The sequence below is a fragment of the Oratosquilla oratoria genome, chromosome 2, assembly GCF_046742065.1.
Source record: "Oratosquilla oratoria isolate Oo_2021 chromosome 2, ASM4674206v1, whole genome shotgun sequence".
Classification (NCBI taxonomy): Eukaryota; Metazoa; Arthropoda; class Malacostraca; order Stomatopoda; family Squillidae; genus Oratosquilla; species Oratosquilla oratoria.
The window spans coordinates 36633581-36777759 of NC_134778.1; the positions used below are offsets into that span (position 1 = coordinate 36633581).

Sequence of the window (144179 nt, forward strand, 5' to 3'; positions counted from 1 at the left end):
TCAAGCGGTCGACAGAATGTCCGAAGACTCATTCAAGTTCGATCCATCAGAATGCTGATGATGATTCTCAAAGTATGTGAGGGGTATGAGGGTCCTCGGGTAGACAGAGATCATGTATTATTTGTTGTACTGTATTTGTTATGCTGCAGATGCGGTATATCACAATCCTTGTTCAACCAATTTCAGGACAAGGAAGCATGTTTCCCAAATATTTCAAAGCAGTGATGGAAAACCATTCAAGCAAGTTAACCACTTCGGTACGATGATGCCTACGTAGGCGTCATGAGGCGCGAGTGGGTACACGAAGATGACGGCGTCGGCGTCTTGATTATATATATATATATATATATATATATATATATATATATATATATATATATACATATATATATATCATATATATATATATTGTAGTTTTACATGAGTTACCCCCGGATTCTGTGAACTGGTTTGATCATATTTTCTATGTTTATTATTAACCATAGTAAAAGAGAATGCGTAATACAGCAGTGACTTTATATTTCATAAGCGAATAGTGTGGTGAATCGTACACATGGCAGCCGATGCTGCGCGCGAGAATTTGAGTTGTAGTGAAGCGGTTAAAAAGAGCAAGAGTGCTGGAAGAACAAAGCAGGGAACGACAAGGCAAGCCTTCTTGAAAGCTACAGAATACTTTGAGGAAAATGGTGTCTGTGTACTAGCTATAGTTAATGTTGACTCAGTGGATAAGGTTGGCTATGCTATCCTGCAATCCATGGATGGAAAAAAAAAGTTTGTCGATTTTCTCTTCAAGATAAACCATAACAAGAATATTTCCCACAAATTCTTCTTCGAATCAGAGCTGAAATCATCTCGAAGAAGAGGCTAAGAACATAGAACATTAAAACGACAAGGGCAGCCCTTGGCAATGCAGTCTGTGACAGCATACTCCTCATTTATGCTGTCTTTGGATGTGGTACTACATCGAGATTCCATGGTCATGGAAGACAACTTGTTCTGACACGAATGAAAAATACTGCCTTCTGCAAACAAACGCAACTCTTCATATAGCCAGACATAACAAGAAAGGAGATCATTACTGCTGGAGAAATTGTAGTTTTGTCGATGTGCAGTAGTCTCGAAGGTGAAACCATTAATGAACTGTGGCACAGACGTTTTTGTGAAAAGACAGCACCTATTACCTTAAGTATACAGCCTCACACCCTCCGTGTTTACCATTAGGTTCAGGTGTGGCTTGGTGTGAATACTCTGCGTCCAGAAGACTAGGGGTGGAAGGTGGTCAATGGAAAAATGTACCTGTTGACAATAAGTCAAGACCTCGCTCCTCAAGAACTCTTTGTGGTCATCAAGTGCAGATGTAAGACTGGATGTCAAACTCTGCGATGTCCATATCTCAAAGATGGGCTTCACTGCACTATTGTATGTAGACACTGTCGTGGAATCTGTGCAAATCCGTCAACATTACAGTAAGAGGAACTCACTGATGATGCATTGAACATTGACGTCAACCCGAAGATATAAAGCATGACATAAATACTTGATCAATAATGCTAATAACACAATGTAACACATGTTTTGTTTATTTGTATTTTTTCATGTTTATATATGTATTTCGTGTCACTGAATCCAAATATCACATTAGTTTTGACGTAACATCGATATTTCTTTATTTATTCTTGATTTTATATTTTATTGTTATATACGCAACCTTTCTCTACAGTAGTTAATTGATTCAATCTACTTTAGCATTCTAAGGATAATTATACAACATCTAGTATTTTTTTCATAATATGAAGTGTATTTAAGAGCTACAATATTAGTAAGAACAAAATAAACAACACAACTTTACACTGCAAGTGTTTTGATGACTCTTCTCATGATTAGAAGTGCTTTGACGATCGAGATTTTCTAGAATGCATGCTTTCGTCTTTTCTGACTAGTGACCATATGTAATCTCCCATCATAGCAGTATTCCATCGTCCTTGATATCTTCTTTCCATAGTTGCGATATCCTGATGAAATCTCTTGCTAAGCTCCTCACTGACAGCCCCCAAGTTTTCGGGGAAGAAATCTAGGTGAGAATGCAAGAAATGTATCTTCAAGGACATACGACAACCAAGTTTCCTGAAGTTCTCAATAAGCTTTGCCACTATTTGTTTATAATTAGGGTCCTTGTGATTTCCTAGGAATCCACGAACTACATCACGAAATGAACACCAAGCTTCTCTTTCAACTTTCGTCATCGCTCTTTCCAGTTTCTCCGACTTCAACATTTTGTTTACCTGGGGTCCAACAAATATACCACCCTTGAGCTTAGCCTCAGATAGCTTGGGAATCATGAGACAAATTTCTTGGAAAGTTTCGCCTCCAAAATCCAAAGCCTTCACAAACTGTTTAATTAACCCTAGCTTGATATGAAGTGGGGGTAATAAAACTTTTTTCGAATCTACTAGAGGCTGTCTGAAAACATTTAACATTCCTGGCTGCAGTTCAACTCTTGGGGGCCAATGAACTTTATTATAATGATCATCATCAGCCCTGCTGTCCCATAAACAAAGAAAACAGGAATACTTTGTGTATCCCCCTTGTAAGCCAAGCAAAAAGGCTAGCATCTTGAAATCACCACAAACATCCCATTTGAATTCAGCATAATTGATTTTTTCAAGAAGCTGTTTGACATTATGATAGTTTTCTTTCTTCTGTACTGAGTGTGCAAGAGGCAAAGATGGGTTTTTATTTCCATTGTGGAGCAATAGTGCTTTGAGACTTCGTGTTGAGCTATCTATGAACAGTCGCCATTCTGCAGGATCATGTTCGAGTCCAAGGGCTGTAAACAAACCAGTAACATCCTTACAATAACACATATCATCACTAAAGTCATAGTAAATTTTAAATTCTTCATGTCGTTTCCGGTACACAGATGTCCTGCAGTCTTCTCCTAGTAGATTCCATTCTTTCATCCTTGATGTAAGAAGCTCAGCTCCTGACTTAGTAAGACCTAAGTCTCTGATTAAGTCATCTAGCTCACTCTGACTTGGAAAGTGAGGCTCCGAAGTCGTTCTTGGTGCGAAATCTTCGTCTCCCATTTCATGGCTGCTGCTACCTGCTGACCCTTCAGATGAAATTTCCATTGCATCTTCCATCTGGAAAGAAAGAAATAACTAAATATAGCAACTTCAACAAAGACGAATAGCAATAGTATTCCATATATCTTTAGGAAAGTGAATGTATATTAAGTACTTAATATTGAAGTTAATTAAAAGTAAAGAGAGTATGATAAAAATAAACTTGCATTTTCTGGTGGTTGTGGTACTGGTAAGCTATCATCATGTGGGACAGGTGCTCTAGATGATGGTATGTCTGGATACTGCAGAGCTTGTCTTCCTTTCACTTTCCTGTACTTCGTCACATCAATCATACAAAAGTAGCAGTCGTCGTGATGGTTCTTCGGCTCTCTCCATATTCTAGGAATGGCAAAAGGCATTGCCCTTCCTGTACCTCTCAGCCATGAGGTGCCCATGGCTTGTCCTGGTCACCCATGGGCATTCCGAAATAGAGTCTGTACGCTATCCACACTTTAGCACCTCTCACGATCTTATGTAGTACTTGTTTTTTCCCAATATAATAACCACACACATAGCAAAATGTATCAGGAGAATTTTCACATCCTCTAGTAGCCATCTTAACAGGTAAATAGTTCAGTCATTGATCTGAAAGAGAAAATTAGATAAACATTTAGTAGCAGACCACATAACAATTCCAAAATATACATGGTAACATTGAAATTATATGTATTTCTATAACGGTCGATGATACAGAAAACATAATTGCATATTTGAAATCAGCAGGAAAAATGGATTGATAAACTTTAAAAACAAATACAATAAACAAAACTTTTGAAAAAAATGTTACGTTGTGTAATATATGTTGCACTGGTTTATTAATGTATGCCACATAGTCTTGATAATAACAAGACCATATTTCAGAAAGAATAATGACTTCATTGTGGTGTGCATTTCATTGCCGCCTCTAACATTGACATAAAGCAAGGAAGATTGCAGATTTTTGTTGTCCGAGGGTGTGTCTTGGCCACAATTTCGAAATATATTCCCATAGTTACATTTTCCTACTTTTGATATATTATAATCTTGATAATGTAGTTTCATCTGCAACAATCACAAAAAAATACTGCAATTAGTGGTGGATTGACCCCCCAATCTGTATCTTTACTGGACTAGAGATGCATGTAAAGGCCTTAGTGAAGTATGTTGTGAAAGCCAAAAGGCTAAGATGGGCTGGACATATTGCCAGGATGCTGGAGGACGTATTACCGAATAGAATGTTGAAATGACATGTCGGGGTGACAGGAGACTTCAGGAGAGATGGAAAAAACACGTAATATGTAATTCGTAGAGGAAGACAATAGATTGCCAAGACTGGAAAGACATCATAACACAAGACAGAGAAAGACGGCGAAAGCTCGTGCCAGTGGTCATAGATCTGCAGGACAATGGGCCACTGGAGTGAAAGTTCTGGCTCATACTAGACGTATCTATTCAGCCACAGGACAGACTTGGGTCAAAACAAACTCTGTGGGCTGAGTTCGTCCCTTAAGCTAAATGAAATCGCCTGGTATGGACCAAAGTAAAAAAAAAAAAATGAATAGTTAAAATAAAAATATATCACCAATGCTAATAAGTCGCTGGTCGATGTCACAAACACTCTCTGACCAGGAACCCGTAGCCTTACAGTTACCGGCAGCTATCTTTGGGCCTTCCCATCGATCCTTTTGGAAAGGAATATTGGAGTAGCCTGTGCTGAGTGTAGAACTAAGCAGTCACTCGGGGTGAATGAAATCGTCTGAACAAAGAACTGCACATTCTAGATTTGTGTTCTATTTGTGGCCTTGAGCAGGTTCACTCCTAAACACGCGCTCACACATAATTCCTTTTGTGAGGGAAGGTGAGGTCAGTGGCATTGAATGGCAGCCTTTGGGGCCAAGTCTAACATCCGGTAGGTAGGCAGACGAGACAGAATCATAACGTCTGGAGTTAGCTTTTTGAAAAAAAAAATCGAGCTAGTCACACAACAGGGAATTGTTAAAACTAATTATATTTGCAAAACGCCTGATTGACGTGATAGAGAGCGATCCCCTTGTCGCCTGCCTTCAAAACACATCACCACCCTCTTTCATGCAGAATATCGGAACTAGGATCCTTTTCTGTCTATTTCGACTATCCTCCATTTTTCCCCTAAGGAGAACAAAAAACCTGTGACTGCTCTCCTCATCCTATTAGCAGCTGGTGACATAGAAACTCAAAAATATACGTGATCAGATGCCACGTGACACGTGCCGAGTTTCTTTTTTCTTTCCGGCGTATTTTTATATATTCATCCCTTTGATTAATATGTATTTGCCACTTTCTGTGTTTTTTTTTTCTTTTCTCCATCTTTTCCAAGCTTTATCTCTTCTATCTTTCGCTTCACTGTACCTTCTGTTAAACCAACACTTAATATACACCTTTTCCTGTTTTTGCTTTGGGACATATTTATCCACTCCTTCTTTATAGATTTTCATCAGAATCATCCATTTTCTTTCACTTGTGCTTTTTCATTGTAAAATTTTTCCCAGCTCGCTTTAAGAAAAAATTCCCAAGTTTTTCAAAGCCTGTTTTACTATACATCAGTCTTCCTTTTCTGTATTTCTCGTTTCTATCTATATATACTTCCTCCTTTAGTTCTAACTCAAGTAGTATGTGGTCACTCTTCGCAATTGGTGTCTTGCATTCAATTTTGTCCACAATTTCAGGTTCTGACGTAAATAATAAATCTAGTCTCGATTTCTAAACCTAGTGTTTTCTTTTACCCATTGCGTCATTGTATGTTCTATAGACATGCCGAGTAATACATTTGCCCATTTATCCTCTCTACCTTACACTGTGATCTCTTCCCAACAGATCTCTTTACAGTTAAAATCACCCATAAGTACCAAGTAACCTCCATCCTTCAGCATCTCATTTAATGAGTCTTGTATCATCTAACATTTTAGAATAATCTCTCTAAGATCCCGTTTTGTGGGGAACATAAATCATTGCAAACTTTCTACTTTTCATGTCACTATCTTCAATTCTTATTGTGATCATCTCCACCCTTTTTCTCCATATGTAATTTTCGTGACATTTAAGTTTTTCTTAGCCAAGAACATGACTCCACCCTGTTACAAAGGATTACAAAGGCGGAGCATACCGACAGGAGACCTTTTGGTCCATATCTAGGTCGGATGCGAAAAAATCATAATAATAATAAATTAATAAATAAAAACTACAATGATGTAAATATCAAATAGAATACATAAATAAATGCATAGGTATAGTTTCTCCTCTATTTCTAAGTCAGTGATTATATAATCCATATCCAACACTGCATGGTAATAGTGAACCCTTTAATTTTGTCTCTACATTTCCCTTTTTTTTTTTTTTTTCTTTTTTTTTTTTTTTTGACAGGTAATCATTTACTTCGTTTAATCCTGAGATAATCAGTTTATATTGGCATAAGCTAGTTCTAGTTTTCTACTCTTTCCATCTTGTTCTCTGAACCTTTCGTTTCTTTTTCTTGAATATACCATTTTTTTAGTTTCTCCAATAGAGCTGCGTCTTCTCGGTCTCCGTTCTTTTTTTTTTTTTTTTTTTCTTTTTTTTTTCTTTTTTTTTTTTTTTGCTTCCTAATGTCTCATCTCTTTCTCTTCCCTTATTATTCATGTCTCTTCTTATCCATATACTTTTGTGATGTTCACTTCTTGCTAATTTTCTTGTTTTGTCAAAGTTTCTTCCGCTGCCATATGTGACCTTAAATTGATCTTTAGGGATCGACTTTTTCCTTCTGCATATTTACCCTTTCTGTGCTCTTCCTCTGTTTCCTTTTCTGTTTCTTGACCTTCATCTTGTAATATTTTTAAAACTTTTCTGGCCAATTCTTTCTCTTTATCTCTCAGGGACCAACCTAGGTTATGTTTTTCCTTTAGATTATATACTACTATACACCTTTTTTATCCAATATATATCTTATTAGATTTTATCTTTATTTAATTACCTTAATGACTGCATCTTCGGTATTTTCCTGCATTTATTGATTAACTATTTCTTGTTCTTTCCTCCATTCAGTCCTGAGTTGTTGTAAACTATCCTCTCCTATGTTTCTTCCATTTTTTTTTTTTTTTTTTTTTTTTTTTTTTGTCATTGCCTTTATTTGTTCATTTACCTCTTTACGGTCGCACTGTTAGTGGTATCATCATTTTTCAACTTCTCGTTTTCACATTTTAACTCTGTCAGTTGTTGTTTTTTTTATGCACTTGCTTCTTTATTTGTTTTAGTATTTATTTTTTAAGTCACTTTCTTCCTTATTTATTTCTTGATTTGCCCCCCATAGCTCGTTAGTCTCTTTCTTCCATGACTCCTTCATAAGTGTTATCTCCCTCTCTATGTCTATAATTCTACTAAAAAGCCTTTTCTCATACCCAATTAATCCAGAAAAGTGACCCTCATCGCTACTATTTTCTCGTACTCAGAGGCGATCTGAAGCTCATACTAACATTATGCTTCGCTATTGTACCGATAGATGGCTCTGGGTACGTGTTTACGTTATGGTTCGACGCTCCGCCGCCAGGGGGCTTCTCTGTCCTATCATCATTGTTTTCCATTTTATTTTAGTACTTACTATTTGCGCTGTAATCTAACCATCTCGGGTATCAGTGATCACTCCCCTTCCCATTTAACCCAACCTATGTATCCTGCTAATGTAACACTGTTGAGACGTTCCACTTTTAATGTGTTTCTCAGAAGCTCAAATTTTTCGTGTTATTAGTCTGAACATTCGCTTGTGTGTGTGATTTACCATGGTCTTGGATCACGTGTTGGACTCGTGATCGACAGCTATTTCCCTCCCGGAAGAGAGCTCAGAGATCATATATGACCGATCTATGGGTAATGCTGTGACCTTACACGCACACACACACCCAACTCCCCGCCCACGAGAGTTGAAGTAACGACTCGCAGCGCAGCGATACTGGAATTATTTCAGCCCTGGGCGGGAGTTGAACCAGGACCGACGTAGTAACGGCCAGAAATTCTACTACTGCACCATCGAGTCGTGTGTGTGTCGATCACGAATGTAGCACGTAATCCATGACAATGGTGAATTACACGCACACACTCATGGGTAAGTGCCGCCCCGGGGCGAGTCGAAAAGTGCCGCCCCCCTACACACCACCACTACCACCACAACCACCACCTTCCACATCTGATGTTCACTAGCACGATTGACATGTAACATTCATCCACAAAACAACGTTTATACACACATCATTCATACACACAACTCATGATAGATAAATCATGATGCATTAAAAGTACATTAGGGGGAATTTGCTTTACCTTCTTTTCACCAGAAGTGCCGACCCCCTCCCCCCCAAAAAAAAACGTGCCTCCCCGGGGCATTGCCCCCCCCCCCCCGGGGCCCTGATGTAGACACGAACGTATGCACACACGTTTGCACGTACACACACAAGCATGTCCACCTTGCCGAAGGCTCCCTCTCCCGTTGTTCCGCTAATCTAACGCTTTTTGTTTTGTGCGTTTTCTCCGAATGGTGGGTGCAGACTTGGCATTCGACTCTTTGTTATTTTCATACTGACGTAAGAATCCTATTTCGACACAACTGTATACCAGTTTAATCCATATTATTGTTTTTTTATTTACCTATTCGTTTATTATTTTGAAAAGAAGGCAGGAGAGTAAAGCCCGTTTTTTTTTTTTCTTTGACCTCTTCCCACCACCTGAAGTGAGATGATGTTCTCGTCATTTTCCTCCAGCAAGACTACAGTTGCATGCACACCACCGTTTTCCTCGTTCCGTTCTCAATAGGATATTCTACTGTAATAACGTAGTTGATATAGATAAATTTACTTATTGCGTGTTCCACAGGATATATTTTCCTGTGGCCGTTCCTGAGAGTTTACACCAGAACTTATACAGTACGAGTATATACTGTACTTCTTTCACACAGCGTTTGATGTTAGCATATGGTACTGTGTATGTTTACATTACAAGACTTTTACTAGACAATTACTTCATGTGTAGCCTACAATACTGCTACTTTACTGAGCATTTTCCATACGTGTAAATTTGCACGAACTTAGATTTTTACTCCATATAGAGAAACTTTTTTCGTTAAATAATTTGATATCTACAAATGTACGTTTTCTTTTTTTTTTATCTCTTCTGCTTATGATTTCCTGAGGCTATGACGTAGTAGCAAAGCTTTGTTTAAATTGATATATCCAGTCTAGGGAAGGGAAGGGAAGGATATATGCAAGACGTTCACGAATCTAAAAAAAAAAGTATATAACAAGGTAGTTGGAAAATTATCAGGGAAAATGCTGGAGAGATAACGGAATAAAAGGTTAGCCACTGAGGCAGTGAAGAGGAAGCATCCCATTTTTGTACAGAACTGGCGGTTTTGGATGGATGTAGACCTGATGCAAGGATGTATAATGTCACCAGGACTTACATTCTATCTTTGTAGGAAATTGTGAAAAACAGGTACCGAGTCCACCATGATCCCCAACACTGTCACCTTTGTTCGACTGAAGATACTCATAACCCCTCCCTCCCCCCCTCAAAAAAATGCGTACCGATTCCCATTCTTGTATCCACGAATAGTCTGCTTACTGTTTCTTATTGCGTTCCTCCATCAGCAGCCAACATTACCCCTGCATATCTAAATATCCTTTAAATTTAGTGTTTTGTTTAATTTCAAGTGGTATCCTCTCTCCCCATTCCCACATCCATGCATCGATTGATATTTACTTCCAACTTCTAATACTCACTTATCAATTATATTTTTCCCAAAGGCTGATGCCAACTCCCACAGTTCCTTTATGATATTACCCATCAGTACTGCTCACTCTCCCCATTCCGTAACCTTCTCCAAAAGCCAGCCCGTTTTGTTCTGCCCTTTCCTTTGATTACTTCATTATCTTATCAATTTCTGTGTCGAAGGGCCACGATGACATCCGTCACTTCTGCCTTAACTCCGCCTCTACCTTGAAATATTCGGTCTTCATTTTGTACACCCTGAAACGCGCCTCCCCCCAACCCACACCCAACCCCTCCGACACCATCCTCTCGGATATGATACTTCCTGCCGCTGTCAACCTTTCCTTCTCCAATATGATTTCAGTTGTTTCCACGTTGCTATTTTCCCTGTTCTACAGTATACTTTCACCAGATTCATGAAACCACTTATAAATACTATAGTGGCTGGTGTCTTCTTTAAGGCTGTGAGAGATAATGTCTACAGATCGTAGATCTACGACATGAATAAACTTTTTACGACCTGACAAGCTTATTTGCATCGTGAATGTCTAGCTTAAAGAAAATCCTGACCTCCTGACCGCATACATGACTCCTGATCCAGGTCAGCTGGCCTCTCACGTAGGCTGTCCAAGTTCCTTATTAAATCCACCCTGGTGACAGTATAAATTTCTCTGTTTCACTTATCTTGTATTTTCCTGGAGAGGGCTGCAGTTACTAGCCAAAATATAGAATTTAGCTGATCTATACATACATACACATACACACGCGCACGCACGCACGCACGCACGCACACACACACACACACACACACACACACACACACACACACACACACACACACACACACACACACACACACACACACACACACACACACACACACAAAGAAGAGAAAGAGGCGATTTTATAACCATCTACAGAATTATGAAAGGGATGGAAATCTTTGATAGGGTTGATTACAAAGGATTACAAAGGCAAAGCATGCCGACAGGAGACCTTTTGATCCATATCTAGGTCGGATGCAAAAAAAAAAAAAAAAATCATATTAATAATAAATTAAAACTATAACAATGAAAATAACAATTAAAATACATAAATAAATGCATTGGTATAGTTGAATAACAAACAAACAGGTAAATAGTAAATGATAATAAATTGACATATAACTAATAATAAATGAAAATCAGACAGACAAATTATAACAAAACAAAAACAAATAATATAAGATAAATTATAATCATTACAGCATCTTACTTAGGTATTTATCTAAATGATTCTTAAAGCTTCGAACTGAACTACATTGCACTACCTGTGCAGGAAGTTTATTCCATTCATTAACTACACGGTTGGCAAAGTTGTTTCTACCTACTTCCAAATTGAATCTATTTCCGGACAGTTTGAGACCATTGTTTCTTGTCTGATTCTCATTCAATGTGAAAATTTGGTCACTTTTGATGTTGTCAATTCCCTTTAAAATCTTAAAGACCTGTATCAAGTCACCTCTGAGTCTACGCTTTTTTAGGGAAAACAGATTCATGTGCTTAAGTCGATTTTCGTATGATTTATTTTTGATATTTGGAATCAGTTTTGTGGCTCGCCGTTGTACTGAAGAAACACAAGAGGACACGAGAAGAAACTTAAGAAGGACAGTTACAAAAGAGATTTGAAAAAGAACAGCTTTCCACACAGAGTAATAGATACATAGAATAAATTGAAAGAGAAAACAGTGAGTGCTAAAACTATACATGATTTTAAGAAAGAACTGGAGGCGGAAATATACAACTGCGGGCCACTACGAGTATAGCTCTTCTCCCGCAAAATACAACTAAGTAAATACAACTAGGTTAACACACACACATATACACACACACAAACACACAAACATACGCACACACACACACACACACACACACACACACACACACACACACACACACACACACATACACACACACAAACACACAAACATACGCACACACACACACACACACACACACACACACACACACACACACACACACACACATATATATATATATATATATATATATATATATATATATATATATATATATATATATATATATATATACAGTATACAAACCATTCTTACTCCACTGCTGAAAAAGACTTCTCTCATACCATCCCATGGCTTCAGCGTATGCTTCAACCTCTGCCACGTCACTCCTACAAACTTCTCTATCTCGTCTCTCCGCCTGTTGTCTCCCTCTTGCACGCTTCCCATCCCGTGGCGTCCACTCAGTAACAAATTTGCTCCGTCGCTTGCACTAACTTTCCTGTTCAATTCTACTTCCTCTCTTTTACCACTTTCGCAATATCTTTCACTCTATTCTGCTTTCTCAGCCAAGTTGCCCACCTGTCTTTCAGTGTTATTCCCATCGTTGATCACTCTATGATCCTCTGTTCACTTATCAAGTTTGTCTCAATCGCCTCAGCTTCCAAGTCTCCGTAGATTATTGTTGGTATTATACATCGATTATAATTTTTACGTTTTAAACAAAGATAGAGAGCCTTTCATGATCATATATTTCCCAAACATTTCCCAACCAATTGTAATACGCCTATCTATTTCATCATCAAGAACTTTAGTCAGGTTTAGCATCTGGCCTAAAGATTATACTCATCTTTAAGATTTTCGTCAGCGAATATAATTTCCTTACTTTGAAATTTCGTGTTGAACTTTACTTTGGTTTTATTTTTGTTTATCTTTAAACCTACTTCGAGACTTTCCTTGTTCATATCACTTAGCATATGTTGTAAGTCTTCTGTTTTTAACGAAATAATCTTAAGTGATTAAAGTATTCACCATCAATTTTCAAAATGTTTCCTTCCGAACTCATACTTCTGAAAATATCCAGGCGAGCTGTAAATAACACTGGTCAACTAAGAATTTGTCCCAAGGAAACCAATAGATGTATCTTACATGTTTTTGCATGCAGAATCCAAAAATAATGTCAATTTTTTTTTCCATCACCCACAGTTTTTGTGTTACACGGTATGTTACATTACGTGTGTTACATGGGATAAATTTCAATCAAGATGTTGGCAACAATGAGTTTGGCAACACTGCGTGAAATTGTTATGCACTTTCAGCACACCTGATCTTCAAGTGAACCCCATTTATTGGATCAAGGAGATCTGAATGATCTTGTGCGGGATTTAAAATGTTCAGAAAAGCAATCTGAACTTCTTGCTTTCAGATTAAAGAGCTGGAATCTTCTCCAGAAAGAATCCAAAGTTAGTTTTTATTGTAAGCGACATTGTGATTTTGAAGTTTTTCTCACTTGAGGATGCTGTGGTGTTTTGCAATTATGTATATTCTGTTTTGAAAGAACTTAACCATAAATATGACATAATTGAGTGGCACTTGTTTATTGACTCTTCAAAAGTGAGCCTAAAAGCTGTTTTGCTCCACAATGGAAATATGTTTCCTTCTGTTCCTCTGGCCCATGCAGCTAACATGAAGGAAAAATATGAGAGTATGAATCTTCTATTACAAAAATTAAGTATGAAGAACATAAATGGAGTATCTGTAGTGCCCTAAAGGTTGTGGCACTTTTACTTGGAATGCAGCTGGGTTTGACACAAAGTTTTGTTGCTTTCTCTGTGAGTGGGATAGTCGGGATAAGAAAAATCATCATGAAAAGAATATGTGGCCGAAACGATCTCTGACCCCGGGAGAGAAGAATGTTGTCAATCCTCCTCTTCTTGATTCAGAGAAAATTCATCTGCCTCCATTGCCTATTATTCTAGGGCTGATATTTTCTTGTTAAAGGTATGGATAGCACTGGCAATGGATTAACACATTAGAAAAATAAGTTTCCTAGAGTAGGTGACGCAAAAGTCAAAGAAGGTGTTTTTGTTGGACCACAGATTAGGGAGCTGATGAGAGACGAGAATGTTGATGAAGAGCTAAATGATCTTGAAAAAGCTGCATGGCTTTCATTTAAGAAGTTTTGAGCAGAGTTTTAAGGGAATCACAAAGCAAATAACTATTCTAACATCTTAAAAGAGCTGTTGACATCCTACAAGGCCTTGGGATGCAACATGAACCTAAAAATTCACTTCCTAGACTCTCACTTGGACTTTTTCCCTGCATATTTTGGCGCCTTCAGTGACGAGCACGGTGAGAGGTTTCACCAGGACACTTCTGAACCTAGAAACCCGGTATCAAGGCTGATTACTGTTGGACATTAGAAAGGGATCTCCCAGAAGCAAAATACACTCGAAAACCATACATATCTACATTCTAAAGGTTAGTTTCATTGATATATCAGTTTCATTTATTAGTTATAGTTGTTTAAAATCTAATATGTTATCACTAAAAAAAAACATATTTGAAATCAGCAGAAAAAATCTATCAAGTTCACCTCCTTTTGCTTGTGGGACGGGTATTCTAATAAATTTTGTTGCCCAGTGTAATTTGTGGAGAATACTATGATTTCCGACAGATTTCTCATCCCTTTGAATACGAAATGCTAACGGTGTAAGTTAATCTAGGTGACTATCCCACCGAGTTTATTCTGGGGTACTCTTTGTGAACTTATATACAACTTACAGCAACAACAAAACTACATACCTGTGATCAGCAGGGACTCATCGACCCCTGAGAAGTACAATGGCATTACAAAGCATCATGTATCTTTATGAATATGTAATAATTTCAATCATTCAAGTTTGGATATTTTGTGTAACTGTCAAGTTATAACTTACCGTGGCCTTGGGGCCACTTGGTGATTATCTTCGTCTTTGTTCTGGTTAATGACGGTGATGTGTGCGACGACTTCGGGCGTGGCTTGGGGGCTAAGTATGGGAATAGAGAGAAGGATAAAGGTATGTGTTGAAGGGAGTGGTTCTCTCATAGAACGCGTCCCCTCACTGGTTTAACACACGCTTCGTCGTATAAGCACTTCACATGATAGGGTGCATATGAGGTCTATGGTTGGGGTAAAATTTCTATCACTTCTTGTCAGTTACATCTCTTGTCTTGGACTTGGCCTGCCTTATAGGGGGCCCGCTTAGCGCCGAACCCCTAATGACCTTTGACCTCTTGTTGCCAAAGGTATATGGGAGGTACAACTTCACCCTAACTGAAGTGAAAATATTGCACGATACATATATTATACAGTCCCCATATATGGGAACTAGAGATGGGTAATGCACCAGAACCAATACTCAGGACGGAGAAGTTACCAAATGGTAAATAAAAAGATTAATAATGAAAATTATATGTCGGTAATTCGACAATCCTGAGGGGTGGTAGTCAACCAGCTTGGTGTAACTACGGTGTTAAGTCCTTTACCTAATGTTTTATATAATGTTTTCGTATATATAAACAAAAATTATAGGCCATTCTATCTAAATAGAAAAGGTAAGATTGTATTATTTGTTATGCATGCTCTCATATACTAAGCTTCTAGAATACAAATTTCATACGGTTTGATATGCTTAATTGTTGTATTTCAATCTTAATCCTAATTCCACAGCTATCAATTCACTAAATTAACTGAGGGCGTAGCCATAGATATCTATATTAATTTGTAATAATAGCAAATTTACTTCAAAAAATACCTCTGTCGGGATTTATTCCCGACATAATTTGGGTGAAATTGCATCACTTTGCCGTACACCAGTCTCGATCTTTATCGTTTCTGTATTTTTATCTAGATGAATTATAGCAGCAGCTTTCGCACAAATGTTCTCTAGAACCCTTACAATGTATTTGTTTGCACCCTAAGTCAAAGGCCTTTTTGCAATCTACAAAAGCTAAACAAAGAGATTTATTTACCCTGTCGTTTTCCCTATTAATTGATACATTGTCTGCAAATGGCCTACAGTCTCCGACTCTAATTAGTCTGCACGTTATCTTTGTTGGTTTTCATTTAAAACTTGATCTAATCTATTTGTAAAAATATTGGAAAATATATTGTATAAATTTAATAAACTAATCAGTCGTAGTTACTAAATTATTTTGTAGTATTCTTTCTTGTGAAGTGAAATCATTATAGAATTGCACTTGGTATGTCGCTGAACTTCTTTACCTTTGTCTTTTAGAAAACATGACATCTTCCCCGTTACATATATTTTAACCAGCTCTACTTCTTTTGTAACTTCTAGTATATTACTAACGTGTACAGGTGAATGTACTGACCCAAACACGGTTTTTGCCGAGGTGTGTCAACTCGTCCTATCACCAACTCGGCCTGCCAATTCAGCCAATTACCGTCATTATAAATTCGGCCCGTCTTCAGTTATTAACCTGTTCCAACTCGGATTTTTTTTATGTATGGTCCGAATTAAACTTTTATTTTCTTCTACTTTTTTGTCATTCTTTTCATATATTCTCTTCCCATTCCTATTTTTCAAACATATAAACTGCATCCCTTGTCTGTGTTCGGCCTGTTCCACTTTTACCTTTTCGAATAGCTTCCTCTATAATCTATATGATCCACGTTTCTTTCTTTTCTTTGATATCTGCATTTTTATAAGCTTGTTCAGTTAACTCCCTTTATTTCGTCCCACCTGCTTTTAATCTGCTTAGTTCTTCTTTTTATTTGATCATTCTTAACTTAGGACTATTTGCTTTCTCTGTGTTTTTTTTTATGCTTCCTACTTTCCCTGGTGATTCCTGATATTTTCGAAATTAGAATCCATACCGATGATGTCCCTAGAGTTTCAGATCTATTCTTTATCTATATCTGAAATTCCTTCTTGTTATCCTTAGCCTTTCCAAGGTTTATTTTCAAAATGGAACAAAAGGGAGGAAACATATTCATAGAAATGTGAAAAGTTGCATGACCTTACTTTCCTCATTCTTCCTGACTACAGCTGACTCAATCTGGCGAGCATTCCTTAGTAACAATTAGTCAACAATTTATAACACTTAAAATGCCCATAATTGGTATTCATAATTATTGCATGTGTGCCTGAGATTAACCACGATTCAATCACATTTCTCTCAGGCAAGACCCTGGACCTTGCTATAATCTTAGCTCGAGACCGACCAATATAGTAATTTTTCAATGCTTTGAGTTTGTCTCGTTCAGTCAATTAGCTACCGGAAGTCTATTGCCAATAAAGGATTTTCCAACCTCATCCACGCGACTGCGGCAACCTCTGCCACGTCACTTCAGCTTCTCTGTTCCGTCTCTCCAACTGCATTAAGGTCTACCTCTTCCACGTTTCTCATTCCGAGGAGTTCAATCAGTAACATACTTGCGTCATCTGCATCTTCTTCTCTGGGTACCTTCCCATCCCCGCTCCTTTATCGCCTGAGATTTGTTCACTTCAGTCTGCTCCCTTACCCAGCTTTCCCTCTTCCTTTCTGCCAATGTTAGCCCCAGCATTGTCCGTATTTTCTCAGCCATATCCCCATCACCTTTGTCAGTTTTCAAGTTTCACATCAATAGATCATGGCTAGGATTATACACTAAAAAATCCGTTACAGGCATATTTACCAAATATTTCCAACCCATTACGATATTCCTTTTACTTCATTCTCGTGATATTTAATCAGCTTTAGTATTTTACTTGAATGATTATTTTCTTCAGCTTCTTCAAGATTCTTTGAAGATAGCAACCGCCGATATAAGGCAAAGTAAACGCTGGCTGAGGACAAAAATGTAATTGAATTACAACGTTTTGTTTATTGAAGATTATTTAAGTACATACTCTCTTACAAGGGAGGTAGCCAATAAACAAAGGCATAAAAATCCACTCCTACCCATTCCATCCTCACATACTCTATTCCCATTCGCCCCCTTTCCTCCTCTTGGTTCCTCCTGGATGACGGGTCATCCCTGCATCTTGCCCACTGCCCTGGGTCAGAAGCAGTGTCGCAAGACACAGCACATCCATAGCAAGGCCGCTTCATTAAATCGGCGATCTCCCTCTCCGTCCCCTCATGCAGAAAAAGAGAAGGTGGAAAGAAATTCCTTCGGGCTGCGTCAAATTATTTTTTCACGCATTCTTCCCCACCCCCCACCCACTCCCTTTCATGCATCACATTATCATCCATACACAACCATTCTCCATTCATCGCTATCAGAATAGAAAATCTGAGTACATAAAAGTCTCAGGAGTGAGGATGGAGCGGGTATGGGACGGAGAAGGGATGGGGACGGGGTAGTGGAAGGTCACACAGCCGGGACAAGTCACGAATGGCCTTTTTTTTTTTTTTTTTTTTTTTTTGCCACAGGAAATAAATTAATTACTGGTGGGCAATGTTGAACTGTCCCTTATGTCATCCCCATAGCATCTGGCCCTGGAATAACTATTGTTTCTATACACTTCCTCCTTATTTTATCAGTTTTACCTATAACTAATTTAGCCTTACTCCAGTCCATTGGGGGTTTGGTGCTACGATACTGTTTAATTTACCATTACAATTTCCACAACAGTCCTGTTGTGCGCAAATAAAACACTGTTTTGTCAATAAGGAAACAGCCATTGGCCAAGAGATTTGTCACGTTCAACTGAATGTTATTGAGTCTGCAGTGATGTATAAGCGCCTGGCGCTGTGCGTTGTATTTCGTGCAGTGTATGAGTATGTGTCTTACAGATAGTGTAGCGTTGCAGGTGTTGCACTGGAGAGGAAATACGCCAGTGATGTAAGGATCTAGGAAGGTGATGTAGGTGGAATTCATCCTTAGCCTTGCTATGGCGATTTCCTCCCGTCTATTGCTTCTCTATGATGTTGACCAGTCTTTTTTGTGCTCCTTTTGTTTATGTGTGTTTTGGAGATTGTCCCACTGGTGTTGCCACTGGGCGTGTAATTGTTTTCTTAAGATTGAATCGAAAGTGCCTATGTCTATGGGTATATCTGTAATAGAATAATTTTCTAACGCAGATTTGGTCAGGGTGTGCGCTTTCACGTTCCCGGAGATCCCAATGTGGCTGGGAACCCAAGAGTGGATTTGTTGGTCGTCGAAAGTGCGCTAATGATTTTGCCCAGGAGAGAATTCCCCATTTGGTTACCTGACTCAATTGACCGTAATGCACTCAAAGAATCTGAGAAAATAGCAAAGTTACTATGTGTGTCAGATTGAGCCATTTTTATAGCTTTAGATATTCCAAACAGTTCGGCAATCTGAACATCATCCGGGTTGTGGAGCTATATAACCCTGTCCCTGTCTTACGGCCACACTTGGAACCATCCGTATACAGAACCCTGTGGCCAGTGTACCCGTTGATGATTTGTAAGGTCTTCTGTCGAAGTTCTTCCACCGAGCACGATTTCTTGTGTAGGTTTTCGTTGATGTCGACGTTCAGGGTAATCTTTTCCCACGGTGGTATGTGGAACGTCTCCAACTTTTCAGTAGACCACAGTGGCACTGAACAGCGAAAAAAATACACGGGAGCGACGAGCGATTTCGCTCGGGAAAGTTCCAATGTCACTCTCGCAAATCCAATAGCGGGAGCGATCCCCCCCCCAAAAAAAAAAAATAATAATCGCTCCCGCGGAAAGATTCAACGTTTGTCATGCATTATCCATCATTTGGCAATCCCTGAATCCCATCACCATTGATGAAAGGATCAGAGCCAACACAACTTACCCGTGATCAATCATTGCATTATCAATCGATATCATAAACGCAACGCATCAATCAACTTTAATTTGTTGATGTACGTACATATGTGTTCGCGGTATAGCTGCTAGAGTTCAATGGCTTACCTAGCCTATCTTCGTATCAGCTACATGCGCGCGTATACTAGTACATGTTGACTAGACTCTACACAACTATCGTGCTACATAATGTCGCTAGTTGCGAATTGCATGGTACCTGTATGCAGGGAAGTTCATTGGTTGCATGCAGCTAGCTGCCCAATCAACGCGCTGACTACATGTACAATGCACCATACCCAATACCACATCACCGCATGCATACGTACACTGTACATATGCAAACTCGCTCCGACATGAGTAATGAGTTAGCCTTCCAATAGTTTGAAGGAAATCGAACCTGCAAAAACATGGCTCTGGAAGTATAGAAAAGGGCTCTGGTAATTTAAAAAAAATGGCTCTGGAAAGAAAAAAAGTATTTTTTCCCCTGGCACTGAATACTGCTCACAAAAGGATCGGATCCTGATGGAAAACGGATTAAGGCTGGAGTTGGTAAAGTGCTCGTATTGGGGCGCCGCCAGCTTGCAGGGATGTCGTGGAATATGAAGCACTTTGGCGGCGTAGCGGAGTGTAAGAAGTTCGCGCCTGTAGTAGAGGGGGGGGGGCATTGGCTTCAACCTCCAGCCTCTCGACTCTTGTGCAGTGTAATGTTCCAAGCTCAAGTCGCAGTTTTTTTTTTTTTTTCTAACCATAAATCTGACACCTATAGTCTAATTAAGATGTAATTAGGGACCCATAAATCATCAGCAAAGATTTCCTATCTGCTCCCCAATTTGTGCCCGTTAGTTTGCGCAGCAAATTAAGTCTTGTTACACGCATCAACTAGGTACTTTAAATGGGCTTTCCAGTTTAGCCTGGAGTCCAGTTTCAGGCCAAGGAAAAAGGTTGAATTATATACTGGAATGGAATTTCCGTGTAATTGCAGATCGATTTCTACCTGGGCTCTGCGTAAAAATACAACTATTGTTGACTTTACTTCCGAAAACTTAGACCCCCATTCGTCGGACCATTCCTTTCCTGAAGCGAGTCCAGGGCAAGTTGTACGCAAGAGCCGGAAAAAACTAGCATTCGATGAGGAGTGCCAGATTCCGACGTCGTCAGCGTATAATGATTATTCAATGTTCCGAGGTGGAGCAGGTAGAATATCGTTAATAAACAACATAAATCATGTGGGACTCAACACACTTCCTTGTAGTACGCCGTTTTCTTGTATGCATACTGATGAAAAGCAACCTTGAATTTTGATGGAGAATGTTCGCTCTAGTAAAAAGCTTTGAATGGAAATAGGGAGATTCTCTCTAAGGCTAAGTGCATAGAGTGTTTCGAGGATAACACGTCGCCATGCCATGTTGTAGGCTCTTTCTAAATCTAAAAAGCAAGCTACAAGGAAATCTTTCTTCTCAAAACTTGAAAGGATATCATGTTCTAAGTTGACCAAGTGGTCGAGACTACTTCGATTTTTCCTGAAACCACATTGGGCAGGAACTATTAAATCTTGAGATTCGAGGATGAATTTTAATCTTTTATTGACCATACGTTCTAATACTTTGCATAAGCAGTTGGTAAGCGCTATAGGGCGACAAGAGGAAGGAATCTTTGGGTCCTTTCCCTTTTTGAGAATACGTATGACGTGGGTATTTCTCCATGTTTCTGAGAAGTAATGATTAATGCAAATTTCGTTGTGCAGCTCCAGTTATTTGTTGAGCGAGATTGAATTTAGATGTTGCAGCATCTCATACCTAATATCCGGGCCAGCAGAGGTCCCTCTATATGAGCTTAAAGCCTGTTCAAGGTCGTGTAGTTGGAAGGGAGTATTGTATTCGTGGTGTGTATTTATAAGGAAAACCAGTGGCTCTGCTTCCAGTCTTTGTTTATGCTGTAGGAATATTGGCGAATAGTTATCTGTATTGCTTATTTGTGTAAATGTAGCTGTTCTTATGTTTGTGATGTCGGTGGGCGTATCTATAAATGTGGTTCCTATTGTCATAGTCTTTATGGTAGGTGCATGTTTGCCGTCGATTTTTCGGACGACTGACCAAATATGTGTTAGAGGGATGTGCATGTTAATTGTCGATATAAAATCACACCAAGACTTTCGCTTGGACTGTTTAATGATTTTACGGGCCTCTGCTTGTGCTTTTTTAAAAGTAATCAAGTTTGGTAAAATTGAGTTGTTTTTTAAAGTTCGATAAACCCTATCCCGCTTGCAAAATGCTTTTCTACAGTCTGATGTCCGCCAAGGAACTCTATGCTTGTGAAATGCCGAGGTCTTTGGTATGTGCTTATGCGCTGAATTCAAAATGGATAATGTTAAATTGACTACTTTGTCATCCATATTGTCCCCTGTGGTGTTGACGTTGGTAGTACACCGATACATTTCCCAGTTAGCTTTCGTCATGATGAATTTGGGACAGGGAGGGGTCGGGTTGTCTCCATAGGCTAGAGCAGCCGTAACGTGGTCACCCCCTATTTTTAGGATGACTGGGAAATGATCGCTGAGCATGGTGTCGTCATACATAGTCCATATTATGTCGTCAGACAGCGCAGGGGATGGTATGGATAAATCAATGCATCAAAGCTTAGGCAGGATTCGAACCAGGTATCACCGATAATTGCGTCTGCGATGTCTGAGTCTCTACCAACCGTTCCACCGAGTCTTTTACTCACTTGTACGTGTGTGTGTATTTATATACTTGTATTTTACGGGAAGGGGAGATATCGTTGTGTGTGTTTATATAGTATGTGTACATGTGTGTGTGTGTGCTTATACAGTATGTGCACACTTGTGTGTGTGTGTGTGTGTTTATTTGCAGGGAAAAGATGAAAATTTTCATATTTGGGCGGGATACGAACTAGGTAATGCTGTTATTGTTGTCCCATATATCTGAGTCCCTACCAACCGCACCACCGAATCACTTATATATATGTGAGTGTGTGTGTATTTATACACTTGTATTTTACGGGAAGGGGAGATATTGTCGTGTGTGCTTATACAGTATGTGTACACGTTCACGTGTGTGTGTGTGTGTGTGTGTGTGTGTGTGTGTGTGTGTGTGTGTGTGTGTGTGTGTGTGTGTGTTTATATACTTGTATTTTACGGGAAAATGAGATATCGTCATGTGTGCTTATATGTGTACACGTTCACATTTTTGTGTGTGCGTGTGTGTGTGTGTGTTTGCAGGGAAACGATGAAAATTAACATTTGGCTTACTTCCTCTTTGGTTTGAGCCACAACCCTTAATGTCACAATAAGCCATATTGTCAAGATCTATATATACCGGTATATACAGATCTTCATTGTCAGAATATAACTAATTGCGTGGAGCGGTGCGAGCGGAGGCAGCAACACACACGAGCGACGCACCAGCTACAACTGACAGCGATAGGATGCGCGAACCCAACTTTGAACAGCCAGGTGACGTTCACGGGCCCGCTGCGCCAACACCCTCGAAATTCGGTCGGAAGTGGTTAGACCTGGTATATATAGATCTTGAGTGAAAGTAGAACAAATAATGGACAACCGTCAACACAATGAATCTGCACGGATTCTACTACTGGCCAGTGACGGGTGTCTAAAAGTAGCACCATGGATATTGTATGCAAAACTACGAAGACAACAAAGGAATTTACACACAATAAAGAGAAAAGTGCGAGAAGATCATCAATGGTGATGGCTACAAAAAGTTTTACATCGGCGGTAAAATGTAGCCTGAGAACACGTATGCGTCAACACTGTCATGATGTTCGAAACATTATCCCTACTACGTTGTATCTGTATTGTATATCCTTGTCATCTGATCGTTCCATGTCCAAGGCAGATTTGCTTGGACCGTGTTTAGTCACATTCTTTGTGAAACTGCCCGCAAGTACACGAGGCGATGGAGATGGACCTTTCGGTTACAGGCAGGTATTGACAGCACACATAAACAAACTCATTACACCCTCCCCCCCGAAAAAAGGGTCACATGAATTTTTTTTACCCCATAACGCCCACATGAATAATCGTCACCCCATGAGATCCCACCTGAAGAATTGTCACCCCAGTACGCCGAATATCAACAGTGGAATAAAGGCTAGGTTAGGCTGAATGTTTATTGTCATCAACTTCTACAAACCGAGGAAACATCCCACGATGGCCCACATGAAGAATTATCAACCTGTCGAAGTCTGGGGTGATGATTCTTTACGAGATCCCCGAAAAACTATCAAACTAATTATAACGACGATAATAATGCATTAGTAAATAATACAAAAATGTTTACGATGAAACTTGATCAATGTAATACTTTATACTATCATACTTTGTATGATAAAACTTAGTTCATTATATATTAATGCAAGAAATATGCGTAGAAGGAAAATATAGAAATGTAAAGCACAATGTGTACACTGCAGTTCCAACTGCTCCCTTCACCTCACCAAACATCTGGCGTTACTATCACTAGTGTCCATTACTCTTAATGATGTTAATACCAAGCTGTACGAATGCTTGGAGTCTGACTTAGGCATGGGCCTCGACGGACTCTACCCCCGTTTCCTCAAGGTATGCCTCAGTCTAGCCACCTCAATCCACATGATATTCCTGAAGTGTTTAGTGTAAGGAAATCTGCCTGCAGACTGGAAAACCTCTGACACCGCCCCTATATTCAAGGAAGGATCTCGCCATACCCCTTCGAACTAACCAACCAGCCTCACATAAATTTGTTGTAAAGCCAAGGAAAGGATTTTAATTAAAACGCTCTACAATATTTTGAGGCTAATCATCTGTCCAAGGACCAATTTGGATTCCGTCAGGGCAGGAGTGTCGACGACCAAATGCTGCTAGTGTGCAACGATGTAAGCAATGGTTCGAGTCCCATCCTTGGTCATTTGTTCTTTCTCATCTTTGCCAAATACCTGCCGTCTTGCCTCAGAAACAACTGTAAATTCATTGTCGACGACCTTAAAATTTCCCTGAAATTACGTCACGATTCTATCACTTCCTAGGCCCAGAATGTATGCTCTTACCGGAGGGACACAGAACTTATCCACAAAGTAACTCAATCTAGGGGACTGTCATTCAGTGCAACTAAATGAGTGGTGTTGCGATACCAACGTTGACTAGTTGGGTGTTGACTTTCCAGCACTGCCACCTCAGCTTTTCTTCGCCACTTCTCCAGCCACCCACACCAGAGGCCAAAAGTGCGAAATTCTCAAACCCGATTCGTTCAGGGACTGCAGACGCAGGAACTTTGTATCGACCATTGGAATGCCTTACCAGATAATGTTGTGAACTACCTCTTATCAAGATATTCAAGAGAGCCTTACACACCGCCCCGGGTGACTCTGCACTCCTTCGCTAATTGACTTATGACATTCATATTACACCACAACCACCCAATAATTAAATACATCCTGCCTAGCATCACTCTGCATATGGCACACTTTCCGCGCACTGTTCCTGGCCAGTTATTAGGTTGCTTTAGCAACATAAGACCTATGGCCAGGAGGAGTGGACGGAATGTGGTGGGCCAACGTGCCAGTAGTCATGGACCACTTTTATGTATTTATTCTGTTTTGTTTGATTATTCATTGTGTCAAAGCCCAATTCACTGTAACAAGGTCAACCAAAGAAGTAAGCTCTAGGATAGAAATAAATCCACTCCTTCATTTTCTACTGTTTGGGCTCACTAGGTAACGATAATGTAATCCAATAGGAATGCCCATAACATAATTTCGCCTCAGTACAGCACAATTTTAGGTGAGATGTATTTCTAGTATCACCTCATTCACTACATCTAGTGATGCCCTATTTATTTGTATATATATAGGAATCCTAGTTGTCTATGCCTTCATGATGGCGGTTCTTCATATATGAGGAGTTTTCCCATGCAGCCATTAGACGTGCCAATTATCGTTAGCCAGAACAAAATCAGTAGATACTATACAGAGGGTGCGAGTGATTTACTTAATTAATTATACTGTAGCCTACATATCAAATTCGCACCCACGGGGTCCTGTACAATAAATGAAATAATCTGGTGCCTCAAGCAAATTATCAATGCATTAAATGGGCTACAGTGTGTGTGATATAGTATATATATATATATATATATATATATATATACTTATATATTTATATATATATATATATATATATATATAATGTATGTATATGTATATATTTATACCTGTATATATATGTATATATGGATGTATATACATATATATATATGTATATATACATATAATGTGTGTGTGTGTATACACATCATATCGATGTATACTCAGCAAATACAGGACGTACCACGTTGACATTGGCACACGTCTTGCTCCAAATCCAGTGTTTAATGGTACGCAATTAATAGTTACTTCCATTATTCTACATTGACACAACATTTCGCAAAGTAGGATAGTATGCTGTGTAGAGTATATATTGACATGGAAGTGGGATTGGTATTTCCGTGTGCTAACGCTGGATTTCCAGTACTTTGCTTTTGCCATATCCAAGCACTACTTGTGAATGACCTCTCCCACTCATTGATATATGTATCAGTCATCCCAAGGTAGTAATCGGAATGTACAAAGGGTTGTTGAATATATATAACACAAAAATGTTATAAGGTATTTCGTTGTTTTTAAGAAAATATACGATGTAATTTTGTTTATTTTTCTAATCAGTGCCATCTATCGGCCAAAGTTGGTAACACTGTTCCTACGTTTATTGGCTGATATTGAGCTCCCAACCCAACATGGCTGCATGAATTTGTGAAAGTGAGGGACTAAGAAACAGAAAGACTGATAAATTGTGCTGTGCTAAGCATTGTTAGTGACACTTATATGTACGCTGGACATTCTGATATGCAGCGAATGAAAGGACAAGGGAATTCAGGTGGGTTTCCGTATATTTCTCCTGAGCAAGGGGAAAATGATAAAGTGGGAGTGCTGGTGTCGATCTTCAAATATGTTTGAGAAAAATGATTCATGTGTCTCGTTACCATGCAGTGATGTGTACACAGTCTAATCAGTACGATTGTGGCATGAAGGTGAGGTTGGCAAGTAAGTGTGGTGAGCAACACGAAGAAAAACCGCTAGTGGCCATATAAAGACTGAATGATCAGTGGGAGTGCAATGTGGGAGTCGTGAGGCGCGATTACAACTCGCCACCGGCCACTGCCATCATGTAACCCAATTTCCAAGCATTACTTTGACCCCTTTGTATCTTCTCATGTAGTATATACCCTGTTTAATTGTTAAACTGCAAAATTTATGTCGGTCATGCTACTGGAATCTGGCTAGAGCAAGTATTGGTACAGACCTGCCAATGTTTTCATCAATGGTATGCACAGATTAAGCGGGCCTTTCTTGTGATGTATACATTTATCGAAACGAGTATTTAATATTTTTGCCATATTTGCTCCATATCCAGTGCAATATGTTTCAAAGGAAATAATTGTGATTTAGTTTTCTGTGTGAATTGACTTTGTTTAGGTTGATTATTCATTAGGTAATTTAGGGTGTACTGGTAAATTAGGTATGGTGTTTTATTTTCTATGTGGTATACTATGTTCAGCAGATTACTTGTTAATAATTTGAAGAAAAATTATTTATGTTGGGAATCTTAGATCTTGTTTTAATTATTTTTTTGTTTCATTGTGATATTTAATCATAATGGATTTATAGCTTCCCCAGGTCTGTTGGGTGTATATTGAAGAACTGGTATGTTACAGTTGAGCAAGCTGATGTTGCTGTTTGCTAAAGTACTTCACACATGAGTATATGAAAGTTATGTACAATAGAAATGCCAGAAACGTGTTCACGATTGGAGGAGTAACCACCGCGAAAGATAAACTAGCAAAGCATTGCTCTGTGTATTTACATCTTCAGTACGTAGAAGTTTTCTTCTCTGTATTAAGCACTGAAGATATAAATTCAGAAAAATGCATTGCTTTGTAGGGTTTTCCTGAATGAAAATTAAATTTATATCGAGAATACTAAGGAAGAATGTCGTGTTCATTGGTTAAGCATCATATAGACATGCATCATGTTTTGTACCCTGCTTGTAATGTCAAAAAACAGTGTCATAATATTTCTTATAGTGACTTTTATTTCGGTTTATCACAGAATAATCTGATACATGGATGATATTGGGTAATGACAATGCCATGAATCCACAAATGAGTATATGTAATAACAAATTTAAATTGAGTTTTTATTGAATACAGTCATTGTGTATAACTGCCCAGGAATTTTATGGCACTGCTTATAATTAATAACTTCTTAATTGTTGAGTTTCTGAGAGAAATTTATTACTTTAACAAAGCAGGACCACAAATGGATGTGTACCTTTATAAAGCCAAATTGTTGGAACTACCAGTTGTCAGCAACTTGTATATATTGTCTCATAATTCTGGTATTCGACATACAAATGACAGGAATAGTTAATAGAAAATGTGTTTGTACACCAGTATTCCAAGATATTACTTGTCAGATAATTTTGAAGTTCTTAGGTGCATATCTTTGATCTTTTGTGAGAATAACAATTACCTCGCCTCGAGCTTCATTAATCTCTTCAATATGAGTCAAATTCTCTCAGGCAGCATGAGCTGCCCGATGTATGATGATGCATCACAGTACTCACATTATAAGATAAAAAGTTCAAGCTGTATTTCTTGTTCTTTTTCACTGTGAATATTAATAATCACAGAAAATATGATAAGGCCAATTCACAGAACATGGGGTCACTCAGCTACAAGTATAAATTAAATACAATCAAGACGCCAACGCTTGCACCCACATAAAACCACACACATCTCATGACGCCTATGTAGGTATCATCGTATGGAAGGGATTTTTGGGACCACGTGAAGAATTGACACTTCAGACATTGACAGGGTGACAATTCAGGAGGTGGGCTATGGTCGGCTTAGGATACGTTGCATTGTGTTGGGTTAAGTTAGGCTACATCCTTATTTATTCACTGTGGTTTGGGTGGCAAATATTCAAGTGTTCTTGATTAGGGTGACAGTTTTTCAGGTGGGCTATCCTGGGGTGATGATTCTTCAGATGGACATTCTGGGGTAGCTGTTCTTGAGATGATTCAAAATTTTTATTTTGTTGCCAGTAACCAGTGCTTCTATCTTAGTGAAACAACTCCACAGTAGCTAGCAACAACCCATTAGACGGTTTCTCTTGAAAGAAAGAAAGAAATAAAATAGTGCATTTTATTGTGTCCTTTCTTTTACTGTATCACTGGCTAGAAGAAGTTAGGGGAGGATAGTTGAAGTTGATAGAGAGACTGAGTGCTAACCCATCAGGGCTGCACCTTCAGGACCACCATTAGCAGGTTCTGTCATTGTTCCCGAATTGGTGTTAGCACATCTGTTGTTCAGTGGATTATTTATTTTTTATGATTAATTAAACCGAAATAACTTAGGTTTTCTGAAATTCATAATTCTGATGATAGCCACAATATTTAAGTTTAGATTTCATTTTCATTTTTCATGATCACTAATTTGCTTTATAAATTTTGTTGTTTTAAGAAATATATTATACTGGCCAATAAGTTACATGATTTTTAATGATCTTGAAATTTCTTGAGGCTTCTGTACTGGTACATTAATACTACAGAAAGCTGCAATCAATCAATCAGTTGCCAATAGTTTCTCCAGGAACAACAAAGTTGCAACACCACAACAAAATTAACAATACCAATTGAAAGATGTATAGATGTGTTTTTTGTAACAAAAATGCTTTATATAGTTTACAGTAAGAAAGAATAAGTAAACTGCTATTGCATGGCAGTGATATGATTTAGTATTAGGATGTGCACAAGGCTGTAGAATTGATACACATCTCTTGACACTGACTCCTCTTTTTGTAATTGGACTATTATATTAAGATAAGATCATTTAGAGAATGGGTCAGTGAATGTTATCAAATGTAGATAATAATTGTTGCTCTTAAGTTTCACTGAATAGAAATATACAAACTCCCAGTGGTCAGCAGTGGTCCCGGTACCCTCATTTGTCAGTTACGAAATCTATGAAAAATTTAGGAATATATATTCTGGGTCTGGTATGGAAACCAAGTACCAGCCCCTTAGGGTTGCATCCTAAGTTGGAGATGAGGCGTTAATAGTTAGCGAGTGTCAGGGAGATGATTCTCTCAGACAATCATCTCATAGGAACCTGTTGTTGGTCCCTAACATAAATGAAAAAGATAGAATAATGAATAAATTCTCTTGGACATTCATCTCACAGGAACCTGTTGTTGGTCCCTAACATAAATGAAAAAGATAGAATAATGAGTAAATAATGAATGAAAAGTAGATAAATAGATTTTAGATTAATGAATTGAGTCATCGGTTAAGATATAGAATAATGAATAAATTCTCTTGGACATTCATCTCACAGGAACCTGTTGTTGGTCCCTAACATAAATGAAAAAGATAGAATAATGAGTAAATAATGAATGAAAAGTAGATAAATAGATTTTAGATTAATGAATTGAGTCATCGGTTAAGATATGTATAAGTACACGTATACAAATATACATACACATATTCAACAATGTTCTGTTATCATTCTTGTCTTGTCATAAACACTTTATCCACACAGTCTCTTTCTCTCCTAGACCCACACTGTTCTTCAGCAACCATGCCCTCTTCTTCTTAAATCCTCTCAGTCAGCACTTACCCGTACACCTTACCTACAATCAGCAAACTAATCCTATGACAATTTTATAATAGATGCTGTCTTACATGTTTGTATATTTCACTGATATAGTCTCCAGACTGCTGTGTGCCAAGAGCTTGGTGAAGATGTTGGCAGGTCCCATGGATTTTCCTTGGCACATTTACTCGAGGCTTTGTTTATTTCCTGAGATGTGGGTGGCCTGATGAGGCTTTTGTGGTGCATTTTGCAATCTTTACCTGCAGTTTAGCTTTTATTCAGCAAGGCCATTGACATTTTTCTTTTGGCATTCTTAAGATGTCATGGGTCTTAGTCTGAAGGGTGCTGTCATTTGACAAATCTTCATTGATGATTGAGTATGCCCATAATTTCTGTGGGTCCCACAAAAAATGTCATGGGTTCTTATGCCACTGAGACCCTGGGATTCTTCAGCCTTTTGCTGCTGCCATTTGTTCTGAATTTCCCCCTGGTAGTGGGTTGTTTCATCAGCCTACTTTGGATCTTTGTGGATGATTCAGGCTTTGTGTTTTGCATCTATTATGGCTCCTATTTCTTCATCACTGTCATCAGATCAGTCAGGGTGTTGACTCCCTCTTATCAAATCTATCCTTGTATTATTAACTTCTGACCAGTGGTGATTTTGCTTTCATTCATGATAATTTGGATTTCTGTCCATTCTAATTTGATTGACATCATTGTTGGCAGATTTAACATAAGGGGTTGTTGAACTGCTTCCTGGAAATTCTGCTTGATCAGATCATATTTCTTCCATGCCTTTGTTTTCTGGTGGATTGGAGGTTTCTATGAAATCCTGAGCTTTATTTTTGGTGATGAAATGGTCTATCAATGTGATCAACACCTAGCATACTCATACATACGTATACCAAAGGCTTTTGCCCCCTTACACGGGGGGTAGCCAAAAAGAAAAAAAGCATAGAAACCACTCCCACCCATTCCATTCCCTACATATTCCACTCCCCTCCACCCTCCTCCCTCCCTCTTATCTTGGCACCTCCTGGATGACGGATCATACATACTTCCTCACCCCCCATCCCCTACCCACTCCCCCTCATGCATCACAGCATCATCCATACACAATCCTTCTCCATTCACCCCTATCTTCTGTCCTCTCCCGTCCTTCCACAACAGATATTCCTCTCTTTTGTAATGCCCCTTTCACCCCATCCATCCATCTCATCCTAGGATGCCCCCTCATACTCCTTCCACCTCTGCCTTCCACATCTCTTTTACTAATCTTTCTTCACTCATTCTTTCCATGTGTCCAAACCATCCTAATACTCTTTCATCAACCCTATCTCCCAGCTCCCTTTCCACCCCTGTTCTCCTCATCTCCTCATTTCTCACTTTATCTAGCCTAGTAACCCCTATCATACTTCTCAGACATGTAATCTCAAACACATTCAAACTTCTCTCTTCCTCTCTTATGTTCCTAGCATAATCATGGTGATAAAATCTTTCTTGTGGTGTTGCATGGTGATGGTCTAGTGAAAGATGTGCCCAAGTTTATTCATAGATAGTTCCATATTATTTTGAACAAGTTTGGGAGAACAGTTTGTGGTAACTGGTTATTTGATGACTGCAGATCTGGAAGAGAGAGCAGAGGCAATGGATTGATTAGTTGATCAGAATGAGTATTTGTGATGAATAGGTCATGTCAGCACAGAGGTTGAGCCACATGCTATTATCATGGCAGTTGCTGACACCATTCTGGATGAAGGGAGTCTGGTCTCTCCCTACTTTGGTGGTGTTGAAATCGCATACGAATAGGAGATGTATTTGGTTGGGATTCAAGAGGTGACCGTGTCCAGTTATTGATAGAATCTTGCAGAGATATCTTATGCATCAAGTGTTGGTGCATAGGCAAATACCAAGTTGGCATTTTTGTTTTCAGGAGGTGGGAGACAAAGGGGTGTCAGGTAGTGGGATTTGAAAAGTTGACTCTTGATGGCAAAGCCAACTCCTTGATTGTGGCCTACCTTAGGGTTTGTGCCTTCCAAAAGGTGTAATAGGCTCCAGTCTCTGAGCTGGCTTTTGCCAGATAGGTCTCACACAAAGCAACAATACTGACCTTAAATTTGACGAGTTGCATTGTGACAGTGTTTCATTGAGTGACATATTTTTATACCTGGTTGTGGTATGCAGTACTCAGCAAAATTTGGTGTTGGGGGTGGAAAACAATTTTTATAAAAAAAAAAAAAAAAATGCTGTAGGAGGGTGGGGTGCTTCAATTTTTCCATAAGTTTGGCAAACTAACCAACTATTTTTTAGGGGATCTATACATTCTGTTTTGTGTCAGCCAAAGTTCAATATTACTGAGGCAAATTTGTGTTTTTTGGCTGCAGTTTTGTAGATGCACTACTGAGCTATTATTGGTAGGTCATTGCATATGTGAAAGCTTAGATGATGTGCTTTGGGTTTTGGGTGGGGAAATCATGTGTGATTAGGGCATTAGCGGTGATGTTGCTCCTTGTGGGGACCCCACTACACAGTCTTTTGGTCCTTGATCAATGTTTTTGTCTGAAATATTCTGGATACTCAGCTAGTTAAGAATTTTGGTTCTGAAATATTCTGGGTGCTTTGGTAGCTAAGAATTTTGTCACCTTAGTCTTGTCATTATTTTGTATCTGAATTTCTGTTATCTATTCTGACATGATGTATCAAGGGACTGCCAAGTTTTATATAAAGTGCTAATAGCTTTATGCAAGATAGATTTATTATGTAAACAAGTATAAATTTGCTTTGTCATGCTGTCAGATCATGAGACTTAACATTGTATTTAGTATTAGCAACAGGTTTCTCAAGCCATTGTAGTGTGTGGCAAGTGGTAGATGCTTTTCTTTCAGAGTTTAAGTCATTCAGACCTTTAAAAGTATACAGAAGCTTTCATTTTAGGGCTGTCCAAACTTCAGTAGCAATTGAATAATTTGTATATATGTGGGTTCCTCACTAAAAAAAAATTGAATCTGCTCTGCATTTAATGGTTATGGAAGATATACATCAATAGAATGGTAAGCAATGCTTGATGAGAAGATGAAGAGATTAATAGACAAGATGTGTGTGGTAATACTCGGTAGGTTATGTTAGAAACTTGGGATCAGTGCTAAATGATGGGAAGATCTTCATCCACTGGGGTCTAAGATGAAAAGGAAAACAAATGGATCAAGTGCTGGTGTAGTCATGCTTTGGCTGTCTACATCCCTTACAAGAGGAAGAGGTCTTTTGATATAGATTTATTTATTTTTATTTATTACTTGCCTAGTTGTAGTATATAGGATATTATCTCTGCTTGTAGGGTGCAGTCTCTATATTCCCAGTGTTCAATTCTGGTCTTAAATTGTCTTGTATTATTTGACTTCACTATTCCTTGATCCAAACTGTTCTGTGAAACTGTAATTCTGTTTGGAAAATTATATTTTTAATGCCCATCAAAGAACTAGTCTTTTGATTTCATCACATGGCCTCATTGTTACATTCACACCTTTCTTGGCTTTAAACACTGCTGTAGCACCAATGCTGTTGCCTTTTCTTCCACGTCTTCCCCCTGAACCTTTGCAGAACTTTAAAGTAATATTCCTTGTTGATGCTTTGACCCTAAGGAATTCATTGAACATGAATGAGCCCCTTGGAGTCAAAGAAAGGAATGACCATGGCCTTCTTTTGCGACCTGTTCATCTTTGCCTTCTTGGGCCTGGGGTATGACGTGTGCTTCCACTGGGCACTAACTTTTGCTCTTAGGTTGTAGGTGAACACCCAGCTGTCATCACAAGTAGCTACTTTATTCAGGAAATCTTACTCAGCCACTATCATATTGTAACTGCCCCTGGTCATCAGAGAGAATCTTTGGCATGAATTTGGCAGGCCTTGTAGAGCTTCAAGTCTTCAGTCAGAACTGAATCCACTGTGCCAATACTAATACCAATAGCTTCAGATATCATCCTCACAGTTATTTGATGGTTTTGCATCACTAACCTTTGCACTTCCTCAATGTTTTCCTCCTTACATGCACAGTTCAGTGCTCCAGATCTGGGTTCATCCTCAACCTGTTCATTTCCTTCAGAATATCTTTTTAACCACCTATAGAAACTTCAGTTCATCCCCATTGGCCTCCTCTAACATTCCATAAGCTTCTTGTTTGCTTTTCTTAAATTTAATACAAAATTTTATGGTGTAACATTGTTCCATGTTTCCCTGCATCTTGTCAAGTGTTGACAGACTGGCAAACTGGATCAAACTGGTTCCACAATGTACACCACAGCACTCAAACCTGAAAACATAGAAAAGTGCCAATTAATAATTTTATAGACATGTATATTTCACAATGAAGTAGCTTTTTGATCAAATGATATTTAATGCCTCCTGAAATTTTCTCATTACTTATAATTGAACATACCTCATACTATAGCTAAATAAAGAGGGGGTCAATATCTCCTCCAATAGTATGTAATCATTCCTCCCTGTATGTGTACATACCTACATGGATGCTCCCAAAAACACATTCACACCCAGATCTCAAAACAAGGTGGCCCCCCAAACTTAATACTTCACCAAATCCCTCCCACAACATTATCCCCACAGAAAAATCCCTCCAAAGAAGCAAGAACCACTCAGCAACACACAATAGTCCTGGCCATAGAATAAAACTGTTCTAGTTAGAACCATCACACAGAAGACACTGAACAGCTCATCCCACACTGCCCTTTGTTAAACCTCTGTAGCCAGCATCATCAGTTGTTGTTGTTGTCGTTCCCTAGACTGTCTGTCCGAGCAGTCCTGTCTCCTCAAGGAATGCCACAGCCGAAACTGGGTTTTCCCACAAATCCTTTTTAGAGTGTATGTTGTGTTGTTTGCGTGCATGATTGTGTATAATGCAGTCTTCCATTATATGTTGTATGATATGGGGTGAAGTGTTACATCCCGGGCAGCTGTTCACAATGCGGTCATCCAGCCTCTTCTGGTAGCTTAGAAGTGCTGGGTGGTGGCTGCACTGCAGTCTGGCCAGGTGGACTCTGTCCTTTCGTGGGAGAGAGGATTCAGAAGGGTGGATATCAGGGGGTCTGGCATGCAGCAGTGTGTTGTCTTTCAGTGTGTTAATGGAGCGGTGAGTGATATGATTATGCGTCTATGTTGTGGGACCACCACCCCAACCCCAAGAGTTGGGGGCCAAACGGCGGCAACCAGCCCTGGCCACCGGCTCTACGCAGGTGGCACCGATCCCCAAGAGGAGCTACGACTGCCTTGGGGAGTACCACAATCCTTTTTCTCAACACGCATGATCAGTTGGGAGCATTTGGGGGTGGGTGGTTGTTGCTTCAATCACACATTGTTGCCAATCCCCAAAATTTCTCTGAGCAAGCTCCCATGCAGCCACCCTTCCTATTCCAAACAACTATTGACAAGTTCATTGGATTTGCCCCAGCCATGAGTTCTGTGGGTATACCTTTTGTCTCCTTCATCAAAATCTCTTGTGGATACAACCCTATAGATGGGATCACCATCAAGGAAATGTGCCACATGTGTGGTACTTGCATCTAGAGTAGTTTGAATCTGTGGCTAGGCCTATTCTGTGTTGGGATTGTTTTAATGCTGAATGGTGTCCTTAACACAACCATGCCAGTGTGGTTTGTATCAGATGATTTATTTTTTTTATTTATTTTATATATTTATTTCATTTAATATTTATTTGTTTATTTTATTTTTTGTGGGGTAAAGCCTGGGGATAATTGGTGGAGTATTGACTTTGGTGGTCTATCTTGAAGGGCTTGTTTAGTGCTGAGTGTGTGTGTGTATATATATATATATATATATATATATATATATATTTTTTTTTTTGTACAGGTGGTTTTGTTTTATTATTTTGGTGATGCTAATGAAATTAGTGTGATGGGTATGTGGTGTTAAGAGTTCTGGCTAGGATTATATTCCAGTCATTTTCATGTTGTGTTTTAAAGTAAGGATTTTGGTTTTTGTGTGCATGTATCCAGTTAGGGTGGTTTTGGAACTTATTTGTGTTCATCTTGCTAATTGTAGGGAATCATGCTGTAGAGGCAGTGTTGATTTGTTGCTGTTGTGTTCTTGATATGTTGGCCTAACTCCTACAATACAATATGAGGCGCAAGTGTGTTTATAAGGATGCCAGTGTCATCATCTTGATTATATTTTTGTAGTTGTAGCCGAGTGTACCCTGTATTCTGTGAACAGGCTGAATTGAATTTTGTGGTTATTAACATTCAGGGTGAAAGAATGATTAATATAGCTGTAAACTTACCTTTTATAATGTGAGTAGTGTGATGCAACGCAAGAATTCAGCTCATATTGAGTATTAAATGTGAGGCCTAAATTTTCAGGGTTCTTTTCTTGTGGAAGGATTTGGTCACTTGATCTTATTCTATATATATATATATATATATATATATATATATATATATATATATATATATATATATATGCAAAGTAGACCACTTGGAAAAAAGAAACTAACGAAGCAGAGCGCTTTCGTATATTACATCTTCAGTGCAACAAGTACATAGTGATAGGAATACATAGACAATATATACATGATACAAAGGAACAAGGACAGTTTGAATAAGCGTAGCGACCAATTACCCCCTGGAGAGCGGAAGGTCATTGTCAATTATCTTACGATGGTCGGGCGACATCAGGTCACGGTCGCCAAGGGTCACTGTTTCTAACAGTGACCCTTGGCGACCGTGACCTGATGTCGCCCGACCATCGTAAGATAATTGACAATGACCTTCCGCTCTCCAGGGGGTAATTGGTCGCTACGCTTATTCAAACTGTCCTTGTTCCTTTGTATCATGTATATATTGTCTATGTATTGGCCGTTGCCAATGAATCTGTCGAGTAACACCATGTGAGGACAACCTTTATTGTTGCAAAATTTCACTCGTTAGAGCTTTATCAAGTACTTGATAAAGCATTAACAAGTGCTGTGCCATGATAAAGGCTCAGTCCTCACATGATGTTTCTTTTTATAGGCAGATAAGTAGATTATGTGAGCTCCAGGTGAGCATGGTATTAGTTCTTACTGGTGCCTTATTAATCCACTGTAAAGAGCTTTGGTAGGGTTCTGTTCATGATTAAATGTTTGCCGTTGGTCATGTACCATAATTAAATAGATTTCAAACTGTTCACAAGCATTTTAAATAAGTTTGGAGAAAGGACTGTTTGCATATTGTGTATAGTAATGATGTTCTCTATTGTCTGTGAAATAGAATTTAGAGGAACCTTGTAGGCATTGAGGAGAAATTGAGTTCGAGGAATTCAATTTATTGAAAAGTATTGTTCTTTTTAACCCATAAGTACTAGCATTTTCTTTTGTTTGGAATGATGTTGGTCTTATTTGCTCAGTAGTGTGATATATATATATATATATATTTGATTGATTTATTTTATTTATTTATTTATTTATTTATTTATTTATTTTTCCTTTCTTGTGTGAAAGATGGTTGCATGCATTGGCTGGCTACCTCCTTTATAAAGGGAAGAAGCCTTTTGGTATATAGATGGATTAAAGTTGGCTTTTCACAACCACATTATATTCAAATACAAAACCAGAATAAGAAATATGTTTTAGTTGTTAGATGTTCCAGCATAGTTTCATATTCTAAATATTTTGTTATGGTAAGAATCATGATTTTGTGTTACTGAGATGTAGATATCAAGATAAAAGGTTTTATTGTGATCCTATTAAGGTGGAGCCAGCCCTCTTAGCTGTTTGATATTGATTAGTCTTTCCCAAACTAAAATCTATGAGATAGATATGTATGATTTAGATGTTAACTATTGTATATGCTGATGTAGAATTTTGCCCAATGTCTTTGCTTTAGCAGACTGCTATCACAATGAGAATGAATTGTTATCTATCCTTTATCAGGGAGTCAGTAATGAGTGGTCAATCTCACATGATCTTTGGGACCTGCACTGTTGCTCTCAAATAAGTTATCTTTTCTTGTGCCTCATTTTTATTCTAACTTGTAATAAATTATCTTTTTGCAAGTTGATTGATCTTAAATGTAATTAGGTCTTTAGACCTGAGGGTTGTATTATGTGTAGTTCTTAATGTTTTAGGTCTTTTATTTACCAATCCTATTTCTTTTTTCTCTGTTGTGTGATTCTTAACCTGTTTCTTTATCCTTCAGTTTGTTGGTCTTGACCACTAGTAATCCCCGTACATAAATCTGAATTAGATTGTTGTATAAGTTTCCATGGTGTAATGTTGTCAGAAGTAGTCCACTCTTAATACAGTATACTAGAAATATTTGGGTGACAGAAGTTTTGATAGATTATATTGGATGCTCGCTGTCTGAATAGGTTAAAGTATCACTACTTGTGGTGGAGGTCAAGGTGGTGGCAGTTTGAACCCAGTGAGTTGGTCCAAAGGCATGGTTCATTAAATTCTACACTACAAACTCCTCTGTAAGGGACGCCAATCCTAGCCTTCTAATATCGGAAGTTTTGTGATGAACCAAATTATCAGTCACATTCCTAAGAATATTTGATGGTGGAAGAGATGAAAATGTAGCCAATATCTGAGATAGGTTATTTTAGGGCCTAATGAAATTACCTATAGTGTCTGCCACTGGAGTTTCCAGAGTTTTGAACAAACTATGTATTTTGCAGTTGTAAATTAGTATTATATGCAATTTATTAATAGATGAGGTCAATATTTGTTTGCCCTTATCAACCAAGTTCTGTGATAGTAGCACAGGTGCTCCTTTGATTGACATAGTATATAGTACTCAACATAGGATTGGTCCACCCATTTGAAAAAAATATAGAAAATGCACCAACATTTTCAAATAAATATTGATGATAAATAGAAAATATAATAACTTTGGTTATTTCACTTGCTGTTGATATTTAGTGGGACATCCTTTCCTCTTGATAACCTCCTGAAGGCATTTTGGGATCAGAAATGTGCTAAAATAAAGGTAAAATTTCCATTTACTTTTCTATATCAAATCTCATTTTTTAACATTGTGTTCATCAGTGCGCATAAATGAAAGTAGTAACATCGACTGTTTGGACATGGTCAAGACTGAGAGAAATTGAGACAATTACAATTCACTGCAAAGTTATGCACATCTTTTGTACAAAAATAATGGCAGCTTTATGTTTAGATTCATTGATATATGTCATCAAGATGGCAACCACTATTCCCAACTTTTGTAGCAGACTGCTTGTTTTATTGAAAAAGCCAATGAAAACATAAGAAAACTGCAGGGCAATTGGAAAACAAATTTAATCTATTCATTTAGATGTAATCTAAGAGTCATTTAGGAAACACCAGCAAGCTCACTCTTCTTTTGATGTCTCTCAAACATAACCCCCACAGAAAAAATACCCTTCTACATCAGGTAAGAAACACACAGGTATGGTTGTGTTTGGGACATCAGCTTTAAAAAAGTATCAACACAGAATAAGTCTGGCCACAGATTCAAACTGCCCTAGATGACACCATATCTTGAGAACAAACAGAATATGTTATACTATAGTACTGCACACTGATACTCCTTAGACAACACAATACAGGGTGTTCGGGATAAATTTTACACATTTTCGGAAAGGAAAGAAAAATGTCATATCTTGGCCCAAAATTGGTGTATTCTCAAACTTTAAAGTGCATCTCTTAGAGGATCTTTTGCCAAATACAGCTCACTCAAAGAAGCTGCCCTGAGGACATGACAGTGAAAGGCAGAGAAGGCTTGTGGGGTAATGTGTTACTGTACATGACCATGGAATATACAATGACTCAGGGGATCAGTGAAAACACCAGATACAGAAATAATGAGGAACTGTCAAGACTAGATTTAATATTTACAACAGAACCTGAAATTGTGGATGAAATCCAATATAAGACACCAATTGGAAAGAGTGACCATATACTCAGGAAAGAGTGACCATATACTCATTGAGACTGAACTAAAGGAAGAAATATACATGGAGAGAAATGTGTGTGTATGTACGAATGATAATGCAGTGTGATGGAATGGAATTTTTTGCTTTTGTCTTGAGTTTCACATGGGAATCATTTTCTGTTGTTGGACTGGAATTGATGAACTAAGAGAAAGTTACCACTAGATATTTCTGTATGACATTTCTAGTTGATACATTATATGCAAGATAGTAGTGAACTAGTAGGGGATATAGAAAGATAAGCATAGTGGTAGAGAGCATTATTGAAACTGGAAGGTTGAACCATTGCAAGCTGTTGCAATTAATTCAAACTATCTAGACACCAAAAGGAAGATGTGATGCAAAAGCTTAGGGAAACTTGCTAAGGTTAGAAAGGTGCAAGACCAGACTATAAGTGTTAAGGTCTGTCATTGGTTATAAACAAGATGTAATGATGTAATAAGGTGAGGAGCTTATGCCAGGATAGCCATGGCTGAAGCACCTTTGCCCTATGTATTTGGACTCTTGGGGCAGGTATCGGTAATGCATATGTATCTGAACCCATAATTAGGTGAATTTGAGACCAGTATGCTTCCAATTATGCCACCAGCGCACTAGTGTACATAAAAGTTTATACATCTGTAAGGATATTATAAATTTCTGTATTTTTGGGGTTTTATTATTGTATGGTCTAATATTTGTGCTACAGAAAAATTCCTTTTATCCAACCTTGGTGGGACCTACCCTAGATCAGATATTTGGATGTACACTAAAAAAAAATAGAAAAAAACTCATTGGTTTGAGACATTTTCACTTATGTACGGTACAATAAAGCATAATAAACAACACAGCACAGTTGAGGAGAAATAACCACCAAAGGCCAAACGTAAACAAACACTGAAATGCCTGTGAAAATAACATTAGACCTGAGTGCCATGAATTAGCAGTGAGAGCAAGAACTAAACAATCACTCGACGGTCAGATGTTTGGACAAGTTCAACTTTTATCAGACTTGGGACATTGAAGAAAAAAGTCAGATGTTTGGACAAGTCGGTTGTTCGAAGGTCGGATAAAAGGAATTTTACTGTATTCATAATTAATTTGTTGACATTTACCAGCATTTGATATATTATTTGGTGGATGCAACTCTGGTTAAAGGTCAGTGTGAAATACAAGTTGACTTTGCAAAAAAATATTAATCTTGAACAATGTTACATTTTATAGAAAAGTTAAAAGTAATTTTTGATGTTTAGAATTATTGGTGTATAAGATTTCATAATATGGTGTTTGTCTTTTATATCACATGTGTTATTCATCCAGATTGGTGTGTTTAGGTTATGGTTAGGGGCAAATATTCAATTAAGTATTATGTGTGAAGTCAAGGACTGTTTAAAAAAATTATTATAGGAAGAGAAAATTGTTTTGAAATACTGGGATATTGGTATCTAAGCATGAGATGTGGTAATGATATTATTTTTGTATTGCAGTGCCAAACGGGCCGAAAGACCAAGTAAGTGGCTGGACACAACCGTACCAGGAAGCAAGTGCCGAGCCATGGAACACCCAGGGAAAGGAACATGTATATACGCCACACACCTGTATGCACACACATGCACATGCACACACATAGACATATACACACATACACACCCACACACGCACACTCTTAACTGCTGATTCAGCAATCTGAGTTTGAGTCCTGCCTAGGGTTGAAAATTTCAGCATTGTTGCACTCTGAGGTGACTCCAACTTTGGTGGGCAAGGAGTTGGGAGTGTGTGTAAGGTCATATTACCCATGGATTGGACCATATATGTTTTGAACTCTTAAGTGTCAGTTATAAGTCCAACACATGATCCAAGAATGGTGAATCATACACACATGTGCACATGCACACACACACACACACACACGTGTGTGCATGCATGCATGCACACAAACACATGCATGTACACAAACACACACATGCACGCACACAAACACACACACACATGCACATGCACACAAACACACATATGCATGCACATGCACACACACACATTGGTCAAAGTGACAGCGAAGTTTGGACTCCGGAGTTATCCAAGAATTTCGAGGATCACAACGACAAGGAAGTACCTGTGTTGTATTTTTAGGGAAGGGGAAAGCTCGTGGTGTAGTGAGAAGGTGATGAAAAAGGAGAAGGGGAGGGATTACTGAGGGAAATGGAAGGAAATGAGGAAGGGGAGGACTTGGTCCAGGCAGGCAGACGCCATATAAACAAACGCGGGCCAGATGAATTTATTGGCGATGAAGGGACTAACAAAAATGTAAAGATTAGAAATATAGATAAGAGCAGCACAATGGAAGGTGAAGATAACAATTTCCAAGGATTTAATGAGGGGGTGGGGAAGCCAACCCTCCCCGATTAGCAAGCCTAGAAGAAAAACTTGAGAAAATTGTCAAACATTGGGAGGATAGATTCGGTGAACTCGCGAAGATCACGCAGAGAGTTGAAAAATTGGAAGAATTAGAGAAGGTGAACCAAAAACTAACTAAAGAAAGAGAAGTATTAAAAAGACAGTTAAAAGAAGTAAAAGATGAGTATGAGGAATTAGAGAAGATGAATAAAGAAAATAGAGTCCATAGCAAAAGAAACACGGTTGGAAAAAAATACAAGAGAACAATAAAATTGCATTTAATGATATAGTAAAACAACAGATGAAAGAATAAACTAAAGACACAGTTATTAACCCCTTCCATACGGTGCCGCACAAGTAGGCGTCATGGGGAGCGAGTGTATTCGCGAGGCTGCCATATCGGCGTCTTGATTATATTTATTGTAGTCGCCCCTCCATAATGACATTCTTTCTAATTCTTTTGTAATCACATTTTCTATGGTTATCAAAATTCACGGGTGAAGAGAGAACGATCGATATAAGCGGTGACTATATTTTATGATGCGAGTATTATTACGACACGTCGTACGGCTGGCATTGGCTGCTGCCACCGAGATCTAAGTCCATGACGCCTACGTGTGCGGCACCGTATGGAAGGGGTTAAAGTGATGAGACAGAAGGAGAATATAGTAAGAGACTTAGCAGATAGAAATGTATAATTATATTAGGAATGGAAGAGAAGTATAATCTAAATAGAACCAACAGAATCAAAGAGGAGAGGAAAAAGAAAAAGTAAGTAGTTTATTAGAATTAATGCAGGAAGATGAACCTGAAATTGGGAAACAAATTGAAGAAATGTATAGGATTGGAAATTTAGTACAGATGAGACCAGACCAATTAAGGTTACATTCAGATCATGAATGACCGCAGAGAATATCTTAGCAAAAACAGGGAAACTAGCAAACAGTGAACAATATAAAAATATGGATAAAAAGGAAAATGAATAAAGAGGAAAGAGAGGAAAAAATGAAAAGACAAGAAGCTAAGGAAAAAAAACGAGAACAGAACAGAGTCAGAAAAAGAGGAATTCTATTGGAGAGTAGTGAATATGAAAGTGAGGAAATGGGTCATACCAGAGAAAAACAAAAGGGAAACAAAAAATACAATGGAAGTAGCAGAAAATTAAGAGTGTCTTACACAAATATAGATGGATTAATAACAGGATTGAATGAACTGAATGATTATCTGAAGGAAAAAGAACTGGACATAATGGGAATTGTAGAGACAGAATTAAAAGGTCCACTACCACCCAACAGTGTAGGACATGATGCATATAATTATTGGATTAGAAACGGACAAAACAAGGGGGTGGAGGTATGTTCCTGACTAAGAAGGATATAAACATGAGGAGTGTCACATATGGAAAGAATACAGTAGAGATGATTTTGATCAAAGTGGAAGACAGAGATAAGAAGAGCAGAAAGTTTGTAATAAATTGTGTGCCTCCAAAAACAGCCTCGTGGGAAGAGAGTGAACATAAAAGTATGTTAGAAGACACAAGGATAACATTAAAATAGGATAATGGAAGATGGAGGAAGAATGATTATGATGGGCGACTTTAATTGCAAAGAAGTCTGCTGGGAAGAGATGACAGTAAAGGGTGGAGACGACTCATGGGGAAATGTTCTACTTGAGATGATTATTGACCATACAATGACACAATGAATTCAAGAGAACACTAGGTATAGAAATAAAGAACCATTGAGACTAGACCTAATAATCACATCAGAACCTGAAATAGTGGAAAGGATTGCATTTAAGACACCAATAAGTAAAAGTGACCACATATTGATTGAACTGGAACTAAATGAGGAAAAATACATGAAAAGAAATGAACAATATAGAAAAGGAAGAATGATGTATGAAAAAACAAACTTTGATCAAATAAGAGAATTCTGTAAAAAAAAAAAATTGGGAAAGAATATACAAAGAGAAAACAACAGTGGAAGAGAAATGGAATGTTTTGACAAAAATTGATTAAAAAAACAAAAAACAAAAAAAGGAGTGGAAAAGTATGTCCCAAGACAAGAGCAAGAAAAAGAATATGTAAAGTGCTGGTACAACAAAAGTTGTAGGGATTTAAAAGACAAAAGAGATAAAGCTTGGACCAAATTGAAGAAAGACAAAACACCTGAAATATGGAAAATATATACTTGTTATAGAAATGAATATGTACAAGTGCACAGAGAGGAAAAGAGAAAATATGAAAAAGATGTCATAGAAAAATGTAAAGATCAACCAAAACTATTTTACAGATTTGTAAACAACAAACTGAAAAATAAACAAGAATTAGGGAAATGACGAGGAGTTGAATACACAGAGGAAATAGAAATGGCAGAAATTATGAACTAGCATTTCAAATCAGTGTTTACAAGGGAGAACATACAACCTGGAGAGATCGAATGGGAAGAGAAAGTCCCCCCTATGAAAGAAATAGAAGTAACAAAGAATGAAATAATGAAACACTTGAGTAATCTTGATGTCAGAAAATCGCATGGACCAGATGAAATAGCAAACTGGATTTTGAAAGAATGCAGAAATGAACTGGCAGACAAAATACAAAGCATAATCAACAGTTCCTTGAAAGAAGGAAAAGTTCCAAAAGATTGGAAAAAAGCAAACATAGTACCTGTATATAAAGGGGGAAATGACCCTACCAACTAAAGACCAGTCTCTCTAACAAGTACAATAGCAAAAATTTGTGAAAGAATTATCAAAAGTCGATGGGTAAAGTATTTAGAAAAAAACAATGTGCTAAATCCAAGGCAATTTGGATTCAGACAAGGACGATCATGCGTCACCAATTTAATATGTTTCTATTCAAGGCTAATAGATATAATACAAGAAAGAGATGGATGGGCTGATTGTGCATTTCTAGACCTAAAGAAAGCTTTTGACAAAGTACCACATAAGAAGTTGCTTAAGAAATTAAAAACTGAAGGAGGAATGCAGGGCAAACTGCTTGAATGGATGGAAGACTTTTTGCAAAAAAGAAAAATGAGAGTAGTGATAAGAGACAAATACTCAAATTGGGATGAAGTAATAAGTGGTGTTCCACAAGGAACAGTTCTGGCCCCAATAATGTTTGCTATATATATTAATGATATGGATGAAGAAATTGAAAGTTATGTGATCTTCTTTGCAGATGATGCAAAACTGTTAAAAAAAAAAAAGTGAACACTGAAGATTGTGAGTCACTACATAGTGATCTCAGTAAAGTATGGGAATGGAGTAGGAAGTGAGAGATGGAGTTCAATACTAAAAAGTGTAGTATAATAGGATTTGGAAAAAACAAAAAAAAGAATAATAGGATCATATAAATTGGGAGAAGAAGGAATAAAAAAAGTAGAAAATGAGAAGGACCTGGGAGTCATTATTATGAATGATATGACACCTGAGAAACATATAAACAAGATTTTTGGAGAAACTTATAATTTAATAAGAATCAAAGTGGCATTTACATACCTGGATGAAGAAATGGTGAAGAAAATACTAATCACTTTGATAAGACCAAGATTGGAATATGCAGCAACAATGTGGTCACCAAGTACAAAAAAATGTATAACAAAACTTGAAAGAATACAAAGAGCAATTACAAAATTGGCACCAACACTCTCAAAACTATCATATGAAGAGAGACTAGCAAAACTTGAGCTACAGACATTAGAGCAAAGAAGAGAGAGAGGAGATTTGATAACTATTTACAGAATCATGAAAGGCATAGAAACTATTGATAGAGAGGATCTAATAAAATGGGATGATAGAAATACAAGAGGACACGGAAAGAAAATCAAGAAAGACAGCTATAGAAGAGATCTGAAAAAGAACAGCTTTCCTCACAGAGTAATAGACATTTGGAGCAAGTTAGATGAGAAAGTGGTGTGTGCAAGAACAGTACATGAATTTAAAAACAGTTTAGATAAAATGAGATACGAAGACGGGACACCACGAGCATAGCTCCCCTTCCTGTAAAATACAACTAGGTAAACACACACACACACACACACACACACACACACACACACACACACAAATGCATGCTTGGTGATTTTTTCTTTCATTCTTTCCTTTGCTGCAATAGTGTGTCACCATAGGTTTATCATTTATGTGCATATATAGGTTCATATAGGAATAGCACCAAGATGTAGAATTTTTTTTTTTTTTCTTTCTTTTCTTTTTTTTCTTTCTTTTTTTCTTTCTTAAATTATGAGCCATGTCTTCATTGGATCCATTCATTTATCATGGTTATATAAGATCAGGTTTTGTTGTATAATTTTAAAGAATGAGGAAAACTTGAAAATTTCACTCATGCAGAAGTCTGTCAGTCATTAGTTGTTTATATAATAAATGTTTATAGTAAGGCAAACTTACACCCGTGTAGAACTACCCCTCTTTCCAGAGCTATACAAGCGCCATGACATCCTCTATGGCGGCTGCAGCAGCTGCATCTGACCCATATATGTCATCATACTACATGACATCAACCCCATACCAGGTATGTATTATGTACCCCATGTTGAAATGATCAGCTGCTCTGTTTTTAGTAATGTGGAAATGTATATTTGATAATCACAGTAAAGTTTTGGCAATGTACCAGTGATACTAGTCTTTATTTTGTTTTTTATTATTGTATTTTTTTTTTTTTAAGACCATTTAATTGATTTGTGTAAGTGTAGTGTTTGTGATTCAGGTAATGTATTTGTAAGCCAATAGAAAAGATTATCATCTTGTGTATTGTAGTTTCACTAAAGAATAAACTTAGAAGAGGGTTTGTGCATTGGATACCAAATATATTTTGATTGCTATTGACACAGAAGTAAGGTACCTGTATGTGATGATATACAGCTGAATAGGAAATCTGGGTATGAATGGGCTAAGGCGATTTTTAACCAATTTTGTGGCCATGTTGCACTTCAGATACATTATTTTGCAAATAACAGATGATTTTATCTAATTGAGGGAGGAATGAGGAGATGAATGTGTTGATATTATATGTTAGTACATGCATATACCAATGGCTTTTTCCTCCTTACAAAAGAGGTAGCTAAAGTCAAAGGCATATATCAACTCTTTGACTTAGGCTACCTCCCTTGTAAGGAGGAAAAGAATGTTGATATACATATGTATGTACTGATGTACATACATATACCAAAGGCTTTTTCCCCCATACAAGGGAGGTAGCCAAATTACAAAGGCATAAATACCATTCCCACCCATTCCATCCCCAGTACACTCCACTCCCCTCCACCCTCTACCTGCTCTCTTATCTTGGCACCTCCTGGATGATGGGTCATCCCTGTATCTTGTTCACTGCCCTGGGTCAGAAGGAGTGTCGCAAGACACAGCACATCCACAGCAAGTCTGCTTCATTAAATTGGGGACCCCCCTCTCCATCCCCTCATGCAGAAATGGAGAAGAAGGGGAGAAATCCCTTCAGGCTGCATCATATTTTTCTCACACATACTACCTCACCCCCCATCCTCCACACATACTACCTCATGCATCCCAAAATCATCCATATACAACCATTTTCCATTCACCTGTCTTCTGTCCTCTCCTGTCCTTCCTTAACCCCTTCCATACGGTGCCGCACACGTAGGCGTCATGAGGAGCAAGTGGATTCGCGACGCTGCCATATCGGCGTCTTGATTATATTTATTGTAGTCGCCCCTGTGTTTTTACATTCTTCCAAATGTGCCCTGAATCCCATTCTCTGTGGTTTTCAAAATTCGCGGGTGAAAGAGAGAACGATCAATATAAGCGGTGACTATATTTTATGATGCGAGTATTATTACGACACGTCGTACGGCTGGCATTGGCTGCTGCCCGCAAGATTTAAGTCCGGAGTGAAGTGGTTAATCAGACATTCCCCTCTTCCCCAAAGCCCCTTTCACCCCATCCATCCATCTCATCCTAGGTTGCCCCCTCATGTTCACTGCCTCCACATCTGCCTTCCATACCTCTTTTACTTGTCTTTCTTCACTGTTTCCATGTGTCTAAACCATCCCAATACTCTTTCATCCACCTTATCTCCCAACTCCCTTACCACCCCTGTTCTCCTCCTTCCTCATTTCTCACAATATCGAGCCAAGTAACCCCAATCATACTATGTAGACACCTCATCTCAAACACATTCAAACTCCTTCTCTCTTCCTCTCTTATGTTCCATGTTTCTGCCCCATATAGTGCTGTTGGCCCTATCATTCTTTCATACAATCTCCTCTTAGCATCCATTCCCAAATGTCTATTTCTCATTACACTTTTTAATCCACCAAGGCAACTTGTTTCTCTCAATCTATATTCTACCTACACCTCCACTCCTCCCTTTCCTGCCACATTCACACCCAAGTATCTAAAACTATCCACTTCCTCCAGTCGCTCTCCCTTAACCTCTTCACACCGGGACACATCGCACGTTTGGCAGCATTAGCTGCCCGACGTGCAATGCTGCGTCATAATAATCGCATTATAAAGAATAAAGTCAGTGCTCAATCGTTCGTTCTCTTCCACCTGTGTATTTTAATAACCATAGAAAATTTATGAAGCCAGTTTAGAGAGAATGGAAATTACATAGGTACGACTACAATAAATATAATCAAGATGCCGATGTCGGCATCATCGAGTACCCACTTGCTCCTCATGCCGCATACGTAGGCATCACCGTATGGAAGTGGTTTATGCTCACTTTCAGTCTGCTGCCACTTTTTCCCCTTGTACGTCTCATCACCTTACTTTTACCCACATTTATCTTCAACTTTCTTCCTTCACACACACTCCCAAACTCTGTCACCAACTTCCTCAATCCCTCTGGTCCTGCTACAAGTGCAGTGTCATCTGCAAACAACAGCTGGCTCACCTCCCACTTTTCTCCATTTTCTTTAAACATCTCCAATCCCTGGCCCACCACCCTTGCATTTACCTCTCACATCACCCCATCCATGTATAAGTTGAACAGCCAGGGCGACATAACACATCCCTGACGAAGTCCCAACTTTACCTCGAACCACTCGCTCTCCATTTCTAATCCTAACACAAGCTCTACTATTCTCTTAAAAACTCCTGACAGCTCCTAAAAGCTTTCCTCCTATCCCGTATATCTGCAAAACCTCCCACAGTGCCTTCCTGCCTACCCTGTCATAAGCCATTTCCAGATCCATAAAAGCCCCAAAAAACATCCTTACCTTTTCCTATATTTTTCTCACATATCTGTCTTACCGCAAAAATCTGATCTACACAACCTCTACCTGTCCTAAATCCACACTGTTCCTCACCAATTACTCCCTCTGTTCCTCTCCTAATTCTCTCAATCAAGATCCTCCCATAAGCCTTCCCAACTACACTTAACAAGCTAATCCCTCTGAAACTAGTACACTCACATTTGTCCCCTTTTCCCTTGTAGAGTGGAACAATATTAAAATACATTCATCTCATTCCTCCCACAATTAGATCAAATCATGTGGCATTTGGAAAATATTAATGTATCCAAATGTATGTTGGTGTTCATGGATAAGTATAATTGTTTTAGGTGTTGTTAAATAGTACTCCAACAGTATCAAAGTACCTGTACCAGAGACTTGAGATGTGTATATATATATATATATATATATATATGTATGTATGTATACACATATACCAAAAGGCTTTTTCCCCATTAAAAGGGAGGGAGCCCCCCCCCAAAAAAAAAAAAAAAAAAAAAAAAATAGAAACCACTCCCACCCATTTCATCACCAGCATACTTCACTCCCCTCTACTCATTTCCCTCTCTCTTATCTTGGCACCTCCTGGATGACAGGTCATTCCTGCTTTTTGTCCACTGCCCTGGGTCAGAAGTAGTGTCACAAGACACAGCACATCAACAGCAAGGTCACTTAATTAAATCGGTGACCCCTCCCTCTCCATCCCCTCATGCAGAAAAGGAGATGGGGGGGAAAATCCCTTTGGGCTGTGTCAATTTATTTTATCATACTCCCTCATCCCCATCCCCCACCCACTCTCCCTCATGCATCACAGCATTATCTGTACACAACCCTTCTCCATTCACCCCTATCTTCTGTCTTCTTCCATCCTTCTTGAACAGACATTCCCCTCTTTCCCAATGCCCCTTTTACCCCATCCATCCATCTCATCCTAAGACACCCCCTCATGTTCACTCATTCTTTCCATGTGTCCAAACCATCCCAATACTCTTCATCAACCCTATCTCTCAACTCCCTTTCCACCCCTATTCTCCTCACCTCATTTCTCACTCTAGCCTAGTAACCCCTATCATACTTTGAGGCACCTCATCTCAAACACATTCAAACTCCTCTCTTCCTCCCTTATGTTCCATGTTTCTGCTCCATACAGTGCTGTCAGCACAATCACTACTTCATACAATCTTCTCTTACCATCCATTCCCTAATGTCTATTTCTCATTACATTTTTAATCCCCCAAGGCATTTACTCACTTCTCTCAATCTACATTCTACCTCCACCCTCACTCCTCCCTTTCCTGCCACATTCACACCCAAGTATCCAAAACTATCCACTTCCTCTAGTCTCTCTTAATACTCACTTCCATTCTGCTGTCACTCTCTCCCCTTGTACATCTCATCATCTTACTTTTATCCACATTTATCTTCAACTTCCTTCTTTCGCACAGCTTCCCAAACTCTGTCACTAACTTTCTCAATCCCTCCTCAGATCCTGCCAAAAGTGCAGTGTCATCATCAAACAGCAACTGGCTTATCTCCCACTTTTCTTTTCTCTATTTTCTTTAACCATCTCCAGTCCCTGACCCACTACCCTTGCATTTATCTCTCACACCATCCCATCCATGTATAAATTGAACAACCAAGGCGACATCCTTGACGAAGATCCACCTTTACCTCAAACCACTCACTCTCCATTTCTAATCATAACATAAGCTCTACTACTCTCGTAAAAACTCTTGACTGCTCTTAACAGCTTTCCTCCTATCCCGTATATCTGCAAAATTTCCCGCAGTGCTTTCCTGTGGACCCGTCATAAGCTTTTTCCAGTTCCATAAAAACCCAAAATACATCCTTCCTTTTTCCTATAGCTTTCTCACATATCTGTCTTACCACAAAAATCTGATCTACACAACCTCTACCTGTCCTTAACCCACATTGTTCCTGACCAATTACTTCCTCTGTTCCTCTCCTAATCCTATCAATCAAAACCCTCGCATAAGCCTCCCCAACTACACTTAACAAGCTGATCCCTCTGAAACTACTACACTCACACTTGCCCCCTTTTCCCTTGTAAAATGGAACTATACAGGCACCCCCAGTCCTCCAGCACTCTACCCTCTCTCTCCAACAAACATTATATAACCTCACCAGCCAGTCCACCATTACTGTACCTCCTTTTTTCAGACATTCTGCATTACATCCATCCAACCCAGGTGCCTTACGTTCTCTCAGCATCTTAACAGCTACCTTCACTTCATCTTTCTTTATTTCTCCTCCATTTTCCTCACTCATCATGGTCATTTTCTTTGCACTTCCCACTGCAGCTACCTTTCCCTTCCTCTCCTTCACATTTAGTAACTCCCTAGAATACTCCGCCCACCTTCCTCTCACTGCCTTCTCTTCCATTATCATCTCTCCATCTGCACCTTTTACCTTTCCCTTTTCTACTTGATTTGCCTCCTCTTTTAATTTCTTTCCAAAACAATTTTTTTTTTTTTTCAAAATTTTCAATCATACTCTTACACCATTTCACATCTGCTCTCCTCTTTGCCTCTTTTATCTTATGCTTTACTTCTTACTTTGTACCTCTCATATGATTCCCTCGTCCTAATATGAAAGCTTACTTCTTCACTTCTACACCCTTCTTTGCTTCCTCATTCCACCACTAACTACCCTTCCTTCTATTTCGTCCCATCCTCCTTGTTCCACACACCATCTTTGCACACTTTATGACTCCCTCCTTGAACCATCCCCATCCCTCCCACTCCTTTCTCAGCTTCTTATACTCTTCCTTTTCTTTCTCATTTAAGCAGTTCACTCTAAGTACCTCCCTACCTTCTGCCATTTTCCTCATTCTCCACCTATCCTCCACTGAACTTACTTCTACCAAAAAAAATTATCTGATATTCCCCCACTATCTCCCCTCAGAACATGTACATCCTTAACTCTTCCTACTATACTCCTGGTTACCACTATATAGTCCATTAATGCTCTATCTACCACCCATTCATCCACCACCCTCTCCCATGTGAATTTATGCTTGACTTTCTTCCAAAACACTATTTACTATTATCAACTCTTTAGAGACTCATCACCATCAGCTCCACTACGATTTTTTCCTGTGACTCCACACTTCCCAATGACTCCATCTATTGGTTCATTTCCTACCCTAGCATTAAGGTCTACCAATACCACTATATTGACATTTCTCCCTAATCCCTCTATGCATTGATTTAAATCCATCCAAAAAGCCTCTCTTTCCTTTACACTCTTCTCTCTACCAGTCCCATATGCACCTACAAAAACCTACATCTCCCTTCCCAGCTTCACCTTCATCCACAATAACCTTGAAGAAACCTCCTTCCACAACACTACACACTTACCTGTCACTTCATATACTAGTATAGCCATCCCTTCTCTCCTTTGTCCTCTCCTCACTCCATAGAGCCTCCCAACTACACTCCCAAACTCACATTGACCTATCCCTTTCAGCTAAGTTTCACTCAATGCCAATACATCCATCTTTCTTCTCACAAACATACTGCCTATCTCTTCCCTTTTACTCTCATCTGTACCACATCCACACACATTAAAAGACTCAAACCTTAGGGTTCTGGTTGAAAAACTCCTAGACCCTCTTATGCCTTTACCTTTTTTAGGAATGTCCCCTGTGGGGCTACAGGTAGATTCCTAGTCCTATCACTGCCCCTTTTTTTGTCACCTCGTACGACTAAAGTGGGAAGACTTGGTGGCAGCATTCTTTTCCCCTACCACAGGGTTAGGTGAAAAAAGAAATGAGTATTCAGAGAAATGGTACAGGGGTGGGGGAGAGCATAACAAAGGGACAGTCGTAGTATAATAAAAGTGTCATCATTTCTATGAATAGGGACTTCCTCTATCACAGACAAAATGATGCATGGCTTTGGTCTGTAGGGGTACTCCATATAGACCCTAAAGTATCAGCGGCATGCTACTTTGCCACAATAACATGCAGCCAATACCTCAGATATATATATATATCTCTTACCACAAAAATATGATCCATGCAATACCTGTCCCAAACCCACACTATCCATTACCAATCCCTCCATTCCTCTCCCAATCCTCTCAATCAAGACCCATAAGCCTTCCCAACTACACCCAACAAACTGATCCCTCTGAAACTACCACACTCACATGTGTCCCTCTCTCCCTCCCAAGCGGAACTACACAGGCACTCCTCCAGTTTTCTGGCACTCTACCCTCTCTGAAACAAATATTAAATAATCTTGTCAGCCAGTTCACCATCACTGGTGCAATGTGAAGCATGAAAGAGGTGGGTAGGGGATGGGTGTAAGGGAGTATGTGTGAAAAATAAATTGATATAGCCCAAAGGGATTTCTCCCAGTCGTCTCTTTTTCTGCATGAGGGGACGGAGAGGGGGGGTTGCCGATTTAATGAAGTGGCCTTGCTGTGGATGTGCTGTGTCTTGTGACACTATTGACCCAGGGCAGTGGGTGAGATGCAGGGATGACCCATCATCTAGGAGGTGCCAGATAATAGGGAGGGAGGGGGTTGGATGGGAGTAGAGTATATGGGGATGGAATGGGTGAGAGTGGATTTTATGCCTTTGTTTTTTGGCTTCCTCTCTTGTAAGGGGGAAAAAACCTTTGGTATATATGTGTGTGTATATATATATATATACACACACAAGATAAGAGGGAGGGAGAAGGGTGGAGGGAATGGAATGGGTGGGAGTGGTTTCTATGACTTTCTTTTTGGCTACCCCCCCATGTGTGTGTGTGTGTGTATATGTATATATATACACATACATATACATATATTTAGAGAGAGAAATGAGGTGAGGACAGCAGGGGGTGGAAAGGGAGTTGAAAGATAGGGTTGGTGAAAGAGTATTGGGATGGTTTGGACACATGGAAAGAATGAGTGAAGAAAGATGAATAAAAGGTGTGTGGAAGGCAGATGTGGTGGGAGTGAACATGAGGGGGCAACCAAAGATGAGATGGATGGATGGGGTAAAAGGGGCATTGGGAAAGAGGGGAAATCTGTTGTAGAAGGAAAAGAGAAGACAGAAGGTAGAGGTGAATGGAGAATGGTTGTGTATGGATGATGCTGTGATGCATGGAAGGGAGTGGGGTGGGGGATGGATGAGGGAGTATATGTGAATGATATTTTGACACATCCCGAAGGTATTTCTCCCTGTCTTCTCTATTTCTGCATGAGGGTACAGAGAATGGAAGGTTGTCAATGAAATGAAGCAGCCTTGCTGTGTCTTGCTACATTACTTCTGACCCAGGGCAGTGGGAGAGATGCAGGGATAACCCATTATCCAGGAGGAGCCAAGAAAAGAGAAATGAAGGGGTTGTGAATGGGCATGGAGTATGTGGGAATGAAATGGGTGGGAGTAGATTTATGCTTTTCACTCAGGCTACCTCCTTCGTAAAAGGGAAAAAATCTTTGTTATACATATTAATGTGTGTATATATATATGTATACATGCATAATTCAATGGGTTTTTTCCCTTTTACAAGGGAGGTAGCCAAAGTCAAAGGCATAAATCCACTAACACCCATTTCATCCCCACATACTCCACTCCCATTCACCAATCCTCAGTCTTATTTTGGCTCCTCTTGGACGATGGGTCATACCTGTATTTTACCCACTGGCCTGGGTCAGAAGCAATGTAGCAAGACACAGCACATCCACAGCAAGACTGCTTCATTTAATTGGCGAGCCCCCTCTCTGCCCTCTTATGCAGAAAAAAAAGAAGACCGGAAGAAATCCCTCCAGGATGCATCAAAATATCATTCATACATACTCCCTCACCCCCCCTATTCTCCATGCACTCCCTTCCATGCATCACAGCATCATCCATACACAACCACTCTCCACACAGACCTATCATCTGTCTTCTCCCTTCCTCAAAAGACACTCCTGTGTTTCCCAATGCCCCCTTTTCCCCATCCATCCATCTCATCCTTAGTCATCCTCTTATGTTCATTTCCACCTCTGCCTTTCACACCTCATTTACCAATCTTTCTTCATTCATTCTTTCCATGTGTCCAAACCATCATAATACTCTTTCATCAACCTCATCTCCCAACTCCTTTTCCATCCCTGCTCTCCTCACCTCCTCGTTTCACACTCTCTCCAGTCTAGTAATTTCTACCATACTTCTCGGGCATTTCATCTCAAACACATTTAAAATCTTATGTACCATGTTTCTACCCCATACAGTGCTGTCGGCACAATCACCCCTTCATACAATCTCCTCTTAGCATCCATACTCTCTATAGCCCCAAATGAGACGTTCTTCAAAAAAACGGAAAAGGATAAGAGGGTCGGGGAGGAGCTTTCCAACCAGAACCCTAAGGTTGGGTCTTTTAATGTGTGTGGATGAGGTACAAATGAGAGTGAAAGAGAAGAGATAGGCAGTGTGTGAGAAGATGGATGTGTTGGCACTGAGTGAATTTTAAGTTGAAAGGGAGGGGAGAGTGTGAGTTTGGGAGTGTAATTGGGAGGTTGTCAGGAGTGAAGAGAGGAGGGAGAGAAGGAGTGGCTATAAAAGTGAAGTAATAGGTAAATGTGTGGTGGAGTGGAAGGAGGTTTCTTCAAGGTTAATGTGGATGAAGGTGAAACTGGGAAAGGAGGTGTAGGTTTTTGTAAGTGCATATGGGACTGGTAGTGAGAAGAGTGTAGAGGAAAGGGAGGCTTTTTGGTTAGATTTATATGAGTGCAAAAGGGGTTATGGGAGAAATGTCAATGTAGTGGTATTGGGAGATCTTAATGCTAGGGTAGGAAATGAACCAATAGATGGAGTGGTTGGGAAAGTGGAGTTCCAGGAAAAAAATCATAGTGGAGAGTTGGTGGAGATGTGTCTAGAGAGTTTATGATAGCAAATACAGTGTTTAGGAAGAAAATTGAGCACAAGTACACATGAGAGAGGGTGGTAGATAGGGCTTTAATGGACTATGTAGTGATACTCAGGAGAAGAGTAGGAAAAGTTTTGGGTGAACATGTTTTAAGGGGATAGTTGGGGAATATCAGATAATTTTTTGTGGAAGGTAAGATGAGAGTGGAGTAGATGGAGAAGGAGGAAAAGGACAGAAAGTAGGGAAGTGCTTTAAGTAAACTGCTTAAATGAGAAAGAAAAGGAGTAAAAGAAGAAGTTGAGAGAGGAGTGGGAGAGAATGAAGGATAGAATAGAACTAGGAGTAGAGGAGGAATGGGGATGTTTCAAGGAGGAATCACAGTGTGCAAAGATGGTGTGTAGAAGAAGGAGGACAGGAGGAAAAAAAGGAACAGTAGTGTGATGGGATGATGAAGCAAAGAAGGTTGTAGAGGAGAAGCGAGCATTCACAGATTGGTTACAAAATAGGACAAAAGAATCATATGAAAGGTACAAAGAAAAGAATAGTAAAGCTTAAGATAAAGAAGGCAAAGAGGAGAGCAGATGTGAAATGGGGTAAGAGTATGACAAAAAAAAATTAAAGTAATAAAAAGATGTTTTGGAAAGAAATTAACCAATAAAGTACAACTCGGATTCTTGTGCGCAGCATTGGGTCCCATATAAATGATGCATCACTACTAGCATTATAAAATATAAAGTCACTGCTGTATTACTCATTCTCTTTTACTCTGAGTAATAATAGTAAACAAAAAATGTGATCAAACAAGTTCACAGAATCTGGAGGTAACTCATGTACAACTACAAAAAATATATCAAGATGCCAGTGCTGACAACCTCGTGTACCCACTTGCGCCTCATGATGCCTATGTAGGCATCATTGTACCAAAGTAGTTAAGAGAGGAAGAAGAGGTGAATCAAGTAGAGAAGAAAAGATAAAAGGTGCAGATGGAGAGATGATGATGGAAGAAACAGCAGTAAGAGGGAGACGGGCAGAGTATTTTAGGGAGTCGTTAAATGGGGAGGAGGATAGGGAGGGAAAGGTAGTTTCAGTGGGAACCACAAAGAAAATGACAGTGATGAGTGAGGAAAATGGAGAAATATGGAAAGATGAGGTAAAAACAGTTATTAGATGATGAGAACAGGTAAGGCATCTGGGTTGAATGGGTTTCATACTTACATACATATACCAAAGGCTTTTTCCCCCTTACAAGGGAGGTAGCCAAAAAACAAAGGCATAAAAACCATTCCCACCCATTCCATCCTTAATACACTCCACCTACTTCCACCCTCTACCCTCCCTCTTATCTTGGCACCTCCTGGATGACAGGTCATCCCTGCATCTTGTCCACTGCCCCGGGTCAGAAGCAGTGACTCAAGATGCAGCACATCCACAGCAAGTCCGCTTCATTAAATTGGCGATCCCCTCTCTGTCCCCTCATGCAGAAAAGGAGAAGATGGGGAGAAATCCCTTCAGGCTGCGTCAAATTTTTCTCATACATACCTGCTCACCCCCCATCCCCCCATCCATTCCACCTCATGCATCACATCATCCATAAACAACTATTCTCCATTCACTCCTGTCTTCTGTCCTCTCCCATCCTTCCTCATCAGATATTCCCCTCTTCCCCAAAGCCCCTTTCACCCCATCCATCCATCTCATCCTAGGTCACCCCCTCATGTTCAATCCCTCCACATCTGCCTTCCATACCTCTTTTACTAGTCTTTCTTCACTCATTCTTTCCATGTGTCCAAACCATCCCAATATTCTTTCACCCACCCTATCTACCAACTCCCTTACCACCCCTGTTCTCCTCACCTATTCATTTCTTACTCTGTCCAGTCTACTAACCCCCATAATACTTCTCAGACACCTCATCTCAAACACATTCAAACTCCTTTCTTCCTCTCTTTTGTTCCATGTTTCTGCCCCATACAGTGCTATCGGCACAATCACTCCTTCATACAAACTCCTCATAGCATCCATTCCCAAATGTCTATTTCTCATTACACTTTTTAATCCACCAAGGCATTTACTGACTTCTTTCAATCTACATTCTACCTCCACCTCCACTCCTCACTTTCCTGCCACATTCGCACCCAAGTATCTAAAACTATCCACTTCCTCCAGTCGCTCTCCCTTAATGCTCACTTCTAGTCCTCTGCCACTTTCATCCCTTGTACATCTCATCACCTTACTTTTACCCACATTTATCTTCAACTTTCTTCTTTCACTCACTCTCCCAAACTCTCACAAACTTCCTCAGTCCCTCCTCTGATCCTGCTACAAGTGCAGTGTCGTCCGCAAACAACAGCTGGCTGACCTCCCACTTTTCTCCATTTTCTTTAACCATCTCCAATCCCTGAACTACAACCCTTGCATTTACCTCTTGCACCACCCCATCCATATATAAATTGAACAGCCAAGGTGACATAATACATCCTTTATGAAGTCCCACCTTTACCTCAGACCACTCACTCTCTCCACTCTCTCCATTTCTAATCTTGATACATGCTCTACTACTCTAGTAAAAACTCCTGACAGCTCCTAAAAGCTTTCCTCCTATCCCATATATCTGCAAAACTTCCCACAGTGCCTTCCTGTCTACCCTATCATAAGCCTTTTCCAGATCCATAAAATCCCCAAAAAACGTCCTTACCTTTTCCTATACCTTCCTCACATACCTGTCTTACCACAAATCTGATCTATGCAACCTCTACCTGGCCTAAATCCTCACTGTTCCTTACCAATTGCTCCCTCTGTTCCTCTCCTAATCCTCTTAATCAAGATCCTCCCATAAGCCTTCCCAACTTCACTTAACAAGGTAATCCCTCTGAAACTACTACACTCACACTTATCCCCTTTTCCCTTGTAGAGTGGAACTATACAGGCAGTTCTCCAGTCCTCCGCCACTCTACCCTCTCTCCAACAAACATTAACCTCACCAGCCAGTCCACCATCACTTTACCTCCCTTTTTTTTTTTTACATTCTGCATGGCATCCATGCAAACCAGGTGCCTTACCTGCTCTCATCATCTTAACAACTGCCTTCACTTCATCCTTCCTTATTTTTCCTCCATTTTCCTCACTCATCACAGTCATTTTCTTAGCACTTTCCACTGCAACAACCTTTCCCTCCCTATCCTCCTTCACATTTAGCAACTCCCTAAAATACTCTGCCCACCTTCCTCTCACTGCCTTCTCTTCCATTATCATCTCTCCATCTGCACCTTTTACCTTTTATTCTCTATTTTATTTGCCTCCTCTTCCTCTTTTAATTTCTTTCCAAAACATCTTTTTATTACTTCCAAAATTTTCTGTCATACTCTAACCCCATTTCACATCTGGTCTCCTCTTTGCCTCCTTTACCTTGTGCTGTTCTTCTCTTTTCTTTGTACCTCTCATATGACTCCCTCGTCCTATTTTGTAACCAATCTGTGAAAGCTCACTTCTCTTCCACAACCTTGTTTCCTCATCCCACCACTCATTACCCTTCCTTCTATTTCCTCCCATCCTTCTTGTTCCACACACCATCTTTGCACACTTTGTGATTCCCTCCTTGAACTATCCCCATTCCTCCTCCACTCCTAGTTCTACTCTATCCCTCACTCCCTCCCACTCCTCTCTCAGCTTCTTCTTGTACTCCTCCTTTTCCTTCTCATTTAAAGAGTTCACCCAAAACACCTTCCAACCTTTTGTCCTTTTCCTATTCTCCATCTATCCTCCACTCTCAACTTGCCTTCCACCAAAAAATGATCTGATATTCCTCCACTCTCTCCCCTTAGAACATGTACATCCTTAACTCTTCCTATTATACTCCTATCTACCACCCTTCCATCCACCACCCTCTCCCATATGTACTTATGCTTGACCTTTTTCTGAAACACTGTATTTGCTATCATCAGCTCTCTTTCTAGACACATCTCCACCATTAACTCTCCACTACAATTCTTTCCTGGAACTCCAAATTACCCAACCACCCCGTCTATTGGTTAATTTTCTACCCTAGCATTAAGGTTTCCCAATACCACTACATTGACGTTCCTCCTTAATCCCTCTATGCACTCTTTTAAATCTATCCCAAAAGCCTCCCTTTCTTCTACACTCTTCTCACTACCAGGTCCATAAGCACTTACAAAAACCCACATCTCCTTTCCCAGTTTCACCTTCATCCACATTAACCTTGAAGAAACCTCCTTCCACTCCACAACATGTTTACCCATCTCTTCACTTACTATTATAGCCACCCCTTCTCTCCCTTGCCTTCTCTTCACTTGTGAGAACCTCCCATCTACACTCCCATACTCACATTTGCCCTTCCCTCTCATCTTAGTTTCACTCAAAGCCAACACATCCCTCTTTTTTCTCACAAACATACTACCTAACTCTTTCCCTTTACTCGCATTTGTACCACATCATGCCCATTAAAAGACCCAAGCCTTAGGGTGCTGGTTGGAAAACTCCTAGACCCTCTTATGCCTTTACTTTTTTTAGGAATGCCCCCTGTTGGGCGGCAGGGAGAAGGATGCCTGGTCCCAATCCCCGTCAATGGGTTTCATACAGCGTCTAAAAAAGGGAGGTACAGTGATGGACTGGCTGGTGAAGTTGATTAATGTTTGTCTGAAAGAGGGTAGAGTGTTGGAGGAATGCCTGTATAGTTCCACTTTACAAGGGAAAAGGGGAATTGTGAGTGTAGTAGTTTCAGAGAGATCAGTTTGTTAAGTGTAGTTGGGAAGGCTTATGGGAGAGTTTTTATTGAGAGGATTAGGAGAGGAACCGAGGGAGTAATTGATGAGAAAATGTGTGGGTTTAGGACAGGTAGGGGTTGTGTGGATCAGATTTTTGTGGTAAGACAGGTATGTGAGAAAGCTTTAGGAAAAGATAAGGATGTTTTTTGGGCCCTTATGGATTTGGAAAAGGCTTATGATAGGGTAGACAAGAAGGCACTGTGTGAGGTATTGCAAATATATGGGATAGGAGGAAAGCTGTTAAAAGCAGTCAAGAGGTTTTATGAGAGTAGTAGAACCTGTGTGAGAATTAGAAATGGAGAGAGTGAATGGTTTAAGGTAAGGCAGGACTTTGCCAGGGATGTGTTATGTTGCCTTGGCTATTCAGTTTATAAATGGATGAGGTAGTGTGAGAGGGAAATGCAAGGATGATGGGCCAGGGATTAAAAATGGTTAGAGAAAATAGAGAAAAGTGGGAGGTAAGCCAGTTGTTGTTTTCTGATGACACTATGCCTGTGGCAGGATCAGAGGAGGGATTAAGGAAGTTAGTTATAGAGTTTGGGAAGGTGTTTAAAAGAAGTTGAAGATAAATGTGAGTAAAAGTAAGGTGATAAGATTGAGAGAAGTGAGTAAATGCCTTGGGGGATTAAAAAGTGTAATGAGAAATAGACATTTGGGAATGGATGCTAAGAGGAGATTGTATGAAGTAGTAATTGTGCTGACAGCACTGTATGGGGCAGAAACATGGAACATGAGAGAGGAGGAGTTTGAATGTGTTTTTAGATGAGTTGCCTGAGAAGTATGATAAGGGTTACTAAGCTGGATAGGGTGAGAAATGATGAGAGTGGGGGTGGAGACAGAGTTGGGAGAGAGGGTTGATGAAAGAGTATTGGGATGGTTTGGACACATGGAAAGAATGAATGAAGAAAGATAAGTAAAAGAGGTGCGGAAGGAGTGAACATGAGGGAGCGCCCAAGAATGAGATGGATGGATGGATGGGGTAAAAAGGGCATTGGGAAAGAGGGGAATGTCTGTTGAGGAAGGAAGGGAGAAGATAGAGGTGAGTGGAGAATGGGTATATGTGAATGATGTTGTGATGCTTGGAAGGAAGTGGGTGGGGGATGGGGGGGATGAGGGAGTAAGTGTGAATGATATTATGACACAGCCCGAAGGGATTTCTCTCCATCTTCTCACTTTCTGCATGAGGGGATGGGGAGGGGGTTTGCTGATTAGTTAAAGAGGCCTTGCTGTGGATGTGCTATGTCTTGCTGCATTGCTTCTGACCCAGGGCGGTGGGCGAGATGCAGGGATGACACATCATTCAAGAGGAGCCAAGATAAGAGGGAGGGAGGGAGAAGGGGTGAATGGGAGTGGAGTATATGGGGATGGAATGGGTGGGAGTGGAGTCTATGCCTTTGTTTTTCGGGTACCCCCATTATAAGGGGGAAAAAGCTGTTGGTATATGCATTTACTCTCTCTCCCTTCCCCTTCCTCCTTCCCTCCCCACCTCCTTTCTTCACCTCTTGCCTTCATTTATCCTTCTTTTCCCTTCCCTCTTCCCCCCATTCTCTCCCCCTCTCTCTCTATCTATATCTCTATCTGCACCTTTTTCTGTTTGTCTATCTCTGCCTATCTGCCTCAGTGTTGATCACTCACACCCTTTCTCCTTTCCTCTCTCTCTGTCATTCCCTCTTATCTCCTTCCCTCTCTTCCAGTTACTCTTCTCTCTCCTTCCCTCTCTTCCTGTTACTCATCTCTCTCCTTCCCTCTTGTCCTGTTACTCATCTCTCTCACCCCCCTCTCTCTCTCTCCTTCTCCTTCTCCTTCTCCTTCCCTCTCTGCCTGTCACTCCCTCTCTTTCTCCTTCCCTCCCTTCCTGTCACTCCCTGTCTCTCCTTCCTTCACATTGTGTCACTCCTCTCTTTCCTTCCCTCCCTTCCTGTCACTCCCTCTCTCTCCTTCTCTCTCACTCTCAATCCCTCTCCATCCCTCTCCTCCTGTCATACCTCTCTCTCCTTCCCTCACTTCCTATCACTCCTCTCTTTCCCTCCCTGTCACCCCTCCCTTCCCCTCCCTCCCTCCCTCCCTCCCAGCTTCCCTTCCTCTCCCTTCCTTCCTCTCTCTTCCCTCCCTCTCCCTTCCCTCCCTCTCCCTTCCTTCCTCTCTCTTCCCTCCCTTCTTCTCTCTTCCTCTCTCTCTCTCCCTCCCTTCCTTTCATCTCTCTCTCCATTCTCTTTCTCCCTCCCTTCCTCTCTCTCTCTCTCCCTCCCTTCCTCTCTTTCTCCCTCCCTTCTTCTCTTTCTCCCTCCCTTCTTCTCTTTCTCCCTCCCTTCCTCTCTCTCTCTTCCCCCTTCCTCTCTCTCTCTTCCCCCTTCCTCTCTCTCCCTCCCTTTCTCCCTCCCTTCTTCTCTTTCTTCCTCCCTTCCTCTCTCTCTCTTCCCCCTTCCTCTCTCTCTCTTCCCCCCTTCCTCTCCCTCCCTTCCTCTCTCTCTCTCTCTCTCTCTCTCTCTCTCTCTCTCTCTCTCTCTCTCTCTCTCCCTCCCTTCCTCTCTCTTTCTCCCTCCCTTCCTCTCTCTTTCTCCCTCCCTTCCTCTCTCTCTCTCCCTCCCTTCCTCTCTCTCTCCCCTCCCTTCCCCTCTCTCTCTTCCTCCCTTCCTCTTGCTCTCCCTTCCTCTCTTGCCATCCCTTACTCTCCCCCTCACTTCCTTTTTCTATCTCTCCCTCCCTCCCTTTCTCTCTCCCTCCCTCCCTTTCTCTCTCCCTCCCTCCCTTTCTCTTTCTCTTTCTCTTTCTCTCCTTCCCATCCTCTCTCTCTCACTCTTTCTCCTTCCCTCCCTCTCTCTCCCCCTGCCTCCCTCCCTCCCTCTTTCTTTCTCTCTCCCTCCTTCCCTCCCTCCCATCCTCTCTCTCTCTTTCTCCTTCTCTCCCTCCCTCCCTCTCTCTTTCTCTCCCCACCTCTCTCACTCTCCTCTCCCCTCTCCCTCCCCCCTCTCTCCCTTTCTCTCTCTCTCGCTTTCTCTCTTTCTCGCTCCCTCCTCCCTCCCCCCTTGTCCCTCTTTTTTCATGTCTCATATATATCAAAGTGTTTAGATTTTCTGTAATTAATTGGAGGTGGATTCATATAACCCATTATAGTTTTTATGTGTGTAATTATGGTGAAGGTTTTCTCTTCCCACAATATAATTGTGGTCAATACCTTGAGTTTCACGGACTAAGCCAAGAGCACTAGAATGGCAGGCAATAGTTCCCTGGCCCTCATACAGCTCTCCTGTGGGAAGAAACTTTGGACTGTTGTCAGTGTATTATAAGTGTAGGAGTGTAATTTGGTCATCAACTGAAAGTAGTAGGAGAGGGACCAGTCACTGGTGTGTGAAAAGATATAAGAAGTACAGTTGAAGTTGATACAGATCTCAAGAGTTACAAGTTTTGAAAATGGGCAACTCCACTGTCCATTTTTCAGGACCACCATGAGCAGGTACAAGTAATTGGTCCCTTATTTTCCCATTTCTGGGCATTTTCTAGGTATGTGTATATAGTTCCTCCCATTGTTTTGGTAGGCAGGACCAGATAACAGTGAAAGCTAAGTTACAAAATTCTTTATCATGGGTAATGAAAGATGGACATCAGTTTTAAAGGTAGGATACTCTCTTAGACTGAAAACAGGTTTGTATGATGTAAGTGAAATGAGTGTGGAAACCAGAAATGGATTGAGTGAACTCGAGGGTAGGACCAAGAAGGAGGTAGATGGACCAGATGAAAGGTGGCATTTATGCATGAGGTCTTCAAAGCAAAGAAGAGAGATTGCAAAAGGCATAAGTGAATGGAGATTGGTTGTAAGTAGATGAGAAAATTGTGTGGCCCAAAGGGATGTTATTATTCGCTCCATAAAATTCTAGAGTGGATTATGTTTGGAGTCGTCATATAATAAAGTTGTGGTGGTGAATCAGCTTCAACTGTCAGGCTCTGCTATAGTGATGTATTGATGTATCTTATTACATTGCTTGTGACTTGACCTCGTCAGTACGAGTCAGATTCTCACGTGCAGTATTGGATGCCTAATGTACCGTGATGCATCACAATGCTTGCGTTATAAAATGTAAAGTCACTGCTAATCTACTCATTCTCTTTCACTGAGTAATGATGAACATAGAAAATGCAATCAAGCCAGTTCACAGAATTCAGTGGTCACTCAGCTACAACTACAAAATAAAATTAGGATGCCAACGACTGCATCCTTGTATACCCACTTGTTCCTCATGATGCCTATATAGGTGTCATTTTATGGAAGAGGTTAAGAATTATGGCAGGGGACAGGGATGACTCGTCATCCATGAGGTACTAAGATAGGGAAGACAACATTTAAGTTTTTGGATATGTGTATGGTGGGTTGCTTTGATTTGCACCCCCTCTTCCCTGTTGGGGGAAGGCATCATGTATCTATTGTAGTAGTTTGACATAAGTTGTATCTGGTATATTCACAGTAGTACATACATGCATGCATGTGTACATACAAATATATATACACTTACATAGATACATCAAAAGGCCCTTTCCCTCTTATAAGTGGGGTGGCCTAGTCAAGACAGATACCCACTGTACACCCATTCCACACATGTCTATCATCCATTTGTTGTTCCTTCTATCATAGCATCAAAACCACCTAAATAGAACATCTGCTCTCAGAAACTACAGTCCTCCTCATAGGATATCATGAAAATAATTGGTAAACATTTTGATACTGGAGCCCTCAACTCCACTCAGTCTCATTACATCAGACAAGCACAACCAGCTGAACATAGACAAGCACACCAGCAGCATACTACTAAAACACATACAACCACCTACCACCTGTACCATACAATACATCCACACAAAAACTCATTCACACCCAGACCACTAAATGACTCTTCAGTAGAGCCCAGATTCAGTTCTTCACCACTCCCCACAACATCAGCCCCACAAAGAAAGAAAAAAAAGGAGAGAGAGAGAGAGAAGTAAGGACCACACTAGAGAGAGAGAGAGAGAGAGAGAGAAGTAAGGACCACACTAGCCCACTTGCATTCAGAACAACATCCAGCTCTAAGACAGTATCAGCACAAAATAGGTTTAGTCACAGAATCAAACTACCCTAAATATAACCACCACACAGAAGACACTGAGTACATCATCCTACACTGCCCTACACTAATTGTTCCTAGACCAACACTGTCTTCCCTGATTGAATTTTGGGCCTGACTGGTGAGAGCTGACAGTTACTTGGGAGATGCAAGACTCCTGCAAGAGAGACCTTGTGAATGAAAGATCATCCCTTTCACCTTTCCACTGCTTGGGTAGCAGTGCAAGAAAACACAACATTGCCACAGCAGGGCTTGACAGCTGAAACTGATTTATCTGTACTGTTTCATTATGTGGCAACCCTCTCCCCTCATCCACTCAAAAATCATAGAGCAGACAAGAAGAAATCCCCTTGGTCCTTTACAGTAGTGTGAAAGGGAAAATGGATTTTTTAAGCTGCAGTATACAGCATGCAAGCCTTGCACGGCATAGGAATATGAGCAATACTTTTAAGGTTAAGTTGTAATTGTATCCTATTAACAGGTTTAGCTGAACTTGTTTCTAAGTAGTTGATAATTTAGGTGTATACTTTAAACCTAAGTTAAATAGAATATAGACTTCAATCTCGGTAATACGTGGTAATTGTATATATATACAACTGCCTTCATCCCATCATTTGCTGCATCAAACTTTTTTCCTTCCCATCCACCTCATCTCTCACACACTTTAGCACTTCCATGTTGAAATATACCTACTACTGTTTCTCCATTATCTTTTAACACTTCCCATACTTCTTTTCGCTTTGCCAGGTATTCATTCTCTTTCTCCCCATTTGATTTTCTCACCGAAATCACCTAGGCCTCTTAATCCAACACTCACCAACTGCCACTTGTCCAGGCATTTGGGCCCAGGACATAATCTCAGTTTGGGAATTGGTGGTGTTTTATGTCCTGGGCCAATTTTCAAAGTGGGTGTGTCCTGGGCCCAAATGTCCACACAAGCGGCAGTTGGTGAGAGTTGGATTAAGAGACCTAGGTGTCTTTTGACACTTTTCCTCCTCCTCTCCTCCACTCTCAATTTCTCATTAACCAAGTAATCATACAATCCACTGCCCTCTCTCCAGAACACATTTACAACCAGTTCCCTCCTTTTGGGCACCACTACATAGTACATAAATGATGTTTTGACTACCCTCCCACCCACCATCCTGGCCCTTGTATACTTGCTTGCCCTTCTTCATGACTCCTCTATAATTCTTTCCATCCACCCCAAACATCCCAACTTCTGTCAGCTTGTCCCCTTCTCTAGGACAAATATTCCAATCAACCAAAAACCCCTCTCCACTTTTCTCTTTTCCAAGGCCATGTGCACTTATAAATACCCATATCTCCTCTCCAAATCTCATTTTTGCCCACATTATTCTCTTACCATGCACTAACCAACATGCCACTTCTCTCTTTCATGCTTTTGCCACTCCTGACACCTTTCTCTTTACACACCCATGCTCACTTTTCTCTTTCAACCTTATTTCACCCAATGATAACATAAACACACTATCAATTTCTTCCCATTTGTTCACATCTGGGGTCCTCTTCCCAGGCCCGTTTATGCCTTGACTTTTCATATGTACATATACATACATATACCAAATGATACTTTCCCCTTTTAAGGTAGGTAGCCGGCCAAGGCATGCATCCACCCTTCACCCACCCTACACTTATTCAATGCCTATTTGTTAACCATATTGTCTTAGATCATTGTAGATAAAGGGCCATCCCCATCTCCCACCCAATAGTTCAGTTGGAAAATGAAGTTTGTTATACCCTTGACAGAAATGCAGTAAGAAACCTCAGCAACAAGGTCTGACAACCAAAGCTGGTTTACCCCTGCTGCTTCATTACATGATGACCCTACCCTTTCATTCACTTGCAAGACATACAAAGACAATAAACAATAGATCACATTAATTTATCATCCATTCACAATCACTCCATTTGTACCTATTGCTTGCCCTCTCCCTTCCCCACTCAACAGGCATTTCTCATTTATGTAAGGCCCCTTCACTCCATCCATCTAAACCATTCTTGGTCTTCCCTTTAGGTTTACTCCACCCACCTTTGCCTTCCACACTCTTTGTGTTAGTCTTTCTTTACATGTTCTTTCCATATGCCCAAACCATTCCAGTATTCTTTGATCACTCCTCTGCCAGCCTCCATTCATCCCCACGCTTTCCTTCTCATCTCATTTCTCACTCTGTCCAACCTTGTAACCCCTACCATATTTCTTAAACACCATATCAACTACATTTAAACTTTTAAGCATCCCTTAGATTCAAGATTCTGGCCCATACAGTGTCGTAGGCACGATCAGCCCTTTGTACAGATATCTCTTTGCATTTGTTCCCAGATATTTATTTCTCATGACAGTTTTCATTCATCCAAGACATTTACTTGCTTTCTTCACTTCAGTTTACCTCCACCCCTACTTCTCCATTCTCTGTTACATGTGATCCTGAATACTTAAATCTCTCCACTTCCTCCAGGCTTTCTCTTTTAAGGCTTGCCTCCAGTTCACTGTCACCCTTTCCCCTTGTGCATCTCATCACCTTACTTATACCCACATTTACTAACTTTCTCTTCTCATTTACCCTAGCAAACTTTGCCACTGGTTATGTTAGTCAAATATAGCTAGTAGAAGACATACCTAGCCATAAGGAGTGTTGCCAGCAAACAACTGGTTCATCTCCCTCTTCCTTCCATTCTCACTTACCATCTTCGAATCCCTGCAAATCATCATTGCCTTTTCCTCCTGAAACATCCCATCCATGTTTATGTTGAACAGTAATGGTGACATCACACAATCATGGCATAGCCTCCATCTTCAGTCACTCGCTCCAATTTCTTACTCAAATACAAGTTTTACTACTCGTATAAATACTTTAGACCACCCTCAACAGCCTTTCCTCTATCCCATGCATTGATATCCAACAGTGTCTTGGTATTAACCCAGTCATATGGCTTCTTCAAATCCATGAAAGCCCAAAAGACATCTTCCCTTTTGTCAAACATTCTTGCAGACCTGCCATACTACAATTTTTTTTTTCTCTCTCTCCTAAACAATACATCTTCCCAAATTACTACCTATATTCCTCTTAATCCTCTTGATTAACACCATATGCTGTACCAGCCATACTTACAGACTGATTCCTAATTTCTCTAAAACTACTACAGTAAACCCTTGATACATCAAAGTAATAGGGGGAAGGCTTGGTAATTATAGCTGAAGTTTCAATATATCCAAAGGTTTTATTACACTGAACTTTGTGTCTGTTTGTGAGATGGAAGTTTGGTACACAAAAAGATGTCACCAATAGAAGTGGATAGTTTGGAAGAAATGCTGCATTTGCTGTATTGGACAGCATCATTCTTTGTGAGTTTCCATCCTGTATAACAAACTAAGTTTGTTATATCAATTGGTAGTTTGGTTGGAAAATGATGTTTGTTATATCCAAAACTTGTTATAGTGAGGGTTTATTGCACATTCATATTTAAGAACATAAGAATGAAGGAGACTGCTTAGACCATAAGGCCTACACTAGGCAGTTTCATGTTCCCATTTCCTTTGTAAAATGGAACTACACAAGCACTCCTCAAGGCCTCCAGCACATTCCTCTCCCATAGGAAGAAAACAAGTTGGGGATCCTAAGTCCTTACACTCCATCCCATATAGTTGCCTTGTATGTATAGGAACATGGTGGCAGCATTGTTCACCACACACCACCACCACTACTGAACACCACTACCACCACTGTAGGGGACTAGAGAAGGAAGTAGTAGTCATAGAAGTAGCGAAGAACAGACTATAAGGAGACAGCTTAAAGGAGGGGCAGCAGTAATATGAAAGCACATTATCGTTCCTTTATGATTAAAGATTTTACTTTTAACATTGACAAATGATGTATGGCTTTGGTCTGTAGGGATGCCCCAGAACAGTCCCAAAAGACTGTATACCAAGGGTTTTTTTCCCCCCATATAGGGGAGGTTGCCTAAAGTACTTCCAGTATAAATTTTGTGATATCATCAATGTTTAGGTTATAGTACTGTGTACCTGTAAACTAGGTAATGTATATGTGTATGTATTTAGCCACTTGCAGTTAACTTGTAAATAGTCAGAGCTTTTACAAATACCTCTTATCCTTCCAGGCATTTGGTGTAGGTGACGGCACATGGAGCAATGGCAATGACCACATGCAGACCTTCCTTGGGGGCTATGGAGGCCAGATTGGATATGACTCTCACAGTGCCATTGATGGCATGTTTGGTGGCGGAGGTTTTGGGGGATTTAATCAGCCCGGCTACAATTATAGTTTCCATGGTAATGGGGGGGACTACAGTGCTTGGGGAGGTGGAAGTTCGGACATGCGTGGGGGCAAGCAGCACTATGAAGGGTACTACCAGAGGGATATGTACACAGAGGACAGGGATGTTAAAGGTATGGACCAGGGCATGCAAGGCCTTAGTATTGTGGACCCTAAGGCCCCCATGGACGCTAGTGGCAACAAAGAGGGCAATAAAGCAGCTAATGGCAGTGACAACGCAATTAAGCCTTCTAGCAGCAGCCCAAGTGGAGATGTGGCGGTGAGTCTGAATCAGCCCAAAAAGGGCTTGTCGTGGGCCTCCATTGCCTCCCAGCCAGCCAAGCCTCAGCCCAGCCGGCGAAGGGACAAAACTTCAATGACTTCCATCCTACCAGGCCGCCATATGGACATTGGCACCTGGGAGGGCAAGAATGGCAGTGGTCCTAAACCTGTAGTGCCACCACCAGCCCCCCGCCCTACATGGGAAGCCCCTCGGGGCAACACTCGCTCCTCCGCCCAGCCAAACTCCTATTCCACGCCACCACCAAAGACCCCAAGTCAGCAGCAGCAACAGCAGCAGCAGCAACAACAGCAGCAGCAACAACAACAGCAGCAGCAGCAACAACAACAGCAGCAGCAACAACAGCAGCAGCAACAACAACAGCAGCAGCAACCACCACCCCCTGTTGATCAACAGCAACAGCAGCAGCAGCAGCCACCCCCACAGGTGTCCTTACAGCCAAGTGGGGGTCCCATGACTGGACCTCCTCAGCCACAGGGCCCCCATATGTCTGCAGGTGTTCCTCAGGGTCCGCCAACTGGCCCTTCTGCATTGCCCGCCATTCAGCAAGCACTGCAGCCTCCTCACCCTAATTCCCACAACTCCCACAACCCCAACAATCCCCATAACCCTCATAACCCCATCTTGAACGATCTACAGTTGCGAAATGAGTACAATCCTAAGGAGTTTGACATTAACTGCAAGAATGCAAGGTTCTTTGTGATCAAATCATATTCTGAGGATGACATTCACCGTTCCATCAAGTATGAGATTTGGTGTTCAACAGAACACGGCAATAAGCGTTTGGACGCAGCTTTCCGAGAGAACAAAGGACCCATCTATCTGTTCTTCTCGGTGAATGGGTCTGGACACTTTTGTGGTATTGCCCAGATGATGTCGTGTGTGGACTACAGTTCTTCGTCCTCAGTTTGGTCACAGGATAAGTGGAAGGGCCAATTCAAAGTCAAGTGGGTGTATGTGAAGGATGTGCCCAACAACCAACTTCGTCACATCCGGCTGGAGAACAACGAGAACAAGCCTGTTACAAACTCACGAGACACCCAGGAAGTTCCCTATGAGAAGGGGAAGCAGGTATGTTTTCACTGCTAATTTGTTGCATACTGTTCATTAGGAGGTTATATACCAGATTAAAGATTAAATGATTATTCCTCTTGCTTCTGTTGGTGGTAAATTGTTATAAGTTTTCATATATATATATATATATTATGTATGTATGTAGATATATATATATATATATATATGTGTGTGTGTTATATATGTATAATACACATACACACACACACACACACACACACGCACCAAGGGCTTTCCCCCCTTACAAAGGAGGCAGCTAAAGTCAAAAGCATAAATCCACTCCCAAACATTTCATCCCCATTTAATCCACTCCATTTTCACTGCCCCTCCAGGCTCTGTGTGTGTGTGTGTGTATTTACCTAGTTGTATCTTACGGGACAAGAGCAATGATCATAGTGACCTGTTTTCGTATCTCTCCGCATCCAGTTTATTCTTAAAATCTTGTATTTTAGCACTCACTTTTTCCCCATTTAGTTTATTCCCGACATCAATCACTGTATCTGGGAAGCTATTCTTTTTCAAATCTCTTCTGTAACTGTCCTTCTTTAGCTTCTTATGTCCTTGTTTCTTTTCTGTCCCATTTTAATAAGTTGTCTCTATCAAGAACTTCCATCCCTTTCATAATTCTGTAAATGGTCAACAAGTCACCTCTTTCTCTTCTCTGTTCCAGTGTTGATAGGTGTAATTTATCCAATCTTTGTTCATATGTCAAATTTGAGAGTGTAGGTGCCATTTTTGTTGCTGTTCTTTGAATTCTTTCTAATTTTCTTATGTTTTTTTTTTTCTTCTTTTTCTTTTCTTTTTTGTGTGCTACCAGTAGGCACCCATAGTGTCACAGCATACTCCAGTTTAAGTCTTATCAGTGTAATCACTATTTTCTCTACAATTTCTTCATCCATGTGGTCAAAGGCCACTTTCATTGATCTTAATAAGTTGAAAGTCTCTCCAACTAATTTATTGACATGTTTATCAGGTGTCAAGTCACTTGAGATAATCCCTCCCAGGTCCCAAGTCAGATATGTGAGAAAGCTATAGGAAAAGGTAAGGATGTGTTTTGGGCTTTTATGGATTTGGAAAAGGCTTACAACAGGGTAGACAGGAAGGCACTGTGGGAGATACTGCAGCTATATGGGATAGGAGGAAAGCTGTTGAGAGCAGTCAAGAGTTTTTATGAGAGTAGTAGAGCTTATGTTAGGATTAGAAATGGAGAGAGTGAATGGTTTGAAGTAAAGGTGGGACTTCGTCAGGGATGTGTTATGTTGCCTTGGCTGTTCAATCTATACATGGATGGGGTGGTGCAAGAGGTGAATGCAAGGGTGGTGGGTCAGGGGTTTAAGATGGTTAAGAAAATGGAGAAAAGTGGGAAATAAGCCAGTTGTTGTTTGCTGACGACACTGCACTTGTAGCAGGATCAGAGGAGGGATTGAGGAAGTTAGTGACAGAGTTTGAGGTGTGTGAAAGAAAGAAGCTGAAGATAAATGTGGGCAAAAGTAAGGTGATGAGATGTACAAGGGGAGAGAGTGACAGCAGGCTGGAAGTGAGCATTAAGGAAGAGAGACTGGAGGAAGTGGATAGTTTTAGATACTTGGGTGCGAATGTGGCAAGAAAGGGAGGAGTGGAGGTAGAATGTAGATTGGTGTTATGTGTAATGAGAAATAGACATTTGGGAATGGATGCTAAGAGGAGGTTATATGAAGGAGTGATTGTGCTGACAGCACTGTATGGAGTAGAAACATGGAACATGAGAGAGGAGGAGTTTGAATGTGTTTGAGATGAAATGTCTGAGAAGTATGATAAGGGTTACTAGGCTAGATAGAGTGAGAAATGAGGAGGAGAACAGAGGTGGAAAGGGAGTCGGGAGATAGGGTTGATGAAAAAGTATTAGGATGATTTGGACACATGGAAAGATTGAGTGAAGAAAGATTAGTAAAATAGGTGTGGAAGGCAGAGGTGGAAGGAGTAAATATGAGTGGGCGTCCTAGGATGAGATGGATGGATGGGGTAAAAGGGGCATTACAAAAGAGAGGAATGTCTGTTGAAGGGTGGGAGAAGACAGAAGATAGGGGTGAATGGAGAAGGGTTATGTATAAATTATGCTGTGATGCATGAGAGGGGGTGGGTGGGGGATGGGGGGTGAGGAAGTATGCATGAGAAATAATTTGACACAGCCTGAAGGGATTTCTCCCCGTCTTCTTTTCTGCATGAGGGGACGGAGAGGGGGGGTCACCGAATTGATGAACTGGCCTTGCTGTGGATGTGCTGTGTCTTGTGACACTGCTTCTGACCCAGGGCAGTGGACAGGATGCAGTGATGACCCGTCATCCAGGAGGAGGCAAGATGAGAGGGAGGGTGGAGGGGAGTGGAATATGTAGGGGATGGAATGGGTGGGAGTAGTTTCTATGCCTTTTTGTTTTGGCTACCCCCATGTAAGGGGGGAAAGCCTTTGGTGTATGTATGTATGTTTGCATCTTTCCAATCTTGCAGTACCTTTCCTTCTTTGAGTGAAAAGTCTATTATCTTGTATAATTTGTCCATTAGTTCATCTATACACTCATTCAGTATCCAATTTGCAATTCCATCCAGTCCATACGATTTCCTAACATCTAGGTTTTTTATTTGGTCTCTTATTTCTTTCTGTATTACCTTTTATTTCTTTCATTTTAGGGGATTTTTCTCGTCCATCTTCCCAAATTTGTGAGCTCTCAATTGTAAAGACAGTGCTGAAATGTCTGATCATAACTTCTGCCATTTCTAGTCATCTATATATTCTTTATCTCCTTCACACAGTTTTACAAGTTCATGTTTGTCTTTTAATTTATCATTTACACATCTGTAAAAGAGTTTAGGTTGATCCTTACATTTGTCTATAATATTTTTTTCAGTTTCTTTTTCTTTCCTGTGTATATTCACATATTCGTTCCTAAGTTTTATATATGTTTGCCATTTGGATTTTTTTTTCTTTCTTTCTTTTCTTTGTCTTTTTCCCAACTTTTCCAGGTTTTGTCTCTTCTGTCTTTAGCCTCACTGCACCTTTTGTTTTACCAACACTTTATATAAATCTGTTTTTGCTTTTTTGGCACATATCAACTCCTTCCTTGTACTTTTCTTTGAATATGTTCCATTTGTCTTCCATCTTTGTTTCCTTTTTGGAGAATTTATCCCAGTTTTGTGTTTTTTGAAAAATTGTCTAAGTGACAAAATCCGTTTTGTTGTACATTAACCTTCCTTCATCTGTGTTTTTCATTCCTTCTTACATCATTTTGTTCTTTTAGTTTAGACTCTATTAGTATATGGTCACTCTTTCCAATTGGTGTCTTATACTCCATTTTGTTCACGATATCCGGTTCAGAAGTTAATATTAAGTCGAGTTTTGATGGTTCCTCATTGTTTCTATATCTAGTATTTTCCTGTGTGTGTGTATATATATATATTTACCTAGTTGTATTATACGGGAAGGGAGCTATGCTCGTGGTGACCCGTCTTTGTATCTCTCAGCATCAAGTTTTTTCTTAAAATCTTGTATAGTGATTGCACATGCTGTTTCGTTGTCTAATTTCCCCGTCTTCTCCATTTCTGCATGGGGGGACGGAGGGGGGGGGTCGCCGATTTTATTAAGCAGCCTTGCTGTGGATGTGCCGTGTCTTACGACACTGCTTCTGACCCAGAGCTGTGGACAGATGCAGGGATGACCCATCATCCAGGAGGTGCCAAGATAAGAGGGAAGGAGGAGGGTGGAGGGGAGTGGAATATATAGAAAATGGAATGGGTGAAAGTGGTTTCTATGCCTTTTTCTTTATGGCTACCCCCCTTGTAGGGAGAAAAGGCCTTTGGTATATGTATGTATTATTTCTTTCATTTTGGGGATTCTTCTCGCTGTCCTTCATCCCAAATTTGTTAGCTTTCAATTGTAAATACAGACCTAAAATGCCTGGTCATTACTGCAGCTATTTCTACAGCTATATATTCTTTGTTTCCTTTGTGCAGTTTTTCATGTTTGTCTTTTAGTTTGTTATTTATATATCTGTAAAATAGTTTAGGTTTGTCTTTGCATTTGTCTATTATGTCTTTTCATAATTTCTTTTTTTCGTCTCGACGTACATAAACATATTCATTTCTCAGTTTGATGTATGTTTTTTTTTTTTCATCTTTTCCTGGCTTTGTCTCTTCTATCTTAGCATCACTACACTTTTCGTTATACCAACACTTTATGTAAACCCTTGTTTGTTTCTTCCTAGGTACATATTTATCTGTTCCCTCCTTGTATTTTCCCTTAATATGTTCCATTTCTCTTCCATCTTTGTTTCATTTTTTGAACATTTTTCCCAGTTAGCATTTTGACATTTTTTTCTAAGTTTTACAAAGTCAGTTTTGTTGTACATTAATCTTCCTTTTCTATGTTTCTCATTTCTTCTCACTTCATTTTGTTCCTTAAGTTCGAACTCTATTATTATGTAGTCACTCTTCCCCATTGGTGTCTTATAATTCATTTTGTCCACAATTTCAGGCTCAGAAGTGAATATCAAGTCTAGTCTCGATGGTTCTTCATTGTTTCTATATCTAGTGTTTTCCTTGACCCATTGAGTCAATGTATAATCAATGGTCAAATCCAGTAGAATGTTGCCCCAGAGTTCCTCTCCACCTTTTATTGTCAATTCTTCCCAATTTATTTCCTTTGTGTTAAAGTCACCCATAATTACTATGTTTCCTCCATCTATCAGTATCTCAGATAATTCATTCTTTGTGTCTTCCAGTAATTTTGAGTGATCGCTATCAGACCAAGCCTTTGTTTTTGGGGGCACATATACTACTATAAACTTTCTGCTTTTCATACTGCTATTTTCAACTTTAATTGTGATCATTTCCACATTTTCTTTACCTTCTGTTATCTTTATCACATTTAAGCCCTTTCTAGTCAATAACATGACTCCTCCCCCCTGTTTATCCATTCTATTTTTTGACTAGTGGTTGTATAATCCTTGTCCCACCATACTTGATTGTATAGGACCTTTCAATTTTGTCACCACAATTCCCATTATGTCTGGTTTCTCTGTTAACAGATAATCATTTAATTCATTTATTCCAGAAATCATACCATCCATGTTTGTATATGCCACTTGTAGTTTTTTCTTTTCTTCTCTTTAAGTTTTAATTTTTCTGATGTACCATTTTTTTTTACTCTCCAAAAAATCTCATTTTTTTTTTCAATCTTAGATCTTGTCTTGTTTTTTCCTTAGCTTCATTTTTTAGTGCCCTATCTTTCTCTATTTCTTCATCATTCATTTCCTCTTCTATCCACACGTTTTTGTAATTTTCACTGCTAGTTTTGCTGCTTTTGATAGTATCTCATCAGCTATCATTTGAGTCCTTAGTTTGATTTTCATTGGTCTATAGTTTTTGTTTTTTAGAGTATGTACCCATTCTATGCCCATTGTCAGTTTCCTTCAATTCTTGACCCTGCGTCCTGAACCACTTTCAGTATTTCCTTTGCAATATCTTTCTCCTCTTTTTCTCTTTGGTATTTGTATACATTATGTTTTTCTTTGATACCATAAACCACAATGCACTTCTTTTTATTCACTGTCTCTCTCATCCAGTTTTCCTTTTCTTTGATTACCTTAATTACTGTTTCCTCTGCATTCTCTTCTACCTGCTGTTGCACTATTTCTTTGGAAGAGATTTTTTGATTTTCACGATCCTGTTTCCAGTGATTTTTTATTTCAATAAGGTCTGTCTCTGATTCTCCCATCTTTTGGTCCCCGCTTGTATTTGTTCTTTGACCTCGTTCTTTAGATCTTTATTCTTGTTTCTATTTTAATTTTCCTTTCATTTTCTCATTTAATCATACTTAATTCACTTTTTAGATTGTTTAATTCTGATTATCTCATCATTGGTTCTGCATAAGTTTAACAGCTCTAATTGCAAAGCTTTATGGTTTAATTTTAAATCAATTCATCTACCAAGTCGTTTATGTCTTGATTCCTTAGTGCCCTGCTAATCCTAGTTTTTTTTTTCTGTGTCCTTAATTTTTTCTATTGCTCCCCTCTCCCTCTGAAATCTCCACTCTACTCATGTCTAATCCTCTCTTGGTTGGTTCATTGATTCTTTTTTCTTCTCTACTTTCCTCCATTTTATGCTAAAACTATATTCAAGTACTGGATTAGATACCTTACTGGTCACTCAAGAACACAATGCTACATCCTGAAAACAATAACAAGGCATTTTTCCTGATTCAAACAACAAAGTGCTAAGTTGGAGCTCAATCGCTGCCCCCCCCTCCTCTTTGACGATGAAGCAGTGTGTGTGTGTATAATATATATGTATATGTGTGTATATCTATATACATATATATATATATATATATATATATATATATATGTAATATATATATATATATATATATATATATATGTCATATATATATATATATATATATATATATATATATATATATATATATTTTTCATATATATATATATATATATATATATATATATGTGTGTGTGTGTGTGTATGTATGTATAAATAAAGGGACATACCATCTAGGTAGGCAGTGCTTACCCTGAGAGAAATATGGATTTACCATACAAATAGGATGATTTTTAGTGGGTAATCTCTTAATATTTCTCTTCTTATATTATACAGACAAATATATTGATATTATTTTACTACATAGAATCACCAAGTGCCTACTCTAAGTAATTATCTCTTTTGGAAAACTAGAAGGATAAAAAAAAGCATCTAACTGTGCTTAGTGTGATGTTCTTGGTTACAAGAATGAAAGGTCCAAGTATTTACCTAGTTGTATTATATGGGAAGGGAGCTATGCTCGTGGTGACCCGTCTTTGTATCTTTCAGCATCAAGTTTATTCTTAAAATCGTAAATAGCATTTGCACACTGTTTTTTCATCTTATTCCATATATCCAGCATTCTGTGTGGGAAGCTATTCTTTTTCCTATCTCTTCTATAGTTGTCCTTTTTGAGTTTCTTTTCATGACCTCTTGTTTTTCCATTGTTATTTTTTAGTAAATCTTTTCTGTCAAGGATTTCCATTCCTTTCATGATTCTATATATAGGCAGTAGATCACCTCTTTCTCTTCTTTGCTCTAATGTTGGTAGTTCTAGCTTCGATAATCTTTGTTCGTATGTTAATTTGGAAAGAGCTGGTGCCAACTTTGTTGTTGCTCTCTGTATTCTTTCTAGTTTCTTTATATTCTTTTTAGTACTGGGCGTCCATAGTGTCGCTGCATATTCCAGTTTTGGTCTAATCAATGTGACTAATATTTTTTTTTATCATTTCTTCATCCAAGTATTCAAATGCCACTTAATTGACCTTAGTAGGTTGTATGTTTCACCTATTTTGTTTATATGTCTGTCCGGTGTCATGTCATTGCTGATTATCACTCCAAGGTCCCTTTCAGAGTGCACTTTTTTATTTCATTTTCACCAATTGTGTAATTTTTTGAAATTCTGTTTTTGCTTTTACCAAACTCCATTATGCTACACTTCTTGATATTAAAATTCACCTTTCACTTTTGAGTCCATTTCCAGATTGTGTCCAGGTCTGATTGTAATGAGTCACAGTCCTCAATTGTTGATACTTTCTTTAATACTTTAGTGTTTGCAGTTACATTTAAACTTGTCCAGTTTTTAAGATGAATATCTTTATGTTTTACCTGCTAATGTACATAAATGTGTGTTCCTCTTCATAGAGCATATATCTTAAGATGTAGTTACAGGAACCAGCAATGTTAAGAATTGAATATATGCTAAATTTAAAATTATTTGGGAAGACTGTCCATTATTTGGATTAAATCAGTCAGGTGGAAGGGCAGAAAAGTACTTATCTTATTTATCTTGGTGGGACTGAACATATAGGTTATTTTCATATAGCTATATAATGTTGAGGAAAATTTCCGGAGCTGTTAAACATATGAGAGACTGCTGGCAAATGATAGTACTGGTACTTGGTATCAAAGGTGTTTATTCATGTGATTAACCCAAGGACTTTATTGATTTATTTATTATTCATTCAGGGTGGGTGGGATGCAGGGATGACCTGTCATCCAGGAGGAGCCAAGAAAAAAGGAAATGAGGGAAGGTGGTGAATGGCAGTGGAGTGGGTGGGGATGAAATGGGTGGGAGTGGAATTATGCCTTTTGACTTTGGCTACCTGCCTTGTAAGGGAGCCCCTTGGTATATGTATGTATTTATTTGGCTTTGATTTCCTAGGAAATGTAAGGAAATTGTGCTTGATCCAGTGCATAAGTTTGTTGTGGTCTTTTGTTTTATATATATTGAATGATTTTACCATCACCAGTGGTCAATATATTGTGAAATCTTTTTTTGTTAGTAATAGTGAGCATGTTATATAGTTGATTTTATGAAGCTTAATCTTGTTATTGCTTGTTTTGGTTGTAAGATTGATAGAGTTTTGTTGTCAGATTTTTCTTTCTCCCTAATGAAGAAGTGTAATATGATTTTCCTGAGTACTTTAGAAAATCATTTGAATTGAATTCATCTGCTTTCATATGGACATTCAATCACAAGTGAAATATGAAATTGATAATTCTTTGAAAAAAAAAATGAAAATATTAGTCTCACTGGTATACGTACCTGTGAAGAGGTTGTATGTAGGGTTCATCAAACAAGACCCTGCTATCCCGGGGCTTAATTTTCCCAAGCTATATAGTACTACTCCCTGGATTTTCCCAGCATAAGCTATTTGAGTCATCCACAAGCTAGAAATCTCACGAATTACCTGGGATTCCCACATGTCAATACATTGGGAAGGAATGAATTACAATATTTTTAACACAGGACAGTTGATTATGTTAACCTTATATTTAATATGAATATTTAAAACACAATATATATATACAGTATATATACTAGCACATTATGTGGATAATGCATAAGAAAATGTAAATATATAAAGAAAATACCAATTATTTACAAATGGTTAATGTATTACACGGTCAAGACGTCAGTTATCCCCTCCCCCTCCCTACCACCCCATCCCTCTTTCTGCTCTCAGTTGCTTATTAGGATTTCATGCCTATGTTTGTCAGAGTAACATATGTTCTCAATTACTTTTTATCTGAAGACGAAAAATGAATGTGAAATGTGTGGGAAATAAATCGGTAACATCAGTGAATGAGGTAGAAGAAGTAATCCAGAAAATGTTGATACTTAATTACTAATAATAAATACTGATTACGAGTAATTTCTGATTACTAATAACTACTAATTACTATTATAAGCAAACTCAAGAATTCCCAGGGAGAGACATCATCCTAGTGTCCCGGGAAAATCATGGGTCTCACTGAATTGTTGTCCCCATGGAAAAGTTGAGAATCCCAAGAAAATCCTGATACATATTACATGTGCTTCACTTCCTGTGTGCCAGGATAGTCCTAGGAGTATCAAATATCTTTCCTGGGAACGACGAGATCCCGAGTCCTGAGATCTTTTTTGATGAACCTTGGTTGCGTGCAAGTGAAGAAATAAGGATGTATATGTAGACAGTACCAGAAATAAAGGTGGAACCAGTAGAATGTATCTAGTCTTAAGAAAGTTGAGATGTAAGATTGTGTGTGAAGATAGTATGGCAGAGTACACAGTCCCTCGTATGTTATAGTCTTGAATGTATTTGTGATATTATGATTTATTAAGCAACAAGGCATTAATGGTAACCAAAGAAGCAACTAACTTTATCCCTCTCTTCCTCACTCACTTTCTCCCTCACCTCTCATTTTTGCAATCTCTCCCCTCTCTTACCCTCACTCCCCTCTGTCTTGCTTCCTTCCCACTCTCACCCTCCCTCCCTCTCTCACCCTCCCTCACCTCTCTCACCCTCCCTCCCCTCTCTTACCCCCTCACCACTCACCCTCCCTTCCCTCTTTCATCCTTCCTTCCCACTCACTTGCACCCTTCCATTCTCTCTCCCTCCCTCTTCCTCTCCCCTCACTTCCTCCCTTGTTTTTCTCTCCCTCCTTTTCCTCTATATCCCTCTTCCTCTCTCACCTCTCACCCCCATCTTTTCCCTTTCTTTCCCTCCTTCCCCTCTGCCCCCCTCCCTCCCCTCTCCCCCTCCTTCCTACCCTCTTCCTCCTCTTTCCCCACCCTCCTCTCTCCCTCCCTCCTCTCTCCTACCTCTTTCTCCCCCTCCCTCCCCTATCTATCTCCCTCCCACCCCCTCTCCCTCACTCCCTCCTTCCCTCCTGTCTTTCTCTCCCTCCCTCCCTCCCTTCTCCTCTCTTTCTCTCCCCCTCCCTCCTCTCTCAACCTCCTCCCTCTCTCCCTCTTTTCCTCTCTCTCCTCTCTCTCTCTCCTTCTCTGCCTCTCCTCTTTCTCTGTTCCTCTGTCTCTCATCTCTTGTATCTTTCTCTCATCTCTCTCTTCTCTCATCTCTATTCTCTCTCTCTCCTTCATCTTTCTCCCTTCCCGCCCTCCCTCTCTTCCTCTCACTCCCTCTCCTCCCTCTCCACCCTCTCCACCCTCTCTCTCTCTCTCTCTCTCTCTCTCTCTCTCTCTCTCTCTCTCTCTCTCTCTATATATATATATATATATATATCCCCTTTCTCTTTCTTCCCCTCTCTTTATCTCTCACTCACTCACTCACTTCCTCACTCACTCACTTCCTCACTCCATCTATTTCTACTCTAATTTTGCAGATTTTCTTCTTTCCACATGCCTAGACCATCTTAACAGTCCTTGATCAACTGTCTGACAGTTCTCTTCCCCACTTTCAGACTTTCACATATCTCATTGTCTGTCCTTGTAACTCCTACCATTCTTCTCATATACTTCATCTTCAGTATGTTTAGGCTTTTCCTTTCTGTCTCCTTCAAATTCCAAACCACTTCAGTCAGCTTTGGGACAGTCACTCCCTCGTACAACCATCTCTGTGACTTGATATGTTCAGTTTGCTAAAGAGGACTACATTAACAGAAGAGATCTTTTGACTAGGGATGGGAGAACATTTAGAGGTCATGAAAACTAATGGAGAATGACTAAATGTCTAGAAGTTATGAAGAAAAATACAGGATTCTATATAGATGCATAAATACTTGGAATAACTTGGTAATGCTGTATGTCCTAAGCTGGAACAATACATGAATTCATATTTAAGTATGATAATTGGAAAATAAGGATATAGCCCAATTTGGAATCATACATGAATTTGAAGCTAGGTATGATAATTGGGGGAGTAAAAGAAAGGACCCCACAATTGTTGCTACTTACCTGTTTAATACAGTTAGATAAATACATATTTCTTGCAACACTTTTCATTTCCCTAACATTTACTTGCCGCATTTACTTTATAATTCATATCCACCACTCCTACATACACTGCCACATGTGATCCTAATTATTTAAAAATCCACTTCGCTAGCTTTCCACCCATGAAACTCACCTCCAGCCCACCACCACTATCGCTTATTTTACAGCACACTGCTTTTCTTCACAATTACTTCCAGTTTTCTTCTTGCACAGACCCACCTGAAGTCTTCCACCAACTGCCTCAGTCTATCCTCAGATTCAGCCGCAAGCAGTGTCATATGCAAGAACCAACTAGCTCACGTCCCACCCTCGTGCATTCTCCAACTCATAAACCCTGCTTAGTATTCACTTTACCTTTCTCACCCCAACCCATACACACATTGAACAACCATGGTTACATTACATATCCCTGATGCAGCCCCACCTTCACACCCAACCATTCATCCCATTCATAACCCTCATACAAGATTTACTTGTGTAAAAAAGATAAATAGATAAATAAAATAAAATTAGATTAAATTAAGAAAATAGATGACTACCCTCAGTAGACTTCCTTCATAAAACCTCTCTGGTAACCCTATTATGTACCTTCTCCAAATCTGTGGGAATCCAAAAGACATACTTAACTTTTACGTAAAACATCTTGCATATGTTACAGCAAAATTTTTATCTATACACCCTCTTCTAAAACTAAACTACTCTTCCCCAATTACTTTTTTCCTCCTATCATCCCAACACACCCTTCCATACACCTTACCAGCAACACAACTGATTGGTCCCTTTAAAACTATTCATGTGTCCTCTTTTCCCATATATGATGGAACAAATCCAGCAGCACACTTCACGCCCTTAGACACACATTAAAAAATCTGACCAACTAATCCACTGTTACTACTCCTTTGTCAGACACACTTCATGACAATCATTCAAACTGCCATTTTCCATATATATTATTATTATTAATACTGGTATGATTGTTATTATTATTATTATTATTTTATATATATATATATATATATATATATATATATATATGCATTTTGTATCTCATTTTGCTATAGCCCTTTCAATCCCCTCTCCCATAATAGCCATTTTCCTGATGTCTCATTCTGCCACTCAACCTCACCAACCTCCTCCACATTCAACATGAAACTACCCATTTTTCACTTAATGCCTCCACATCTGTTAATATATGTACATCTGCTATCTTTACCTAATTTCCCTCCCCCCCCCTTTTTTTTTTTTTTTTTTTTTTTTTTTGTCAAACATCTATCCCTCCTCATGTCTGCCCATCCACTTGACCTCCCTCTCCTTAAATTTTGCTTCCATCATATTTGCTTATACCTCTTGTATGCTTTCTCATTTCTGTTTTGCAACCAGTCCTCATATGCACTCTTCTCTGCTCTTGATTCCATAATTTGTGAGCCTTTACAGGTTAGGCATGAGGTTTTAAATGACCATTCATATTCCTTTTGAACTGTGAAACCTGAACCATCTTTCTTCTCCAGCAATACTGAATGTGTATCCTTAGTGTACCCCTTTCATGGAACTTGTCGACTTAGTCTGTGCATCCTTTTATAACTCTGATGTCAACCATGCAGTTTATTTGTTTGATATCCTGACCACAAGCTCTGTCTTTTATTTATTTAATCCACATCACCCATCAGTGAGTAATAATGATCAAATGGAGCATGACAAGCAGAACTAGATGGGTTGAGCTTGAAAAGAGAATGAGATGGATAGAGTAAAAGGAGGCTTGGCTGCACAGGGAATGTCTACCAAACAGGAAAGAGTGTAAAAATTAGAAGTGAATAGAGGAAGATCATTAGTGGATGTTGTAATGACATGATCCAATGGGATGTTCTTATCTGTGTCATATATTGTCTTGAGTGAATGAGGAAACAGGGTTGTCATATGATGAAGGCAGTGCTGTGAAAGAGCTATGCCTTGCTGCATTGCCTTTGACCCAAGGATAGTGATGAGCTCAATTGAAATATCAAATCTTATCAACCTAAATAACAATTGCTGCACTTCATCATACAGTAGCATTGTTGAGGACACATCTCAAATTGAGTGTGCATCTTTTCAAACATTATAAACCAGATTGCATCTTAAAACAAGAAACAACTAGGCACACACAAATACAACTTGTACCTAAGGCTCCACATAACCTATCCTCACCCCACCTCTATACCTAAGCAAAACAAAGGCACAGCAATCCTTATTGGCCCAGGGTCATCACAACTTATACAACACTCCTCTCCAAGCCACTGCCGCCAGTTTTCCTGTACTACCTAATAACCATCTGCTCTACAGTATTTCCCCACATCAGAAAATATTACTTCAGAAACACTATCAGAGCCCAACCAACTACCCAGTTTACCTGCTATGACAAGATGTATGAGACACTCGCCACAATCCCATGAAGTAAACTAATGTCCTCCCTGTTTCTATACTCACTTTCCCTCCTCCTCCTCCACTTTTCCCCTCTTGCTCCTCTCCACCTCCTCCTCCTCCCCTCTTCTCCTCCTCTTCCTCTCCTTGTCCTTTCCCTCCTACTCCTCCTACTCCTCCCCCCCTCCCCCTCTTCCTTTCCCATCCTCCTACTCCATCCCCTCCCCCTCCCCCTACTACTCTTCCCCCTTGTCCTCTTCCCCTACTACTGCTGCTACTACTACTACTACTACTACTACTACTACTACTACTGTTACTACTACTACACCTCATCCTCTTTCTCTTCCTCAACCCTATTCCCTTCTGTTCCCATTTCTCATCCCCCTCTCCTCCCTCCACATGGTTGTCTGGAGTGAGTAAAATTCTCAATGATTTCTGGAGTGAAACTCACTCTCTCTCTCTCTCTCTCTCTCTCTCTCTCTCTCTCTCTCTCTCTCTCTCTCTCTCTCTCTCTCTCTCTCTCTCTCTCTCTCTCTCTCTCTCTCTCAGAGCTATTCTTCTAATTAGTCAAAGTAAGCTTGGGTGTTTTAGCTGCTATTTTGTAGATGCTCTGTTGAGTTACTGTCATTGTGGTCATCTGCATAGGTTAGTGCTTTGGTGTTATATGCTGGATTGGTTTTTATGAGATTGCTTGTATTGGAGTATTATTTCTTTAGGGATACCATTGTATAGTATTTTTGTCACAGAGATTGGCACAGTCTTGCTGCTAAGAAGTTTGGTAGATATTTGTTGGTATGGATGTGTCGTGGGTTTGTGTTCTGCTGACAAGAAGCTTCTCTGCCATCAGGGAAAGGAAGAAGATCTGATAAAGAATACAACTTCCTGCCAAATTCAATGCCACCCAGATATAAGAAGACACAAAAAACCCACCATCATAACTACCTGGTTTCTGGGTCAGGCTCAGAAACTTCACACCTGATAAGGAATACAGCCAAACTTGAAAAGGGTCAGTAATTCAGTGAAGGGAGAGTCCCAGGGCAACAAGGGTCATACAAGGTGTATATGAACAGTAGAGATGAGATGTCACATTGGAGAGAGGTGACTAGAGGGGTTCTGTAAGGCTTGATTTTGGCACCTACCATGTTTTTATATATTATTGAAATTATTGCAGAAGGCAGCTATGCAAACTTTAGGAAATTGTGCGAAGATCATGATGAAAGTGAAAGGTGAAGGGGATTGATAATTGTTACAGGAAAACCTAGATAAAGTTTATAAATGGAGCCAGAAGTGGAAGATAGACTTCAATAATTAAATTTTTTGGAAATAGGTCAGTGTCAAGAAGGACTCGAGAAAAATTAATTGCGAGGGCACAAGAATAAAATGAATTTGGGACAAGTCAGAGATGATCTACTAGAGCAGTGGTTCCCAATTTTTTTCAGCTTGTTACCCAGTTAACCATGATACATTAAGCACCCCTTTCACAAAATGTTGTCAATATATGGTTCAATTAAAACACTAGAGATATTTTCGTTTCTTTATTGTATTTGGACACTGCATCTCTAATGGCTATAGTCAAAGATGTCAAGAACCTCAGTGGGATGGATGGAGTCGCATGCTCGAAGCTAATTTAGGAATTCTTGGCTTCTTGGTTTTCAGAATACTTATTTTTTCTGTCACCCTTCCATTACCCCAGAAATTTTGTTAAATTATCCCCAGGGGGTAATTTACCCCCAGTTTGGGAACCAATGTACTAGAGAATAACAGGAGCTGCTAACGAACATGGTGGCGTTTCAATACAGGGATGAGGACATGATGAAACTAATAATTGAAATTGTAATTCACCCCTTGACTGGACTATACAAAAGTGGTGTGGTCATCACACTCAAAGAAAGATATAAGAGAAATAAAAAGAATACAAACAGTGGTAACCAAGATGATCTTGAGTCTGATTGATAAAACATGAGGGGAGACTGAAAATTTTGTGACTTCCCACATTGGAAGAGTGAAAAGGTGATATGATAATATTTAGATCAGAAAAAGGAATAGGGAAAAAAAAAGACAAAGGATGAGGTTGTATTACAAAATTGAACATGGTCATACAAACCTTCTTTGCACCTATTTAGTCCACATGAGAGTTTTTATCTGCTGTGCGTATAATCATCTGTATGCTTTTGCTTCGTCCCCCCCCTATTCTATTTTCTTTTCATTTACTTTTACTTTATGTTTTATTTATTTTATTATTATTTATTTTTTATTTATTTCTTACTTTATTTTTATTATATATATATATATATATATATTATAGTAATATTTCTTTTTCAAGTCACTTATGATTTAGGCCTCCAAAGTTAGATATTAAAAAGAAGAAGGAACGAAGAATGCTGTTTGGTTTGTGAAAAGGTGGATATCCCATGAAAATGATAGGTACACTGTTCAGATCCACAAACCTTTCTCACCCATTTGAGTACATCACACAAGTACAACCAACAGAACATAGAAAAAACACACCAAGACCATACTATTCAGACATCTACAACAATATACCACTTGTACCACACAATAATTCATTTCCAGGTCACAATATAAACTCTTCAAAACAGACCATCAAACTTGGTACTCCACCAAACCCCTCATCCCACTCCCCCTGACAGCCTCACAGAAAAATCCATCCCTTAGAGGCAAGGAATATGCCTTACCACAGATCAAACTGCTCTTAATGCAACCATCATATAGAGGACACTGAACAACTCATCCTACATTGCCCTACACAGCTTCCATACAACAACAACAATTTTTCTTCCCAGAGTGACCTACAGGCCTGTCCAATGGCTGTTGCTGATTACTTGGGAGCTATTGGTCTCCTGCAAGAGAAACTTGCTGCAACAGATTAATATATTGACTTGAACATTTGTTTGGCAGCCACCAGGTGATTTTATTCATCCAAGGAAAAACAGTTGTGCAGTTAAAGGAGTAAGATCTGCTCTTGATATAGGAAAATTCTAATGGGTTATTAATTGTATTCCTTGTATATGGAGCCAGCAATGGATAAATGCTTGTGGCATCAAGAGATACAGCTCCATGAGGCTGGCATTTGGTTTCTGAACTGGACCAAGATCTTTGTCAGCTCTGTCTTCCCTCATTTTCACAATAGAATATTGGCAGCCAGTAACTCCTCCTCCTCCTCCTCCTCCACTAACTCCACCTCCTCATATCAGCCTATGACAAAGGAATAGATCCATGTTATTACAACACAGACAAGTTCTTTATCCAGAGATCTGTGGGAGGGCTCAAGGACTGTAGCTTGCTCTTGTAGGTCAACAGGTTTTCACTAAGTAAAACTTGAGGCATTGTTATTATGAATCAAAGAAGCACCCAGCTGTGAGGTTAAATGGTCATCAGTAGTGACTGTATCTGTGCTAATTATGTGACCTTTTCATAGAGATTTTGAACACAAATTTTGCCCGGAAAACCATTGCCAATCACTGTGGGGCTGTAGGTTTTCCATTTAGTGAAACTTGAGGCAACAATTACCTTCAATTTAGTCTCATGATACTGCAGTCTTTTAACAGCATTAGACCTGCACCTTTGTGCACACATTTCCATTCATCAATATGTAATATGTTGTATGTGCATGTCTTCCTTCAGTTAAACAATATTGTTCTACATTTCAGGTACTGAAGATTCTGCACACTTATCGCCATACCACCTCGATCTTTGATGATTTTACACACTACGAGAAACGACAAGAAGAAGAAGAAAGTCGGCGTAGTGTTCCACACAGTGGATTTAAGGTCAGCTTTTCCTATTGTGCTTGTTATTATTGTCCAAACAACCCATCAGTCCAGTGCTGTAGTATTGATTTCTTCATGATGTATTAATTTTGAATCTATATACTCGTATGTATATGTATATATATGTGTGTTTGTGTCTATATGTATATATGTGTGTGTGTGTTTGTGTGTATATGTATATGTGTGTATGTGTATATATATATATATATATATATATATATATAATAATATCTTTCCAAAGAACTTGATTATGGTACCCTAGAACTGATTTACTGTTATATTGATGTATTGGGTGCATAGTTTGTAGAGTCAATACCTTTGGATTTTTAGTGGGGCACCCTCATGGACCAGAGTCACATGACCTATGTTCAGAGACAAATATTCATTCTTAGTGGAATGCTGAGCCACCTTTTAATCTTTTAGCTCACTTCCGTTGTGTCTAATGTATTTCATAAATCCTGTACCTTCTATTGGACACTCCCCCCCCCTCTTTTTTCATGAGGAAAAAAAGTCCACAACATGTAAAATGTGACTTAGAGCAGATTAAAAGGATTGGGGACTCTCCTTTGTGTTTTTCTGATGAATGCAAATGTGTGCACAAAGGGGCATGTTCAGTGTTAAATATGTAGGAGGATAGGGAGAGATTGGTGGTAGCATTGGGAGGCACTAAGAAAATGATGGTGATGGGAAAGGAAAAGGGAGGAGAAATAAGAAAAGATAAAGTGCAAGTAGCTCAGTAAATGAAAGAACAGGTAAGGTGGGTTAGATTGGCATCATGCAGTGTCTGAAGAATGGAGGTACAGTAATAATGGACTGGTTAATGAGGCTGTTTAATATGTCTTTACAAAAGGGTAGAGTGCCGGAGGACTGGAGAAGTGCCTATGTACAACTTCACATTAGAAAAGGGGACAAATATGAGTGTAGTAGTTTCGGAGGCATCACTGTGCTCAGTGTTGTTGAGAAGGCTTATGGGAGTGTTTTCATTGAGAGGATCAGGAGAGGAACAGAGGGAGTAATTGGTAAGGAACAGTATAGGTTTAGGAAAGGTTGGGGTTACATGGATCAGATTTCTGTGGTAAAGCAGATATGTGAGAAAGCTTTATGAAAAGGGAAAGGTGTTTTTTTTTATGTCCTTAATGGATTTGGAAAGGTTTATGACAGGGTAGACAGGAAGGCACTGTGGGAAATATTGCAGATATATGGGATTGGGGGAAAGCTGTTAAGGGAATTCAAAAGTTTTTATGAGACTATTAGAGCATGTGTTAGAATGGTAAATGGAGAGAGTAAGTGGTTTGAGGTCAAGGTGGGACTGTATCAGGAATGTGTCATGTTGCCATGGCTGTTCATTGTGTATATGGATGGGGTAGTGTGGGAGGTAAAGGGCATGGAACTGGAGATGGTTAAAGAAAATGGAGAAAAATGGGAGGTGAGCCATTTGTTTTTTGCTGATGACACTGCACTTGTGGCAGGGTCAGAGGAGGAGAGATTAAGGGAGTTGGTGACTAGAGTTTGGGAAGGTATGTGATAGGAGAAAGTTGAAGGTAAATGTGGGTAAAGCAAGATGATGAGATGTACTAGGGTAAAGGATGGCAGTGAGTTAGAAGTAAGTCTAAAAGGAGAGAGGCTGGAAGAAGTGGATAGCTTTAAGTATTTGGGGTCACATGTGGTGGGAAAGGGAGGAGTGGAGAAAACTTGTAGATTGAGAGAAGGAATCCTTGGGGGATTAAAAAGTGTTAAGAGAAATAGGCATCTGGGAATGGATGAAAAGAGGAGACTATATGAAGTGGGTGATTGTGCCAACAGCATTGTATAGGGCAGAGACTTGGAATTTAAGAGAGGAAGAGTTTAAATGTGTTTAAGATGAAATGTCTGAGAAGTATGGTAGGGGTTATTAGGTTGGATAGAGTAAGAAACCAGGAGGTGAGGAGAGCGAGAATGGAAAAGGAGATGGCAGATAGGGCTGATGAAAAAGTATTATGATCGTTTGGACACATGGAAAGAAAGAGTGATGAAAGATTCCTAAAAGAGGTGTAGAAGTCAGAGATGGAGGGAGTGAACATGAGGGAACAACCGAGGATGAGATGGATGGACGGGGTGAAGGGGACATTGAGCAAGAGGGGAATGTCTGTTGGCCAAGAAAGGGAGAAGGCAGGAGATAGGAATGAGTGAAGAATGTGTATTGATAATACTGTTATACAATGAAGGGAGAGGCGGGGGATGAATGGTGAGGGTGCTTATGTGTCAATGATATTTTGACATAGCCCAGTGACCCCATTTTTTTTTTCTGTATGAGGGGATAGAGGTGGTGTCACTGATTAAATGAAATGGTCTTGCTGTGGATGTACTGTCTTGCTACATTGCTTCTGACCCAGGGCAATGAGCAGGATACAAAGATAAACCATCATCTATGAGGAGCTAAGATGAGATGGGGGAAAGGGTGATGGGTGGGAGTAGGTATGTGCCTTTGCTTTGGCTATCTCCCTTATAAAGGGGAAAAACCTCTTGGTATATAGAGTCAAGGTATGCTTTGACTCAACCATCCCACTCATAAGGAGGAAAAGGCCAGTGATATAAGGAATCCATCTCACACGGGCCATCCAACATCCATTAGTTTTCCTGCTGGCTGACAGGTTGGAGCATTGTTACTTGCAGCAAAGGTTGAGGCAACAACAGTTTGCCCCCTGCTGCAAGTGAGTTGGACCAAGGGTATTGCACATGAAATTCCACACTACAAACTGAATCATCATCATCCTTTTAGATGAAGAACCATCCCTGCCCACTGCCCAAGTCAGAAGCATTGTAGTAAGACCCACCTCTTACCCAGTCACAAGTGGAGTAGCATCCACAAACAACAACTAGCTACCTCCCACTTCCCTCCAGGCTTACCTTCTCCAAACCCCATATCATCATCTTTGCATTCACCTCCCATACCACCTCATCCATATACGCTTATTCTCTGCTCATACCTATCTCTCACCCTCTCCCTTCCTTGTTCAACAAGGCCTTCACCCTAACCATTCATCTTATTTTCAGTCTCCCCCACAAGTTTACTGCATCTGCCTTCCACACACATTACCAATCTTTCTTCTCTCATTCTTTCCATGTGCTCGAACCATCCCAGTATTTGTACATCAATCACTAACTATTAATGCCCTTTCAACCACCCTTTCATCCACCACCATTCTTGTGTATACTTATGCTTGGCTTTCTACTTAAACACTGTTTATCATAAACTTTATTTCTAAACACATCCCAAACAACTCTTCACTATAATTCTTACCAGGCACCCCAATTTCCCTGACTACTCCATCTATTGGCTCGTCTCCTGCTCTAGCATTGAGGTCTCCCAATACCACTACATTTAATTCATCCCGAAACCCTGTATATGGTTTTTCCCCCCTTGCAAAGGAGGTAGTCAAGTCAAAAGGCAAGTACCCATTACACTGAAACTCTAACCACTTATTTAGATTTATCCAAAAAGCCTCCCTTTCTTCACTTTTCTGATTACCAGGATTGTATGCACTTGCAGGGACCCATATCTCCTGTCCCAGTTTCACCTTTGCCTACATTATCCTTGAAGAAACTTTCCTCCACTCTACCACTTTCCTATCATCACTTACCTGCAGATCCCCTCCCTCACTCCCTGATCACTCTTAGCACCCTCCTTATTACACTTCCAAACTCAAACTTGCCCCTCTCCTTTAGTTTTATGTAATGCTAACACATCCATCTGACTACTCTCAAACAAACCACCAATATCTTCCCTTTTATTCTCATGTGTATTACAACCATGTACAGTTAATGGCCCAATTATTAGGATTTTAGTTGGGAGTCCTCCCAGACATTTATGCCTTGACTCATAGGAGATACAGAGAGCAGGATCCTTAATCCCATCACTCAATCCCACCAGTCACCTTTTATGGTGACAGAATTCATTTCCTCCACTTCTATAGGATCCAAAAGAGGTGGAGTCATAGAAGTGATAAAGAACAGGTTTAAGGGAACAATACAAAGGAGGGATAAATGCAGTACAAAGGTATCGGCATTCCATTATGAGTAGAGATTTTAATTCTTAACATAGATGATGTTTAGCTCTGGTTTGTAGGGATTCCCTAAATATGGCCTCAAAAGTATTGGATGCTTGTCACCATGCAGTCAATACTCCCAATACAGGTTATTGCTTACCAAGTTCTAATTAATTGTTGCCTTAAGTTTTACAATTTTAGTGATAATTTTTTGTAGTTTGTGTCTGGGAACTATGTCAAATGCCCTATTCCTGTTGCCACCATAAGTGTTCTTTCTTTTGGTGCTTCTTGTTAAGTCCCCCAAATGCTTGTGAAGAAATGTTTGTTAGAAATGTACTAATAAAGGAGCCCTCCATGAGTCCAGGTTGGGTATGTGTTCGTATGTTAATTTGGAAAGAGCTGGTGCCAACTTTGTTGTTGCTCTCTGTATTCTTTCTAGTTTCCTTATATTCTTTTTAGTACTGGTTCTCTATAGTGGCGCTGCATATTCCAGTTTTGGTCTAATCAATGTGACTAATATTTTTTTAATAATTTCTTCATCCAAGTATTCAAATGCCACTTTCATTGACCTTAGTAGGTTGTAGGTTTCACTATTTTGTTTATATCTCTATTAGGTGTCGTCTTTGCTGATTATCACTCCAAGGTCTCTTTCCAAGTGCACTTTTTTATTTCTTTTTCACCAATTTTGTAATTTTTTGAAATTCTGTTTTTGCTTTTTCCAAACTCCATTATACTTCTTGATATTGAAGTTTCCACTTTTGAGTCCATTTCCAGATTTTTTGTCCAGGTCTGATTGTAATGAGTCACAGTCCTCTTCTGTTGATACTTTCTTTAATATTTTTGTGTCATCTGTGAAGAAATTCATATAACATTCAACTCCTTTGTCTATGTCGTTTATGTATATGGCAAACATGATTGGAGCCAGCACTGACCCTTGTGGAACACCACTTATCATTTCTTCCTATGTCGAGTATTTGTCTCTAATTACTACCCTCATTTTTCTCCCAGTCAGGAAATCTTTCATCCATTCTAATAGATTACCTGCAATGCCACCTATTGATTCTAATTTTTCTATTAATTTCTTGTGTGGCACACTTTGTCAAATGCCCTTTGTATATCTAGATAGGCACAGTCTGCCCATCCATCTCTCTCATCTATTATATCTATTAGTCATGAATAGAAGCAGATTAGGTTTGTTGTACATGATCTTCCCTGTCTAAATCCAAATTGGCTCGGGTTTAGTAAGTGCATATGGTCCTGGTAGTGAGAACAGTAGAGGAAAGGGCGGCTTTTTGGATAGATTTAAATGAGTGCATAGGGGGTTTAGGGAGAAATAATTTAGTGGTATTGGTAGATCTCAATGCTAAGGTAGGAGATGAACCAATAGACAGAATGGTTGGGAAATGTGGAGTTCTAGGAAATATTGTAGTAGAGAGATGATGGTGAAGATATGTCTAGAGAGTTGATGGTAGCAAATACAATGTTTAGGAAGAAAGTCAAGCATAAGTACATGTGGGAAAGGGTGGTAGATAGGGCTATATAGTGGTAACCAGGAGAAGAGTAGGAAGACTTAAGGATGCACATGTTCTAAGGGGATAGAGTGGGGAAATATCATATAATTTTTTTGTGGAAATTAAGTTGAGAGTTGAGGATAGATGGAGAAAAAGGAAAAGGACAGAAGGTAGGGAGGTGCTTAAAGTACATGCATACATATGCCAATGGCTTCTTCTCTATGAGGGAGATAGCCAAAGTCAAAGGTATATATCCACTCCCACCCATTTTGTTGGAGTGTTCATTGTTGTCATTTAGCTGAGGCCAGCCATATTAGATTTGTGTGGTTCAGTGAACAGACACCAAATGGAAGTGTTGTTGAACTACCATGTGGAGTGCTGGGTCCCCAGTATAAAAGGAAGAGGTGAATGGAGCAAGATTGGTCTAATACTGGTAGCAGAGCATAGTTATGGACTCTTCTAAGTGCCCACCTAAGTTTGGTAATGAATCAGAATATGAAAATTGGAAAAAGGATATATAACGAAAGATAAGCAGGCGTTGGCCATATACTTATCTTTAACTGGCTGAGCTAGAACAGCATTGTCTGAAATTGAATTAAGTTCTGGGGAGTGAAAATGGTGTAAAGATCATTATTGAGAAACTGGACACATTGTTCTTGCCTGATAAAGGTTGATGTCAATTTGCAGCGTTTCATAATTTATATAATTTCAGAAGAAATAACAAAGATATTGATAAATATGTTAGTGAGTTTGAACATAGATACCTTAAGTTTACACAGGAAGGAATGACACTACCGGACTCTGTGATGGCTTTTATGCTTCTTGCTTCAAGCAACTTGGCTGAGCGTGAGACTTAAATTGTGATGTCAACGATCTCTGAAATCAACTATACTTATATGAAATCTACTCTAAAAAGTTTCCTTGGTCAGCAGTTGAATGTGCACTCAACTCAGGAGTTAGATGTGGACATAGGTGCAGTGTCCCGCAAGTATTAAAGCCGAGCCTGTCTTTTATGGCCATAATAAAGAGGTCTATTATGCCACCTATGAACAACAACCACATCATCACAGAGATACAGATATCAAAGAAGAGGAGGAGGAGCACTAATATTGACACAAGTTGACTTGAGTGACCAAGGGACTAATCGAAGATCCTCTGGATCGTGAAGGCCAAGTTTCATGATGTGTATATGCATTTGGTCAAGGAGTCTCAAAATTGTGGTATATTGGATACCAGTTGTTCAACCACAGTTAGTGGTCAACAGTAGTTGGATAATTATTTGAACAACCTGTGCGATGAAGAGTTGGCCATGGTGAGAGAAGAAAAATCTTGTTGTACATTTACGTTTGGTGATGATGTAACCTAATAGATCCATTGAGTGTGTAGTACTTCCATGTTGGATTGGAGGTGTGAGATCAGAGCTGTCAACCAATGTTGTTGAGTGCAATCTTCCACTTTTGATTAGAAAGCAGTTAATGAAAAAAGGAAATTTTTATTTTTATTTTTGTAAGGATTCAATGAAGATTATGAATAAATGGGTGAAGTTGAAGGTGGCATCGTCAGGTCACTACATTTTACCACTGTTCTTATGACCAGAACCAGGGATCCAGAATGTGTTAATGGCTTCAATGGCTAGCAGTAAAACTGCTTTAAAACTTAATCATCAATTTGACCATCCATATTGGAGTGAGACATGGGGAAAAAGATTAGAAATGTAACTGAAAATTGTGAAGTGTGTATAAAGTATAAATGCCCGAAACCTAGAACAGTTGTCAGTGTGCAGATGGCAGAGAAATTTAATGAAGTAATTGCAATGGGTCTAAAATGGGTACTACAACATCTGTTTCATATTATAGTAGATCTTGCTACAAGATATTGTGTGGCATCAGCCATCACCAAAAAGTCTGCTAAGACAGTGGTTGGCAGCATCTTCAGAAATTGGATTTCATTGTTTGGTGCTCCAAGGAAACTTCTCTCTTGACAATGGACTTGAATTTAATAATAGTGACATGAGAGAACTTGGCAATCTGTTTGGTGTTGCAGAAGGTTATTGATGTTCTTCAAGAAGAGTTCTGTATTGGGAGCATGGCATCTACCTTCAAGTACATAGGTTTGGAAGTGGGCACTACAACTGAAGGTATAATGGTTGGTCAGTCTGCTCACACCACTGAGTTTGGAATATCACAGGTTGGTAGCTAAGTTCAGTGACCTGTCAGACAATGAGAAGAAAGAATTCAGTACACTGATTGGTCAACTGAGCTGTATAACCAAACAATTGAGACCTGACATTACCTTTGATGTGTGTGAACTGAGCAGACATTGTAAAAATGCCATAGTGGCTAATGCAGCAAGACTCAATAAGATTATAAACTGAGTTATTGGTGACCATTTTTGCTTGCTGTTTAGAAAGCTAGCTGTAGAGGACTGTATAACTGAGTGCTTCTCAGACGCTTCCTTTGGGAACCTATATGATGGTGGCTCTCAGGGAGGATTTGTAATTTTTCTCAAGGATGGGGAAGGAAGAAGATACCTGATATATTGGCAATCAAGGAAATTGCACTGAGTGGTGAAAACCATATTGTCTCCTGGGACCCTGGCACTCTTTGAGTGCACTGAGGCTGCTCCTATCTTGGACAGATTGTCAGAGACATTGTCAAATGCCAGACCTTAGCTGTACACCACTTGGTTGACAACAAGAGTTTGGTGGAGGCCTTGAATTCGTTTCATAGTGTGGAGGATTGTCAATGTCACATCAACGTTGCACCACTGAAGGATATGTTGTCGCCAGTTTCTGTTACGGTTGTGTGGTTGGGTTGCTCTCCTTCCCCGGTCCTCATTGGGATCCTGGTATACTTAGATGCCCTGGATAGACTTCTGTACATGACCACCTTCCCACACAAAGTAGTTTCGACTTCATGCACAATGGGAAGGTATATTAGAGGGCTTGGAGAGAAAGGTTCATTAGACCCAGGATGAAAAATTTACAGATTTTAATGAAGATAATGGAAAGTAGGACTATGTACAAAAGTGAAGTGTTCAGGCTTTAGGCTTTGGACCACTGAAAAACTTCTACAAAGAAGAAAAAAAATATATATATATATATATATATATATATATATATATATATATACACAGTTTTACAAAAATACATTGATTGGAGCTGTTCAATCTTTAGGGTTTGACCAGAGTCTGGATAGTAAAATAATTACCACAGAAAACCATATCAAGCTGATTGTTGAACAGTGTCCTGGATTATACTCATCAATAATAACAAGAGTTATCTATGTATGGGTGTAAGTACATGGAATATGATAGCAGGATGGCTATCTATAAAGAGTGAGACTTAATTCAGCTAATGAACGAGTCTGGGTAGTAAAATAATTACCACAGAAAACCATATCAAGCCGATTGTTGAACAGTGTCCTGGATTGTACTTGTCAATAATAACAAGAGTTATCTATGTATGGGTGTAAGTACATGGAATATGATAGCAGGATGGCTATCTATAAAGAGTGAGACTTAATTCAGCTAATGAACAATATGGTCTACTCTAGTTGTCTAAACTTGATATATGAGATTCTGGTCGTTCTTTGCACTAAACAATTCTCACTCTTTATAGATAGCCATCCCGCTGTCATATTCCATGTACTCACACCCATACATTAACTCTCATTATTATAGACAAATACTATCCAGGACACTGTTCAACTGTTGGCTTGATATGGTTTTCTGTGGTAATTATTTTACTACCTAGACTCTGGTCAATCCTAAAGATGGAACAGCTCCAATCAAATCAATGTATTTTTATAAAACTTTCTCTCTCTCTCTCTCTCTCTCTCTCTCTCTCTCTCTCTCTCTCTCTCTCTCTCTCTCTCTCTCTCTCTCTCTCTCTTTCTCTCTCTTCTCTCTTTTGTAGAAGTTATTCAGCAGTCTGAAGCCTAAGGCCTGAACATTTCACTCTTGTAGATAGTCCCACTTTCCATTATCTTCATTAAAATCAGTCAATTTTTTGTCCTGGATCTAATAAACCTTTCTCTCCTAGCCTTCTAATATACAAGTACCTTCTCATTGTGCATGAAAGTCGAAACTACTTTGTGTGGGAAGGCGGTTGTGTACAGAAGTTTATCCAGGACATCGAAGTATATCAGGATCCCAGTGAGGACCGGGGAAGAAAAGCAACCCAACCACACGACTGTAACAGAAACTCTGCTTCTTGGGTCAGAACCTTGGAGCAGAAGGGGGTCTTGGCCCAGCAGTTGTGAGCAGTCCTCTTTGGTCAATAGGTTTCCTTGGCTTATGAGTAATTTAGAAAAAAAAGAGAGCATTGTTGGAGTGTTCATTGTTGTCATTTGGCTGAGGGCAGCTGTATTGTATTTGTGTGGTTCAGTGAATAGACATCGGGTGGCAGGGTTGTTGAGCTACTATGTGGAGTGCTGGGTCCCCAGTATAAAGGAAGTGGTGAATGGAGCAAGTTTGGTCTAGTACATTTCATCCCCACATACTCTGCTCCCATTTACTATCCATCCCTCTTTTCTTGGCTCCTGGATGACAGGTCATCCCTGAGTCAGAAGCAATGTAGCAAGACACAGCACATCCACACTAAGGCCGCTTTATTTAATCCATCTCATCCTTGGTCACCCCCTCATGTTCACTCCCTCCACCTCTGCCTTCCACATCTCTTTTACTTATCTTTCTTCACTCATTCTTTCCATGTGACCAAACCATCCCAATACTCTTTCGTCAACCCTATCTCCCAACTCCCCATTCCCATCCCCACGGTCCTCACTTCATTTCTCACTATCCAGCCTAGTAACCCGTACCATACTTCTCAGACATTTCATCTCAAACACATTTAAACTTTCCTCTCATATGTTTGATGTTTCTGCCCCATTTAGTGCTGCTGTTGCCACAATCCTTAATGCAATCTCCTCTTGGTTTCCATTCCCAAGTATCTATTTCTCATTACACTTTTTAACCCCCAAGGCATTTACTTGCTTCTCTCAATCTACATTCTACCTTCACCTCCACTCCTCCCTGCTACATATGCACCCAAGTATCTAAAGCTGTCCACTTCCTCCAATCTCTCTCCCCTTAATACACACTTCCAATTTGCTGCCATATTCTCCCTTTGTACATCTCATCACTGTACTTTTACCCATGTTTATCTCCTACTTCCTTCTTTTGCATACCTTCCCAAACTCCGTAGAGTGAACTGCTTTAATGAGAAAGAAAAGGAGAAATACAAAAAGCTAAGAAGAATGGGAGGGAGTGAAGGATAGAGCAGAACTAGGAGTGGAGGAGGAATGGAGATGCTTCAAGGAGGGAGTTACAAGGTGTGTAAAGATGGTGTGTGGAACAAGAAGGATGGGAGTAAATAAAAGAAAGGGTAGTGAGTGATGTTGATGAAGCAAGGAAGGTTGTAGAAGAGAAAAAAGAAGCATTCACAGGTTGGTTACAAAATAGGACAAGAGAATTGTATGAGATACAAGAAAAGAGAAGAGAAATTAAGCATAAAATAAAGGAGGTAAAGAGGAGAGCAGATGTGAAATGGGGTAAGAGTATGACAGAAAATTTTGAAAGTAATAAAAAGATGTTTTGGAAGGAAATTAAGAAAGAGAAAGTGAATCAAGTAGAGAAGAAAAGATAAAAGGTGCAGATGGGCAGTGTTTTAGGGAGCTGTTAATTGTGAAGGAGGATAGGGAGGGAAAGGTAGTTGCAATGGGAACCGCAAAGAAAATGACATTGATGAATGAGGAAAATGGAGGAGAAAAAATTATGAGAGCAGGTCAGGTACCTGGATTGGATGGGTGTCATATGAGTATCTAAAAAAAGGAGGTACAGTGATGGTGGACTGTCTGGTAAGGTTGTTTAATGTTTGTCTAAAAGAGGGTAGAGTACTGGAGGAGTGCCTGTATTGTTGCATTTTACAAATGAGAGGGGGACAAGTGTGAGTGTAGTAGTTTCAGAGGGATTAGTTTGTTGAGTTTAGGGAAATCTTATGGTAGGGTTTTTATTGAGAGGATTAGGAGAGGAACAAAGGGAGTAATTTGTGAGGAACAGTGGATTTAGGACAGGTAGGGGTTGTGTGGATCAGATTTGTTGTGGTAAGGCATATGTTTGTAAAAGCTTTAGGAAAAGGTAAGGATGTTTTGGGGGCCTTTATGGATTTGGAAAAAGCTTATGAGGGTAGACAGGAAGGCACTGTGGGAGGTATTGCAAATATGAGTATATGGGATAAGAGAAAAGCTGCTAAGAGCAGTCAAGAGTTCTCACAAGAGTAGTTGAGCCTCTGTTAGAATTAGAATTGGAGAGAGTGAGTGGTTTGAGGTAAAGGTGGGGCTTCACCAGGGATGTGTTATGTCACCTTGGCTGTTCAATTTATAGATAGATGGAGTGGTGTGAGAGGTAAATGCAAGGGTAATGGGCCAGGGATTGGAGATGGTTAAAAAAAAAATGAAGAAAAATGGGAGATAAGTTTGCTGATGACAGTGCACTTGTAGCAGGATCAGAGGAAGGAACAAGGAAGTTAGTGACAGAGTTTGGGAAGGTGTGCAAAAGAAGGAAGTTGAAGATGAATATGGGTAAAAGTAAGGTGATGGGATGTACAAGGGATGGCAGCAAATTGGAAGTTAGTATTAAGCGAGGGAGACTGGTGGAAGTGGACAGCTTTAGACACTTGGGTGTAAATGGGACAGGAAAGGGAGGAATGGAGGTGGAGGTAGAATGTAGATTGAGAGAAGCAAGTAAATGCCTTGGGGGTTAAAAAGTGTAATGAGAAATAGATATTGGGAATGGATGCCAAGAGGAGACAGTATGAAGGGGCTACTAGGCTGGATAGAGTGAGAAACGAAGTGAAGAGGAGACCAGGGATTGAAAGGGAGTTGTTGTTGTTGTTGTTGTCGTCGTTCCCTAGACTGTCTGTCCGAGCAGTCCCGTCTCCCCAAGGAATGCCATAGCCGAAACTGGGTTTTCCCACAAATCCTTTATAGAGCGTATGTTGTGTTGTTTGCGTGCATGATTGTGTATAATGCAGTCTTCCATTATGTGTTGTATGGTATGGGGTGAAGTGTTACATCCTGGGCAGCTGTTCACAATGCGGTCATCCAGCCTCTTCTGGTAGCTTAGAAGTGCTGGGTGGTGACCGCACCGCAGTCTGGCCAAGTGGACTCTGTCCTTTCGTGGGAGAGAGGATTCAGAAGGGTGGATATCAGGGGGTCTGGCATGCAGCAGTGTGTTGTCTTTCAGTGTTAATGGAGCGGTGAGTGATATGATTATGAATATGTTTCCGGAGGCTGGTATTTGGTGGTTGTGGAGGAAGAGAAGAGAGTATCTGTGCGTGATAAAGGTCTTTGGGTGTTGTTTTAATGTTTCTTGGTGTGTGTGGGTGTTCTGCTATGTAGTGTAGCGGGTGTAATGCATTTGTGGTGGCTGCGGCAAGTGTTTGTGTGCCTCTCATGTCGAGGTGGTCCTTGACTTTGAGGAGTTTTGTTTCATGGTGTAAATGGTCTGTAGGTGTTGTATTTGTGCAGCCTGTAATTGTATTTAGGGCTTTGTTTTGTATGATTTGAAGGGTGTTGTGGTGTGTCCCACTGAGATTTGAAAGGGAGTTGGGAGATAGGGTTGAAGAAAGAGTATTGGGATGGTTTGGACACATGAAAAGAATGAGTGAAGAAAGATTAGTAAAAGAGGTGTGGAAGGAGTGAACATGAGGGGTCAACCAAGGATGAGATGGATAGATGAGGTAAAAGGGGTATTGAGAAAGAGGGGAATGTCTGTTGAGGAAAAGGAAGGGAGAAGACAGAAGATAGGGATTAGTGGAAAATAGTTGTGTATGAATGATGCTTTGATGCATAGAAGGGAGTGGGTGAAGGATGAGGGGGTGAGGGAGTATGTGTGAATGATATTTGATGCAGCATGAAGGTATTTCTCCCCTTCTCTATTTCTGCATGAAGGGACAGAGAGGGGGTGTTACCGATAAAATGAAGCAGCCTTGCTGTGGATGTGCTGTGTCTTGCTACATTGCTTCTGACCCAGGGCAGTGGGCAAGATGCAGGGATGAACCGTCATCCAGGAGGAGCCAAGAAAAGAGAGAGGAAGGGGCGGTGAATGGGAGTGGAGTATGTGGGGATGAAATGGGTGGGAGTGGATTTATGCCTTTGACTTTTGCTACCTCCCTTGCAATGGGGAAAAGCCATTGGTCTATGCCAACCATACTTCTTAAACTTGTTATCTCAAACACATTTAAACTCCACCTTTCTGCATCTGAACTCCAAGTCTCTATCCCATACAATGTCATAAGCACAATCACCCCATCATACAGTCCTCTCTGCATTTATCCTCATGGTACTTTTCATTGATCATGCTCTCTGTATCTTCATCCTATGAGAAGTTAAAGCATACCTTGGCTGGTTACCTCCCATATAAAGGGGAAGAGGCCCTAAGCATACAGATGTAGATAGAAGATATTAGTTTGCATCCCTTACTCAGTAATTTACTTCCACACCTGCTCCTCCGTTTTCTGCTACATGTGACCAAATACTTGAAAACACCTCACTTCCTCCAGCCACTCCTTTAGATTTGCCTCCAACTCACTGCCACCCTGTCTCTTTGTACATTTCATCCCCTTACTTTGCCTGCATTTACTTTCAGCTTGCTCCTCTCACATACTCTCCCAAACTGCCACTAGCTACCTTAGAATCTTCTCTGACCCAGCCACAAGCACAGTGTTGCCTGCAAACAACTGGCTCACCTCCCACTTCCCTCCAATCTCACTTAACATCACACCTCCCATCATACAGATGGATGTTTGAGAACAGGTTTGGGTCTTCTTCATGGGATATTTGATTTATTTTTATGTTTGGTACATGTTGATTGTAAATTTTCATGAAAATATTTTATTTCTTATCAATTTCTTTAGGTTCCTTGTGTGTATGTGTGTCTGTCTTAAGCTCTGGTAATTCTTATAAGAAAACTGAAGGGAGATTGTGGATTGTTGATGTTTGTTCCCTAGACTGGCTGAGCAGTCCCATCTCAAAGGATTAAAAAGGAGGAGCATGCCAACTGGAGACCTTTTGGTCCATAACTAGGTTGGATGTGAAAAAATTATAATGATGATAAATGAATAAACAAAAAATTATGACAGCATAAATGATAATTAGCAAAATAAATGCCATAGCTGGAACAGGGTTTTCCCTCAAAGCCCTTTAGGGTGTATATTGTATTGTTGGCTTTCATGATCATATACAAAGCAGTTTTCCATGGTTTCCCATGTTGTGGTGGGAAACAGGCATTAATGACAGTAAAGGAAAGATAAGTAGAGAATTTCAAAGAATTGCTAAATGTGGAGGAAGTTAAGTAGGTGCTAGGAAAATGATGGAACTATAGGAAAAATATGTCATACAGAGCAATGAAAGTGATAAAAGCTGGTAAGGTACTTTGGTTAGATGGATGTCATGCAATGTCTGACAAAGGAATGATAGCTGACTAACAAGTGAGGTTTAATACAAAAGAAAAAGGGACAAATATGAATGCATTGGGTTTTGTTGGGTGTTGTTGAAAAGGCATATGAGAGGATTAGGAAAGGAACAGAGGGAGTCATTGTGGAGGAGCAGTGCAGGTTTAAGAAAGTTATAGTGTGAATTTATTTAATTGTTTATTTATTATTATTATTATTATTTTTTTTTTTTTTTTTTTTTTTTTTTTTTTTCATTGTGTTGCATTGCTGCAGACCCAGGCAGTGGGTGGGGGCAAGAACTAAGATTTTTAAAAGAAAAATAAATGGGTGGAAGGGAGGTGCATGCCTTGGCTGGATACTTCCCTTGTGAGGGAGATGAAGCCTGTTGGTATGTAGATAGATAAATACCTTGTGTTTGGGTTGAGGATGGTGAGAGTGAGTGGTTTTAGGTGAAGATGGGTTGTGTTATGTCACTGTGGTTGTTGAATGTGTACATGGATGGAGAGGAGGAAAATAAAAGGGTGATGGGTAGGAAATTGGGAATAATTACTTGAGTGGAAGGAAGTGTGAGGTGAGCTAGTTGTTTGCTGATGACATACTATGCTTGTGGCTAGGTCTGAAGAGAGTAAACCAGCTCCAGTTGTGCCCTGTTGTGGGAGAGCTGTACATTGCTGTAATGCTTCTGATCTCAACAGTGTGGCAGAGGACGACACAATCCATCATCCCAAGGTTCTGAGATAGGTGGGGTGGTTGAATGGGTTTTACTTGTTTGTGATGTGGGCATGAGCTCTGGTTCATGAATGCAAGTGGGAAAATGTGAAAAGGGAGCAGAAGCGAGATGGTTAACCCCTAGAATACAATAACACCAATGTAGGTTTAATGAGGCAAGAGTGGGTAGCCTATACAATGGTACTTGCTTCAGTGTCCTGATTATATTTATAGTTTAGCTAAGTGACCCCCATATTCTGTGAACAGGCTTGATGTCATTCTCTGTGGTTATAAACAATCTGGGTGAAAGAAAACGAATATAGCAGCTGTAAGTTTTTAATTTTATAACAGGTGAATTGTGATGCATCATATCACATCAGACAGAATGGGAGCACAAGTGATTGACACGTATTGAAGAGGTTAACCTCTTCGATATGATGATGCCTATGTAGGCATCATGAGGTGTGAGTGGGTATATGAGGATGCCTGCATCAGCGCCTTGATTGTATTTATTTTGTAGTTGTAGATGAGTTACCCCAAATTCTGTGAACTGCTTTGATCATGTTTCTGTGTTTATTATTACTCAGAGTGAAAGAGAACAAATAATACAGCAGTAACTTTTTTTTTTTTTTTTTATAATGTGAGCAGTGTGATATATCGTATGTTAGGCATCCAGTGCTATGTGCGAGAATTTGACTCGTATTGAAGAGGCTAACCCAGTCCATACGATGATGCCTACTTAGGCGTCATGAGGCAGGAGTAGGTATATAAGGATGCTGGCAATGGTGTCTTGATTATATTTATTTTGTAGTTGTAGCTGAGTGACTCCTATATTCTGTGATCTGCTTGATCATATTTTCTGTGGTTATTGATATTCAGAGTGAAAGGGAGTAAATAATACAGCTGTATCATAATATTTTATAACACGAGTATTGTGGTGCATCGTTGAATCATCATACATCAGGCAGCTGGTGCTGCCCTTGAGAATTTTACTTGTATTGAAGAGGTTAAAGGCTATGCCTGAAATTAAAATATAACAAATAATCATAGGGTGCATGAATGGAATTGGATACAATTAGGGTTGGGAGAACTAGTAGAACTGGTCAACCTGAGGTGGTGAGAGTAAATATCCTGATAGAATTCTTGAGTCAGTGGTGCTGTGAATGAGAGTAGAATGTAGCCTTAAAAGTTGACTGGATGGGATGAATGAACTCTTACAGCTTGTAGTCAGGATATTAAACAATTATTTGCAATTGACTGAATTGGAAAAGAATGTATAGACTATTTGTATGAGAGGGATACACCCAGAATGAATTGGCAGTGTCGCTGGTGAAGAAATGAGAAGCAATTTTCACGTGGTGTAAGCAGGAAAGAGTGATGTCCTCATCCCATGTGTAGCCTCCTCAGTTTGTGGGTAATAATGTGTAAATTGAGAAATTATTTTGAGTGTATAATTTAACTTTTTTATTTGCAGGACATAGAGCGAGAGGATCGTCGAGGTGAGCGCATGGAACATCGAGACCATCGAGGTGGCCCTGAGCACCACCACCATCACCACCATCACCGGGGAGGAGGACCCGCTGATGGTGGAAGGGGGCGTGGAAGAGGAGGCCCCCATCACCACCACCACCATCACCGTGGTGGTCGTAACTAACCACGGGGCCCTTAGTGCAACCCAATGTGTCCTGGAGGGCAGAGTGTCCGGGTAAACAGCACAAGGCGCTTTGGACCAAAATATAGCAAATCGGGATCTTAGTGTTAATATACAAGAAATGTTGCATAAACAGTTTCAAGAAGATGCATATAGTTGATACAGAATGTGTTGCTCAGGACTACAGCTCGATCATTTGGTGATACGGGCCTTGCAAGGTTTCATATAAAGTGTGACAAAATTTTATACTGAACTTTTGCAAGGAACATTAAAGACATCTAAAGTTTAAGTGGTATAAGACTTACAGTTTGACAGAATTCATGATGGGGGGGCTGGACACATTGGCTTACACATAAGATTTGAAAGATTTACTTTGCAAACAATATAAGTTGCAAGTGTTTGTTTAGCGGCCGGGCTGTCCTCCAGCACAGATGAGGGACATTGTAGCAGCAGCAGCAGTGACTCTCTGAGTGTTTGCTCTAGCCTTGAGGTCCATTCATGGCCCAAGACTTGATTTAAGCAAGTGATGATCCATACAAATGCCCTTATCTTGTTGTTGCTCGGTTCATTAGAGGGGCGGAGTTACACACACTCTAGGATAACATCAAGCCGAGGCTTATAGGACAAGTTTGTTTTCCATGTACTGCCCCACATGTGGGATCTGACCTAACAAGCCGTTTTTCTGCCGAACAACGAGTGCAAATCAGCGCTGTCATGTACATGAGACTAAATGAAGGTTTGGTGCAGTGATTTTTCATTTATGTAACTAAGTGATTTTTCATCCAGACAGATTATGGTAGAGGATTAGTGTGATATTGAGAAGTGCGAGGTTAGGGGCACTGATGGAAAAAAAGCAGTGTTCATTTGATGAAGAAATAGTTGGCTTGTGCGATACAGTTTAAAGAATATTTATTTTAAAACCACTTGGGTGTGTGTTGAAGTGATAACAAAAGAACAAGTGATTTGAAGTAGTGTTGTGGCCAAGCCCCTTAACGTTGTTCTGCTGAAGGATTCATGAAGTGTTTACAAAAAAATAAAAATAAATAAGACAAAATAAAACATTAAAGAGAGACTTTCAGCAAAGCATTCGACCAGAAGACAAACAGGCTGAGGAATAATAGTTCTTGGCCACTTACATTGCAGTGCCTCATAGTGTGAACAGAGATGTAGGTTTGCCAATGCTATGCTCAATTTGAGACGCCACCTTTAATGTGGGTACCACAGACCACAAGAATTTGTTCATCAAGAAACAGAGACCACAACAATTCACATGTGACTATAAAGAGCAAATAAATTTCTTATATATGTACATGTATATATACATATATATATGTGTATATGTATATATATATACATATATATATATGAATGGACCTTGACTATAATCAGACTAAGTGCATCAGGTTTATGGGTCCATAACAACATAAGTCGTCAGCTTTTAAACAAAGAATCAGCAAAACTAAAAAAATGTCTGCCTGATAATTGTATGTATGGTTGGTATAGGCTAGTTGGTGCTGACATGCTTGCTTGAACAATTATCATGTTATCAATGAAGTGTGCTTGTTAGAAAGCCTACAACAACCAAGACTACACCACTCATGTATCACGTTCTGACTACTTTGGCTTTTTGGGCTGCTCTTGCACCTGGCAGTTGTATTCCTTGGTCGTCATTTGGCATTTGCTCCCCTCCCCCTGTTTTAGCAATGGAAGTTTTACAAGTGATGTATGTTTGTCCCCTCCATTATCAACCTGCTGTGGCCCTGCCCCTCCTGCACAGTCATCCTTTTGCTTTGGAAATTGAAATGTAAGGTCAGTTCACTGATTTTGATGGGTGGGTGAGGGATGTTCCATTTCCATAACAGGGTATGGTTTGTGGATAAAGTATATGTACCAGGTATCAGATGGGTTGCTTTTTCATTTATTATATATCGGTGGTTGAATCAGAATTTTAGATTCATGTTATACATTCACAAATATACTGTTGCTGATTCTGCATTATGTTCAGGGAGCCATCAGGGAGATCGATGACTAGAAAAGACAATTAGTAGTGTGGTAAATACATATAAACAACAAGAGCATTGTTAGGGTGAAGTATTCTTGATGTTAAAGCTCTAATTAGGATCTCACAAATTATGTGCTCAATACCTTTTATTTTGTGCTTTTGGCATGGGATATCATGTCATGCAAAATTGTTTGGTGTGATTATGGATTTGTCAGCACCAAATGGCACCATAACTGCCACTTCAAGGCTGGCATCCTTGATTGAATATGCAAGCCGTTGACACCCAAAGCCCAGAATGCTAAAGTTGTTCAGCACAGTATGTTAGTGTTCTATCTGGTCCCAACCCCTCTTTGTTTATCAAAATTCATCAGGTCTCTGTCCTCCATAATGGAGTAGCTTGATTCCAGTGTGATTTTTAATCTCTTATATTTGATTTTGCTTTCAATTTGTATCTTGTGCACAACACCCAGTGCTTCTCAAAGTAAGACCTTCACAACATATTTGCAGTAACACGACTGAAGGGAGGAGCTGTAAAGCTCAGGTGCCCTTCAGATGTGCTTAGGTGGTGTAAGAGCATACATGCACTCAGGAGCTTCCAGCCTCCTTCAACCTCCTCCTATCCACTCCTTCACTTTTCTTCCTTGCTCTTTCTCTCCCTCCACTGAAATCTCCATTGAAGATCCCACCATGCATTCCCTACTCCCATTTTTTAACTTTGCCCATTCTCTTTCACCACTTTCCCTCCCTTCACTTTTGATGAAGGCTGAAATAGTTGGGACCAGGAATTAGATTGTTTCCCCTCCCCCCTTTTCATTACGGTAACTTGTTATTGTAACCAACTTAGTCTTGTAGTGGGTGCCGTGTATGGGTTTTGTTTGTTTTATGTTAATGTATAGATCACATTGTTTTCCTGCTTGTATGAATATCTATAAAGGACTGATTGCACTATAACCATCTGTATGTATAGTGGTTATCCTTGTAAGCCTTGATTATATCAAATAGATGCATCTATATATATTTATAATACATTTATGACATTTATTTCATTGAAACTATGTTAATGCGATACTCTGCTCCCTGTCTCCACCTTGCCAGAGAGGAAAACATCAAGGCTGACAAAAGAATTTGATGAAATATTGTTGGAATTTTAACATTATTTTTATCTGTGACATACATGTTAATTTGAATTGCAATTGATGCAATATGAAATCGTGGGCTAATTGTTATAACAAAATTCTTAATTTTGTTATTTACCAGCGATCTTAGATATAGATCATAGGGAAATATATCCCAAACTGGTCAGTAAATTACATAATCTCCAGTGAAATATATTAGTTTATATTAAAGGAGACTACTAGAAGTTATTGTGTTAATAAGGTTTGCTGTCTGATCTGTGATTGATGTGGTGTTGCTGCTTCAGCAGTTGGGGAAGGAAGGAAGTACTTTTTTTTATTTTAGGAAAGACACAAGTCTCATGTGGTTTGACAGGTATGAGGATTGTTGAGGTGTCAGGTTTTTATTGTTTTGCATAAGGTATATCAAATATTAATACATGGAATAGCACATGTTGGTACTTGAAGTAGCAAATGTTATACATGGAATAGTAAATAGTTGGGGTCATCCAGAGGGATACAGTTATAAGATATGATTAGCAGTGTTTTGCAAGGTCTGTGCTAATTAAAAAATTGTAGTATATCTTATGTACATGGCATGTGGAGAGTTCCAAGAGTAGAACGTGTCATTGGGTTTTGTGTTTGGAATTTACATCACTTCAGTCATGAGATGTTTAAAAGATGGGGTTCATCAGGTTGATATGAAGTGTAAAGCATATAAGATTGAAGGAAGTACCTTATGTACCTAATATTTGAGAAAATGTTTTTTATTTTGGTTATGAAAATGATGACCGTTATAATGATCATAAACCACAACAGATTGTGATTATAATGGATAAAACAATACCGAATTAGAGTTTGGTCAGCAGGAGAGGAACCCTGACATAGGAGCAGTAACATTCACAGGTCACTTATTAGGTCAGACAAAGCAAAACCACTTGGGAACTGATAGTATGGTAAAAGTAGGATTTTGCAGTGAGGACAGGCAACTTTGTGACCAGGACAGTAAGCAAGCAAGACTGGCTTGTGAAGGTGACAGGGAGAAGACCATGGTGGTGAAGTCTTGGTACAGGTCCCTCCTGTGGGAGAGAAATGTTAACATCAATAAACAAAAATGTACACTGGTCGATGTGTTTCATTATAATTAATAGACATGTTGATGATTTGGATAAACACCACAAAAAAACTCCTATCAGAAGGTTAGGATGATGCCCCTGTACAGAGGACTTTGTAGCGTGGAATTTAATTAATCATGCCCTTGGTTCAACTTTGCCGATGGCAGGGTTAGAACTGCCATCCTCTTGACTTTGGCTGCAAGTATCAACGCCCTAACCTGCTCAACCAGCAATTTAAGATGTAGAAAACCCGATCAACAGTTCAAAGATATCATTATTAAAAAAAGTACAGTTCCAGAATATGTGAGCCAGTCATTTTCTCTTAGAAGTGCTTGATGTAGACTTTCCCATAAACTGGAAAAGCTTAAAGCTACTCGTACAAGGATGGAGGTACAATTTATGAAACAATTAAGAAGCTCAAAGCCATGATGTAATCTCTATGTCAGAGAAAGTAAGGAGTAGAATGGTATGTTTACAATTGCACGTAACTATATGACCTATTTTTTTCTACATGTAGATTGTGTAGATGTGTGTATAAATATGTGTGTGTATCAGTGGTGGGCAGCGATAAATTTTGCGATAAAGTGATAAATTAGTCCTATAACGATAAAGCGATAAATTTCCAAGATACCTTAAAGCGATAAATCCTGCGATAAATCCAAAAATACTCTATTTTTGCTACTTATGCATTTATAAACCTCTTTTTTACACTTAAAACACCATATCTGTTTGCCGCGTAACAATGAGCCTGTAACCTCCTGCTGTAACGGTTTTTCGTCTTCTACTTTATCGCTGGATTTATCGCAGGAAATTTGAAAACGATAAATTTTTCCGGTTAAAGCGATATTATCGCTTTACTTATCGCAACACCCACGACTGGTGTGTATACATATTTTGCTTCATGACGGTGTAGGCCTACAGAAAAAATATATTTCATTTTGTTGGGTGGCCCTTACTCTTCATGGAGCTGTGGTGATGTTTGGGTACAGATAAAAACAGGTTTTGGTGGAGGGATGGTTCCACATTGCCCCAGATCTGGAGGTTGGCAATAAGCTCAAGCTCTGTGGATATGCAATGGCCCTGTTATCAGCACTTCATCAGGCTCCAGAGCTTTTCTCAGGCAACTGTTACCTGGCCAGTCCTTGATGTAGTTAGTATCCAGCCACTCAAATCATTCATGGATCAGTTTAGCAGTGTGAGCAGGTGCTTTGTCCTCTAAATGGTCAGGAAGAAACTCAAGATGACATTCTTTGTTCACTGAGGTTCTTTGGCAACACCACTAAATCCCCAGTGTCATGGTACCCAAATATTCCTCACATTATCACATTCTCTGGGTGCTTTACAGTCCCCTCAGTGTATTTTGGGAGGTAAGTATCTGAGGCAGGACGTAACCTGACTTTCACCCCTTGGTCACCAGTTACTATAAAGGTGGCCTCATCAGACCACAAAACTGTCTTCCACTCCTCTGGATACCAGGTTAAATATGACAAAATAGCATTATTTTCCTTTTTGTATAGTGCTATCAAAATGAGCTTTTTTCATGGTGCACTATACTTGAATTTGTGGTGGTTATGGAGGCATTTCTGTATCATCCTCACTGAGAGCCTGAAGGGGCCTCAAGTTCTTGTCCTTCAATTCTTTTGCACCGATGTGAAGCTAATTGTTCACCAGATGCTTCAGCACCTTCAGGGTCCTGTCAGAAGGAACGGGAGGCCGCCCAGACCTTTTCTTTTTAAGTGGCAGGTCATTGCTTCCTGCCACCCTACTTATTTTGTCCACCTCTGCACACTATGTAGTGCTACACCTGTGATTTCAGCTATTTCTTTGTTGTCTTTTCCAGCATGTCTCGGAGAACTTGTAGCCACAATTTGCTCTTCTGATAACTTTCCATGGTTCCATTGTCATGTGAAAGACATTAAAGTAATGCACTGTCTTGCACAAAATACAGAGTACAGCAGATATGGTTGCACACATCCACTCTATGAATGGCCAGCTCACACTGAGGCAACCAAATATGGTGAGTTGCCAAGGGGTACTTTCCTGAGACTAACATTTGCACACCAATAAAATTGGTGGCTTGTTTCATACCAAAACAAGAATAATACATGGAGTAGTTGACAACTGGTTACTTCGCCCCACTCCCAGCCAGTAGCAAACTCCACACTAATACAACACAGACAACAATACAAATCTTTTTTCCCTGAGAGATCTTTGGGAGGGCCTGAGGACTATTGCCAGCCACTGAAACTTGAGGTAACAGTTAACTAATTGTACATACATGCACCAACAGCTTTTTCCCCATTACAACTGAGGAAGTGCCAAGATAAGAGAGAGGGAGGGGAGTGGAATATATAGGAAATGGAATGGGTGAGAGTGGTTTCTATGCCTTTTTCTTTTTGGCTACCCCCCGTGTAGGGGGAAAAAGCCTTTGGTATATGTATGTACAACTGAGAAGGTAGCCAAAATATAAATGCATAAAAACCAATCCCACCCATAACATCCCCACATACTCCACTCCTGTTCACCCCCTTCCCTCCCTCTTGGCTCCTCCTGGATGATGAGTCATCCCTGCATCTCTCCCACTACCCTGGGGCAGAGGCAATGCAGCAAGACAGCACATCCACAGCAAGGCCGCTTCAAGTAATCAGCACCCCCCCCCCCTCTCTGTGCCCTAATGCAGAAAAAGAGAAGACATGGAGAAATTCCTCTGGGCTGTGTCAAAAATATTCTAAAGATATTCCCCCGCCCATTCCCTCCCATGCATCTCAACATCATACACAACCATTTTCTACTCACCCCTATCTTCTGTCTTCTTCCTCTACATTCTCCTCTTTCCCAGTGCCCCTTTTACCTCATTCATCTATCTCATCCTTGGTCGCCTTCTCATGTTCACTCCTTCCACCTCTGCCTTCCACACCTCTTTTACTAATCTTTCTTCACTCATTCTTTTCATGTGTCCAAACCATCACAATACTCTTTCATCAACCCTATCACTCAATTCCCTTTCCACCCCAACTCTCCTACTCACCTCGTTACACACTCTATCCAGCCTTGTCACTCCTATCATACTTCTCAGGCATTTAACCCCTACAGCGTCAGCGGCATATGTCGTATGTCGCAAATTAAAAAAATCGCCAAAAATAGGCATTACGTCGAGGATCAAATCTGTGGTAATGACCAAGTAGCCCTATCCATTGGCTATTAAAGACATCCAAAAAATTTTATTGACAAAACTGGCAATCCCGGCAGCCATTTTTTCGGGGACAACTTGAGGGTATAAAATCGGCCTTTAGGACATTATTTAGGCGACTGGTGTATGAAACGCAGTACGAAGAGGTGATGTACTTCAACAGTTAGGCAGATGCTATTTAGTACGTATTCAGATGTACAGAACTGGCAGTTTCGCAAAGCCAATTTTCGTGATGAATTCGTAATACAAAATGTGGCTGGGTTATAATTGTGTGATGGATGCTTACTAAAACATTTACCAAAACAATAAGAAACGCCACAATCACCGATCCTCCACGAAATTATAAAAAAAAATACCGAAAAATCAATTTACCACAAAGTGATAAATATTTGCCAGAAAAATCCACAAAAACTATAAACACGTTATCTGTAAGTGTCTATTGTGAGCAACTGTACATTGATTTGAAACATCATAAATGTAAAATTCCTTCTGAAATTCTAATGAAGCTTCCCCAAAAAATACGACCACGTTCAGCCAGCATGAGGAGCGAAAGAAAGTCTACGGGTGTTCTACCAAATTTTCGCATGCATATCTCTGAAAAAATCTAACCAGTTTCTCCACTTCTAGGATGAGGACCAAAATAAGATTTGTTGGTTTTACATAATTTTGAGTTGATTTAAGCAATAATAATAATAATAATAATGATAAAATATATTTTGGCCCCGACACTGTACGGGTTAAGCTCAAACATATTTAAACTCTCTTCCTCTCTTATGTTCCAAGTTTCTGCCCAATACAGTGCCGTTAGCACAATCATTCCTTCATACAATCTCCTCTTAGCATCCGTTCCCAAATGTGGATTTCCCATTACACTTTTTAATCTCCCAAGGCATTTCTCTCGGTCTACATTCTACCTCCACTTCCACTCTTCCCTTTCCCACCACATTCGCATCCAAGTATCTAAAACTATCCACTTCCTCCAGTCTCTCTACTTTAATAATCACTTCCAATTTGCTGCCACATACCCCCTTGTACATCTCGTCACCTATCCTTTACCCATATCTTCAACTTCCTTCTTTTGCACACCTTTCCAAACTCTATCACTAACTTCCTTAATCACTCCTCTGATCCTGCTACAAGTGCAGTGTCGTCAGCATTTTTCTCCATTTTCTTTAACCATCTCCAATCCCTGGCCCATTACCCTTGCATTTACCTCTCTCACCACCCCATCCATGTAAAAATTGAATAGCCAAGGTGACATAATGTATCCCTGGTGAAGTCCCACCTTTACTTCAAACCATTCACTCTTTCCATTTCTAATTCTAACACAGCTCTACTACTCTCGTAAAAACTCTTGACTGCTCTTAACAGCTTTCCTCCTATCCCATATATTCATATCTGCAATACCTCCCACAATGCCTTCCTGTCTACCCTGTCATAAGCATTTTCCAAATCCATAGAGGCCTCAAAAAATATCCTTATGTTATCCTAAAGCTTTCTCACTTATCTGTCTTACCACAAAAATCTGATCCACACAAACCCTGTCCTAAACCCATACTGTTCCTCACCAATTACTCCCTCTGCTCCTCTCCTAATCCTCTCAGTCAAAGCCCTCCCATAAGCCTTTCCAACTACACTCAACAAACTGATCCCCCTAAAAATATTACACTCACACTTGTCCCCTTTTCTCTTGTAAAGTGGAACTATACAGACACTCCTCCAGTCCTCCAGCACTCTACCCTCTTTTAGACAAACATTAAACAACCTCACCACCCAGTCCACCGTCATTGTACTTCCCTTTTTTAAACACTGCATGACACCCATCCAACCCAGGTGCTTTACTTGTTCCCATCATTTTAATAACTTTTTACCTCACCTTTCCATATTTCTCCTCCATTTTCCTCATGCATTTTCCCACTGCAACTACCTTTCCTTCCTTATCCTCCTCCACATTTAGCAACTCCCTAAAATATTCTACCCATCTTCCTCTTACTGCAATCTCTTCCATTATCATCTCTCCATCTGCACCATTTACATTTTCTTATCTACATGATTCGCCTCCTCTTCCTCTCTTAATTTTCTTCCAAAACATCTTTTTATTACTTTCAAAGTTTTCTGTCATACTCTTACCCCATTTCACATCTGCTCTCCTCTTTGCCTCCTTTATCTTATGCTTTACTTCTCTTTTCTTTGTACCTCTCATATTATTCTCTTGTCCTATTTTGTAACCAAACCAATCTGTGAATGCTTGCTTTTTCTCTTCTACAATCTTCTTTCATCCCACCACTCACTACCCTTCCTTCTATTTCCTCCCATCCTCCTTGTTCCTCACACCAAGTTTGCACACCTTGTGACTACCTCGTGAAACATCCCCATTCCTCCACTTCTAGTTCTACTCTATCCTTCACTCCCACTCTTCTCTCAGCTTCTTCTTGTGCTCCTTTTCTTTCTCATTTAAGCAGTTTACTCTAAGTACCTCTATACCTTTTGTCCTTTTCCTCTTTCCCCATCTATCCTCCACTCTCAACTTACCTTCCACCAAAAAATGATCTGATATTCCTCCACTCTCTCCCCTTAGAACATGTACATCTAAAAATCTTCCTACTTTTCTGGTTACCATTATGTAGTCCATCAATTAAAGCCCTATCTACCACCTATCCACCACTCTCTCCCATGAGTACTTATGCTTGACTTTCTTCCTAAACACTGTATTTGCTATCATCAACATCACCATCAACTCTACAATTTTTTCCTGGAACTCCACACTTCCCAACCACTCTGTCTATTGATTCATTCCCTACCCTTGCATTAAGATCTCCCAGCACCACTACATTAACATTTCTCCCAAATCCCTATATGCACTCATTTAAATCTATCCAAAAAGCCTCCCTTTCCTCTACATTTTTCTCTTTACCAGTCCCATATGCACTTACAAAAACCCACATATCTCTTACTAGTTTTACCTTCATCGATATTAACCTTGAAGAAACCTTCCACTCCACACATTTACCTATCTCTTCACTTACTAATATAGCCACCCCTTCTCTCCCTCATCCTCTCTTCATCCCTGACACCCTCCCAACTACACTTTCAAACTCAAACTCACCCCTCTCTTTCAACTAAGTTTCATTCAGTGTCAACACATCCATCTTTTCACAAACATACTGCCTATTCCCATTTGCTCTCATCCATACCTCATCCACACACATGAAGTGACCCAATCCATAGGGTTCTGGCTGGAAAACTCCTCCCAGACCTTATGCCTTTTTTTTTTTTTTTTTTTTTTTTTTTTTTTTTTTTTTTTTTTTTTTTTGGTGGTGGTGGTGGTGGTGGGGGGGGGGGGGCTACAGAGAGTATGATGCCTAGTCCTCCCTGTCCCATTTTTGTTGCCTTTTACAACTCAAGTGGGAATACTTGGTGACAGTATTCTTCCCCTAACCACAAGGTTCAGTGAAAAAAGGAGAAGTGGTACAGGACAGTATTAAGAGTGGGGGGACAGTATAATGGAGGGACAGTCACAATACAATAAAGTAGCATCATTTCTCTATGAATAGAGATTTCCTCTATCATAGACAAAATGATGAGTGATTCTGGTCTTTAGGGGCACCCCATATAGACCCTAAAGTATCAGCTGCATGCTACTGAGCAGCTTTTAACCTAACAATAACATGCAGCTAATACCCCACATTGTGTGTGTTAGGCTTGTATGGATTTTGAGAAGGCATACAACAGTGTTGACAGTCATTATGGGATGTGTTTTGTATATATCTATCCCTAGATGCAACCATTGCACACAGGACACAACACTTCATCCTACACCGCTGTACACTATCCCTAGACAACAAGACACCATTCTTTTCATGCGTGACTTGTCTGATGGTTGTTGCCAATTACCTGGGAGCTGTGGATCTCTTGCAAGAAAGAACCTAGGGCAACATACTGATTGGTTGTGGATGTATGGGTTAAAGAGATGTTTGTTAAAGTCAGTCAAAAAATTTGCTTGAGTAGTAGAGCATGTATAATGGTAGGAAATGGAAACAGAGTGGTTTAAGGTGAAAATGGGAATGCACCAATGCAGTGTAGCATTGCCATGGTTATTCAATGTATATTTGGATATGGTGGTGTGGGAGGGAAATGTGAGGGTGCTAGGTAGAGGTAGCTGATGTTCATGGAAAGAAGTGGGATGAGCTAGTTGTATACAGATGATACTGTACATGTAGCTGAGTCAGACAACAGACTAAAGTAGTTGGTGGCAGTTTGGGAGGGTATGTAATAGGAGAAAACTGAAAATGAATGTGATCAGAAGTAAGGAGATGAAATTTATAAGGGTGAGGGTGGCAGTGAGTTGAGGGTAAAGGGGAAGCTTGAAGCATTTAAGGTTACATGTAGTAAGGAATGGAGGAGAGGGAGTGGAGGTGAATTAGATAGTAAGGGAAACAAGTGAATGTCTTGGGCAAATGAAAATATCATAGATCATAGGTATCTGGAGCTGAAAATGAAGAGAAGACTGTCTCAAGGAGCATGCCTATAACACTATGTGGAACAGATACTTGGAATTTGAAGGAAGCAGAAAGAGCCTAAATGTGTTTGAAATGAAGTGTTTTAAGTATGGTGAGGATAGATAGGGTGAGAAATGGGGTGACACAGAGAGCAAGGGTGGAGAGCTAGCAAATAGGGTTGAACAAAGAGTATGATGGTTTGAGCACATATGGAAAGGATGAGCAAAAAAAGAGCATGTAAGGTAGAGGTTGCCAATAGTCCACGGCCCCACCCACAGATCTCTCTGGGAAGAATTTTGGATTATTGTCTGTGTTGTATTAGTGGGGGGCTGTTTGTCACCAACTGAAAATGGTAGAGTGAGGGGAGTAGTTTCTAGTTGTCAACTGTTCATGTTTAAAAAGTGTAAGAAATATAAGTTGATAGAGAGCTTGGGTCCAGCCATCGAAACCAATCCCCTCAGGAAGGGGTTGACAGGTTTTGAAAATAGGTAGTTTTGTTTTACATCTTGTAGGACCACCCCATGCAGGTACCCATCATTAGTCTTTATCTGTGTGATTCACCACCATGGTCTTGGATCATGTGTTGGCCTTGTGATTGACAGCTATTGCCCATCTGGATAATAGCTCAGAGCTCATACATGACCAACCTATGGGTAATAATGTGACCTTACACAAACACGAACACACACACACAAACACCCAACTCCTCACCAATGAGAGTAGGAGAAACGGCTCGCAGCACAGCAATACTGAAATTATTTCAGCCCTGGGTGGATGTCAAACTCTGAACATAGGAGTAGCAGTTGTGAATGCTACCACTGTGTCATCAAATGATGATGTATTTACCTAGTTGTATTTACCTAGTTGTATTTTACAGGAAGGGGAGCTATGATCGTGGTGTCCCGTCTTCATATCTCATTCTATCTAAACTGTTTTTAAATTCATGTATTGTTTTTGCACACACCACTTTCTCATCTAACTTGTTCCAAATGTCTATTACTCTGTGAGGAAAGCTGTTCTTTTTCAGATCTCTTCTATAGCTGTCTTGATTTTCTTTCCGTGTCCTCTTGTATTTCTATCATCCCATTTTATTAGATCCTCTCTATCAATAGTTTCTATGCCTTTCATGATTCTGTAAATAGTTATCAAATCTCCTCTCTCTATTCTTTGCTCTAGTGTCTGTAGCTCAAGTTTTGCTAGTCTCTCTTCATATGATAGTTTTGAGAGTGTTGGTGCCAATTTTGTAATTGCTCTTTGTATTCTTTCAAGTTTTGTTATACATTTTTTTGTACTTGGTGACCACATCGTTGCTGCATATTCCAATCTTGGTCTTATCAAAGTGATTAGTATTTTCTTCACCATTTCTTTATCCAGGTATGTAAATGCCACTTTGATTGTTCTTATTGAATTATAAGTTTCTCCAAAAATCATGTTTATATGTTTCTCAGGTGACATATTATTCATAATAATGACTCCCAGGTCCTTCTCATTTTCTACTCTTTTTATTCCTTCTTCTCCCAATTTATATGATCCTATTATTCTTTTTTTGCTTTTTCCAAATTCCATTATACTACACTTTTTAGTATTGAACTCCATCTCCCACTTCTTACTCCATTCCCATACTTTATTGAGATCACTCTGTAGTGACTCACAATCTTCTTCAGTGTTCACTTTTTTTTTTAACAGTTTTGCATCATCTGCAAAGAAGCTCATATAACTTTCAATTTCTTCATCCATATCATTAATATATATAGCAAACATTATTGGGGCCAGAACTGTTCCTTGTGGAACACCACTTATTACTTCATCCCAATTTGAGTGTTTGTCTCTTATCACTACTCTCATTTTTCTTTCTTGCAAAAAGTCTTCCATCCATTCAAGCAGTTTGCCCTGTATTCCTCCTTCAGTTTCTAATTTCTTAAGCAACTTCTTATGTGGTACTTTGTCAAAAGCTTTTTTTAGGTCTAGAAATGCATAATAAAACTTGAAAGAATACAAAGAGCAATTACAAAATTGGCACCAACACTCTCAAAACTATCATATGAAGAGAGACTAGCAAAACTTGAGCTACAGACACTAGAGCAAAGAATAGAGAGAGGAGATTTGATAACTATTTACAGAATCATGAAAGGCATAGAAACTATTGATAGAGAGGATCTAATAAAATGGGATGATAGAAATACAAGAGGACACGGAAAGAAAATCAAGAAAGACAGCTATAGAAGAGATCTGAAAAAGAACAGCTTTCCTCACAGAGTAATAGACATTTGGAACAAGTTAGATGAGAAAGTGGTGTGTGCAAAAACAATACATGAATTTAAAAACAGTTTAGATAGAATGAGATATGAAGACGGGACACCACGATCATAGCTCCCCTTCCTGTAAAATACAACTAGGTAAATACATATACAGTTACAGATATAAGATAAAGTGTAGTGTTCTATTTAAATTCAAAACAGTTTCCTGTTACTGTAGTCCAAAGGTATAAGGTAAGCAGAGTAAGCTTCGCGTATTTAGTTTATTAGAGACCGCTTTGTTTATTTCTTTTTTCTGCCGTTTTTATTGCTAAAGGAGGAGCGAAATGGCTTGTGAAGGTTGCGTGAACCTAGAGGAGGAAATTCGTCTTCTCAGGAGTGCGCTCCGTGAGAAGAGTGAACCCTCCCCACAACCCAAAGAGCGTTCCACTTCTTCCCCTACTGTCACTGCCGTGAGCGAGTGGCGCTCCGTGGTTTCCCGTTTGTCGAGCCCGCGTTCGGTAGACGTGTGCCCTGTGGAGCAACCCCTGGCTCTAGCCAATCGTTTTGCTCTACTGGAGGATGAAGTGGCTAAAAACCAGGAGTTCTTGGTGGTAGGGGACTCCATGGTGCGAGGCTATGACGACATCCTGCAGCGGAAGACTAAGCGACGTTGCAAGCTTGTATGTCAACCGGGCCGTGGGATCGCCGATTGTACCCAGTCCATCAGGGAGCAAGGACGGAAGAACACGGTTACGATTGTTCATACGGGAAGTAACGATGTAGGTAGGGTGAGATCACAGGAACTTGTTCGGAATTACAGGGTCCTCCTTCAGGAGATGAAGGAACGTGGGAGCCGTCACGTAGTCTATGGGATCCTCCCGAGGATCTATGCAGGCTCGTGTTGGAACAGTAGAGCCATAGGGATCAATGATAGGATATCGCAGTTGTGCACACAATTGGGATACCACTTTCTTGATCCTTGGTATCTCTTTTCTAGGCGCCATGACCTTTACGCTTCTGATGGGATCCACCTTACCCGCAGAGGCAAAGATGTTCTTACATACCTCATTGTGGGAGTTTGTAATGAACTAGCTCCTTTTTTAGGGTCGAAGCCCAAATGGAAGGGGGAATAGAATGTACTTGGGAGAACAGTGTAGAGTATAGCATTAATGTAGAACAATGTGCCAGTATAGGACAGAATATAATTTCAGGATATAATGTCGGTAGAGGACGAAATGTTACATTAGGATGTAATGTCAAAAGACAAAATGTCGCGATGGGATGTAATGACAGTGGAGGACAAAAGATCACGATGGGAAGTAATGATAGTGGAGGACAAAATATCACGATAGGATGTAATGATAACAAAAGTGGATAGTGAAAAAGATCTCGGCGTAATTATCAGTAACGACCTCAAATCATCCAAGCAGTGTATTTCAGCCTCTGAGAAAGCAAATAAGATTCTAGGACTGATTGCGCGATCTTTTGATTTCAAAAGTCCATCACTCATTAACAAGCTACTGTATATAAATCGTTAGTTCGTCCACATTTGGAATATGCTGTTTCCGTATGGTCACCGAATCTCATTAAAGACATTGACAGACTGGAAAAAGTACAACGGTGAGCCACAAAACTGATTCCAAATATCAAAAATAAATCATACGAAAATCGACTAAAACATATGAATCTGTTTTCCCTAAAAAAGCGTAGACTCAGAGGTGACTTGATACAGGTCTTTAAGATTCTAAAGGGAATTGACAAAATCAAAAGTGACAAAATTTTCACATTGAATGAGAATCAGACAAGAAACAATGGTCTCAAACTGTCCGGAAATAGATTCAATTTGGAAGTAGGTAGAAACAACTTCGCCAACCGTGTAGTTAATGAATGGAATAAACTTCCTGCACAGGTAGTGCAATGTAGTTCGGTTCGAAGCTTAGAATCATTTAGATAAACACTAAGCAAGATGCTGTAATGATTATAATTTATCTTATATTATTTGTTTTTGTTTTGTTATCATTTGTCTGTTTGATTTTCATTTATTATTAGTTATATATCAATTTATTATTTACTATTGTTTATTGTTTGTTTATTATTTGACTATATCTATGCATTTATTTATGTATTTTATTTGTTATTTACATTATTATAGTTTTTATTTATTATTTTATTATTATGATTTTTTTCCGCATCCGACCTAGATATGGACCAAAGGGTCTCCTGTCGGCATGCTCCGCCTTTGTAATCCTTTGTAATATACTGTATATATATATATATATATATATATATATATATATATAGTATATATAGTATATAGTATATATGATATATATATATACATATATGTATATATATATATATATATATATATATATATATACAGTACATATATATATATACATATGTATACACATATGTGTGTATATATATATATATATATATATATATATATATATCTATGTATATATATATATATATATATGTATCAGTGTATCCAGAAAGAATGTTTTCTTGTTGACAGACAAGATTAAATGATACTGCTGTTTCTGCATTGATAAAATTTTATTTAGAATTTCTTTGTCTCTTGCTAGATTACAATGTTGAGCTGATCGTCTGCCAAGTAGTTGTCCATAGGTTGCTGCAATGTTTCGGTCTTCACTTAAGACCATCTGGTTGAATGGCTTGTGTGTGTGTATTTACCTAGTTGTATTTTGCGGGAGGAGAGCTATGCTCATAGTGACCCACTATTGTATCTTTCCGCATCCAGTTTTTTTTTTAAGGTCATGTATAGTTTTAGTACTCACTCTTGCCTCTTTCAGCTTGTTCCAAATATCTATCACTCTGTGTGGAAAGCTATTTTTTTCAGGTCTCTTCTGTAACTGTCTTTCTTAAGTTTCTTCTCATGTCCTCTTGTATTTCTTCTGTCCCATTTTAGTAGGTCATCCCTATCAAGGATTTCCATCCCTTTCATAATTCTGTAAATGGTTATCAAATCACATCTTTCTCTTCTTTGTTCTAGGGTTGGTAAGTTTAGTTTGTCCCCTCCACCCTCATCCCTCCCTCTTATCTTGGCACCTCCTGGTTGACGGGTCATCCCTGCATCTTGTCCATTGCCCTGGGTCAGAAGCAGTGTTACAAGACACAGCACATCCACAGCAAGGCCGCTTCATTAAATCGGCGACGCCCCCTCTCAGTCCCCTCATGCAGAAAAGAAGATGGGGGAGAAATCTCTTCGGGATGCATCAAATTTTCTCACACATACTCCTTCACCCCCATCCATTCCACCTCATACATCACAACATCATCAATATACAACCATTCTCCATTCACCCCTATCTTCTGTCCTCTCCCGTCCTTCCTCAACAGACATTCCCCTCTTCCCCAAAGCCCCTTTTACCCCATCCATCCATCTCATCCTAGGTCGCCCCCTCATGTTCACTCCTTCCACATCTGCCTTCCATACCTCTTTTACTAGTCTTTTTTAACTCATTCTTTCCATGTGTCCAAACCATCCCAATACTCTTTCTTCCACCCCTGTTCTCCTCCTCACCTCCTCATTTCTCAATCTATATAGCCTAGTAACCCTACCATACTTCTCAGGCACCTCATCTCAAACACATTCAAACTCCTTCTCTCTTCCTCTCTTATATTTTATGTTTTTGCCCCATACATTGTTGTTGGTACAATCATTCCTTCATACAATCTCCTCTTAGCGCCCATTCCCAAAACGTCAATTTTTCATTACACTTTTGAATTCACCAAGGCATTTACTCGCTTCTTTCAATCTACATTCTACCTCCACCTCCACTCCTCCCTTTCCTGCCACATTCGCACCCAAATATCTAAAACTATTCACTTCTTGTCTCTCTCCATTGATACTTCCATTCTGCTGCCACTTTTACCCCTTGTACATCTCATCACCTTACTTTTACCCACATTTATCTTCAACTTTCTTCTTTCACGATCCCTCCTTTGATCCTGCCACAAGTGCAGTGTCGTCCGCAAACAACAGCTGGCTTGTTTCCCACTTTTTTCAATTTTCTTTAACCATCTCCAGACCCTGACCCACCATCCTTGCATTCACCTCTCGCACCACTCCATCCATGTATAAATTGAACAGCCAGGGTGACATAACACATCCCTGACGAAGTCCCACCTTTACCTCAAACCACTCACTCTCTCCATTTCTAATCCTGACACACGCTGTACTACTCTCGTAAAACTCCTGACAGCTCCTAAAAGCTTTCCCCCTATCCTGTATATCTGCAATACCTCCCACAGTGCCTTCCTGTCTACCTTGTCTTTAAGTTTGCCATTTACATATCTGTAAAATGGTGCGGGAGGCGGTTGAGGTGGGGGTGCGCGCGCCTGGCGTTGAACACTTTTATATGCCGAAACGGCGCACACCTGTGGGTTGCCCTGGCGGTCCGATACTGTCCCCCTTGCCGACTCGTGCGAGCGGCAGTGGGTCACTACCTCCTGCAGTGACGCAGTTGCGGGGAGGGAGATGATGCGCTATACGAATTCCTCGTCCCGGACGCCCATGAGTATGACCGTTTTCATCTGGGCCTCCGCGCAAGCAACGGCGCCTACGGCGAAGAGGTCTACCTCTCGGGCCTTGTCCTTGGCGTGGCCGTAGAAGTCATCGAAGGACTCGCCGTGCTCTTGCCTGTATTGGAACAGGTCACGGCGGCGGAGTGCCTCGACTCGCGCGTCCCGGAGGTGGGACTGCAGTCGGTCGAGCACTTCGTCGGCCGAAAGTTGGGTATCGTGGGGGATGTCCAGCGAGTTCCGCAAAACCGGCTGTACGCCGAGAGACAAGCACGACAGGAACGACTGGAATTGGGCGTCGGCCTGCAACGGTGGCGGGCGTGGGACCGTCAGGTTGCCCGGCGGCAGGGGGGAGGGCGGCTCTCCGGCGACAGGCGGGGCCGGGACGGGCAAAGTCGGCGGAGGGCTCGATGGAGAGGGCGGCGTGCGGGCGACGAGGGTTAGGAGTTGTTGAAGTGTTTCTGCCATTTCGTCCATTTTCGCACGGTGGGCCTCCGCCATTGCGTCTTTTGGCGCGGTCTTCCCTCCGTTCATCTCGGACTACCGCTATGCTCGCCGCTAGGCGTTGCACGGCGTCATTGCCGCCATCCCGCGGAAGTGTCACATTTGATGTGAGCGCGGGCGGGGTGTGTAATTCGACGTCGCTGTCTTGCGACGAGGGTGAATCGCTTCTTTGTACCATGGATCGGGCTTGGGGGTGCGGTTTACGCGAGTCAACTGGGTTGTTGCGTGACGTAAGCGCGTTCCCCATGTGGGTCGCGGCCGCGTCGGAGGCGCTCTACCAAGCACTGTATCCAAGGGGTTGAAATGAAGGGCCTCTTTGTTCGGTCCTCTAGGGGCCCGCCAAAGCGCGTCGCATGGTAGGGCTCAACTGCTGAACTGCACTGCACGATACTGCACGGTTCGACGTGCACACTATTGCAGGATTCCTGCAACACTTCGTTCACGTAAGCACCACCGGATCGTGTATTGTCACGTTACTGTCACTCGTTCACTTGTGCGCCACCGACTACCGAACCGCACTCGTGTTCCACCGCTGCACGGTGCAAGGATGCTTGCAATTGAAAGATCCTACTCACTGCGCTATCTTTGCAAGCATTGTTGCAGGGACAGCAGTAAAACAGGTTGTACGGTTCGTAGGTTTATTAATCGGTAGGTTATGCGTACAGAGGGGGCACGTCAAGTACCCAAGAGGTCTACAGAGAAACTGCCCGTGGGCGAAGGTGCTAGGTGCTAGGTCTTTGTTAGATCTATGAAGGGGGCCTTGTAGTAAAGCGCGTCTGGGTGGCGGGCACGCAGCACTCCACCCTTGTACTAGTTCGTATTAGTCCTATGCCCAATACACTATACCACACTTAGCTTTTTTTTTCTCTCTCTTCCTCTCTTTCCTCTTTATTCAACTCTCTTTTTATCCATACCTCTTTATACTGATCACTTTTTGCTAGTTTCCCTGTTTTTGATGAGATATTCTCTGCTGTCATTTGTGACCTGAATTTAACCTTAATTGGTCTGGATTTGTCTACATTGTATTTCCCTGTCCTATACCTTTCTTCAATTTCTTTCCCTATTTCTTGTTCATCTTCTTGAGCTCCTATTAATACCTTGTTCACTTTTTCCTTCTCCTTTACTATTGTAGTCCTATTTGGATTATGCTTCTCTTCCATTCCTAATATAATTATATATTTCTTTTTATCTGCTAAGTTTCTTACTATATTCTCCTTCTCTCTCATCATTTTAATAACTGTGTCCTTAGTTTGTTCTTTCATTTGTTGTTTCCCTATATCACTAAATTCAGTTTTGTTGTTCTCTTGGACTTTTTTCCATCCACTTACCTCTTTTGCTATGGACTCTTTTTTATCTTCATCTTCTTTAATTCCTCATTCTCATCCTTTATTTCTCTTAACTGTCTTTTTAATTCTTCTATTTCTTAAGTTAGGTTTTGATTTACTTTAGTTCTTCCAGTTTATCAACTCTTTGTGTAACTAATGTTAATTGGTTAAACCTAGCCTCCCATGCCTCGTTCATATATATATATATATATATATATATATATATATATATATATATATATATATATATATATATATATATATTTTTTTTTTTTTTTTTTTTTTTTTTTTTAGTTTCTCCTCTAGACTTACTAGTCGGGGGAGGTTGTCATCTCCTACCTCATCAAATCCATAAAAGTAATTATCTCCTCTTTCCACTGAGCTACTATTATCTATATTTCTACTTTACCTCTGCTCACCTGTTCGACCTCGTCTGTGTCATCTGCACACCTTTTGTTGACACCCCTTCTGACGTCCGGGGCCCATTCGTGCCCTTCCTCGTTTTTTTTTTTTTTTTTTTCCATTTTCCTCAATAATGTCTCCCCTTCTCCTTTTTCTTCACCTACCCACTACACCACGAGCTTTCCCCTTTTCTACTAATACAACACAGGTACTCCGTCGCTGTAATACACGAAAATTGCTTGGTTTTTTTCTGGAGTTCCAATATTCGTTGTCAATTCTACTTGTATATACGTAGTTGTATTTACCTAGTTGCATTTTACGGGAAGGGGAGCTATGTTTGTGGTGTCTCATTTTCATATCTTATTTTATCTAAACTGTTTGTAAATTCATGTATTGTTTTTGCAAACACCACTTTCTCATCTAGCTTGTTCCAAATGTCTATTACTCTGTGGGGAAAGCTGTTCTTTTTCCGATCTCTTCTATTACTGTCCTTCTTGATTTTCTTTCCATGTCCTCTTGTATTTCTATCATCCCATTTTATTAGGTCCTCTCTCTTAATAGTTTCTAAGCCTTTCATGACTATGAATAGTTATCAAATCTCCTCTCTTCTTTGCTTTAATGTCTGTAGCTCAAGTTTTGCTAGTCTCTCTTCATATGATAGTTTTGAGAGTGTTGGTGCCAATTTTGTAATTGCTCTTTGTATTCTTTCAAGTTTTGTTATACATTTTTTGTACTTGGTGACCACATTGTCGCTGCATATTCCAATCTTGGTCTTATCAAAGTGATTAGTATTTTCTTAATCATTTCTTCATCCAGGTATGTAAATGCCACTTTCATTGTTCTTACTAGATTATAAGTTTCTCCAAGAATCTTGTTCATATGTTTCTCAGGTGACATATCATTCATAATAATGACTCCCAGGCCCTTCTCATTTTCTACTTTTTTATGCCTTCTTCTCCCAATTTATATGATCCTACTATTCTTTTTTTGCTTCTCCCAATTTCCATTATACTACACTTCTTAGTATTGAATTCCATCTCCCACCTCTTACTTCATTCCCATACTTTATTGAGATCACTCTGTAGTGACTCACAATCTTCTTCAGTGTTCACTTTTTTCAACAGTTTTGCACCATCTGCAAAGAAGCTCATATAACTTTCAATTATTTTATCCATATCATTGATATATATATATAGCAAACATTATTGGGGCCAGAACTGCTCCTTGTGGAACACCACTTATTACTTCATCCCAATTAGAGTGTGTGTCTCTTATCACTCTCATTTTTTTTTTCTTGCAACAAGTCTTCCATCCATTGAAGCAGTTTGCCCTGTATCCCTCCTGCGCTCTTAATTTTCTGCTACTTCCATTGTATTTTCTGTTTCCCTTTTGTTTTTCTCTGTTATGATCCATTTCCTCACTTTCATATTCACTACTCTCCAATAGAATTCCTTTTTCTCACTTTGTTTTTTTCTCGTTTTTTCCTTAGCTTCATGTCTTTTCATGTTTTCCTCTTCTCTTTCCTCTTTATTCATTTCTCTTTTTATCCATACCTTTTTATGTTGTTTACTGTCTGTTAGTTTCCCTATTTTTGCTAAGATATTCTCTGCTGTCGTTTGTGACCTGAATTTAATCTTAATTGGTCTGGTCTTATCTGTACTATATTTCCCGCGCCTATACATTTCTTCAATTTGTTTCCCTATTTCAGGTTCATCTTCCTGAACTAATTCTAATATATTGTTTACTTTTTTTTTTCCTCCTTAATTCTCGCAGTCCTGTTTAAGTTACACTTCTATTCCATCCCTAATATAATTATACATTTCTTCTTATATGCTAAGTCTCTTACTATATTCTCCTTCTCCCTCATTACTTTAATAACTGTATTTTCAGTTTGTTCTTTCATCTCCTGTGTCACTATGTCGTTAAATACAATTTTATTGTTCTCTTGGACTTTCTTCCAACCCTGTGCTTCTTTTGCTATGGACTCTTTATTCTCTCTATTATCCCTCTCTAATTCCTCATTGTCATATTTTACTTCCTTTAACTGTTTTTCAATTCTTCTACTTCTTTAGTTAGGTTTTGGTTTTCCTTCTTTAATTGTTCCAATTTATCAACTCGCTATGCAATCTGTGTGAGTTTACCTAGCCTACTTTCCCAGTGTTGAGCCATTTTTTCTAGCCTTTCTTGTAGCCTTGCTAATCGGGGGAGGTTGGCACCCCCCCCCTTCATTAAATCAATTTAAATTAGTATCTCCACTTTCCATTTTGTTGTTCTTACTTATATTTCTAAACTTAATGGTTTTACTAAAATTATTCACTTCTCCTGCGTCAGCTAAGGATCTTTTGTTGAGATTTTTCCCGTCAGGTGGCGCCCGTGCGCCTCCTTCCTCATTTCCTTCCATTTCCCTCAGTAATCCCTCCCCTTCTCCTTTTTCATCACCTTCCCACTACACCACGAGCTTTCCCCTTCCCTATAAATACAAAAAGGTACTTCCTCGTTGTTGAGATCCACGAAAATTTCCATTCTTCTTCGGAGCTCCAATCTTCGCTATGAATCGGTCTACGTGCGCGCGCGCGCGCGCGTGTGTGTGTGCGTGCTTGTGTATTTACCTAGTTGTTGGAACACAGCTGTTGGAACACAGCAGAATTTTCCTGGCATACCTAATGGATCTTTTGTGATCCGTTAACCTGGTATTAAGATCCCTGCCGGTCTGACCAAGTTACACTAAATCACAATCTTTACAAGGGAGGCTATAGACTCCTGGGGCCTTAGTTCCCTTTAACCTCTTCATCTTCTCTTGAGCCTGAGTCAAAATTTTCTTAGCTAAGTTCCAAGCTGTCTTTAATATTTCTAACAATCTACATGTACAGTGATTGGGACAGAGGAATCAAGAGTAAGCCAACTGTCTTTTAATATTTTAAGGGATCCTCATTTTGATAGCACTATAAAAAAGAAGTGAGGTGGACAGGTAGGAACGGGGACTCAGGTCACGTGTCCGGCGCACCAGTGTCCACGTAGCGCCGGACACGTGAGCTGAGTCCCCGTCCCTACCTGTCCACCTCACTACTTTTGTATATATACATGCTTTTCTCCACTCTGTAATCACATCTGCTGAAGAGGATCACAGAGAGTGATCGAAATATACGGATCTTTTTGTTTTCGCTTATTCTTCTCCGAAAGTGGGTCATTAGTATTATATATATATATGTATATATATATATATATATATATATATATATATATATATATATATATATATATAATTGTGTGTGTGTGTGTGTGTGTGTGTGTGTGTGTGTGTGTGTGTGTGTGTGTGTGTGTGTGTGTGTGTGTGTGTGTGTGTGTGATTCACCTTGCTTTTGGATCATGTATTGGATTCGTGATCGACAGATATTTCCCTCCTGGAAGAGAGCTCAGAGCTTATATATAACCGAGCTATGTATAATGATGTGACCTTACACACACACATACACTCACACACACACACACACACACACACACACACACACACACACACACACACACACACACACACACACACACACACACACACACACACACACACAAAACTCCCCGCCCACGAGAGTTGGAGTAACGACTCACAGCACAGCGATATTTATTTATTTTTTGGCCCTGGGCGGGATTCAAACACGGATCGCCGTAATGGCGGCTGGGAACTCTAACCACTGCGCCATCGATTCGTGTGTTTATATATATATATATATATATATATATGTATATATATATATATACACACACACTCCACCCTCGATTTACGAACTAGTTACGTTCTTGAAAAACCGTTCGTATATCGAATATACTTAAATCGAGCACTTTTTTTTTCATATAAACCCATTATATTATGCGAGATAGGTTCTTACAAACAAATTTCATGTCCCTATAAAATCATCACAACATTAAATATGCATAATCTTGAATACTGTTCTTTGCTAATTACATACAGACACATAAAATATTAATATGCAATGTAGATGATAACGCTTAGGAGGCACAATGTCACTTGAAATAATGCTAATAATCCACGATTAACCGAGACCGAGTGAGTAGACCGAGCAGTACACGTTGTTTTGAAAACAATAACAAACTGGGCGGTTGGTTCTTTCTCAGTGCGTACGTATCTATTTTCATTTTATTTATTTATTTTTTTTTTATCTGGACATACGGCAGGTTTTTTTTTAATATTTATGATATAAAAATAATTTTCTTTTTTAATATTTATGATTTAAAAATACAATAATTTTTTTCAACAGGATTTTATTCGCTATGGCGAATTTTTAGTTCGTATTTCGATTTTTGGGACATTTTTTTTGTTCGTTATAGCGACAATTTGTTTATAGAGCGTACTTAAATCGAGAGAGGAGTGTATATACATACATACATATATATATATATATATATATATATATATATATATATATATATATGTGTGTGTGTGTGTGTTTGTGTGTGTGTGTATGTATGTATGTATGATGGGACTAGGCATCCTGCGCTCTGTAACCCTGAGGGGTACATTCCTAGGAGAATTTTAGGCAAAAGAGGAGTTTTCCAACCAGAACTCTAAGGTTCGGGTCTTTGAATGTGCATTGGGTGTGGTACAGATGAAAGTAAATGGGAGGAGATAGGCAGTATGTTTATCAGAAGGAAGATGAATGTATTGGCATTAAGTGAAAAGGAAAAGAGTACTTAATGCATTTCATTTTATCCAAGGGGTTACATTACTGCCCAGCTTGTAGGACTACAGCAGAATCACATCATCCTATCGTTATCATAAACTTTCTTATATGGTATAATTGACTGCTTGTTCTTGTGTCTATTTATCTGTTTATTTGTCTGTCTGTCCATCTGTATGTTTATTCATTTGTTTGTCTATCTTTTTACTCATTTTATTTATTTACAGCCATTGTTATAGAGGGTTCCGTGACATCCATATGACTAATAGCCACACAACATTCTTTAAAATATTGAATGTTAGTTTCAACTCCAATAACATCTACTATCCCCCAGTTTCTCTCAATTTCCTTCAGCCTTCTCTCTACCATCATTATTCTATTCTTAAATTTCTTATAATCTTTCCTAACTGGCACTACAATTTCATCTCTCAATTCGATTCACCGAACCTTCTTCCATATTTATCAATTCATTCCTTTTTCTTCTAATGTTTTTTTTTTATCATTTCTCTCTACGCTTTCCCTTCACTACTGACTCCCTTCTTTCTATATTGCATTTCCTTATCTTTCTCTCTCACTGTTTTTCCACACACTATACTACCTCCTCCTCCTCCAACCACTCCCTCCCTTGTCTCTCCCTCTGTTTCCCCCTTCTCCTTTCTCATCGTCCATCTTTTCTCCCTCATCTCCCTCCCCATTCCCATAGCTCTCTACTTCCTCCCCCAACTTTCCCTGACCTTTCCTCTTCACCCAGTTTCTTTCCTCTCCCCCAATGAATGTCTTTTCTATACAGCCTGTGTCCGCCCTCGTCTCGGATTAGTGCTCGCCCGTGTTTATCTAGCCAGGATTACGTGGGTTGTGCATTACGGCACGTCTTCACCCAGACGCCACGTACAGAGAAAAGTACTGGCAATCCCTTACTGTCTCCTCTTCCTCCTCCTCCTCCTCCTCCTCCTCCTGTTCCTCCTCCTCCTCCTCCTCCTCCTCCTTCTCCTCTTCTCCAAATCTTCTCTTCTTCCTCCTCCTCTTCCTCCTCCTCCTCCTCCTCCTCCTCCTCTTCCTTCTCCTCCTCCTGTTGTTCCTCCTCCTCCTCCTCCTCCTTCTTCTCTTCTCCTCTTCTCCTCTTCTTCCTCCTCTTCCTCCTCCTCTTCCTCCTTCTCTTCTTTCTCTCCTCGTCTCCAGACCTATTCCTCCTCCTCCTCCTCCTCCTCCTCCTCTTCTCGTTCTCCTCTTCTTATTCTACACATCTTATTGTTCTACTCTTCCTTAGTCAGTTCCTTCTCCCCCTCCTTTTCCTTTTCCTGCACGTTCTCCTCCTCCTCTTCCTTCTCCTTCTATACTCCCTTTGGCTCCTCTTCCCCTTTTTCTTTCTCTTCCGCCTTCCTTCTTCTCTCTCTACATTTTTCGTCATCCTTTTAATGCTGTCCTTTTTTCTTCCTTTTCCTCTTCCTTCTTTCCCCTCCTCTTCTTCTTCCTTTTCCTCTTCCCCTTCCCCTCCTCTTCCAACTCCTCTCTCTCTTCACCCGTTCTCCTATACCTCCTTCTCTTCCCACTTTTTTTTTCCTTCTCCTTCTCCTACAGCTCCTAGCCTCCTCTCCTCTTCCTTCACCTCTATCTCCTTCTACTTCATCTCCTCCTCTTTCCCTTCCTCTTCTTGGTCCTCCTCCTCTTCCTTTTCCTCCTCCCCTTCCTCTTTCTCCTACTCCTCTTCTTCCTCTTCCTCTTTCTTCTCATCCTCTTCCTATTCCTCTTTTCCTCCTCTTGCTACACCTCCTCTTCGTGCTCCTTCAACCCTTTCCCCTCCTCCACTACATTTTCCACACCTCCTCCTACACCTTCTCCTCCACCTTTTCTTCCACCCTCTCCTCCTGCTCCAACATCTCCTTCTACATCTGCTTTTCGTCTACCTCCTTCACCTCCTACACATCCTCTTCCTGTACTTCTTCCTCTTTCTTTTCCACCCGTCGTCTCTTCTCCTTCCCCTAAGATCGCTGTGTATCAGCTTCCTCTATTTTGTCATTTTATTGCACAGGAAGAGCTTACAACAAGAGCCTGTACCCACTTCCTATTCTCCCCTCTTCTCTTCCTCCTCCTCCTCCTCCTCCTCCTCCTCCTCCTCCTCCTCCTCCTCTTCTTCTTCCCTTCTTTCCCTCCTCTCTTATTCCTCCTCCTACTTACCCTTGCCGTACCCTCCTTTACTTCTTCTCCTCCCCATTTCCCTTCTCTTCTTCTTCCTTTTTTTCTTTTCTTCCTCCATCCCTTCTCATCTCCTCTTCTCTCTTCTCCTCCCACATTTTATCCTCCTCCTTTCTTGTCCCTCTCCTTCTCTCCCTCCTCTTCCTTTTCTTCCTTCTCTTCTTTTTCTTTCCTTTCCTTCCAGCACCACTTCCTCTTTCGTAACTCCGGCTTCTCTTTCTACAGGTCTTCTTCTACGCCCTCTATCGCCACCAGTTGTAACTTTACCACAGACAACCACCGCCCCTTTCACCACTCTGTCTGCCAACACCTCCACCAACTCTATTCAGTTAGAATAAAGCTCTGCCGAAAACCAGAAGAAAATATGTAAGAATTGTACTCCTTGATGAAGAACTATTGCCAATCGATAAGGAATCTCTAACCTTTGCTGAGTAGGAGTTGAAACAAGTCCTTTGTCGATTAAGGCACTGCCTCCTCCTTCTTCCCCTCCTCTTCCTCTTCTTCCTCCCCCTCTTTCCTCCATATCGCCTCAAGCGGAGCTCTAACTTATCCGCCTTTCGAGTTCTTGCCTCCCATGAAATTTCTTCTCATATAAAAATGCACCAATCCCTCCTACGGAGTCCACCTCCTACAATCAAGTGCTTATCCATACTTACATAAACATCTATCTATATATAGGCTTCTTCCCCATTACAAGGTAGGTAGTCAGCCAAGACATGCTGCACCCACACCCACCCATCCCACCCCCATCTCTCACCTATTTCTTTCTCCCTCTCTCATCTTAGCTCCTCGTGGATGAAGGATCATCCCCATCTCATACTCACTGCCCACCCGGGTCAGAAGCAACGAAACAAGACACAGCATATCCACAACAGGGCTGCTTCATTTACACGGCGACCCTCCCTCCTCTCCTCATGTGGAAAATAGAGAAGACGGGGGAGAAATCCATTCTTCGGACTGCGTCAAAATATCATCGATACGCAACCATTTTCCACTCACACCTCTTCCCTGATTTCTACCCTCCCAGCTCAACAGATATTCCCCCTCTTGCTCAAGTCCCCTTTCATCCCATCTATCCATCTCATTTTTGGTCGTCACCCCAAGTTCACTCCATCCACATCTGCTTTCCACACTCTTTTTGCTAAACTTTCTTCATTCAATCTTTCCATGTTGCCAAAGCATTCCAATAATCTTTCATCGGCCCTATCTGCCATTTCCCCTCTACCCACGCTCTCCTCCTCTCCTCCTCATTTCTCACTCTATCCAACCTTGTAACCCCCACCATAATTCTCAGACACTTCACCCCAAAGATATTTGAATTTCTCCTTTCTGCCTCCATTTGATTTTAAGTTTCTACCCCATGCAGTGTCGTAGAAGAACCTCCTCAGGTTTTCCTGCATACATTTTTGGATGAATAACACAGCATACTCAGCAATAATAATTCTTCTTCTTGGTGAATTCCGGAAGAGAAAATACTGCAGTGGCAAACGAAATCTAATTAATCTGTATATTTCTTTTATGCACAATAACTAGCAACATTTTGCACCAGATGCTAAGAGCATGCACTAAAGAAGACCTATTCAAGCAGATTATACCATTAAATTGACGGGGGGATTTCATTTGACCAAGCATATACGTGCCATCTTGAAAACATGGTGGTGGAATCTATAAAGAGAAAAATAAACGCTTATGTTAGGTAAGTAGGTCATATTTTTGTATACATGAAAGACGAAGATTAACTTGAGAAACTGAGATTGATGTTAATAGAAAAAAATAATATCATCGTTGTTTTCGTCGTCGTTATCATCATCATCTTCATCATCATCACCACCACCACCACCACCACCGCCACCACCACCACCACCACCACCACCACCACCACCACCACCACCATCATCATCATCATCATCATCATCATCATCATCATCATCATCATCATCATCATCATCATCATCATCATCATCATCATCATCACCATCATCATCATCATCATCATCATCATCATCATCATCATCATCATCATCATCATCATCATCATCATCATCATCATCATCATCATCATCATCATCATCATCATCGCCGTCATCATCATCATCATCATCATCATCATCATCATCATCATCATCATCATCATCATCATCATCGCCGTCATCATCATCATCATCATCATCATCATCATCATCATCATCATCATCATCATCATCATCATCATCATCATCACCATCACCATTACCACCACCACTACCACAACACTACCACTACCACCACCATCATCATCATCATCATCATCATCATCATCATCATCATCATCATCATCATCATCATCATCATCATCATCATCATCATCATCAGCACCATCATCATCGCCGTCATCATCATCATGACCACCACCACCACCACCACCACCACCACCACCATCATCACCACCACCATCATCATCATCATCATCATCATCATCATCATCATCATCATCATCATCATCATCATCATCATCATCATCATCATCATCATCATCATCATCGCCGTCATCATCATCATTACCATCACCACAGCCACCACCACCATCATCATCATTATCATCATCATCATCATCATCATCATCATCATCATCATCATCATCATCATCATCATCATCATCATCGCCGTCATCATCATCATCATCATCATCATCATCATCATCATCATCATCATCATCGCCGTCATCATCATCATCATCATCATCATCATCATCATCATCATCATCATCATCATCATCATCATCATCATCATCATCATCATCATCATCACCATCATCACCATTACCATCATCACCACCATCATCATCATCATCATCATCATCATCATCATCATCATCATCATCATCATCATCATCATCATCATCATCATCATCATCATCATCATCATCATCATCATCATCATCATCATCATCATCATCATCATCATCATCATCACCATCATCACCATAAAATAATTAAGATCATAACTGATGCAGACAGAAAGGGAGCCCAAGACAAGTTCTAGGTTTAACCCCGAGGCCACAGAATAACGAACAAAATAAAAGAGACGAACGTCATTGGAGCCTCCAAGTCTAGACCATTACCAAGTAATCTGGTTCCCTCAGTAATTGCGATGTCGTCTGTGGGTATTGCTGCATATATATTCTATGCAGTCAATCCTATAGGAGCTTTCTTGGCGTCTTCATGATCCAGAGTAACATAGCATATATTGCTAAGACTAGTCTACCCAATGAAGCAATATTGATCTAATGTTAACTTATATTTTCCCTATTTTCTGCCGCTTGCTTTCAATCTCTCCTCTACCATCTCATAGGACAATTTCTAATTTCCGTTAGTTTCACATTATGATCTTTATGAAAGTATCTCGAGGTACACTTTCATCGTTCAAATCATTTCGATAATTCAGTGAGAGGATGAAGGTAAATGGAAATAACAGGGAAGGAGATTGGGAACAGGAGGAAGAAGATGATAGGGTAGAGAAGAAAAGAGACGGAGGCAAGGGGAGGGAAGGGGAGTCAAGAAGAGGGAAGGTAGGACAGGGTGGAGAAGAAAAGTGGGGAGGGAGGAGGAGGCAAGGGGAGGGAAGGGAGAAAGAGGAGGAGAAGATGATAACGATGATGCTGGAGTCTGGGAGGAGGGAGGAGGGGTTGAAATCTGGACAGTCTGGCTCTCGATCGAACAGGACTTCCCCCCGAAGTTCACCTGTTAGGTCTGGGGTTCCCAAAGGGGTCGATATCGACCCCCAGGGATCAATGAGACCATCCAAGAGGTCGACAAATAGCTAAGGGGTCGAAAGGGGGTCAGTAGATTGCTATGGGGTCGAAAGGGGTCAGTAAATTACTATGGGGTCGAAAGGCAGTCTTTTAAATTAAAGAAATGATCCTGTTCTCTTCCCGTACTGAAAGAGTGAGAATGATCAACCAACCAATATCTAAACTTAAAGAAAAACCATGTCAGTTCACTCTGAATTGAAAATACTCCCCATTCTGTGCATGTAGGAATCTCATACACACACCCACATCGTGAATGAATCTCAAGATGAGCTTGTGTAATATCATTGGCTTGAATATTACTTATAGTAATATAATAAAGAATAAATAATGATAATATTACTAGCATTAATAACAATAACAACACCAATAATAATAATAAACTGACATAATTCGTGAATTAATAGTTTGGGGGTCTATAGAAAATCTTAAACTTTGCTAGGGGGTTGATGAGCTGAAAAGTTTGGGAACCCCCGTGTTAGGTGAACGAAACGATTCGTCTTGGCTTAGGTAGAATAAAATCTATCAAGGACATCACCGGTCAGGACGGGTTTCGTCGGATTACGTCCCAGACGTGGGTCCCGCGTTCCCTCCCGTCAAGGCGTCGATCTCGTCGTGACCGAGAGCATCAGTGGACAGAACAGAATCTTATTCATCTTATCTATTTGCCTAGTATCTAATCTAATCATCTGTTCATCTTATTTATCTATTTACTTATTTAGCTACACACACACACACACACACACACACACACACACACACACACACACACACACACACACACACACACACACACACACACACGCGCGCGCGCGCGCGCGCGCGCGCTCTGAGCTCACTGCCGTAGGGTGGTGTCTGGCTGTCTCGAAAAGAGGCTGCAGCAGATCCGAGGTGAATACACACACACACACGCACGCGCACACACACGCACACACACACACACACACACACACACACACACACACACACACACACACACACACACACACACACACACACACACACACACACACACACACACACACACACACACACACACACACACACACACACACACACACACACACACACACACACACACACACACACACACACACACACACACACACATATATATATATATAATATTATATATATATATATATATATATATATATATATATATGTATGTATTTATATATGTATGTATATATACATACTTATACCAAGGGCTTTTCCCTCTTTACAAGGGAGGTAGCACACTCCACTCCCCTCTACCCTCTTCCCTCCCTCTTATCTTGGCCCCTCCTGGATGAAGTGTCATCCCTGCATCTCACCCATTGCCCTGGGTCACAAGCAAGGCCGCTTCATTAAATCGGTGACGCCCCCTCGCAGTCCCCTCATGCAGAAAAGAAGACGGGGAGAAATCCCTTCGGGATGCGTCAATTTTTTTCTCATACATACTTCCTCACCCCCCATCCCCCATCCACTCCTCCTCATGCATTACAGCATCATCCATACACAACCATTCTCCATTCACCCCTATCTTCTGTGTTCTCCCTCTTTCCCAAAGCCCCTTTTACCCTATCCATCCATCTCATCCTAGGTCGACCCCTCTTATTCACTCCTTCCACCTCTGCCTTCCACACCTCCTTTACTAGTCTTTCTTCATTCATTCTTTCCATGTGTCCAAACCATCCCAATATTCTTTCATCCACCCTATCTCCCAACTCCCTTTCCACCCCTATTCTCCTCCTCACATCCTCATTTCTCACTCTATCCAGCCTAGTAACCCCTATCATACTTCTCATGCATCTTATCTCAAATACATTCAAACTCTTCCTCTCTTCCTCTCTTATGTTCCATGTTTCTGCCCCATACAGTGCTGTCGGTACAATCACTCCTTCATACAATCTCCTCATAGCATCCATTACCAAATATCTATTTCTCATTACACTTTTTAATCCCCCAAGGCATTTACTCGCTTCTCTCATTCTACATTCTACCTCCACCCACACTCCTCCCTTTCCTGCCACATTCGCACCAAAGTATCTAAAACTATCCATTTCCTCCAGTCTCTCTCCCTTAATACACACTTCCAGTCTGCTGCCACTTTTTCCCCTTGTACATCTCATCACCTTACATTTACCCACATTTATCTTCAAATCCCTTCTTTCGCACAGCTTCCCAAACTCTGCCACTAATTTCTTCAATCCCTCCTCTGATCCTGCTACAAGCGCAGTGTCATCTGCAAACAACAACTGGCTTATCTCCCATTTTTCTCCATTTTCTTTCACCATTTTCAATCCCTGACCCACTACCCTTGCATTTACCTCTCGCACCACCTCATACATGTATAAATTGAACAGCCAGGGCGACATAACACATACCTGACGAAGTCCCACCTTTACCTCAAACCACTCACTCTCTCCATTTCTAATCCTGACACAAGCTCTACTACTCTCGTAAAAACTCTTGACTGCTCTTGACAGCTTTCCTCTTATCCCATATATCTGCAGTACCTCCCACAGTGCCTTCCTGTCTACCCTGTCATAAGCCTTTTCCAAATCCATATAAGCCCAAAATACATCCTTACCTTTTCCTATAGCTTTCTCACATATCTGTCTTACCACAAAAATCTGATCTATGCAACCTCTACCTGTCCTAAACCTACACTGTTCCTCACCAATTACTCCCTCTGCTCCTCTCCTAATCCCCTCATAAGCCTTCCCTCTGAAACTACTACACCCACACTTGTCCCCTTTTCCTTTGTAAAGTGGAACTATACAGGGATTCCTCCAGTCCTCTGGCACTCTACTTTCTCTTAAACAAACATTAAATAACCTCACCAGCCATTCACTGTACCTCCCTTTTTCAGACATTCTGCATGATATCCATCCAACCCAGGTGCCTTACCTGCTCTCATCATCTTAACAGCTAACTTCACTTCATCTTTTCTTATTTCTCCTCCATTTTCCTCACTCATTACGGTCATTTTCTTAGCACTTTCCATTGCAAATACCTTTCCCTCCCTATCCCCCTTTACATTTAGCAACTCCATAAAAATACTCTGCCCACCTTCCTCTCACTGCTTCCTCTTCCATTATCGTCTTTCAATCTGCACCTTTACCTTTGCTTCTCTACTTGGTTCACCTCCTCTTCCTCTCTAAATTTCTTTCAAAAACATTTTCTTATTACTTTTAAAAATCTCTGTTATACTCTTACCCCATTTCACATCTGCTCTCCTCTTTGCCTCCTTTATCTTATGATTTACATCTCTTCTCTTTACTTTGTACCTCTCATATGATTCCCTCGTCCTAATTTGTAACCAATCTGTGAAAGCTCACTTCTTCTCTTCTACACCCTTCTTTGCTTCTTCATCCCACCACTCACTACCCTTTCTTCTATTTCCTCCTGTCCTCCTTGTTCCACACACGATCTTTGCACACCTTATGACTCCCTCCTTGAACCATCCCCATTCCTCCTCCACTCCTAATTCTACTTTATCTTTCACTCCCTCCCAGTCCTTTCTCAGCTTCTTATACTCCTTCTCCTTTTCTTTCTCATTTAAGGAGTTCACTCTAAGTATCTCCCTACCTTCTGTCCTTTTCCTCTTTCTCCACCTATCCTCCACTCTCAATTTACCTTCCACCAGAAAATTATCTGATATTCCCCCACTCTCTCCCCTTAGAGCATGTACATCTTTAACTCTTTCTACTATACTCTTATTTACCACTATATAGTCCATTAACGCTCTATCTACCACCCTTCCATCCACCATCCTCTCCCATGTGTACTTACGAGTATGCTTGACTTTCTTCCTAAACTCTGTATTTGGTATCATCAACTCTCTTTCTAGACAGATCTCCACCATCAACTCTCCACTACGATTCTTTCCTGGAACTCCACATTTCCCAACCACTCCGTCTATTGGTTCATTTCCTACCCTAGCATTTAGGTCTCCCAACACCACTACATTGACGTTTCTCCCTAATCCCTCTATGCACTCATTTAAATCCATCCAAAAATCCTCCCTTTCCTCTACACTTCACACTACTAGTCCCATATGCACCTACAAAAACCCACATCTCCCTTCCCAGCTTCACCTTCATCCACATTAACCTTGAAGAAACCTCCTTCCATTCCATTACACGCTTATCCATCTCCTCACTTACTAGTATAGCCACCTCTTCTCTCCCTCGTCCTCTCTTCACTCCTGAGAACCTCCCAACTACACTCCCAAACTCACACTCTCCCCTCCCTTTCAACTTAGTTTCACTCACTGCCAACACTTCCATCTTTCTTCTCGCAAACATACTGCCTATCTCTTCCCTTTTACTCTCCTAGACCCTCTTATGCCTTTATTACTATTATCATTATTATTATTTTTTTTTTTTTTGTAATATCCCCAAGGTTAGGCGAAAAAAGGAAATGAATATTCAGAGAAATGGTACAGGACAGTAACAAGGGGTGGGGGGACAGCATAATGGACGGACAGTCGCAGTATAATAAAAGTATCATAATTCATCTCTGAACAGAGATTTCCTTTATTACAGACAAAATTATGCGTGTCTCTGGTCCGTAGGGGCGCTCCAAATAGCCCCTAAATTATCAGCTGCATGCTACTTTATATATACTTATATATATATATATATATATATATATATATATATATATATATATATATATACATACATACATACATATACCAAGGCTTTTTCCCCCTTCCAAGGGAGGTAGCCAAAAAGGGAAAGGCATAAAAACACTCCCACCCATTTCATCCCTAAATACACTCCACACCCCTCCCACCCTTCCTCTCATCTGAGCACCTCCTGGATGACGGGTCATCCCTGCACCCCGCCCACCGCCCTGGGTCAGAAGCAGTGTCGCAAGACACAGTACATCCACAGCAAGGCCGCTTCATTTAATCGGCGACCCCCCCTCTCCGTCCCCCTTTGCATATAAGGAGAGGACGGGGAGAAATCCCTTCGGGCTGCGTCAAAATTTACTCACACATACTACCCCACCACCCCCCACCCCCCCGCCCATTCCTCCTCATGCAGTCACAACATCATCCGTATACAACCATTCTCCACTCACCTCTGTCTTCCGTCCTCTCCCTTCCTTCCTCAACAGACATTCCCCTCTTCCCCAAAGCCCCCTTCACCCCATCCATCCACCTCATCCTAGGACGTCCCCTCATGTTCACTCCTTCCACATCTGCCTTCCATACCTCTTTTACTAGTCTTTCTTCACTCATTCTTTCCATGTGTCCAAACCATCCTAATATTCTTTCATCAACCCTCTCTCCCAAATCCTTTTTCACCCCTGTTCTCCTCCTCACCTCCTCATTTCTCACTCTATCTAGCCTAGTAACCCCCGCCATACTTCTCAGACACCTCATCTCAAACACATTCAAACTCCTTCTCTCTTCTTCTCTTATGTTCCACGTTTCTGCCCCATACAGTGCTGTTGGCACAATCACTCCTTCATACAGTCTCCTCTTCGCATCCATTCCCAAATGTCTATTTCTCATTACACTCTTTAAACCACCAAGGCATTTACTCGCTTCTCTCAATCTACATTCTACCTCCACCTTCAC

At 40.1% G+C, this 144179-nt stretch overlaps 1 protein-coding gene across 13 annotated transcripts; it reads left to right on the plus strand.

Annotated features, from left to right (window-relative positions):
• The first annotated feature begins 26215 nt into the window (after positions 1-26215).
• On the plus strand, positions 26216-111228 carry LOC143038308 (YTH domain-containing family protein 1-like). 13 transcript variants are annotated; one of them, XM_076207342.1, is made up of 7 exons: positions 26216-26386; positions 41612-41703; positions 46939-47052; positions 70643-72169; positions 89522-89641; positions 103827-103993; positions 104188-104278. In XM_076207342.1, exons 1-7 carry the CDS (start codon positions 26335-26337, stop codon positions 104261-104263), a joined length of 2148 nt encoding a protein of 715 aa, XP_076063457.1. In that variant the 5' UTR covers positions 26216-26334; the 3' UTR covers positions 104264-104278. The 13 variants fall into 13 exon arrangements, 12 of the variants coding, with proteins under 12 accessions (XP_076063457.1, XP_076063462.1, XP_076063485.1 ...); XM_076207347.1 differs by having other exon boundaries at positions 46957-47052; XM_076207370.1 differs by having other exon boundaries at positions 41612-41634.
• The last annotated feature ends 32951 nt before the right edge of the window (positions 111229-144179 follow it).

What these genes read in the sequence shown, in the direction of transcription:
- LOC143038308 (XM_076207333.1), top strand. Translation starts at nt 26,472, where the DNA reads ATGATTCATGTGTCTCGTTACCATGCAGTGATGTGTACACAGTCTAAT. An exon ending in TGACATCAACCCCATACCAG is followed by an intron (nt 47,053 to 70,642) that starts GTATGTATTATG and finishes TTATCCTTCCAG; the next exon opens with GCATTTGGTGTAGGTGACGG. An exon ending in AGATGGATGTTTGAGAACAG is followed by an intron (nt 103,994 to 104,187) that starts GTTTGGGTCTTC and finishes TTTGTTCCCTAG; the next exon opens with ACTGGCTGAGCAGTCCCATC.